General features: G+C 41.4%; 3 protein-coding genes and 1 long non-coding RNA gene across 6 annotated transcripts; all 4 read right to left on the bottom strand.

The window, feature by feature from the left end:
• Positions 1-6,444: 6,444 nt before the first annotated feature.
• On the bottom strand, positions 6,445-8,181 carry LRRC15 (leucine rich repeat containing 15; the record flags this gene model as incomplete). Its single annotated transcript, XM_079704797.1, has 1 exon — positions 6,445-8,181. One exon carries the CDS (start codon positions 8,179-8,181, stop codon positions 6,445-6,447), a length of 1,737 nt encoding a protein of 578 aa, XP_079560923.1.
• A 34,042-nt stretch (positions 8,182-42,223) lies between these two features.
• On the bottom strand, positions 42,224-44,952 carry GP5 (glycoprotein V platelet; the record flags this gene model as incomplete). The annotated part of the gene is made up of 2 exons (XM_079704589.1): positions 44,907-44,952; positions 42,224-43,935 (listed from the first exon to the last, which is right to left on the bottom strand). Exon 2 carries the CDS (start codon positions 43,931-43,933, stop codon positions 42,224-42,226), a length of 1,710 nt encoding a protein of 569 aa, XP_079560715.1. The 5' UTR covers positions 43,934-43,935; positions 44,907-44,952.
• A 7,443-nt stretch (positions 44,953-52,395) lies between these two features.
• ATP13A3 (ATPase 13A3) lies at positions 52,396-106,082 on the bottom strand (the record flags this gene model as incomplete). Of its 3 annotated transcripts, XM_079704609.1 has the most annotated exons (32): positions 52,396-52,593; positions 59,294-59,383; positions 60,978-61,058; positions 66,354-66,442; positions 72,239-72,435; positions 73,100-73,277; positions 74,924-74,996; positions 75,900-75,996; positions 76,303-76,412; positions 76,501-76,543; positions 77,314-77,393; positions 77,467-77,589; positions 78,110-78,285; positions 80,237-80,361; positions 83,942-84,062; positions 84,159-84,312; positions 84,454-84,471; positions 85,079-85,195; positions 88,079-88,229; positions 91,738-91,799; positions 93,136-93,324; positions 94,054-94,211; positions 94,351-94,530; positions 95,811-95,942; positions 98,278-98,350; positions 98,822-98,956; positions 100,950-101,019; positions 102,180-102,260; positions 104,205-104,275; positions 104,585-104,767; positions 105,421-105,594; positions 106,032-106,082. In XM_079704609.1, the coding sequence occupies 32 exons, from the start codon at positions 106,080-106,082 to the stop codon at positions 52,396-52,398; spliced, it is 3,780 nt and encodes a 1,259-aa protein (XP_079560735.1). The 3 variants fall into 3 exon arrangements, with proteins under 3 accessions (XP_079560735.1, XP_079560737.1, XP_079560736.1); XM_079704611.1 differs by lacking the exon at positions 59,294-59,383; XM_079704610.1 differs by lacking the exon at positions 102,180-102,260.
• A 16,289-nt stretch (positions 106,083-122,371) lies between these two features.
• On the bottom strand, positions 122,372-129,912 carry LOC307053254. Its single transcript, XR_013810902.1, has 3 exons — positions 129,877-129,912; positions 129,062-129,105; positions 122,372-122,475 (listed from the first exon to the last, which is right to left on the bottom strand). It is a non-coding gene; the product is annotated as an uncharacterized lncRNA (long non-coding RNA).
• Positions 129,913-144,179: the final 14,267 nt, after the last annotated feature.

The raw sequence follows: 144,179 nt of genomic DNA, 5'->3' as shown, positions 1-144,179 counted from the left end.
GAATTCCCAGGCAGTCCAGTGGTTAGGAATCTGTTCTTCCACTGCAGGGGGCACAGGTTCGATCCCTGGTCAGGGAACTAAGATCCCGCATGCTGCACAGAGCAGCCAAAAAAAATTAAAAAAAATTTAAAAAAATTTTTAGATCATGTAAAACACACAGAACAGTTCCAAGTACCTAATAGGGGCTTCCTTGATTCCTTTCCTTCCTTGCAATTACATTGCAGAGGCTCAAGGAAACTTTATCCACTGTCATAGCTTCCTGAAGGGAACTAACATTCTGAAATAAGAGGAGGTTGTGAACCGGGCACTGTCCTTTCTCCAAATCCTCCCCACGGGCCCCACCTCTAGCCCTCTCTTAGGCAGCCCCCTCCACTAGAATGTCCTTGCTGACCTTTCCCTGTTGCTACCTGTCCCCATTCTCCCTACCCTCCAGGCCAGCACAAGTCACACGTCCCCTGGGAAGCCTTTCTGGACTGTGCCTCTTTTGGATCCTGCAGGTACTTGTCTTCTGTTGAACGTGTGGGTCCTTCTGCTCTGCCTTCTAGTCAGTTGCACCACCTGACTAGGAGCCCCTGGGAGGTGGCGATCCCGTGACCGCAGCATCTCTTACCTGGCCGTGCACCCCAGCACCTGGCCCAGGGCTGAGCCAGAGAGGTGCTCAGGCCCTGGGTGCCAAATTGAACAGGATGTATTTGTGGCTCTCATGAGCCTGTATCCGGGGTCTTATTCATCCTGCTTCATGGATTAGGGCTCTGTCATTGCTGTACCCTGGGTTTAAATTCTGACACCGCTATCTACTAGCTGTGTGGGATTGGGCAGGTCACTCCCTCTCTAAGCCTCAGTTTCCCAACACCTGCTTATTACCCCATCGCTTAGTGTTAAAATTAGCACTCAGTTGGATGATAAATATGCTAAATTAGATAGTAAATAATAAAGCACTTAATGCAGTGCCTGGCAAATAATAAATGTTTGCTAAAATGTAGCCACATACATGTTTTATTCCTACTTTATCATTGAAACCAGGACACTTCTGAGAATAAAAGGAGAGCTCTTGATAATTATGCCAGGATGACAGGCATAAACAAGGGTGGGGCCCGGAAAACCTAGGCATGTGGTCACACTGCTTTATCCCCACCATCAACTAGGAGTTGTCTGTGCCCAGGGACTGGGTCACCTTCATCTCAGAATCCCGTACCGTGACCTGCCTCCAGCCCCAGCCCAGCACCACCCTGGCTGAGTACCTCAGGGGCGTCTCCTGCCCAGGCAAGGGGACACGGAAGGTGCAGCCTACATGGAGTTGGGGACATGCTCTGAAACCTGGGACAAGTGGCCAGCTCATCTCCTGCCCCCAAGCTGGGATCCCAGGCCAGATTCCTCCCACGTCCCCACAGACCCCAGAGCCCTGTAGTGACCCCAGGAAACCTACCACGAGGGGCTCACGGTTGGGGACCAGTCCTGGCTCTTCCTCAGGAGAAGGGCTTCTGGTGTGGTCAGTGGTCAGCATGAACCCAGCAGTCCTGGTGCCGATCAAAGTTCCAGGCAGTGGTTCCTCCCCTCACGTGGCCTGAGCGTTCCCGGAATGTCACCAGGGTCACAGGACAGCAGAAGAGAATCTAGGCAAGGCCTCTGAAGATTACAAAATGACCCTGAACTGTTCCCATGGACAGATCCACATTGGCGCCAAAATCCAGCTAAGGTTATGGTCTTGGCAACTTTAGGACCCTAAGGGCAGCCACTAGGCCCTAGAAAGTTTCCAGTAAGTTGCTCTGGGCTGAGGACTGGGATCAGGGCTCCACACTCACATCCCCTCCAGTGCAAGGCCAGACTGACCGCAGCTGGGCAGCCGGCCACATGCACCAGTGGGCTCTCAGTGCCCGGAGAAATTCTAAGAGGGTTGTGGGTTTGCTGTCCTTTTGTGTTTGTTTCTTTATTTAATGCTTATTTAAGTTTGTAAGCCCTTTCTGAGTTAAAAGGGGGAAATGATATAGGGAGGTGAATTTTGGCCCAATATGGAGAAAGAAGCTTTAACCACTGGGATTATCCAAGGATGAAAGCATTTGCTTGAGGAGGGAGTGAACAGCCCTGAAGGTGTTCATCCAGGGGCTTCAGAACAAAGTGAAGAGTGTGTGTGTGTGTGTGTGTGTGTGTGTGTGTGCGCGCGCGCGCATGCATGCGTGCAGGCACTTTAATGAATGCTGAGTGAACTTCTCTGCCTTTCTGAGACGTAGAAGAAACTCCAGCCTGGGAGTCTGGAAGCCTGGTTGTCTTGCAAACTCAGCCACTAGTTCACTAGGTGACTAGGGGAAATAAGATTGGGACATTTCCTGTCTCAATCTTACTTTCTTCATCTATAAAATGGGTTGAACCTATTCTTAAGGCCCCTTCTGGCCACAGTGACCTATAGACATCATTTTGGTCTCCACTCACTTTCCAAAGACCTTTCCCAGCCTGGAACTGGTCTCTGTGGGGGGCTGTCCAGGTCAGCCTTGCATTCGTGTGACAAGTGTAGAATCAATAGTGAGATCCCCTAGCCAAGGCGCCCACAGTATCACACGTGTCTTGTGTATACCGTTTATTGCTGATTGTGCGCACCAAATCTGTTACAAGCAGCATCCAGCAAAGACAGACCCCCAACCTTGCCCACCAGGGCTCACACTCTATAAAACCTTGGGGGCCTAGAAAGCTCTAAATGCATCACCAAGCACCTGGGACTATTTGCAATGATTCTTTAAGCGAGGCAAAATTGATCTACTTTTGAAGGTAGCACGAAGGCAACAGGTTTGTGAGAACAATCTCCCCTTAGGTCAAGGAGAGAGCTCACACTGGGAGGAGTTTGGCCTGGAGGAGTGTCTGCCCCACGCCTCTCTGAACCACAGCGAAGACCTGCTCCCCAAGACCACCACTGGCTCCCCAGCAGCCCCGATTCAGTTCCGACTGTGGGATCTGTAGGCTGAATTCGAGTGATTCATAGCTAAAGGCCGGGCTACCTCCAGTGTCTCTTTAGCAACTCTAGTTATCTAGTTATCTCTAGCTGTCTGCTCGCCACAAGCTTCCTGAGTTTGGAAATGATTCCCATCACTGCACTACACAGACATCTGTGACAATTGTATTGGTTCCCAGGAAGAGTTCTGAGAAGGGTGTTGTGCCTTTAAATTCTAACGAGGAGGAACAATATACACTCAGCCCAACAGTTCCCTTGAGAGAAGCCATTTTTTCTTTAACAGGTGGATGAGTTTAATTTTTTCCTGTATTCACAAAGCATTGGATCCACACAGTACCAGGTGAGGTTCCAATGGCTAAGTCTATGGTATGGGGAGCAACAGGACAGTGACTCCCATTTTCTTTGGTTTAACGATGAAAGCCCAGGACAGGCCATGAGGTCTTGTGCAAAGCTTAAAGAGAGAAGGTAAACCCACAGCCTATTGAATAATGTTGCGGAAGACAAGTGGTTTTAGACCCTCTCACATGGACTACTCATGCACAGGGGTGCTGTGAGGGTTAAAAAGAAAATGGCTGTTAAGTGCTTTGAAGGGTATCCATGCACAGTAAGCATTTTTGAAAAACAGTGGTTCTAATGGGCTTTTATTATCTTTCCTCCAACATTGACCCTCCACTCCAAATGGAGTACTGGCAAGGGGAACTAGAAGCCAATGAGCAAAGGGGGAAAGTGAACTCAACTTTTGGGGGACCAAGCAGCTCACTCCAGCCCCAAGAAGTGAGCAAATGCATCATCCTGTTGGAAGGAAACTCCACCCACATTTTCTGGCAGCTCCCTGACCAGACAACGTGGTTCAGAAGGACCAAAACGCCTGCCAAGGAAGAGGAGGCCCAGTGGCTCCTTCCAGTCCACTCTGATGGGAGAAAGGAACAGGCAAGCTCAGAAGGTCAGGCGAAGGGTCCACCACCCCCACCCAGGGTGCTCCTGTGGGGAGTCATCTGAGGACAGCTGCCCTCAGGCCACGTGTGATATCCTGGGCCAGAGAGGAAGATATTCCAAAGTCATGGCCAATGCCATCAATACCCAGGGGTTCTGGGTTCAGCTTGGCAGGGCACACTGGATGAAGAGGACTTCTTCCTCACCTCTCTGCCATCTCTGGCCCACTTGTACCCTTGCACAAGGAGACATTGGAGCCTAGTTACAAGGAGCATCTTGAGGAATGCAGTGCCAAACCATGCTTCCTGTCTGGAGAAGAGCAAGCCAAGCTTCCCCTTTGGGCCCCAGGGTCAATATGGCAGGCCACCATCAGTGGAATGATGCCCATGCCCCAAGTTCTGGACTCATGTCTTTTTGGACCATGGCAAGCCTTGATACATGTCCGCCAGGTGCTATAAATAATTTGAAAACATTTTGGAGACCCAGATTCACCTTGGGGATACTATGTCTTTTGCCTTAACAGGCCCCGTCTCTCCCAGATTCCCTGTGACAGAGAGTGAAAAGCTACAAAATGCACAAGTTCTTACACACTCGTTTTGTTGGGACCTTTCAGCATCACGCTGTTAAGGCCCAAGGGGATTTCTTATTTGTCTCGTGGGGCAGAGGGAACTAGTAAAGGCCCGTCAGGATTGATAGCAGATTTCCAAATCCCTGTAGTGTTGGATGCAGCTCTTTCCTGGGCAGACACAGATACGTGAATTTCTCCATTTCACTGTTTCTACTTCTAAACTGGTATACCAGTTGTCCAGAGAAAGACATGCATTGTCTTGAGTGTACTTTCTTTACCAGTGTGAATATATATGTAGCAGGAAGGATGGCGAGGGCAGGTATTCATGTGATGGCAACTCTGGACCAAACAACACAACTCTTGTAACCAGACCACAGGCAGGGAGAGGCCCCACAGAGGGCCCTGACCCAGGGTGACCTATCGGTGTACCCATGTTGCCTGCTGTGTACGAGAATGCTGAAGTTCAGTGTCTAGCTGACTGTAATGTCGATGGAGAATTTTACCACGACCAGAGGGATTGCTGGGTTCCATTACACTTGGCTGTCCAATTAAAGGATCTCATCTCTGAGCTATTTCACTTTCCCAAATGGAGAGTGAAAATTAAAAACAGATACAGGCATATCATGCCCATAAAAGGCCCAGGCAGAGGAGCCTCCAATGAGCAACAGACAGCTTGTTGGCAGGGTAGGGTGTGTGGCTGCATGAGCTTCTCTAGTTGAGATGCCTCTGACCTGGCCAAGCCTGGTACTTCAAGGTCTGGGATTTAATACAATTTCCCATCCAGGCCAGAGTGTACCTACATCTTCTCCTCCAACCCTGGCAGCTGGGCCTTTGCAAGGGCTGGCTGCAGGGGGAGGGCAGTGAGGGGCTCATCCTGACCCGTGGGAAGCCAGTTCCCAGGTAAGTTCATGCCACCTCCATAGGCCCCAGTCTTCTCCAGTAAAAGCTCAGGATGGAGGATACTGGCGATGTCTCGTTTCTTGATTTGGGTGCTGATTACACAGGTGTGTAAAGTTTGTGAAAATCCATCAAACTACACACTATCATGCTCCTCCTTTTCTGTATGTATATTACACTTCCATAAAAAGTTAAAAGAGAAAAATTCTGGGGGTGAACACAAGCACCCCCAGGCACCAAATTGCTTTCTCCATCCAGTACCAATAAGCTGATTTTCAAGTTTTTCTGGGGGGGGGGTGAGAAATTCTACATGATTTTATTCCTTAAAGGACTGAAATTTTCAAAGCAAAGTTTGCAGTTCAGAAATATCATTCTCTAAGCGGCTAAACTTGTTGCACCGGTGCCTTTCTTCCTTTTCCAGATAAAAATCACAAGAGATGCTGATGGTAGTCCGGCCTCCAGGACCTGAACAGCCTCATTTTTCCCTTCTCGCTTTCATAGCATCCTGAAAGCCAAGGCACTTGGCAGTTCTTAAGAGATCAGCTAAATGGTTTGAAGCCTTCTTTGAGGAGAGAAGTCACCTTGCCTTCAGGAGTAGGAAGTGAAGGGAGACCTTTCATTGAGGGGACAGGGTAGAGCCATGTCACAAACAAGAGGAGCAAAGAAGGGGAATCAACTTACATAATACTTGGGAAAGGGGCTGTCCCAGTGGAGAACTATTGCCACAACGTGGCAGGTGTGTAATAATTGCATCTATAGAGGTTGGCAGGGGTGCAGACGCAGGGAAGGTGGTTTTTGGAGGAGAGCTGATGAGGCTTTAGAGGAGGGGCTATCTTGAGAGAAGCCCAGGGATGTGAATTGGGAACACCGCAGGGTTTTTGCCACAGTGGGTTAGGTCTCCCTGTTGGTAAGAAGGCTCTGCAAGAACCTCTTCTATAGGAGAACCAGGCAGGTCAGGAAAAGGTGGGGGCACCTTTCTCTCGGGGACCAGAGAGAGGGGGAGCAGGGGATGGCTCTTTGGACCCAGGGGTGGAGGTGGAACGATGAAATCCTGGATCCTCTGGGGGTCCCACCATTCCCCAGCCCTGTCTCCAGCCTGCCTCTCTTAACACTCATTGGGTGCCTTCATCTGCATCAGGACTGCCTGGCTCCTCTTCTTGCAGCAGCAACAGCAGATGCAGGCAGCCAGGGAGCAGGCCAGGGCAAGGATGCCAATCACAATGGCAGCAATGGCCAGCCTGCTCTGGGCCTGGGTCATGCCCCCCGTGTCATGGCTTTCGGTGGTCTCGATGGTGGTCAGACTGGTGTAGTCCTGCATGGTGCTGGTGAAGTCAGTGATAGAGGAGATGTAGGTGGTGTTGGAGTAGCTGGGTGTCTGTGGGTGGGTGGGCACCTCGGGGACCACTGGACCCTGGACACTGGAGACAACATCATTGACATCGATGATGATGAGGGACTGGCCTCGGACATTGGCTGGGCTGAAACACACCGGGGGGATGTTTGTCCCCAGCCTGGCCTTGTTGAGTAGGAGCCAATTGTGGAGTGGAAGGATGTCTGAGTCACACCTCCAGGGGTTGTCGTAGAGCCGCAGCTCACACAGCTTCCCCAGGTGATCGAAGATGCCCAAGGGCAGGTTCTCCAGCTGGTTGTTCTGCAGCTGGATGGTCATGAGTTCATTGGCGTTGGTGAAGATGTTGCCTGGGAGCTGTCTGAGGCGGTTGTTCTGCAGGGAGATGTTCTGCAGATTGGCCAGCGTTCGGAAGACACTCCCGTCCAGCTCCTGCAGCACATTGGTGTGGAGGGACAGCTCCCGCATCTCCACCAGCCCATTGAAGGCATCCGGAGAGATGTAGCTGATCTGGTTGTGGCTGAGGACCAGGACCTGCAACTGGCGGAGGCTGCTGAAGACATTGTCCGGGAGGGAGGTGATGTGGTTGTCATAGAGCCAAAGCTCACGCAGGTTGTGCATGGGTCCAAAGATGCCCGGAGAGAGCTCCTTCAGGGAATTCCCGAAGAGCGTGAGCCGGTTGAGCTGGGGCAGCTGCATGAAGATGCCGGAGGGCAGCTGGGAGATGTGGTTGTTGGACAGATAGAGCTTCTGGAGGTTACGGTTGTTGTGGAAGAGGCCAGGAGACAGCATACTAATCTGGTTCTGCTGCAGGGCCAGCTCCTGGAGGTTGCCAAGCCCATCAAAACAGCCCATGGGGATTTCTGAAATCCTGTTCTCATACAGCCGGAGGACCTGGAGGTTGCTCAGGTGCTGGAAGACCCTGGGTGAGAGGTGGGTGAGGCTATTCTTGCCCAGATTGAGCTTGATGAGGCCCACCAGGTGGTCGAAGGCGCCGTCGGGGATAAATTCCAGGTGGTTGCCATGCAACTGCAGTTCCTTGAGGTTGCTGAAGTGGGTGAAGTGAGTCGGCTGGATCTGCACCAGCTGGTTGCTGGACAAGAGGAGCGACTCTAGGTTGTCCAGGCCCTGGAAGAGGCTGACGGGCAGAACCTGAAGCTTGTTGTTGGCGAGGCTGAGGTAGCGCAGAGAGCCCAGATTACGGAAGGCACTGGGCGCGATGCGGGACAGCTCATTCTTCTCAATCCGCAGGGCGATCAGGGCCGATATGTTGAGGAACGGGGATTCGTTGAGTTCGGTGATGTGTGTGTTGAGGATCTGCAGGCTCATGGCATTCCAGGGCAGCGGGGTGGGTACCACCATGATGCGCGCCCCCGTGCACTCCACCTGGGAGGCCCTGGAGCAGGTGCACTCTCTAGGGCAGCCATGGTAGGCCCAGCCCACAGCCCAGGCTTGGCAGCCCACCAGAAAAAGGAGAAAATGTTTCAGTGGCATGGCCTCTGCAAGGAGAGAAAGGGCACAAGTCAGGACTGCCTCACTGATGCTTCAGCTGTTTTTAAGCCAACGTCAACCTTGGGTGCCAAACACTGGCTTGCCTTTGAAACCCATCACCACATACCCATCTCATGCTACCTGTGGTCTGGTCTGCAGCCTCTTCGTGTTCCCCCAGGCCTTCCTATTTCCATGCCTTTGCCCAAGCAATTCTCCCCACTTGGAGGACTCTTCATCCTCATCCAAATCTTCCCCACACTTCTAAGTCTAGCTCACAGGCAGTCACCCCTAGGAAGCTTTCCAGGATTCCACGAGTCAGCTTTAGTTACCCTCCCGTGCGGGTGATTTTCCCAACTTCCATAATGGCCTAATGGAAGCAGGCCATAGCACTGCAGCCACACATGGCATTCACTGTGTCCCTGCCTGTCTCCTTCCCTAGTCAATAGGCTTTGCAAGAGCAGGGATGTTCGTGTCCCGTCCCTATGAGTTCCTTAAGTCAGGAGCAGTATCTTATCCATCTCTGTGTCTCTCAGAGCACCTGGACTTGCTAGTTGAACGTGGCTTCCTCAGGAGGAACAGATAGGAAACGACAGCAAATAAACAGGGCCTGAACCTGGGGGAAGATGCTGAGGCCACAGATATGAACACCTGCGGGAAGGGGCAGGGGCAGCAGCAGTCAGCAGAGCAGCACCACACTGCGATCTGTTGGAAAAGACGGCAGGGAAGCTCAACCTTCCGTCTCCCTGGGCCCCGCCGCACACCGGCCAGCACTGCCCCATCACCGCCACCACCAACTTGCCCCTGTGTTAACCCTTTCACAGGGGCTTCGTCTAGGTTTAATCCAAACCACCTTCCCAATAAAAGGAAACTATCCACACCACTTCCTGTCTCTCTGGAAGGGGCTGCTGTGGGTCGGCCGACGTCTGGGGTCTGCCTTCTGGGTCCCAGTCCCAGTTTCCAGAAGAAACATTGGGTGGCCTTGAGTAAGTCCCGGAAAACTTAGGATGTCCTTTGAGCTGAAAGTTGGTAGGCCCAGACACTCCCGCAGACATGGTGCTGATCTGGGAATGGAGTCGAAGTCATGGAAGGTTTGGTGTTTGAGATCAGGTCCATACAAATAGAAAGTGGAGATGGAGGGCATGGGAACTGGGCCCTACATGAATATTTAAGGACCACACATTAGCTGTTTGACTTGAATGAAGCTTGAGGCCTCTAGGCCCAGCTTCCTCATCTGTTAGGTGACAGTGATAACCCCTGCCCCGTCCTGAGGCCAACGTAAGGAGCAAATTGAAGAAAGGCTGTGAGGGTGTTCTGTGCAAACGTGTGAGCAAGTGCCAAGCTCCCCTACAACATGGCCCTTGTAGACTCTTGGAGGCAGGAAGGCCTCAAGGTGCTTTTAATCTTGGCATTCTTAGTCAAGGGACTATGGATTTCTGTGTATGTGTAGAACATCTGTAACTTCCATCCGAGATTCAAAGGAGTCTCTAACTCCCAAAGGGTTAAGAACTACTGATCATGCATGCCCATCATTTTGGGGGAATGCAGGAAGCAGGGAAACTGAGGCTCAGAGCTTAAAGCCAGAATCTCCAGATTCCTGGATGAGAACTGTGAGTGTTACTGCGTGCCTGTCCTTTTAATGAGCAAAAGTCCTGAGTCAGAAGAAGGAATTTCAAATGATGGCCTATAAGGCATAAACTGGCTGGGTGGAGAAGGTATTTCTCTGGCCTTTCTTTGTTCCCCTGAACTCATGGAGTCCTGAGTCTGGCCCACAATTTAGAATAATCCAGGCTTCCCAACCTGGCCTCAACTCAATGCACCCCTCCCCTGCCCCCAACAAGCTTACTCTGAGGACAGAACCCAAGTTCATCCCCCACCCACCCAGGCCTTGATTGTTGCCCTAGTTACAGCCCATCCAAGCCCTGACCTGCTGTACTTTCCATCAAAGACTCAAATAAGTATGTAGAACTGTGGAGAAATGAAAGAAAAATAACAACTTGACAATGGAGTCTAGATTCAAAGGAAGGGGGACAGATTAAGCTATGGACACATCTAAAAGAATGAACTTGTATAGATAAATGTTGGTTCCAGAACTTGAGAGCAGAAAATGAACAGCTTAGAAAGGAGGCACTGAAAAAGTGACTTAACATCCACCCTTAGATGTGAGGGCTTTTTATTGATGGTAGCAGAGAAAGAAGACTGCTCACAAAAGCTAATGTGATCTTAGACTGCATTAATAGAAGCATTAAGTATGGAACAAAGGAGGTGATGGTCTTGCTCTACACTGCCCTCATCAGTCCACATCTGTAATGCTGTTCTCAGTTTCACCCTGAACTTCAAGAAGGCCAAAGACAAACTGGTCTTTTTTTTTTTTTTTTCAAACTGGTCTATTGAAGGCCTTCTAGAGAAGGGTAAAAGGATGGTGAGGGGATGCAGAAACCAGAACATCTGAGCATCCATTGAAGGAACTGTGGATGAATAGCGGAAAGAAGAGAAGATGTGATGAGCCTGCAAGCACTTTCTTAGTGTACGTGAAGGGCTGCCCTGGGATACAGAAAACAGACTTAGTGTGGCTCTCGAGGTCGAAACTAGTACACAGAAGCTATGGGGTCGTGCATTTTAGTTCTTCACTGAAGACAGCTTGTCTGAATCAGAATGGACAACCTCATAAGGCAGTAAGCTCCCCATCCCTGGAAGTGTTCAAGCAGAAACTAAGCAGAAACATGGTAAGGAAGCTGGAGAGAAGATTCTACACCTCGTAGAGTATTGGACTAGATGACAGCTGTCCATCACCAAGACTCTAGGATTCTAAGGCTGAGTCCCAGGGCAAGGATATGAGATCCATCAACCAGGACAATTGTGCCTGTGCTCCCAGGGGGTCCACACAGACAGTTGTGGGTGTTTGCCCATCCCCTCGATATATGTGTGAGAGAGATCTACCCCCTGGACTGACTTACAAAAGGTGAAGCATCACTCCTGGTGATGAACCATCTAGCACTTAATTTCTATGTATACTCCTATGCCCAGGACGCTTCAAAATGGTGTTGTAGCCCAAGTATTAGGGACTAAATTAAAGTGCCCATAACCTGGAAAGCCCAGGGCAGTCTCTGTCTAGTTTCCCCATCTATAAATGAAGGTGTGGGCCAAGGAACCCTCTGAAGACCCATCTCAGACCTCTGTGAGTTTGCACTCCCCAGCTGGGGAGGGGCCATCAAGCCAGCCCCAGGAAGGGTCCACGGCCAGGGGTGGTGCCTCATGGCTTGGGAAGAGGAGGAAAAAGATAACTCCCTTATGGGAACATCTCCCTTATGGGAACAGAGCCACTGTTGTTTAAAACGAACCACACTCAGCTTAACGAATATTGCAAGAATTTCCATATTTTCCCTTTTATAAATCCTCGTGTCTGCAGAGCCCACTCCAGCACCACATGCACTGCTTTCCTACTTTCCAGCACTTGTTACCACCACCAGGGCTGGCACTGACTGCTGCAAAGGACCTCCAGGGAGCCTACCCCAAACCCAGCTGCAGAGCCCTCAGGGGAGGGAGGTGTCGCAGGAGCAGGCTGGACAACCAGCAGGGCCCTTGGATTTCCAGCAAGTGTGGCCGGCGTCCACGGAAGCCTGAGGCCCTCAGGAGCCCAGCACACAGTGGACCAATAGTCCACGCTGCCCTGTGCTGCTTGGCAGCCATGACAGTTAAAGACCCACAAAGCTGCCCTAATTACACCCTCCTCCTCCAGGCAGCCAAACGCGTCCTTAGTCACTGCAGCGACTTGGTCCAGCCCCTGTCTTGGGAGGGGGAGCAGCCTGGCGTCTGTCGCTCGCTGGCCCAGGGAATTCACTGAGCCCGCAGACACACAGAAAGACAGACAGACAGCTCACCTGGGCACTCTGACGTGGTCCCTCCCCAGGAGTGGAAGTGCTTGGACCAGGAGCTCTGGCTCTGGTCTCTTTAGCAAAAACAGCCTCTATGACTCATGGGCAAACACATAATTAGCCTCGAAGCCCTGAGCTTTGTTGGTTGGTGGGTTGGGACTTTGGGGTTTAATACCATCATCACATTCCCGAAACTCAAGGCTGCCTGGGAGGAGACGCCTTCTTATTTCAATGCCATGGAGCAAAGCTTTTGGAAAGAACCTCGGAGACGGATGTGATACTCTGTCTTAACTCTAAGTTGGAGTGTGAGTTTCGGTAAATTCTCCAGACCTCAGTTTCCCCTACTGTAAAGACTCCCAGGGGCCTTTGGCAGCTCTGATATCTTACCAGAGACAGAAAGGAGATTTGGTCTGAAGCCCCGTCATTCCCACCATCCCCTATAGGTCACGTGGAACCACCAGCAGTGCCACCTTCACATGGAGGCTTGAGGACATTGTATCCATCTTTTCAGGCCCACCTTGCTTCCAAAGTTTTCCAGGCAGGGCAATCCCACTTGTTAACTGGCGCATCTTCACATGGCCAAGAGCCATTTCATGGATCAGGGAGCTGAGAGGGGGGCCTTAGGGAGGCCCCCTCCCAGAGCACCTGGGGAAACTGAGGCCCAGACAGGAAATCTCCCTCCCTGGCCTGTGCCCTCCCCGCACAGAGATCTCCCAAAACATGGCCTCATCAGCATTGAGATGTTGCCCCGTCCACCGAGGGAGATGCCAGGCATGGGGCTGTGTTGTCTCCCCTGTACACAGCCGGCATCAGCACCAATCAAGCCGCGCCTCTCTGCACGGTCCAGTGGGTCTGAAGCCACTGTCTGAATGAGAGGCTCACTGTATCCTGACCTCCCCGTCTTGCTTGAAGGGGGTAACCACTGTGTTCCCCAGATCAGTATATAAATGTCGCCTGGAAGTGCCTGGGAAACTCGCTTAATAGAACTGAACTCACAGCACTGCAGTAATGAGGGTTACACGAGTTAATGCATGTGAAGCACTTAGGCTCGTTCTTGGCCCAAAGTTGAGTAAAATCAGAATCTCTGGAGGCTCCACCCACAGAGCTCCTGATCCCTAGGTCTGGGGGGTAGGGGGAACGGCCCAGGACCCTGCACATTCAACAGACTCCCCGAGTGACTCTGATGCAGGGGTCCACAGCCCACACTCGGAAGCACCACTCGAGGCCTAGACCAGCTGGGACTCCATGCTCCTGACCTATGTCATTTACTACCAAGACAGAGAGATTGAACCCTGGATTGGGGAGGCTGAAGGTCGGGCCATAGACAGGGTCCAGCCCCCTCTGTCCATATTTCCTTCAGTGGCCCTTTCTCCGTCCCTGTCAGAAATCTGGGGTCTGTGCTAAGTTGAACCCAGCAGTAGAGGCTGCTCCCAGAAGCAGCACTTAGAGCCCAGGGCATCAGAGATGCCAAGGCCTTTTGAGCCCATCTGGTCAAACCATCCGGTCATTTTGTAGATGGGAAAACTAAGGGGCCCAGAGGGAGGAGGGGCCTTGCCTGGGCTCACACAGTCAGTGGAAGATTCCAGACACCCAGATCAGGGCTCTACCTAACCATAGAGCTTGGTGACCCCCCTGAACCTTATGAGGCTTTAGGACCTCATCAACCACGTGTCCAGCTGTGCCTGGATGCGGGGAAGAGGTGGCTTCTCTCCCTCCATTCTAAAATGATCTCAGGCTCATCTACAATCCACCCTCCAGCCGCCCAGCATGATTAGTCAAGGTCAAGTGCCTCTCCCAACTCCCAGGCTGCATGGTTTGAGGGATGTTCTTCCTCAAGGCTGTTCTGATGCTCGTGTTTGCTCAGTTTCACCTGAGTGGCTTGGAGGAGTGGATGGAAGAACAGAAGAGGTTGTTCAGCCAGAAGGGGGTGATCCCATCGTCTCAACACACAGCCCGGTTCAGGCCTCCACCCCAAACACATCCTGGAGCCCCAAGGGAAGAGCAGCCACACCCTCATCCTCCACCTGGCTCAATCACTGACCCCATCTCTCATGGCCCATCAAGGTCAAAGTTCAGTCCATTTGTTTAGAAAAGGAAATGAGTACGAGGAAATTAGTCCTTTCCAGCCCTGGGGTTAGGGGAGGTAGGGCTTCTGGCAGAGGCCAGAGCAGGGCTGTAATTAGCTTGGCAGAAGTGGCAGGACATACTGACAAACTTGCCAGCCGAGCAGGGAGACGCTTCCACTTGGGGCTTCTATTTTAAAAGCCATGGGCTACAGCCCCCTTCTCAGGGTAACACCTGGGGGGCCCAACTTAGATAAAATGGGTCAGCCCCTCATCAAAGCATCTTGACAGAAGTTTCTAAATCCTGTGTCCCCAAAGCCCAGGGAGGCAGTGAAACCAGAAGCTGCAGTCAGTCTTTCGCGGTCAGGATTTAGGGAGGCAAACTGCCACGTGTAGTCACAGCCCTGGGAGTGTTTGCTGGCAGGACCGAGCTGGAACAGCTTCTCTCCCAGCTCTCCTTATTTCTCCACATCTGGATCTACTTCCAATGGCAGCCCCCCGCCCCCGCTCCATTTACTGAGCAAGCCCAGGTAGTGTCCCCAGCCCTGGGAGAGCCTTCCATGCCCTTTCTACAGGGTCTGTTTAGAACCCTTCCCCGCACCCCGACCTCTCTCACATTCTTGTCTCATCCCTGCAGAGCCCGCCCAGCTGACTCAAGACCACAGGCAAATAGGACTGTCTGGCCCTGAATGTACCCCAGATGTTCAATCGATTCAGAGTATAAGAAGTGACAGCCATTAGAGAATTTCTAAATTACAGAGCCAGTGGCACCAACACTGGTTGATATGGTGATATAATCCTAAAGGAGAAGCCAGAGCGAGACAGACAGGCATCTAGCACCTTCAGTCTGAGTGACGTGTCATCCAAGAGAGAGTCGCAACCTGCCCTGAGGTCACACATTTGGCCCTGGAGGTAGACTGGCTCTCTCACACTTGGCACGGTGGGAAGCTCTAGAAAAGTTCCGGTTTTCCACAGGTGGTTCCTTGGCCCCGCTCTTGCCTCTACATTTGAGCAGAGAATCTGGTAAAGGTACAACAGTCACAATTTTAAATGCAAACCAGCCTCATCACAAATCCATCTCCAGCCCTGACTCTCCCTACCCAAAGCCATTAGTGGCCAAGGCAAGAGGGGAAAGCTGCCAGAATGAAGTCGCCTAAGCCACACACAAACTTAGAATCTGGAACAACCCTGAGCCCACAGCTGAATTCCAAATTGGAAATCCAAACCAGGCGCCAGCACATCTGCTGAAGCCACTTTTGTAGCAACTGGAAGTCAGTCTATGAAAAGAGGACAGCTCTGTCACTTGGGATACCCGCATTGGTCCGCAACAGACCCAAATACAGGACAGGCCGCTGGTGGCCACCATAGTAAGTGCTGGGGAAGAGGACTTGGGTTCAAATAACCTGGATCTTAAAAAGAGAAACTCTTCTCCCAGTGGAGCTAGTATCCCGAAAGAGGTAAACTCGATGGGTAACTGGTGTGAGCATTTGAAAGTCAACTTTCAAAGTCAACTTTTTGCCGGTCTAAAACATCTTCTCAGCGTCCCAGGTCGACATCCAGGACGGGTCAGGACAAAAAGAGGAAGAGGCTGGTCAGGGATCCGCAGAGAGGGGCTGTGGCCCCAGGCACCTGGGCAGCGTGAGTTCGGCCACGTGCCCCTCCAGCGCAGGCTCCACCGGCCGCGTTCTGAGAGCATCCCTAGGCACCGCGCCAGCCCTGCCCCTTCTGGACGCTCTTCCCGGGGGAGCGGGGTCAGCAAAAAAGGAGGGGGAGGCTAGCCGGGTCCTTCCAGGCCGGTGGGAGGGAAGGAGGAGGCAGGAGTCCAGCCCTCCTACTTACCAGCAAGTCAGCGCCCGCCCGGCAGCCGTCAACCAGAGGGAGCCAGAGAGGAGGACGTGGGACGGCTCACGGCTGCTGCATGAGTGCGGCTCGCCGGGCCCTCCCCGTATTTAAAGGATGCCCGGCGTGAGTCACCGCCAGGGGCAGTGTCGGCGCGGTGGCGGGGAGGGGCACGCGCGCCACTGCAGCGCCCCGACGTGTGAGGACAGAGGTGCGGCGTCACCCAAGGAGGCAAGCCTGTGCGCTCAGCGGAAGGGGTTTCCTGCTGCCAGTTTTTTGTATTTTTTTTTTCTTTTTTAAGAACACATTTTCCTCTTGTCTCTTTTCCTCCAGTGTTTCTTTTGGACTCTCTCTGCTGCATTGGCTGCTGCGGTTCTAGAAAAGACATCCGTTCTTTTCCTTTTAAACTTTCTATTCGGAAGTAATTTGAAATTTACAGAACATTTGCAGGAACAATACAAGGAACCCTCTTATTTGCTTAAGCCGATTTACCTGTTGTTAAGGTTTTGGAAAAACTTCCGAGGAAAGATAAAGTTGCCCCCAGTGTCTCTCCTAAAAACAGTGTTTATTTTATTTTATTTATTTATTTTTTAATTTTTTTGGCCGTGCCACGGGGCATGTGGGATCTTAGCTCCACCACCAGGGATCGAAACTGTGCCCCCTCCAGAGGAAGCCTGGAGTCTTAACCACTGGACTGCCAGGGAAGTCTGTAAAAACAATGTTTCGATTGCCTTCTGACATCATCCTCTGTCCCCTCGCTGCCGCCTCCCAGAAGTGGTGACACATGGCAGTGAAGGGATATATCTAAATGAGGAGCTCCCTATGCCCTGCGCCTCTGCATTGGAGCTGTCGTCGCTGCCCCAGTGGGAAATAAGAAAGCATTTCTACTCATGGTATCACCAAGAGGGCCTGGGAAGGAGAGAAAGAAGTCATAGTTGGAGGGGCAGGGAGGCTGTTAAACCCCAATTTCTCCAAGGTGGAGCCTCAACAAGGAATGAGCCACACTGGATTAAGCCACCTGCCCTCCCCTGGCTCAGTTTACCCTCTCAGCCAAGTGGGAAGAGTAATATTTACACATAGTGCCTCATGGCATGCTGAAAGCCTTAATTAATGTTTGCACTGTGCTTTGAGAGCTGTGATGAAAGGAAAACATAAAAGTGCGTAGTGTTATTACTGAAATAGTCATTTGGGGAGCTTGCCATGGTCAAGCCCTTCAGCCTGAATCATGCCACATTCCTCCTCACCGTGGCCCCATGATTCAGAGGCAGAAACAAAAAGTACCCTGTCCATTAAGTGATGCTGGCCCAAAAGGGGCAGGGTACTTGGAGGGGGTCTCCACACAGCACCCAGCCCATCTCTTCAGCCACCAGCCTTCCTTCCAAATAATAGTCCACGTGGAAGACTCCCTCCCTCTTACTCCCCTGGAGCCTCCATATCCCCACATTCGGGTCTTCAACTGCCTTTCCACAGAACCTGCAAGAATAAGAATATTCCCTCTTTATCTCCTTTCCTTCCTTCCCAATCCTGACATTCAGCCTCCCTGTGCTAGGCCTTATGCTGGGAGCTCCAGACAACACAGGGATGAATCAGATACATTTCCTACACATAAAGAGCTGACACTCAGCGGGCAGGAAGAAAGAAAGGCTGTTCATGAAGCACCTACTGTGAGCCAGAAAACCCACAGCACCTTATTACTTTACTTCATCTACACCGGCTTTCTCAGCCTCACCACTATTGACATTTGGGGCCAAAGGATTCTCTGTCATAGGGAGCTGTCCTATCTATCATAGGATACTTAGAGCATCCCTGGCCTCCACCCACTAGATGCCAGTAGCATCCCTCCCAAGTTGTGACAACCAAAAATGTCTCAACACAGGGCCAAATGTCCCCTGGGGAGTCAACACATGCACACACACACACACACACACACACACAACTGAGAACCACTGATTACCAAATAATCCTGCAGGTGGGAGTAATTGCCCCCACTTTACAGATAGAAAAACTGAGGCCCTGGGCAGTTAACTAATTTCCCCAAGATCACACACTAAGTGGCAGAACTAGGATTCAAATCCTAGACTGTGGATTGTATGCTATTTCCACCACATTGTGTGCTCAGACACACATAATACTGTAGATAGAAGTGCAGTTGTGTTGGGACTGGTGGAGAGGAAGGATTAGGCGGGGACGAGGGGAGTGAAGTCACCGACAGAAGCTTCCTTGGGGTAAGGTTGATACCTGTGGGTGCAGATGAAGGGATAGGGCTTGAGTTTCATGTAAAAGGTGGCTTGAAAAGATGAGCAGGGGGAATTCCCTGGCCGTCCAGTGGTTAGGACTGGGCACTTTCACTGCCGTGGCCCAGGTTCAATCCCTGGTTGGGGAACTAAGATCCTGCAAGCCACGTGGCACAGCCAAAAGAAAGAAAGAAAGAAATTTTTTAAATTAAAAAAAAAAAGATGAACAGGATCTGGAAATGAGGGGGCAGTTAAGGGAAATCACGGAGTCAGAGCAAGAAGGCAAGAGAGCTCACAATCAAACGCTGTGTGTGGCTAGAGCCCAGGGTGTGTGACAGACCCAGCTGGGAGGGCTGGGATGCCTCCCTGAGGAGTGGGATGTCTCTCTGCAGGCAGTAGGGAGCCACCGAAGGTTTTGGAGGAGGCGAGAGGCACAGTCAGAGCCACGCTACAGGAGGTGCAGTGCTACAGGAGGTGCAGTACCACAGGGTTTCCAGGTTTCATGGAGGACCCTTGGGTGCTTGCAGTTTTCAAAGCACTTCTATCATTTTCTTTGGTCCTCATGAAAAGACACGGGTTTCAATACAGTAACCAGGCCGTGCAGGAAGGTCCATTCCCCAGATTAAGAGTGTAAAGATTTATTGTATAGCACAGGGAACTAAATTCAATATCTTGTACTAACCGATAATGGAAAAGAATTGAAAAAAAGAGAATATAGATATATACATATATAAGTGTATAACCGAATCACTTTGCTATATACAATTGAAAGTAACACAATATTGTAAATCAACTATACTTCAATTAAAAAAATAAAAAAATAAGTGTGTCTGTCGGGATCCAGCTATAGGACCTCAGAGCTTCCGCTCACTGAGCTCTTCTCTTTCACGGAGAAGCATACTTTCTGCTACAGAGAAAGCAAAATGACCCCACTCAGTCCCCAGAAGTGAAATCTATTATTGGTGAAAGTAAAAGGCTGATTCACTACCCGCAGGTCCTGTAAACCTCAGGGTTCACTTTCCAGACCCTCTGGGAGTACCAGAAGGACCAGGTTGCCTCGGGGTTCAGAGAACTCAAGCACTCTCACCCACACATGTTTCTCTAGTTTTGTGAATAAGCATAGAATCCAGGGAACTGCAAACCATACCATCCAGCCTCCCCACTGAGGAGGAAGCCCCTCCACCTCACCCTCAAGAGGTGAAGTTATGACCCACTTGGTCTACTTCCAGGATGGGGCTGTCAGTACTGCACAATGAGGTCCTCTGGTAGATTGGCATAATAAAAAAGATGGAGACACCCAGGCTTGGCAAGGATGCTGGTGGTCTTGTGCACTGTTAATGGGAATATAAATTGGTGGAGCAGTAGATATCAAAATTCAAAACATGTAAAGTAGCGTCAGTGCCACACTCACTGACAGGATCATGTGGGCACGAAGCTGTATGTTCAAGCATTGTTGGCAATAACAGATCTTTGTAAACAGTGCAGATGTCCGTCCATAAGACAATGATTCCCTGCATCATGAAAACCCATACCAAGTAGCTAATTTAAAAGGGGGGGTTCACCTCTATTTGCTGAGAAAGAAAAATGTATGCGATGTTTTAAGCAGGCTAATATATATAATATGATTGCACTTCTTGGTTGTAGGAAAGCACTCTTTCATGATCACACAAAAAGCCAGATGGTACAAGACTTCAGTTTTCCCATCGCATGGCCCTTCCAGTGCCCACGGAGTCAGCCTGAGATGGGCACCCAGGGCTCTTGTCTCTGCCTGTCCCCCAACTTCTCACCTTCCCCAGGTGGCCCTGTTCTGCCCTCACCTGTTGCTCCCCTCCCAGTGGCTCAGCTGTCTTGGAGGCAGAGAAGGCCATGCCCCTGAGCTCCAGATGCATGGCTGTGGTTCCCAGCTCATTCCCATAGCCCCAGCTGGTCTCTGAAGGAGGAATTTTAGGTTGTTCCTCAGAACAGTGAATCTCAAAGACAAACAGGCATCCCTTGTGCTTACGTAGACAGCCTCTCATAACAGGACTGGGATGTGGCCGCCACCTAAGTCTCTGTCCATTTACTCCATTTTATAAAAAACCTTTCCCAACACAGATAAGGAGGAACAAGAGAGAAGAGTGCAGGTGAGAGAAAATTTCAAACAGCTATACATCTCTGTGTGTGTGTGTGTGTGTGTTTACATGTACACACAAGTATATCTTTGTCTATATCTATTATATAAATGCACAGAAAAAGATCTAGAAGGATACACACAAAACTGCTCCAGTAGTGGGGGTAGGGAGTAGTGATGAATGAGGATTTTTTAGAACTATCTGTTGCTTTATGTTTCATTAAAAAACAAAAAAAAAAGACAAAAATGAACTTATTTCCAAAACAGAAAGACTCACAAACACAGAAAACAAACTTACGGTTACCAAAGGGGACAGGGGGGTTGGGGGAGGAATAAATTAAGAGGCTGGGATTAACATACACACACGACTATGTATAAAATAGATCACCAACAAGGACCTACTGTACAGCACAGGGAACTATTCTCAATATTTTGTAATAACCTGTAAGGGAAAAGAATCTGAAAAATAATATATATATATAACTGAATCACTGTGCTGTATACCTGAAACTTACACAAGATTGTAAATCCAACTATAATTTTAAAAATTTTTTAATAAATAAACATACATTCCTGAATTTCATCTAATGGATCATTAGGACAACTATTTTAAGACAAAAATCAAAATTCTATTTTTTAAATGTTTCTTTGTATTACATTGAATCCTGGCTCCCTGGATCCTCTACAGATGGTTCTCTTCCCCACTTCAGGCCCCATCTCCCTGCCCTCACCCATAGGCCAGCCCCTCCGACATTTGGGATCCGTGAACAGGCTCACCTCATTCCAAGCCCCTTCCTCTCCTGCACCTTTGGACACATCATATAGTTCCTTCCCTCCACCATCCTGGTTGCTCAGCTTGGAGCCCCAGCTCAGCAAACCAAGCGTTCATTAAAAGTCAGGCCCAGCCAAGGGCCCGTATACAGAAGTGAATTTGTCTGAAGGGGACTCAAACATGTGAACAGTCATATTCAAGTGGAAGGCATGTATGAGATGGGGCCACACAAAGGAGCCGCCCAGCCTGCCTGAGCCATGGGAGGAAGGCTTCCCCAAGGAGGTGACCCTTGGTCTAAGCCTGGTAGGATGAGCAGGCATCTGGGCACACTGGGAAGAACAAATAGCATTTGCAAAAGCTAAAAGGCACCAAGGACCATGGCACATGGAGCACGTGTCAAATAGTTCCAGATAACCAGGGGGCAGGGTGTGTGTGAGGGCTCTGCAGGAACACCATCCGAGGGGAATGCAGGATGTACTGTATGAAGGGTCCCACCAACTGGACTCCTTCTGTAGGCAATGGAGGGCCATGGAAGGGTTCAGCCAAGGAGAGATGTGGTCAGGTTGGTGTAGGGCAGTGGTTTTCAACCAAGGGTGATTTTGCCACCCTCTCAGGGGACATTTGGTAATGACTGAAGACATTTTTGGTTGTCACAACTTAGAGAATGCAAGTAGCGTTAAGTGAGTACAGGTCAGAGATGTTGCTACATAGCTTCCAGTGCCCAGGACAGCCCTCCACAACAAAGAGTAATCTGAGCTGAGATGTCAAGAGTGCTGAGGTTGAGAAACACTGGTGTAGAGGATGGATGTTTCTGGCAGCAGTACGGAAGATGGATTGCTTGGGAGGAGGGTGTGTGGGTACGGAGACCTAATAAAAAGTGTATAACAATAGCTCAGATGGGAGATGATGAAAGCCTGAGCTAAGACCAGACAGTGAGGACTGAAAGAGGAGACTACATCAAAAGTTATGTAAGGAGTAAAACTGGTAAAACATGGTGATGGATTGATTATGTTGGTAAGTGGGGTAACACAATGGGGCTGTCACTATATGGGTTAGGTCACAACAAAGTGAGCCCCAAAAAGCAAGAGCTTAAATAAGATGAAGGTTTATTTTCCATCTAGAGCTGGAAGGGTGGTATATCAGGGACTGAGATCCCATCTATCTAATTGCTCTGCCATCTCAATCCATGGTTGCCATCTCACGGCTGAAATGGCTGCTCCATCTCCTGCCCTCACATTCATATTCCAGCCAAAGGAAAGGAGGAAGGGCTCAGTCCTTCTTTTTCAAGGCATGGCCTAGGAGCTATACATATCACTTCTTTTTTTTTTTTTTTTTTTTTTTGTGGTACACGGGCCTCACTGTTGTGGCCTCTCCCGTTGCAGAGCACAGGCTCCGGACGCGCAGGCTCAGCGGCCATGGCTCACGGGCCCAGCCGCTCCGCGGCATGTGGGATCTTCCCGGACCGGGGCACGAACCCGCGTCCCCTGCATCGGCAGGCGGACTCTCAACCACTGCGCCACCAGGGAAGCCCTATACGTATCACTTCTGTTCACTTTCTATCGGTCAGAACTTAGTCGTATGGCTGCCCCTTCCTGCAAGGGAAATGTAGTTTTGAGCTGAACGCCATGTACAAAAGTAAAACACTTATAACTATGAAAGTAGGTGTGCACAGTCACTGTGGGTCTCTTAGCAGTCCATGCCACAGGTGATGAAAGAGAAAAAACTCATGAAGGAAAGCAACCAGGTTTTTAGCATGGTGCGTACCATTAAGAGGGGGAGAAGACACAGGGGAGGGTGTTGGGAGCAAGATGGCAGACTTACCTGAACAGGCTGCATTTGAGCCCCATGGGACCACAATGTAGACTGTCCAGTGGAGTCTGAAATAAGGGTCTGAGCTCAGGAAAGGGTCTGGATGCTGATGGAGGTCTAAGGAGCCATAGATGAGGACATTGTCCAGAAATGGTGTTAATCTGGAGTCCAAGAACCTCACTGATTAAAGCAGGCTCTACACCTAAAGGATGAGAGGGAGAGGCAGCGGGCGACTCCGTGAGATAGCATGTCAGTGCATGTGCTGTGCATGGGCGATTTTCTAGAGAAAAAAAAAAATCTCATGACTTTCGTCAGATTCTCAAGGGGTCTGGGTGCAGAGTGAGCTAAGAAGAGGGTTCAGAAAGGCAGCCTGGGGCTTCCCAATATTACTGAGGCAGACAAAGGCAGAGTAGCCAACTTCAGGGACCAAAAAGAGCAGTGAGGGAGGTGGCAGGAGCAGTATGATGCAGCGTTTGAGGGGTGGGGCAGAGTTTACGATAATGAGGAGGCTGACGGAGGAGCACGTGGGCGTGGCGGTGGTGCGGAGCCCGTGGGCGTGGCGGTGGTGGGGAGCCCGTGGGCGTGGCGGTGGTGCGGAGCCCGTGGGCGTGGCGGTGGTGCGGAGCCCATGGGCGTGGCAGTGGTGGGGAGTCCGTGGGCGTGGCGGTGCTGTGGGGGCAGTAGAATGAGCAGGCGAAGGAGGCAGGGTCCCGGAGCGAGGGATGGGAGAGAAGGCTCATCCTGGAGGGGACACCGGGCTTTTGGGGTGACAAGATTCAACATGTCAGAGGTTGAGTGGAAATGTCCAGCAGAGAGGGAGGAATTGTGAGGAGATAGAGGGAATGATATTTTCTTGAAACAGGTTCCTGACACCAGATTCAGGTGTGGTCCCAGCACCAGGAGCAGAAGTGCCTGCTGTCACAGAAAGGGCTTAGGCTTCTGGGGAGCTTGCCACCTTTACCTGTCTCTGGCTGGGTCCTTGGTGAGTTCGTCACCTCTCCAAGCCTCCCTGTCCCCTTGTGTGAACTCAGTAACAACCTGCCTGACATGACTGATGAAAGGATGAGAAGAAAAATCATGTGTGAAGGGCCCAGCTCAGTCCTGATCACAGTAGATGCTCAGTAGGTGGGCGGGCCCTTCTCTCTTCCCCACCCTCCTCTTCTTATAGGATGGCTGCTTTTTGCTTCTCAGGAAAAGGGCAGTCTTTGTAAAAATGACTTTCTAATCTTCCTACTTGTCCCAAAGTGGCACGATTTGGGCCATGTAAAGTATCGCACACCAGCCTCATGAGGGAAGAATGAAACACTTAAAATATGCAGAATAATATTAATGGAACAAACAAGCAGAAAGTCACCTTCTTTTTTTTTCTTTTCCATCATAGTTTTTTACAAGATATTGAATATAGTTCCCTGTGCTATACAGTAGGTCCTTACTGTTTATCTATTTTATATATAGTAGTGCATATCTGTGAATCCCAAACTCCTAACTTATCCCTCCCCACCCTTTCCCCTTTGGTAACTGTAACTTTGTTTTCTATGTCTGTGATTCTGTTTCTGTTTAGTAAATAAGCTCATTTGTATCATTTTTTAAGATTCCACATATAAATGATATCAAATGATATTTGTCTTTCTCTGTCTGACTTACTTCACTTACTAATCTCTAGGTCCATGCATGTTGCTGCAAATGGCATTATTTCATTCTTTTTTTAATGGCTGAGTAATATTCCACTGCATATATATACACCACATCTTCTTTATCCATTCATCTGTTGATGGACATTTAGGTTGCTCCCATGTCTTGACTATTGTAAAATAGTGCTGCTATGAACATAGGGGTGTATGTATCTTTTCAAATTAGAGTTTTGTCTGGATATATGCCCGTGGGATTGCTAGATCATATGGTAGCTCTATTTTTAGTTTTTTAAGGAACCTCCATACTGTTCTCCATAGTGGCTGCACCAATTTACATTCCCACCAACAGTGTAGGAGGGTTCTGAAAGTCACCTTCTTAAAATCCCCAGTGACAGCTCCCAGACTCATCTCCATCTATACCAGGTTATTAATGGTGTTTCTCCAAAGGCAGGTGTCATGAGATGGTTCTTCATCCTGGCATTCTGTTCCTGATGATGATGGTGATGTGTTTTGAGTCATGAGTGTCCCAAGGAGGCTGTTTGGTCAGAGGTTGTCAAGCCTGGGAGCAGAGAGAATTTCACATGTGAAAAAGCAGTCTTCAAACAAACAACCCAATTAAAACACAGGCAAAGGATTTGAGTATACATTTCTTCAGGAAGATATACAAATGGCCAATAAGCACATGAATAGATGCTCAACATCACTAGTCATCAGAGTACTGCAAACCAAAACCATAATAAGATATTACTTCACACCCATTAGGATGGTTTCTATGCCCAAAATAGAACCTAGTAAATGTTGAAGAGGATGTGGAGAAATTGGAATACTGGTGTGTTGCTGGTGAGAATGTAAAATGGTGCAACTGTTATGGAGAACAGTATGTTGGTTCCTCAAAAATTAAACATAGCCAGGGAACTCTATTCAATGCTCTGTAATAACCTATATGGGAAAAGAATCTGAAAAAGAATAGATATATGTATATGTATAACTGAGTCACTTTGCTGTACACCTGAAACTAACACAACATTGTAAATCAGCTATACTCCAATATAAAATAAAAATTAAAAAAATTTAACATAGCATTACCATATGACCCAACAATGTCACTTCCAGGTGTATGTACGTATATGTACATATAGATAGATAGATAGGTAGATATAGATAGATATAGATAGATAAGTGTACACCCAAGTTAATAGCAGCATTATTCATAATAGCCAAAAGGGAGAAGCAACCCAAGTGTGCAAAAGGACAAATACTGTATGATACAACTTATATGAAGTGCCTAAAGTATTCATATTCTCAGAGACAGAAAGTAGAATGGTGGCCGTCAGGGGCTGAAGGAGGGAGAAATGTGGAGCTAATGCTTGATGGGTACAGAGTTTCAGTTTGGGACAATTAGAAAGTTCTAGAGATGAATGGTGATGACGGTTACATATGAATATGTTTAATGCCACTGAACTGTACCCTTAAAAATGGTATGCTAGACAGAGTTGAAGATGATTATTTAACTGGTGAAATGTTTTTTCTATGGACGTAAAAATTAGGCCTTTCTGAAAACATTATCCGAAATAAAGAACACAGAAACCCAGTCTAAGTGAGCTGGTTCCTGGTTCACCCAGACGCAGACAGGTCACAGAACCCAGCCCTCTGCTCTGGCCTGAACTCAGGTCCCCTCCCCCAGCAGACATGTCTGAGCCTTGGAGGAAGACTGGCCTGCCTCTAGGTGACGGGAATAAGAACCATCTTTCCCTCCCCTATAATTTTGTCTTTTATATTTTTTCCACATTTTCTAAAATGATTTGACGATTTTTATAATGAAGAAAACATTCCTGAAATTCCCCATATTTTAAAGACCCCATCCTCCATGCCAACCCCTGTGAGCGAGGGCTCACTGTTTCTCAGGAGGGACCTCCACTGCCCAGGACCAGCCCCCAAGTGAAATGCTGTTTTCCTAAGTGAGTCATGCAGGTAGGATCATAGGGATGGGCTAGGCTTACAGTCCAGATGAACAAATGTCCCAGCAAACCTTTGTGGCCATCAGCTGGGCTCCAGGTAGGTGCTCTGCTAGGGACAAACTGTCTGCAGAGACCAACTGGAATGACCTTCAGTCCCCATCCTCAGAGCTCAGTCCCAGGCACCTGAGACACATAAACAACCAACATAAAGCATCCCAAACTAAAAACAGATCCTGACCTCCTGCAAGCATTGTGTCCAGGAGGGACAGAGGAGGGGAACGTTCTCCAGCCGAGATAGATCAAGGAAGGCATGGCAGGGTGGACGCAGGGCTTTCGAGGAGGAATGGGATTTTGAAAGGGTTTGAAGGGGGTGGGTGGACATTTCAGACAAGGGCCATGGGGTGAGCAAAGGCCCAAGGCAAGAAAGGGTACTTGTTTGCGGGTGTGAGCTTTTATAGGTAACTGGATTGTGAAGCCCTTGTATGCCAGGCTGAGAGACTTTTTTCCATAGCTGACTACAAACCAGGAAGGGTAGTGGTTGTTATGGTTTCATTTACTTTATCAAGAGACCAGCCCATGTAGATCAAGAGGCCTCAGAGTCTGCTTTCTTGTCCCAGCAGCCTCAAGTCACGCAGGTAGGACAGTTTGAGCCTAACCAGTAGCTATCTCTGAATCTACAGACTGACTCCGGTAAGCTTGCCAAATGTCTTTTTCAACACTGTTTTTCAAAGAGCCCAATCAACTAGTTACCTCAAAGGGATTCAGGGAGTTTGAAAATAAACAGTTAACAGATGGGGGTGGGAAGGGGACAGGGCTGGTCACAGGAAGAAGGGAAAAGTTTTCTTTGGCCTAAAGCCATTTATTTGAGTTATATTTAATTGTACCTTTTAATATGAGACTTCCAAATTTTATGCCACAATAAAACAGAGCAGCCTTTGAGATGATTAAACTAGCAACTTCGTGGTCCTCACGGCTAGAGCAGCTTCCAGCGCGTCACCACACCTAATTAAAGGTCAGAGACAAGCACTTTAAGAGCTGCTGTGTTTTCCTTAATTATTACGTGAATGAACAAGTCTGTTTTGAATGCCCCAAATGACTGAGGTTTGCACAAAAACACAGGGGCACCTGGGCTCAATCCCAGGAGCCTCATTATTCCCCTGCTCCCCACTCTGAATAACCTGCCTTGCTCAGCACACTCTCTACAAATTCCTCTCAGTATACAACCCAAACAGGAGCAGGAAAACGCAGTTAGCTAGACAAACAGGTTCAAGAAAGGCATGGACGACAGCTAGGAGCCCAGAACATGGACCTTAGCAAGTCACTTCCCCCTCTGGGTATCAGTTTTCCCATCCATAAAGTGGGGACATTACACGAGCTAACTATTTATGACAGTCTGTTATTCTATGAAATAAACCATAACTTTTCACCTGATCTCATCTGATAAAGGAGAAGAAAGGAAGGAGGGAGGGAGGAAGGAAGTGATGGAGGGAGGTGGGCAAATTTTGTTCACAGTTTATGTTTGCATTCGCCTTGACTAATTTCAGACCCTCTTGACTCTGCACTGCCCACCGCACACATCAGTGCCCAGACCCGACAGCTTCCACCTTTATTTATTAGTATTGTTATTATTATCACTTATTACGTATAAATGGTAAATGTTTTTCTGACGTTCTCTCACCGCGCAGGTGCATAGAGTGACCCAGGCTCCTCCCCAGGCTGGGCTGGGGGGCAGCGGCTCTTGCAGGATGGGAGTCGGCTGGGCTGGGTCTGGATAAGTTGTGAGCAACTCCTTCAGAGGTTTCCTTGCACTTGGAGCCTTCAGCGAGTCAGTTCCGTCGTAAGGCCTGAAAAGAGCATTTCAGATTGGAGCCCCTTCAGACGGTTTGCCTGAGCTGAGGCCTCTGTAATTCTGCCTCCTCATTTGCTTTGAAAAACTCCAACCTGTGCTTTTAGGCCATTTATTCAATCCAGTACCTTGAGGGGTTGCAGCATCTGCAGTTCAGAAAGTGAGACATTCTCATAGCAAGGTTTATCTCAGGCCTTTGTCCCCTATTCCCTTTTTTAAGGACTTGTCCAAAAAAGAAATGTCTAGCAAAGTTTTCTAAATAAAATCGGTATCAGAAGGAATTGGGGTTTCTTCTCTTGTTCAAACAGTTGCTTATACATGTGTTATTATCCAGAACCATTTTTGGCACCTAAAAGTGGTCAGGGTTCTCACACCACTACCCACCCAAACCATGTGCTTTGGGGGAGGGGTTGGAGGAGGGCAGGGCCCAGAAAGGAGCCTAGACTTCATTTAGGTTAAATCTATGCTCTTCTAGAAAAGGAAACTGAATTCTAGAGAAGTCTCAGTCAAAGGTTGGGATTAGAATCCAGCATTCTCTGCGTTACACCACACCTTTGACTATTAGTTTCTGTTCTTCAGAGGAGCAACATATAATTCCTGAAGACTGCCTTCTGGTCAGCCTTTGCATAAGAAATGAGACAGCTCAAAGAACTGCTGCTTCTCATAAATGAAGCCGTTGGTTATTGCTCTGAGGGGAAAACAAGGCTAAATGACCCTGGTGCCTGGGTTCCACTGTCAGAGCCGTCACCCGAGTCCTTGGAATGACAGACTGTCTTCTCTAGCATCGGCCATTTCCCTGCTGGCAAATTAAGGGAAATGACTAAGCTTTGCTGCTGACAGCAGAGGATTTTGAAGACAGGAATGCAGTGATAGTGTTTATTACAACTGGGAACCTGGAAGGAAGGCAGGAAGTGGTTAACAGGATGGATGGAGACCCAGGTGACAAGCGACGCGGAGGAGAGAGCTGGCGTCAGGGCAGAGCAAGGATGACCCCGGGCTGTCCCCTGCTAAGATCACCGCCCCATCCCTGCTGAGAGGCATTTCCTCATGTCTAGGCTGGAGTCATGGCCCTCAGGACTGGTGACTCTGGGTGGATCAGCTTCCCAGTCATCTCAGAGAACTGTGTTTTCATCCATCAACCCATTCATCTTTCTGTGTATTTACTCTCATCCCTCCTGGTTCCAGAAAGGATTTGAGGTAGCTCAAATAAAATGTAACAAAATTATCTAACTTAGAAGCAAGAAGGGGGACTTCCCTGGCGGTCCAGTGGTTAGGACTCTGCACTTCCACTGCAGGAGGCATGGGTTTGGTCGGGGAGCTAAGATTCCCACATGCCGCTCGGGGCAGCCAAAAAGAAAAATAAATTTTTAATTTAAAAAAAGCAAGAAGGAAAGAAGGAGGAAAAACAAAAGGGAAGGACTCAAAGGTATTCAGGAATGCGACTAAAAGTGAATACTTCAAAATTCATTTTGTGATCGTTCATCCAGCGGCACAAATGCGATTTATGTACTTTTCTGTATGGATTTATGGATGGGAATTTTAAAAATACATTTACAAGGGGGCTGCCCTGGTGGCGCAGTGGTTGAGAGTCCGCCTGCCGATGCAGGGTACACAGGTTCGTGCCCTGGTCCGGGAAGATCCCACATGCCGCGGAGCGGCTGGGCCCGTGAGCCATGGCCGCTGAGCCTGCGCGTCCAGAGCCTGTGCTCTGCAACGGGAGAGGCCACAACAGTGAGAGGCCCGCGTACCGCAAAATACATAAATAAATAAATAAATAAATAATGAAATAAAATACATTTATAGCTCTCTACACCTCTGGCGTGTCTGAGAGACATTTTTAGGGTACCTGGGGGAGTGTATGAGCCACTTCCCATGTCTTCTCTTTCCAGCAACTCGCCCTAAATATTGCTTCTCTCACCTGAGCTTTGAAACAACATCAAGTGGCCTTGAGGCTGACCCTGCTCTCTCGGCCACGTGTTGAAGTGCAGGGCTTCCCTCCAGAAAATGCAGACCTGGCCATCTTTGAGCTGACTTCTTATAAAATCAAGCATTTTGAAAAGGGAGAGTCTTTAAATGCCCAACAAAGGGACCACCTGGTTAATCTGAGCAGAAGCAGGAATTCCTCAGGAAGAAAGGAAGATGCAGGAACTGGTTTTCCACTGGGCGTTTATGTGATGTCCCATAACTCAATCTATAAACCAAGTCCAAAGGGCTGGGCTCTGTTTAAGAGGCTGGCACTGCAGGCCTGTCAGGAGGATGACGTGCCTGGGAATCTGTACCATCCACCATGCGGGCAGGCCCCTGGGAATCAGCCTCACTTCTCCCCCTGGCTCCTGCTGGGTGAGGGAGGCCTGTGGAGGATGCAGCCCAAGCAGGGATCTCCATAGCCCCACTGGCTCCCTCCTCCAACCACTGAGCTACCCAGACTGCTCTGGTCTCCCTGCTGCCTCAGCCTTGGTGACAACTCAGGAGCTGTGTGGTCCAGGAGTCCCAAGGAGGCGGAGAAGAGGCTTGAGTTCACAGAGCCTCACCGATAGGGGCGTGTGGATGTCTGGCATTGAAAGCAACCTTCTCGCTTTACAGGTGAAGGAACTGATTTTAGAGAGAAGGAGAACTTGCCGAGGGCCATGCAGTGAGGGACACAGCCAAGATGGGGTCCACGCGTACCCTCACTTTCTCCGTCTTTCTCTCTCTCTCTCTCTCTCTATCTTGCTCTTGCTCTGGGTCGCACTCTTTTTCCAGGAAGCACCTGACTCAACACATCTAAGCCCACGTACAGTAGCATCTGCTGACCTAACATGCCTCCCCAGATGCTACCAGGGAGAACCCAAGTCCTGGGGAGGCCCTGCCTCACTGTCCCATGGGGGCCTAGTGGGCCTCCCAGATGCAGTCATTCCTCACATGGAGCTCTTCAAATCACAAAGCACTTTCTCACTCATGTCTCACCATGATTGTTCCAAGAACGTCTATTCCCAGCCATCAGCAGAGGGGTGGGGGTGGTAAGAGCAGGGCCACGATAACCCAGGGGACATCTGGCCATTGCACTAGGATGAGTGAGATTCCAGGCTTGGTGCCAGAGGATGAGCTTTCTCTTCGTGGGCAGGGACTGGGCAGCAGGTAGCTGCTGCAGAACACGCGGGCTGTGTTCCTAGTTAGAGGGGAGCCTTGGACTCTGCCACAGCACGGACTGAACCTGGGGCTCAGACGCGACCTCGCCAGGGTGCCCTCCAACCACGAGTCACGAGCACAACCAGCCAAAATGCGCTTCTACAAAGTGTGGTGCAGGCAGTAGGAACAAACATGGGCTCGGGGACACCTGGACAGGCACTTAGACTGATTCTCCACTCGTTCTGGGAAAAGGCCCTTTCTGTAGCTGCTTAAGTGTTAGGAGGGAGATGAGCAGGGTCAGTCATTCAAGGGCAGCCTGGGGTGGGCGGGGAGGAGGGGACAGGGATGTGTCTTTGAAAGGACGGAGGTAAATGGACAAGGAAGGGAAGTGATTTTTTCAGGTCCTAGACTCTGGGTTTCTGTAGCATCAGAGTGGGAGTGACCTCCTGGTCCAGACCCCCATTTTACAGATGCGGACACTACAGCCCAAGGAGGGAAAAGAACTCACAGTCACATCGCTGGTCAGTAGCAGAGTGAGGACCTGAGCCCTAGGCGGGGGGCTGGGTATCTAGAAGAAGAGGCACAAGAAGAGGGGAGGAAAGCAGACGCACACTTTGGCCGGGGACCAACCCTCTAAGGACTGTGTGGGAACCTAGGATTGAGCTTTTCCAAAGCAATCTGGGAATATAAACCCCTGGGAGGCCCTGCTGGCCAGTGAGAGCCCTCCTCCCCGGAAAGAGCAAACTGCAAAAAGCCTGCTGTTGGGACGGCTGGTTTTATGTTTGAGGATGTGGATTGACCCCAGGGCATTAAGGACCCATGCTGACACAGAGCCTGCAAATTGCTCTTCATCTCTGTGCAGATCAGCTCAACAAGGCCACAGCCAGTGTCTCCAGCGGCCAGAGTCTGGGCAGCAGGGTACACCCATATCCACCCAGTTCAACCCAGGGCGGGGTCGAGTAATCCCAGGCCATGTGAGGGAGAAGGGAGCTTAAAGGACATGGAGCAGCCTCACATCTGTCTCCATCAAACACTGGAATTCCTTCCATCTCAGGGCTGCGCGGCCACAGCTTGAGCAGCTCACAGAGGACTCATGGTCCCACGTGATGGTCACGCCAACCCTGGGAGCAAGCGTCTCCTCCACCACCCACCCTGTGTTTCCTGCCAAGTGGTCCTCGTTCTGTCTCTTGAGACCCCATGGAACAAATCCCTTCCTCTTCCCCATCCCAACCCTTGAACTGGCTAAACACAGAGATCAGCCCCCCAAATCCTCTCCTTTCCAGGCTGAACACCCCGGCTCTCTCAACCAGTTTCCCTGTGACTGGGTCCCAGCCCTTCATCAGCTCTCCCTCCCACCCTTCGTCCTAGTCATTTTCTTCTACACTCTCTCTACTAGGTTAATTATTAAGTCTGGCTCCCCAGGACTGAACATAACATTCAAGGTGAAGGCCAACATCTCAAAGCACCCTCCTAGAGACCTAATCCACATGCCCTTTCTCCTTCCTGTTACCTCGGGTTTAGACCCTCTGTTCCAAGCTTCAGAGACACACACACGAAGGCCACACTTGCTCAGAGAACAGTTATGGGAACCTGTGCTCATAATTAAATGTGTGGCAAATCCTGACTTTCCAAAACCTTAAAAAGGAAGAACATTTAACTCTCTAAAGGCAGTGGGGTCAAAGGTGAACTCCCTTAACAGCACAGCATGGGTCGTAGCTGACCTCTGTCGGGTCTGATTCTGCAGGCCAGCGTAGATGTGACATATTCATTGAGGAGAGCTAACTCTGAGCACCTACTAGACCGAGTAGCAACATGACAGAGAGGCTACTTAACCACACAGCTTTGACCCCGAGGAGCCCAGTTAAGCAGATCCATACACATAGAATTATAGTAAAATATGCTAGATGCTGTAATTGAGGCATGGAAGTGGTAAAAGTTAGTTTCCTGTTGCTCTTATACCAAATGATCACCAACCCAAAATGGGTCTCACTGGACTAAAATCAAGGTGTCAGCAGGGCTGGGTTCCTTCAGGAGGAACTAGGAGAGGATCCACTTCCTTGTCTTTTCCAACTTCTAAAGGCTGCCTGCATTCCTTGGCTCATGGTCCACTTTCTCCATCTTCAAAGCCAATAGCATCATTGTCACATCTTCAAATCTCTCTCCAGCCTCCTGCATCCTTTCACTTATAAGAACCCTTGTGATTACATTGGGCTCACCTGGATAATCTTCCCATCTCAAGGTCCTAAAGCTAATCACTTCTGCAAAGTCCCTTTTGCCGTGGAAGTTAACCTATTTACACATTCATAGGGGACTAAAACATGGACATCTTTGGTGGCCACTATTTTGGTCATTATGTTCCACAGAGAACAACTAACTCTGCCTGTGGGAATGGATCCTTTAAGGCTCTGTAGTTTTGCAGGAGCACCCTGGCATAAAAGGGAAAAGAGATTTACAAGAATGAACTTGTACAAGACATGGGGACAGGATAGCCTGGCTACTTTTTGTGCCCTTCCCCAACTTTTTTTAGATTGCTTTTCTTTATTTCCTTTTCCAGAAAGAGCCTGATTGCCTCTAGGGTTGTGTGATACGTTACCTATCAAGGCAGCTTGTTTCTTCCTATTGACAGATCTGAACAGAGAACCCTGATGTTTTCATCATCACTGGAAATATTAACAGACCTTACGTTGCCCAGGAGTTACTTTAATTGAACCAGAAAGGGTGCTAGGCAGTGGGAGGGTCATGGCACACAGGGGTCTGATGCAGTCAGGAGGTTCTCTGAGGTTCATCTTCAGGTAGACTCTGTTCCACCTAAATGCTCCTGGGCAGGTCGCCGGGCCAATACCTTATTAGAATGATAGCACTCCCAAAGCTGGGTGGGCTGCAGAGTTTCACTGATGCCATCTCCTCTACTCTTGTGCTACAAATCAACTGAAAAGAGTTTAAACTGAGGCTGACTTTGACCTTGAGTTTGAAGGGGGCAAAAACTCAGAAATAACGACATTTTCTGTTTCTCTTCTGATGTCACTGTGGACATGAATTGCTAGGGGATTAGGAGCCAGGGAAGAGGCCCAACTCTCTGCCTTCTGTCAAGCTGGGGTTCTGGCGGGCCTCAATCTGGCAGCTCCTGCTGCGGCAGTTAAGGGGAGAACGTGGGAGCTCTGGGCTGCGGGGCCTGTGGAAGGAGGACAGGACCATGGGAAAGGCTTGTGCAGAAGACACATCCTGCATCCCTTTATCTCTTTGCAACTTCTGTTGATGTTTTTCATTCGTGGGTCTTCTTTGGGCCAAGTGCGACTGTTCTGGGTTTGGCTCCGGGATGCGGAGGTGGTAGATCGAGAACCACCCTGCCCCCACGGTGTGCCAAAAACAGGGGACCCTTCGGGACAGAGCTCCAGCTTACAGTGCACTTTTACATCCATTGGACTCCTATACCACCCCAGGAGGATGCGGAAACTCAGTCAGTGGCATTGCTCAGACCCATATCTGAGACCAACTCTCTGTCTTTCCCACCACACAACGGTGCCTCCCGTGGGCTCTAGACAGCTCCTGCTGGGTCAGGGCCATGCTTGCATCCACTCTCAGAATGACCTGCACTTGGATTTCTACCTCCTTCCTCTCATTCCCTTCCCCTCTCAACTACCTCTCTCCCAGCCTTTTTTCTTCCCTCTTTCTCTCTCTTTATTCTCTCTTCTTTTCTCCTTCTTAGCAACCAAAGCCCCTACAAATAACTCTCAGCTCTCGGGAGCCCCTAATAGGCTTAAGGGACTAGAAGGCTGAGGTCAGGATGTCGACAACCACGAATGAGTGTCCTCCTGGTGCTTGCCTCCCCCGATCAGTAGGTCCTGGGTTGAGCAGGTCACCCGTCCACACCAGGAGAAGCAGTGGGGGAGGGGGCTTGGAATAGTCTAGGCCAGAAGCCAGGAGACAGCTCTGGCTTGAGCTCACAGACAGCTCTGCCGATCATAACCTTAGGTACATTACTGCTCCACTCTGGACCTCAGTTTTCTCATTGATAAAATGGGATAACAATACCTACCTCCCAGGGCAGTTGTAAAGGTTAGGAAAATTGATTTCATGGTACCAGGCATGTATTATATATTTAATAAAGCTTGGTTGAATGCTGCAGCAGCTGGAACACAGAACCATCCCAAGCAGTGGACTTGAAAATATCAATATCTGTGTTGGGGTGATAAAAGCCAAGAAGCACCTGGAAGCATCAACAGAGAGGTGGAAAGGAATGGAGGAAGAGTGTCACTGGGAAGAAGCTGTTCATTGTTTTTCCCCCTGGGCATCTCAGGCTCCCCGGTACCCTGGATCCAGCCACTGAACTCAATTAATGCTTGTCTCTTCATGATGCGATGAAATCAACTTGTAACATTCCAGATGCCTAATGAGGGTGGGCACAGCTACTGAGCAGTGAGTCCTGGAATCTCCCTGCCTTCGGCACGCCCTGGTAGTAATGGTGATTTTTTAAAGCTGGGAAGCCCAGAGTGACTTCTCCCAAAGCAGACTTGGTCAGTACCCATGTCAGCAGAGACTCAGAGCCCAACCTGCCATTGTTCCAGAAAGAGAAGTCAATTACAACATGCTGGGGTGGGATGGGGGCAGAGAGACTGGAAACTTGGAGAATAGAAATGGAAAGACTTGCAGTTAAACATGCAAATTGCTTGTCCCCAATTATCTCCTCTCCCTCCAAGGACCCCACTTAGATGGTAACAAAGGAATTGAAATGATAAACCCACTACATCACAGGGAATGGAAAAGGATTATCAATGGACTAGAGATTTCAACACATTTATGGAACAGAACAGTTGAAGGTAGCTGAGCAGGGAGATCTCATTTTCTTTACAGAGCCCCAGAGAGGTTTGAAAATTGATTACACCAGGTACAATGCAGGATAGGTGTGTGTGAGACGGGGGAGTAAAAACCAAGGCGTTATTTGAAAGCTACTATATGGAACATTTGTCTTTGCTCCCACACCTAGGAAAACAAACAAGTTATTTTTTTTAATTACAATGTTCTAGAGAAAACAACCCTCCATGAACATTCTGGCTTGTAGAGGTTCCCAGTATAATACTCAGCCTGCTACCCCAGAACCCAAACATGAAACTTGCCATGTGTACAGAGCTCTCTGATGGTGACTTTTATTCCCTCCCTTTTAAAATATGAGCCAACAACCATGGATTTAAGGGAAGCAAACAACAATCAACAACAAATCCCAGAGAAAATAGATATAGCTCAGAAAGGAAAAGGTAACTTTAAAAACTACAAAATTTTAAACCCTAGCATCCTACCAAAAGAGACTGCATCCATTAAACAAGAGTAAGAATCTATAAAAAGGAACAATTAAAGAACAGGCAGCACAGAAATTAAAAATACAACTGCAGAAATTAAAATTTTAATTAAAGTGTTGGCAGACAGAGTTGAGAAGTCTCCAGAAAGTAGAAGAGAGAGATTTCAAAGACAAGACACAAGAGAAGATATAAATAAATAAATAAATAAATAAAGGATTAAAAGAGAGGCAAAAAAATTATCAAGGAAATAGTGTATGATAATTTCACAAAACTTAAGGACACAAGTCTCCAGAGGACCCTGGATGTTTCCAGCCATGTGAATGAAATAAAGAGGAATACATAGCACATCATATTGACAGCAGAACACAAAAGACATAGAGAAGATCTTAAAGGCTCCCAAAAAGAAAAAAATGAGTCAGCTGTAAATAATGACAATGAATTCTTACCAGTAATCTTGGTGCAAAAGACAATTTGAATTTAGAATTCTATTCCCAGCTAAACTAGCAACCAAGTATGAGTGGGGAATAAAGAAATTTTCAGGTAAGGACTTGGAAAATAGGATACCCTCTGTATCCCTTCTCCTAGGAAGTTATAAGATGGGAGAGCACACTAGAAAGAGGAAGACATGGAATTTAGGAGATAGTGGATGCAACCAATGAAAGCCATGGAGAGGAGTTCCCAGAGGCAGCTGGGTAGAGGTTCAGAGCGGTTTCCACAAATTCTAGAAAGATTAAGGAAGTGCTAGAAAGGAAATGTAGTTACAATGTACTACTTGACACTACAGTAAACAATATTTTCAAAGAAACAATAACATCAACTCCCTTTTATTCATTTTCAACAACCACCAAAATGTTAATTACAGTAAGAGAACATAAAAGTCATCAACCTCGACACAGTCCTTAAGGGAAATTTACACCCCGAAAAAGAAGAAAGAGTGAAAATTAATGGGCTAAGTATCTGACCTAAGAAGTCATGAAGAGAAAAACAACTAAATAAACTCAAAGGAAATGGAGGAAGGAAATAATAAAGCCGACAATGAATGAAATAGAAAACAATGATACAATAGAGAGGGGCAGAAAAGCCCCAAGTTTGTTCTCAGTAAAAGTAGGAAAATAGAAAAAACACTCATGAGGTTTATCTAGAAAAAAAAGAAGATGGATACAAACAATATTTAGGATGAATAAAAGGGGGACGACAACAACAGATACAACAGAGAAATTAAATATTATGGAAAATGTTAGGCTAACAAATTTGAAAACGTGGGGACAAAATGAACAATTTCCTTAAAAATATATAATGTAACAAAAGTGAGGAAATAGAAAATTGAACAGATTTATGACCATTGAAATTAATTTAGTAGTTAAGAATAAACCACACAAACTTACACATCCATGGTAGCCAGGCTCCAAAATGGCCCCAGTGATCCCTGCCTCGGGGTGTTCTCACTCCAGCTGGTGCCCTCTCACGCTGAAGAGGCTGACCTGCGTATACCAGTAGGATGCTGAGGAACTGATGAAATGTGACTAGCAAGGCTAAGCTATAAAAGACACTGACTGGGCTTCCCTGGTGGCGCAGTGGTTGAGAGTCCGCCTGCCAATGCAGGGGACACGGGTTCGTGCCCCGGTCTGGGAAGATCCCACATGCCGCGGAACGGCTGGGCCCATGAGCCATGGCCGCTGAGCCTGCGCATCCGGAGCCTGTGCTCCGCAACAGGAGAGGCCACAACAGTGAGAGGCCCACGTACCGCAAAAAAAAAAAAAAAAAAAGACACTGACTTCTGTCTTGATATCTCTCTCTTGAACACTCGATCTGGGGGATGCCAGTTGCCTATCAGAATTACAGCAGGGTTTCTCAGTGGAGCTTGACATGCTGACGTTAAAATATGCATAGAACTGCCAAGGGCCCAGAATAGATGAAACTTTTCTGAAGAAAAACAAGGGGGAGTGGTGACTCTACCGAGAATTATCAAAGCTACAATAATGAAGACAGTGAGTATAAGACTAGATAAATAGGCCAATGGTTTAGGCTACAGGACCCAGAAACCAACCCATGCATATAAGGAAACTGGATAAATGACAGCTTTGCAAACCAGCGGGGAGAGAATGGACTGTGTGATAAATGGTCTTGGATAATAGGATGTACATTTGCAAAAAGTACAGTCGGTTCCCTACATCTCACCATGTACTAAAATAAATTCCATGTGGACTAAAGATCTAAATGTGAAAAACTTTACAACTTTTAGAAGAAAATAAAGGAGAGTAATTTCATGGCTTGAGAGTAGGAAGATTTTCTTTTTTTATATATAAATTGATCTATTTTATTTACTTATTTTTGGCTGCGTTGGGTCTTCACTGTTGCGCGCGGGCTTTCTCTAGCTGCAGCGAACGGAGGCTACTCTTCCTTGAGGTGTGCGGGCTTCTCATTTCTCATTGCGATGGCTTCTCGTTGCAGGGCATGGGCTCTAATCTTGCGGGCTTCAGTAGTTGTGGCTCGCAGGCTCTAGAGTGCAGGCTCAGTAGCTGTGGCACCTGGGCTTAGTTGCTCCTTGGCACGTGGGATCTTCCCGGACAAGGGCTTGAACCCGGGTCCCCTGCACTGGCAGCAGTATTTTTAACCACTGCGCCACCAGGGAAGCCCCAGTAAGATTTTCTTAAGACAAGGTTTTTTTTTCAAAAGCCCAAACTATAAAGTTTTATTGCTAAACTTGACTAAATTAAAATTAAAGCTTCTGCTCCACAAAAGACAGTATGAATAAAGTGAAATAAGAACAGAAAAAAGATACCTGCAAAGCATATAATTTACAGAAGATTAGTGTACAGGATATGTAAAGAGTTCCTAGAAATCAATACCAAAAAGACAAAATGCCCCATTATAAATTGGTTGACAGATATGCACAGATAATTCTAAGAAGAAATCTGAACGTTCAATAGACATTTAAAAATAAGTTCAACTTCACTAATTATCAGGGAAATATAAGATAAAACAACAATGAAATACGATTTCCTACCTATCAGATTGAAAAAAATTAAAAATTCTGACATCATCAAGAGGTGGTAAGGATGTGGAGTAATGGGCCATAAAAAGAAAAGAAAAAACACTGGGAGTAAATGTCCATCAACAAGAGAACAGATAAATTGTGGTATATTCATTCAATAGAATATTATGTAGCTACTAAAATGAATGAACTAGAGCCAAATGCTTCATGTGGATAAATCTCAAAAATGTGTTAGCCCAGAAAAAAACAGTTGAAGAATACTATATGCAGAGTATGAGTTTTATGCTGTAGGTAGTTTCAAAATTTGGAGCAATGTAAATAAATAAGCCAAGGAGGCACATAAACACACACACACACCCTAGAGTAAAGGATGAACAGAACCAGTTGGAGTGGGAGGGTGCCTAGTGCCAGATAGCCTGAGAGGGGGGCACACAGAAGGGAACACTTTAATCTGCTAGGACAGTCAGGGAAGACTTCACCAGGAGGAGACATGTGAACTTGGCCTTGAAAGAGAAGTGCACCTACAATGCCAGGAACCCAGCTCTTTCTGCTCCACATCCAGTGGTTGTTGGAGGACCTATTTCTCTGGACCCTGAGCACAGAGCCTGACCACACAGGGCTGAGACAACCCACAAGTGAAGACTAACTTGAATGTTATCTCCAGTTTGAGGATGTTTGCTCTCATCTTTATATACACAGAGGAAAAAAAAAAAACAGCTCAAAGCTCTTCTTTTGAAATGATGACTGCAGTAATAATTGCTTGCCCTTTAATAATAAGAGCTACCATTTATTGAGTATTTACTGTATGCAGGGCACTGGGCTCTCATCAGATGTTTTATTGCCTTTAGTTCTCACAACAACTCTAAGAGGCACATACTATTTATACCTTTCCAGGGATGAGGAAACCAAGGCTTCGAGAATTCAGGTGCCTTGCCCACAGTCCTATGGAGTTAGTAGGTGGAGCTGGGATCTGAACCCTTCCGACTCGAAGCCTATGTTTTAACCACTGCTTCTCACAAGCAGACACCCAATGAAAGCAACAAGAGTTTTACTGCCTTCAATTGGAATAAATGAGAACATGATCCGAGCATAATAAACTAGAACCCAAGCTTATCATTATATTCATGAACACCTGTCACTGTCAGGTGTTCCGTAAATGTTTGTGAAATGAGGTAGCGTTTAGTTTCAGGAAATGAAAACCAACCCAGTGTCAAAATGACAGTCTTCACCCCTGTAGGAAGCAAGTAGCAACTCACAGGCCCCGTGAACAAGCAGAGCAGTGCTCCACGGGCACGCATCCGTGGGCAGTGGGCGCTCCCAGCCCCACACTTAGACCCCCCGAACGCCCCCGCTCCTTCCCTAACCCCCCGTCCCACCTGCTCTCGTGCCCGCCCCTCCCCCGCTCCTCGGCGCTCAGCCCAGACCCTGCTGTAAGGGCTCTGGGCTGGGCACCGACCTCCCAGAGGGAAGGCTGGGTTTTCTCTCTCTCAGCGGACCTGCTCTGAAAATATGCTTTTGTGTGGATGCAGTTCAGCGCTCTCCCCAAAACCGCACAGGTCAGACATACATAAAGTGAGAAGAAACAGGACAGAAAAATAACTGGAAAATTCTTTTTTTTTTTTTTTAAAGTTCTTTTGTTTTTTAAATAAATAAATTTATTTATTTATTTTTGGCTGTGTTTGGCCTTTGTTGCTGCGTGCGGGTTTTCTCTAGTTGTGGCGAGTGGGGGCTACTCGTCCTTGCCGTGCACGGACTTCTCATTGTGGTGGCTTCTCTTGTTGTGGAGCACGGGCTCTAGGCGCGCGGGCTTCAGTAGTTGTGGCTCACGGGCTCTAGAACACAGGCTCAGTAGTTGTGGCTCACGGGCTTAGCTGCTCCGCGGCATGTGGGATCTTCCCAGACCAGGGCTTGAACCCGTGCCCCCTGCATTGGCAGGCGGATTTTTAACCACCGCGCCACCAGGGAAGTCCAAGAACTGGAAGAATTCTGTTTTTCAAATAAAAGTAGATAAAACGAGCACTCCATCTTCTCCGTTAGGAAAAGCCATTATCACTGGATTCCCCTGTATTCATGTTATTCATTCATTTCACAAACATTTACCAGACACCTGCCAGGTGCGGGAGGCGGGCCCTGGACTGAGGTTGGCTGCCTCCTTTGCACCTTCCCTCCGAAAACAGTGGAGAGAACCCTCCCTCCAGCCGGCAAGGCGGGCACTGGGACGGGCCTTCACTGCCCGCGCCCCCTGGTGCACACGACGGAGGAGGCGACAAAGGCACAGCAGGCAGCCACAATTTCTGACAGTAAATGGTACGGGGCGGGGGCGGGAATGGGAGGTGAGACAGAAAGGGGAAGAGAGAGGGAGGGAGGAAGAGAGGGAGGGAGGGAGGGAGACGGGAGAAGAGGAAGAGGAAGCAGGGAGAGGAAGACAGCGGCAGCCCGTCTGGACTCTCCCCAGAGCCACGTCTGACAATACCCTGGTCACGTTTTAATTAATTGCAAGGTTTTACCATTGCCTCAAACCAGAGCTCTCTCTCTGATTAATTTCCGAAAGAGCCTGCCGAGTCGAATCATCGCAAACACTATGATCCCGGTTATTATGGCCTGAGCAGCTAAAAGCAGAAAATAGAGAGCCCAGAACAGGCTCTGGTCCTGACTTTTGCCCTCGGCCACTGGCCGGGCCCACGCCCAGGACTCGGAGCGCTTGGGTCCCAAGGAAGCGCGGGCAGGGGCGGCGGGCAGGGCGGGCTGCTGGGTGCCTTCGGAAGAGCCGAGGGCAAGGCGGCGGGAAGGCGGGCTCCCGGGGCGCGGGCAGCCGGGGTCGCCGGGGGGCAGGGCCCAGAGCGGCAGGCCGGCGTGCGGCCCGGGGCCGTGACACAGCGGGGGCTCGGCTCGACCCACGAGGCCCGCGTGCCGCCGAAGCCACGCCAGGAACGGCCCCAGGCCACAGTCGCAGCGCCAGGGATTGTGCCCCAGCAGAACCTTCGCCAGCCGGGGCAGAGCCTCAAATACGTCTCCGGGCAGTGTCTCCAGCTGGTTGTGGTCAAGCTGGGCCTCCTCCAGGCTGCTGAGGTTGCGGAAGAGCTCGCGGGGCAGGGTCCGCAGCCGGTTGCGGCGCAGCGACAAGTGCCGCAGCCCGCCGAGGCCGCGGAGCAAGCCGGCGGGGAGGGAAGCCAGGCCGGTGGAGCGCAGGGCGAGCACCCGCAGCTCGCCGAGGCCCCGAAAGGCGTCCTCCGGGAGCGCGCTCAGCCGCGGGCTCAGCGTCACCCCCAGGACCCGCAGGCCGCTCAGGTTGCGGAAGGCGGCGGCAGGCAGGGTGCGCAGCTGGGTGGCGTTCAGCCACAGCTCCCGCAGGCCGCCCATCACCCCGAAAAGCACCTCGGGGAGTTCCTCCAGCGGGTTCTCGAACAGGGTCAGGAAGGTCAAATTGTGCGAATGAAGAAAGAGGGCAGAGGGCAGAAACTCGAGGCGGTTTCTGGAAAGAGTCAAAGAGCTCAGGCTTCGCAGACGGTCGAAGGCGCCGGGTGCGACGGAACGGATGTGATTTCTGTCGAGCTGCAGCTCCATCAGGGCGCACAGGCTATCCAACAGCCCCGAATCCAGAGACACGAGCTGGTTCGAGTGGAGCAGAAGCTTCTCAAGCTTAACCTGGACCCCAAACAATCCCTCGGGCAGGTGGGTCAAATTATTTCCCGATAAATCCAACAATTTCAGGTTCCCCAGGTGTGCGAAGAGGCTAGCAGGGAGGAAAGCGAGTTGGTTTTGGTTCAAAAAGAGCTCCTGCAGGTTAACCAGTTTCTGAAACATGTTTTGGTCAAGGCTCTTTAGTTCATTGCCGTCCAGAAACAACTGTTCCAAGAGCACCAGCTTATCCAACAGGGCGCCTGGAAGATGAGTGATCTTGTTGTGCGATAACCTCAGGGTTTTAAGTTTTATCAGGTCGTTGAAAGTGCCGGGAGCAATGGCCGAAACTTGGCTGTCGGACAGCATTAGGCGCTGCAGGACGGTCATGCCACTGAAGCTGCTGTTCTGCAAGATGCCGCGGCCCATTTGGAAGAGCAGGATGTGCGTAAGGTTGGTGGGCAAGCCGAGCGCCGCGATGCGCGCCACGCTGCCCTGCGAGCACTGCGCGGCGTCGCGGAAAATGCACCTGCAGGTGGGTGGGCAGGGGAAGGGCTGGGCGCGCAGGAGCCCGAGCGCGGCGCACAGCAGAGCGCTCCTCAGCATGTCTGGAAAGGCGACCGCGGCAGATCTGTGGGCAACACCCAAAGGACAAACGCTCTAATTTCAATCTTGTAACCTAACCCTGCATGATCCTTTCGCCAGGACTATCACCGACTTTGAATGTTACCCAGGTACAAGTTAAGTCTCCCTCTTAGGAGTGCTGATTTTCCTGGGTGGTGAAAAGACGTTCATTCTACACTACGAGGCCTCGTTCGTTTTACAGATTTTCCACTCTTAGTTCAAATCGTTGAAATGAAAGCATTTTCAAGCAATGGAAAAGTCAATACCTTTAAATCTTTACATAGAGAGAACTAATTAAAATAACCTTTCTCACAGACATCACAGAGCAGTGTGCATTGTGAACGTAGCCCTGCTCTTGACTTCATGACTTAGCCTGGGGTAGCTATGACCTACAGCCCTGAAGGGAACAGCAAAGTCTGTTAAAACAGCAGCAACCATCACCTGATTCCTTTTATCACAATCATGCTGTATCTTCAGTGCCAACTTACTCTAAAACAGGACCACCCCGTAATAGTGAACCACACTGAGAAAAGTAGGTAATAGTACCTGTCACTTTATTCCACGCATTGTTCTCAGAACTTTATTTAAATTATTTCACTTAATCCTTACAACAACCCTATGAGTTAGGTACTAATATTATCCCCAATTAAGGATGATGCAGCTAAGGCACAGAAAGTTTAAGTAACTTAACCAGGGTCACAGAGCTAGAATTTGAGAGTAGTATTTCTGATTGAGCCATAAACAAGGAGCTATCACTGCTAAGATGCTTAAATAAAAATTAGTACTCGTGGCACTGAATTATCTGTGAAATACAGTAATACTAATCTGCCAAATCAATGTTCCCTACATGTAATTTTAAACGAATTGCTTCTTGTACTAAATTTTATTTCTTGTTCGTACAGACTAACCGAGCCCTCCAGTTGCCCATACTAATTTTTAAAATATTTGGCCTTACCTGAAATGGTGCTGCAGCCCAAAGCAACTGAAAGGCTTAGAGCTTTGCATGTGATCTGGCACTTTCCAAAGGAAGAGGGAAGTATCCTTGCATCCTGAGGATAAAGGCTATCCCAGAATAAAAGTCATGTTAAGGACCCTATCTCAGAGGACATATTCTGGTTTTTAATGACAAATATCTTCAAACTTTGAAAAAGAGACCATATATCACCCAAGTCCTATGGCCAAAGTTGAATGATAAGAGCAGGAGGGAGAGCAGTTTCTCCCCAGAGGCACAGTATGACTCTGTGATGTGTGTCCAGTAGTGACACAGCTGGGCCACTGCAGCAACCACACCCCTGGTTGGGCTACACCTCCTTTGGGTGCTCCTTCTTCTGCCATTTCCATTTCCCCTCTCCCCCTTCAAGGAATAAGGCTAAGGACATTCTCAAGTGCTCCACTCATTTTTTTTTTCGTTTTAGTAGTAAAGCTAAAAACATTCTCCAATATGTGCCATAATGGCCTTACTGGGTTGAAGGAAGGGTGTCCACATGGTCAATTGAACACAGGGATGTCAAACTGCTTTGCAAAGTAGTTGTGCCAATATATGCTGCCACCTACTGTGTATGACAGTTCCTGTACATCTCCACCCATGCCTTGGAATTGATTTTTTTAATTTAATTTTTGCCATTCTTATGAAATAATTGTCTCGGTATGGTTTTTTTTTTTTTTTTTTTTTTTTTTTTTTTTTTTTTTTGCGGTACGCGGGCCTCTTGCTGCTGTGGCCTCTCCCGTGGCGGAGCACAGGCTCCGGACACGCAGGCTCAGTGGCCATGGCTCACGGGCCTAGCTGCTCTGCGGCATGTGGGATCTTCCCGGACCGGGGCACGAACCCGTGTCCCCTGCATCGGCAGGCGGACTCTCAACCACTGTGCCACCAGGGAAGCCCTCGGTATGGTTTTAATTTTTCATTTCCCTATTGAATTATGAACTTGAGCATCTTTTCATATTTTTAAGGGCCAGTTGTGCCTCATCTTCTGAGAAATCTGGGTTCTTTTGACCATTTTTCTACATACAAAGTATGTATGATTGTGTCTTGAAAAAACTGAATTGTAGGCATTATTTATGTATTCTGGATACTAATCATTTGTCAATTGTATGTGTTACAGATATCTTCATCTAGTTTGTGCTTTGCCTTTTCATCTGCTTTCTGTCTTTTGATGGACAGAAGTCTTAATATAGGCAGTTATTAATCTTTAAGATTTGTTTTTTATGTCTATTAAAATAATTCCTCCTCTCCTCTCAAGCCAAAAAACATTCTCCTATAACAACTTATTATTACATTTTAGAGTTTTGTCCTTCGCATTTAGGTCTTTAATCCGTCTAGAATTGATTTTTGTGTATGATATAAGTACAATTTCATTTTTTTCCATTAGGATAACCAGCTGTCCTATATATGTATATCCCTTCTTCCCTCAGAGCTACAATGTCAGCACTGTCATAAATCAACATCTGATGAATGTTGTGTGGGTCTGTTTCTGGGCTATTTGATAATCTCTATACCAACACCACACTGAAATATAAAGCCTGAAAATATCCAGTGTTTTATGAAGTGTGAAGAAGTAGATATTCTCATACTACATTGGTGGGAATATAAATGGTAGCAAACTTTGGGGAGGAAAATTTAGTAGTATCAACCAAATTTTAAACATACATATTCTTTGTCCAGCAGTTCCACTGCTAAAACTACATCCTATGGAAATGCTCATTAAGACATGTACACAAAAACTTATTTGCAGGATTTTAATAGAAAAAAAAAAAGAAAGAAAATCTAAATGACCATCAATAGGGAAGTAGTCGTTTAAATTATAGTATATCCATGCAATAGGATGCCTTGCAGACTTTGAAAAGAATGGATTTGAGCTGCAAATACTGACATAACTTTCTTTTTTTTTAATTTATTTTTGGCTGCGTTAGGTCTTTGTTGGTGTGCGTGGGCTTTAGTTGCAGCGAGCAGGGGCTACTCTTTGTTGCGGTGCGCGGGCTTCTCATTGCGGTGGCTTCTCTTGTTGTGGAGCACGGGCTCTAGGCACGCGGGTTTCAGTAGTTGTGGCTCGTGGGCTCTAGAGCGCAGTCTCAGTAGTTGTGGTGCACGGGCTTAGTTGTTCCGCGGCATGTGGGATCTTCCCGGACCAGGGCTCGAACCCGGGCCCCCTGTATTGGCAGGCGGATTCTTAACCACTGTGCCACCAGGGAAGTCCCTGACATAACTTTCTAAAATACACTGAATGACATAAAACAAGGGTAGCATAGCATATAACATGGGGTTCTATGTGTGTAGGATTTTAAAAAACATATGAACATATATATTTTTTCTAGAATACACCCAAGAAACTTTAGTATTCCCCCTTCGGGGGAGAAACCAGAAAAAAGTTGACTTCCTTAAATACCTTTCTGTGAGCTTTGAAATTTTATCAAATGTGCTTAATGTCACTATTAAAATATTTTTAATGCAAATATAAAGTGATTTGGAAGGGAAAATGGCATTATTTAAGAAAAAAGGTAGGAATATAGGTATTTTAAAATACTGGGAAAAGTCAATGCTTGAATTGCAAAAGAATAAACATTAACCTCTGGAATCTTTGAGTGCAGTGGTACAGCAGAAGCGGTTCTTAAATTATTTTATCCTCGTTGGGAAAAAAGTCCCCCAAATCGACATTGTCAGGTGTTACAGAAAAGGAACTGAAATCTATTCAGCCTTTAGTGTAGCCAAATGCAGTCAAAGCCCGTTAAATGCTGAAGGGACTGAAATTATCTTCTAAGCATGCAGTCCTAAAACACAGGGAAAGCCACTGAGCCGTCTTTCCACTCAAATCAAGGGAAGCAGCTCCAGAGCCTGGAACAGCTCCCCTGGTGACCAGTGAGTCAGTCACACAGGCAGACCAAGTGAAAGGCCCCTTGCCCATCAAATGCCAGGAGCCAGCATGACAGAGACCTGGGAAGAGGTACTGTGGGATAATCAGAGTATGACTTGGAGTCAAATTCAGGTGAAACTTCTTTAGCCTATTTCCCCAGGAAGATCTCCAGTGAGAATTACCTCCAAGTTTTATTTTGAAGACAGGACATTATGATGGGCCAAGAAGGGAACACTGGGCACAGAAGTTAGACAGTGGAGGAACAGAGTTGATCCAATGAGCAAATTGATGAGGTACTGAGAAGTACTTTGAGCACTGAAGTAATGACGGCACCAGTGTTTCAAGTCCTTTGGATTTTGGATCCATGAAACAAGTCAGGAATCTGCTGTCCTAAGTGGCAGCTTCTGTGTCAATCACAGAACCCTGGCTTACAGGGTTTGGCCATTCAAAACCAGGTACCTAACGAATGAGATATGCTTTTCTTCCTCCGTGGGAGAGACTCCAAGGCCAGGGCACAGCAGCGATCTCTCTGTACTTGTGGAGTAACCACAACCCCAACTTGGTACAGGGACAATCTCATTCAAACTCCTAGAACTCCCTGTCCTTCCCTGCAGTATATACCCAGAGTAAAGCAACTGGCAGTGATGGAGGGGGAAAAGGACAGACATGCAGAACTGTACTGCCACCTGCAGGCTGTGGTGCAAGGGACACGATCATTTGCTACACAACCCACAGAGAATGGAAGGAACTTGGGCTCAAACTAGGTCTCACACCAGCCAACCATCCACACGGCCCACGGCAGAGGACACATGGCTCCTGCAGAACCTGCGATACAAGGAAAGCCCTCCTACCCAAGCACAAGGCCCAGCACATCCTGCCCTCTCTGGGATTCCTATGGCCAGTAGTTAGCTCCAAGGTCTCCTGTTCCATGGAGCACTCTTTTTGCATCCATGGATGCTGCTTCCCCTCAAACTTACCATGGCTTACATGGCATTAGCTTTCCGTCTGACCTTCCCAACTATTAATAAATTCTAAGTCCCTAGTCTTCTATTTCACCATTTCCCTCAGACCTCCTGATACTTCACATTTGGCTCTACACTGTATCTGACTGATAGGTTTCCATGGGCCGGTCACAAACATGATGTGATGTGTGGAAAGTTGCATTATTTTCTTGAAAAATTCAAAGTTTAAAAAAAAAGAGAAATGGGGGAAGTATTAAGCAGGAAAATAAATCCAGAGCGGGCAGTATTCATGCAACTAAAGAGCAAACAAACGTATATAAAGACACAGAAAAAAAGAAATGTTATATATATCATTCAAATCTTTATTTTGAACAGATTCAATCAAAAATTTTTCATAAGGTTATTTACAGTACTGAATGTACAATTCTGAATGTATGCCTTTTTGACATCAGGGTACCATTCTTGAGCAGCAATACAATTTAAAAAATATAAAGATGCAGTATCATTTCTGATATAAAGTTACTTAAAAAAATCCAAAGTCTTAGGGAATTCACAAATCATAACAGGAAGTAATTATTTTATTAATTTAATGTGCACATAATTACCAAATCTTAATACATTAAAAATATGTGTAAATGCCTACAGACTGTACAAAAATTAACATTTTGTTAAAAGTTCCCAACCACCTCCCACCATAAATATACAAAAAGCCTATTTTCAGATATGTCAAAACTGCATGCATGAAATCTTAGAATGTTTTCTAAAGCTGGAATTTTGCTCTTCTCTGGACATTGGATCCTGGACATTGGATCCATAGCCATTTGGGGGAACAGAGTACGTAAACACTGATATAATTTTCCATGCTTTTGAAACTGTGCAGTAGTTTCATAAACATGGGAAACAAAATAAATAGTAAAAACCGCAACAGTTTTATTTAAATGCAAGTACAATTTGGAAAGCTTTTGAATGTAGGGATTATAAAACTAATATAAAAAGTTTTTATTTTGTTGTTGGCTTAGCCACTTTTATTCAAGCATTATTTGCAGCATTGCTTTACAGCAGTTGGTGCTAGAAGATACAAAACATATAGTTACCACTATTTATATTTGAGGGAGGAAAAAAAACTTTAAACAACCCTGAGGGAGACACACGTTAAAAATCTTGTTATTTATTTAAAAAGTTTAAAAGTTACATATTATTTAACAATTACTTTCCTGGACATTTCTGTCCTTTAGGTATGTGCATAAATAAAATTTAAATCAGCAATATTTATTCATCTTAATACATCAAAATAATATATGTACAGATTTTAAAATTTAGATCTGTATACACGCAAATAATTTAATGTGAAATTCAGAATCAAAATTACTATGTAATGGTGACCTACAGAGGGAGGACTCGTCTATCTATGGCACTAAGTAGGACCCACACCTGGACTCACAGACATTTTTCAAATCACATTCTGGAAGCCATCCATTACAACCTGAACAACCCACCTTGTCTATGTTCAAATCTAACCTCCTACAAATGCTTTGTCCACCTACCTAAAAACCTCATTCCTTTGAAAACAATATGGACAGATGTGATATAAAACCCTTATAAAATCTAAATGTTAAAAAAGGGGGGAGGTTGTCAAAAATATAGCTCTTTATGATCATGCTCTTAAAGATGTTAAATACAATCTGATAGTTGGATTTTTAAGCTGCTACCTAGCAATTACTTTAATTATATGCTTCAGTATTTAAATCAAAGAATAAAATTTACAATTGTGGGAGATCACTGAAGACTATCACTCGTATGTATTGGAAGTGAACTGAATGTGGAAATTATAAAATGATAAAGAGAGTAAGTAACTATAAAAACAGTGCTAATTCACAGCTCAAGAGGTCTAAGATGCATAGCTTCATAGAATCATTCATGGAACAATTGTTCTTATCATCTAATGTGTATTAATATAGTATCATACTTTTTTGATGGAAAACTTTGATTATATTTTTCTAAGAATCATCAGTGGCCACAGCAGTTAACAGTGATCCTGAGTGTAACATACATTTTTCTACAGTTAACCAAAAATCATCAGGTCTCTGCAGCATAAAAAATGAGAACCATTTGGTTTTATGGTTCTGGGTAACATTTGATCAAATTGGTAAATATGTATCAGGAAAATAATGATCAGCTAGAAGTAGAAAGCACAAGGCATGCTACCGGTCAAGGAAGAGCACAGGATAAGATCACACAATCTTAGTAGTTTAGTGTCTACTTTACAGCAGTATCAGTTTTCTTGTTTATCAGAACTTTGGGCTTTGCCAAACTGCTGGATCTTACCTATAAAGGCATTTTTAAATTACTTTAATTTTGTTTAGAATTTAAACATTAACCAGGCAAAACAGAAAGGTGAAAAATATCTTCCACGTTTCTTTTGGCTCAATGAATGACTTTTCTTTTTAACTTTATTTCATTTTTTTTTCCTCCCAGAAATTTCCACAACCAAATATGCTCATTCGTAAACACCCAATCCAAAATAGGTAAACTCTGACCTCTGGCGCCACCTAATGGCATAAAACAAACTCGCCAGGTTCACACTGCTTTGAAAAAATAGCAGTTATTCAAAACCACTCATTTTTTTAACCCTCATTATTGACAGGAGAGACATACATCAAACCTTTAAAATTTTAGGAGGTAAAATTCTAACTCAAAAAACTAAAAAACAAAAAACTATTATCCTATGTCTTTAGGTAATTAAAGACGTAGAAGAAAATAAGAAGACATTTAAAATAATATAAAGCCTGAGAGGAAAAAAACAGGTATGAAGAGATATTAGAAAGGTAGATATACATCTACTGCCAAAAGAAATCAGCTTTTTTCCTACTGAAAAGGCTTCAACAACATTTAACTAAAGCAAATTATACTACTGACACCAGACATAGCACAAGATCCATTTAACAGCTTTGAGGGACATCTCAAGAAGGCAGTGAAGCACCTTGCTGATTAGAAAAAATAAAACCCAGGCAGTTTGTACAGAAAATATAAAACCATAAATGGAAATTACCTGAGTTGCAACACCATAAAACTCACTCCTAACTCTAGGCTATTAAAGGGAACTGGTGTTATGTATACTAAGTTTTCTTTGGGAGAAATATTGAAATCAAATAAAAACAGGCTTTGTACCTATTTTCATTGGAGGCTAATTAACACCCATTTTATTTATCAACCACAAATTTAGGGCCTGTATATAAATGATGACTTTTTCTAATAAGGGGGCTGTGAAAATAAATTTAAAGGCATAAACTAAAGTCTTAGAAGCTAATATCTAAACACCTTCCAGATACCAACTTTCTTCTGTACCCTATAAAGAGTATCACTGAGGATAACAATCAAGCAAGTTCTGGAAATATATATAATATTTAGAGTTACTGAATGAAGGTATAGGACTTTGAAGATTGATTATTAATTTAACTGACAGGCCAATCTCTTTTTGTTTGTTTTGTTTAAAAAAAAAAACCTCAAGTCAGCTACTATATTGGAAGGGACATAAATTGAAAGGGTGCCATTGTGACGCACAGGATCAGATTAAGTCCTACATTTACATTCTCCTCAATACTGCTACTAGAATACCACTGAGACCGATTCACTGCTATGTTATGGTGATGATCTGACATGATCCATTCTCCTTTACTAAAGCTTTCGCTTCTGTTGTTGTTTGAGGTTTTGGTGGCCATTCCGGGTCAACCAAGAGCTCCTGGGCCAGATACATGTACTTGGCCTTTGGCATCTTCTTCCTACAGTTCAGGGCCCAGGACAAGCAGAATTTTCCCCACCAATCCACTGACTCCTAAGAAAATAAGGAAAAAGAGGAACACCCAGTAGATTAAGAGCTGTTGTTTTTAACAAGTTTGTTAAAGCACAGTTCATCAGCACAGAAAAATAAGAGGAAATGACTTCTGAGCACAACATATACATGAAGGAAAGAAAAAAAAAATCCATGCTTAAAAAAAAGTCAGCTTTCCATTATTTAGGAACATTATTTTTTTAAGATTATATTTCTAAAGTATCCATGTAATTTATACTTCATTTTATTTAGTTCTATGTTCCTACTTCCTCCTGTATGCAGATACATTTTAAAAATAACGTGTAAATCTGGAGTCTGTGATTCCATAACATAAAACATCTGATGTATTAAGAATAACTTCAAACTATTCAGAGAAAACATTTTTAATATTTAATATGAAAACCATCATCCTATCCTAAACTATCTTTTGGTACTACTGCTTCTAGCAACTTAACCACCCGATCATTTTTGAAAGAAAATGGTGTAAAGATACCACTGCTACTGTTAATATCACCTTTCAAAGCATTATGTAAATATTGTTATGTCAAAATCAGAACTTAGATCATGTTTAATGTCAATCACTTCTTTTAAAACCACATTCTCATTAACATAAAAAACAATTTTATTTTATAATGATGGTTTCCCCTTGGTGGTCCACAACTGGAAAGAGGTACACAGAAAACTATAAAGCAAGTACTAATTCTTAGTATTATTTCATTATAAAAAGCTCTGCTGTCACAGAATTCCTTCGGATCAATCCCAGTGTTTTTACTGGATGTGATCTTAGATAAATAGTTCTTGAAGAACAAGAAAGCAGAGTCCCTGGTTATTGTACAAAAATGTAAATTCAATAAAGGCCCTCAGAATTTGTCTTAATTGGAACCGGAAATAAATGAAATAAAACTAAATGACTATACTGAGACCTGTAGTTATATTCACCTCTGAAGAACAGTCAATTCTTAACTATTTTGGCTGTTTCTTCTACAAAGCAAAATTTAAATCGCAGGTTGTTTTGTTTTGCCATCAACTTATAATCTAGGCTACAACCAGGTCTAAGCTCAACTGAAGTAAAGATGACCCTTGAGCAACACCGGGTTTGAACTGTGCAGGTTCACTTACATGTGGATTTTTTTTAGCAAACACTACAGTGCTACATGATCCACAATTGGTTGAATCTGCAGATATGGAGGAACCCTGTATACAGAAGGCCTATAAATTATATAAATCATAGCAGATTCTTGGCTGTGGGGAGGGTCAGCAACCCTAACCCTGGCATTATTCAAGGGTCAGCTGTAATCTCACAAAATTCCGGAAGCATTCTAATGTTAACTCTCAAAATATCTTCATGATCAAGAAAGGCAAATTTGCTATAACACAGATCCTAAAACACAGGTTTCTAAATTGGCCAATGGAGAATAGCAAAAATACTTTAAAATGAAAACTCTTTAAAACTTCTTCATACTTTGACTTGGTAGGTCTCATTGTACTGAGGTAGGTCTCATCGTACTGAGACAACCACCAGGAACCTATTACTCTCTCCTTCTTCAAAACTAGGGGTGGGCATGCGGCAGAGAGCATGATACACAATAACTACGTGCTTTTAAAGGCCTTCTAGTTCACTCTGTCGACGAAACAGTATAAGCTGCACCACTACCAAGAATTTAAAGGCAAAAACTGTGGTTTGTCACAAGTAAGCTATATTAAATTAGGGGTGGGGTGGGTTAGTGGGGATACAGATTTGAGGATTATTCATCTAGTAGCCTCTTTACTGTCATAGCTAAAAAGAGAGTTATTACCATCACCTCAAAGGAAGTCCATAAGAAAACATTTAGCATTAGAATATAGAAGAGGTTAGTTATAGGACCCTTCAGGTGATCCAAATAACAAATAATTCCTTTCCGGGATAGGTGTATACATGACAAACCTTAATATTTAATCTGAGGCAACAGTTCACTACTTGGACCTATCTTTTCTCCGAGGTGTTTAAATTCTTCCATCTAATTGCAGGGGGAAAAAAATTCATTGTTCCTAAATCAATGTGAAAGCTGTCACTTTTTATTTTACAGCAAGTAGCATTGTTAAAGGATCACAGAAAAGGGCGAATGGTGAATGCTGACTTAAAAAAAAAAAGGCAGAAACATATAGGCCTTGTCTGTCCAGATGAGCCAGCTGGGCTGAAAGCAATGCAAAACAGGCTGAGTTAAGGAAAGTCACAGCCAAGTGTATTCAAATGTAAGACATACACACACACACAAACAAACAAAAAATAATAAAATCCATCATTTCCCCACCTGTGGAAAATGAGGCAAGCAATAAAATTAAAATGAAATCTACTGCAAACAGAATCACAATTGAATAGTATTCTTTTCACATTAATGTGCATGCTTTTTTAAAAAAAATCCTCATGTCCCTATTAAAAGCAACATACACTTGTTATAATTTAAAAAATAAATTCAGTCACAAGGAACACTAGGGATTCCCCCCTCCACTATAATTAGACTCATATTTTGTTCTTGTACCCTCACCTTCCCCAAACAGCATACACAAAAAATACACTATAAGCAAGCATGGGCTTGTTAATTTACAAACACAAGCATACCACAGACATCCTCAAACAATATAATTCACTGGTAGAGAAAATAAACGGTGCTACAGGCATGCTAGAATAGAACTAACTCAAGGGAGAAAAGACAGTGGCAACAGGACAAAGGCAAGCACTGTGCAAGGAGAGGGAAGAGATGAAGCATCACGGGGCTTAGAATGAGCACCAAGGCCTCGCCAAACATCTAGGGTAAGTCTCTGAAGCAGAACACAGGAGCCCCAGCAACTGGATCTTGTGATTTGCTCCTGAAAGGACTGGTTAAATAACCAAGTGTAACTAACCCTCAGAGAAGGCAAAGTGGCTACCACAGCCCAGCAGAAAAAACACAAAGAACTTTAAAAAAGATCTACAGCTAAAATTCTCCTGCTTCTTAGACCAGTCCAAGCTGTTCATTCCAGAACCCCAATGCCAGCTAACTCCTAGCAGTGTCTTTTAGGAAATGTTTTCATAGGCAGTATGTAAGATATAAATCCATGCTTATGGGGAAAATGTTGTAATGGCACTGTGGTTTTCATAAAAGTCTTCTTCCATACCAATCCTGAATATAAGACAAACACAATCAGAATGAGCATTCTATGTAAATAAACTCGAATAATATCCTAAGTGGCATAAAGACTACAGCTAACATCTGGATTTTTCCCCCAAAAGGTAGACATAATCAGGACACATTCTCAGGCATTATCAAAATACATGACGGTATGACTCCAGTTCCACATCTACCACTAAGCAGCCTCAGTTTACCAGACACAGGGTAGGCACAAACGCTTCTTCGAAAGAGAATATGAAGCACAGCTCTCAAACACGGGTAAAGCTGTACAGAAAAACACAGGTGATGGGCCCCTCCACTGAAGACTTCTCATTCAGTAGATCAAAGGTGGAGCTCAAGGCATTTGTGATGAATATCCTTACTTGAAAATCACTGCATCTCAAGAATCTTTTTTTTTTTTTGGTCAGAGAATAAGTATTAACATCTGGAGCTGCTAAAGATCATTACAGAAAAAAAAATACTTAAGTTACATAGAAGTTTTAACTTTGATTATTTACAAATGGTTTACTTAACCTGTTTTCAATTTGATTCAATGGACATTTACTGAGGCCACTGTGCATTAATAAGAAAAAGAACCACTGTGGGAAATAAATGACTATTATATAAAAATCTTTCTGTATCTAAATTAGGTTAGCTGTATGTATGTTCAGTGGGCCAAGTAAACATAATATCTAAAATGTCTACTATTAAATAAAATGACACCTAAAGGTTTATTTCGTTTTTAAAGAACAGATGGAGGCTTTCTGTTATAGGAATATTATGGTCCTGGGCCCAGATAAAACTGAACCTGAATTCCAGTTCTAACACTGTTTCCTCATCTGTGAAGACAGGGATATCTTCAGTCTCTCTACCCTAACCTCTTAGGTGGCTGTAATAACTACAGAGAATTTATACAAAATGCCTCACAGTGTCTACCATAAAAAGTAGGTTTTGAAAACAGTAGCTGTTCTTTGTCTCCATTTTGTCACTTGATTGTTATATTAGTTTGCATCTCTGTGGCCTCATAATGTGAGACAGTGTGGCACAGTGGAAAAAACACTCCTCTTGAAATCAGAAACCTTGGCTTCAACTCCCAGCTCTGCCACTCATAAGCTGCATAACCATGGCAAGTTGACTGAATGCTGTTTCTTTATGTATAAAACGAAGTTAGAAACACCTTAAGATTGGAAGGATTCTGGAGGTGTTACATAGCTGCCTTGCAGATCACCAGATATTTTGGACATGGTTACTAGAGATTTCTAGGTGAGGTTCTCGACTTCACAACTCAACTGCATTAAGACCTGGAGCCTAGTCCACGGTCTTTAGCTGTGAAACTTCGAACCTTACTCAATGGTCTCTGGGTTTATATGGTAAGGAAGGAATGAAGAAACATGGCCGTTCTTCCCCCGACATTAACAGAGAAGGTTGAGAGCTGCGATCTTAGAAGACCTCACGGGACTCTTGGTAGGAAAGAGCACAGAATGGGCTCCTAGGTGTAGCAGGTCACTCTCATCTTTACTTGCTTTTTCACCGTATGGCAGGGTTTTCCAGCCTCGGCACTGCTGACATGTTAGCCCAGACAGTCTTTGTCTTGGGCGCTGCCGTAGGATGTTTACTCAGCAGCATCTTCAGGCTCCACCCACCACATGCTAGTAACAACCTCACCCCCACCACCCCGGCCAATTGTGACAAACAAAAATGTCTCCAGATACTGCCACGTGTCCCCGGGAGGATGGGGGGATTACCCCTAATTGAGATCTACAGCCTTACAGTAATCTGACTAACTGATGGGCTCTCCAAGGGTCACAAATATGAACAGTGAGAGCAAACTACAAACGGAAATGTTGGAAGATGAAAGCACAGCATTCCGTGCTAAGAGGTTATAAGAACTCTCTTTTCTGAAGCCAATGATTTAAAAAATGCTTTCTTAAAACATGACCCCAGAAACTGAAGGCCAAACTTCTTGTCTACTCAGTGGTGCTCAGAACTGGTAAACACATGGGGCCAGCGGGAGCCTCCCTGCTCAGACCACTCTCTCCCCAGAACACTTCAGAGGTACAACTTCACATGAGAGGCACAAACTCTTAAAAATAATGAGGACACATACTTATTTACACATTTTTAGAAAAAAAGATGTAGCAAATGATAGAATTTTCTGCCATTTAATTTTGGTTGAAAAGTGAGGAAGGCTTTCCAATTCAAATGTTTTAAAGGAGCTTTATGATACCCACTTTTGACTTAGCGTACAGCTCCTCTTCAGAACCTGCGTTTCCTGTTTAGATCAATAGTCGGAGATCTCTTTGGAAAAGCTAAAAACTCAATGGAAATGTTTTCCTTGGCCAAGGCCTTGCCAGTACAAATATTTTATATGAGGACTGATGATAGGACCCAAAGTTAACCCTTTGAAGCAATGTAGTGAGGTAACCAAGACACAGAGGAGATGTAGCTCAGGGACTTGAGCCTCTCTCTAATACAGCTCTGGTCATACATACTAGGGACAACTGTGCCTTACAGTGCTTTGAGAAAAAGAAACTAAAGCAGATTCCAGATTTATCACATTATTACAAAACTATCCTTACTCATCATCATTAGAAAAGGAAATGGTGCTCTATAGAACTTATAAAGTGATCCTGTGATACTACTACACCAGGCATCAAGCCTGATGAATTACCAAAGCAAAGCTCAGGACATAGCTACTCAGGTAAAAGAAGGCTAAAAATAAGTGAGTGACCCACACCAGGGAACCCTCTTGAATTCGGAAAGCTGCTTTCTGGCTTGGGGTGAGTGAAAGGTTTAGAACTCATGTGTATAAAGTATATCGCCCACCTACAAACAGCAATGGGCACAATAATGAGGGAGTGAAACTTTATGCTGTCAAGTTCTCTGTACTCAAAAAAGCTGCTCAGAGCTGTGATTCAATGGTACTGGTTTAAAAAACAAGACTAACCTATATTTTCTATCAAGAATTTCAACATCCTAACACCAAAAAATAGGTTTTATTCATCTGCTTCTCTTTTCTTTTCACCACAAAGAAAGTCAAAAGTCCTTAAACCATGGTTTGTATAAAAATGAACACTATCTCTCTGAAAATGTTTCTAAATGATGAGAGACATATGCTGGGGAAAACCAAAAAGCCACCCAAAATTAAGGCACAGTAACTGAAAAGAAATCAGAAATAATTCCTCAGAATTTTGACCTTTGGACTCTGATCCATGAAGAAATAATTCCCATTCCATAACTTTATTTACATGAATCTCATTTAGCCTCTAATGGGACTCATAAAAACTGGAAACATAAAATTTAAGCCAGACAGAAATGGAAAAATTTACCACTGAGAATAAGACCTTCACACACAGAGAAGATAAGGATTGGAATGGAAAAGAGACTTACGAAATTTCTGAAGTCCTAAAAAGACTGTAACAAATGTTTGCCATGAATCTTCTAGGACTCCTTACAAAAAAATGAAATGCCAGGCATAGAGGAAAAGGTTGAGCAACACACAACAGAATACCACCCTACACAATGCAGAGTACACAACTGACGTGAAGAATTGAGAGTAAGGGCTGATTTCCAACCTGTGGTGGCTGTGTGGTGGTGAAGCGATATTCTCCTTGTTTGTCTCGATTGAACACAACTTTCCAAAGGACCATGTCAAGGAAGAAGTTCTGAGAGATAGTCCAGCGAGTTAAGAATTAAAAATGACTACGTCATTCTTTATTAATGCATACATTTAAAAAGGCTCACACAATGCTGAGACATTTGTGAAAAACATGATTTGGTTTTCATATAGAGAATTTCAGTTTATATTGCAAAAGGATAAAGAATAACAACAGGACTTTTGTAACAAATATAAATCATCATAAAATTCTTGATAAATTTTCTACAAAGTATGGCTTTTATATGAATCCTCAGGTCTTTCCCATATTAAAATAATGCTTATAATCTGAAGTATTTTTCTTAACAGTGAATTGAGTTATTTATATTTATATGCAACTATATCTAATGCATATGATGAAAAATAATTCTTTTGATAGTAAGCAAGAATAAATTAAGGGAGATTAAGAAAGGATTCCCTAGAAATTGTTTTATAAAAAGATTTTATCTTAAATAACATTTGAGTGAAAAGATGAACTTATACTATAGAAAAAGGAAAGCTTTTAAAGTACAGTATCTTGGACATGCATAAAACAGCAAAAATACATTAAAATGGGCAACCTAAAAAGATCAGTACCATAATAACCATGCTGTCCACTATGGCCCCAATTTAAATACCAAATCATCTTTTAGAAAAATATCAAATTAAACATAATTAACAAGTCTACAGCCATTATCTCTAAAGTATACATGTTTCCCACAAATTACCTAATTTTAATTCAAAAGCCTACTCTATGAAACCCTTAAAAATCACAACTGTATCTCCTTCTTCATTTGACATACTGCTACTGTAAGAGTGAATAATAGTAGCTCTGAGAACAGACCAAATTTTATTAATAAGCAGCAAGTGAGAACTTACTATCTCCTTTTAGAGAAGCTGACCTAAAGGAATCCTAGTAGGAGAATAACTATACAGTATAAAATGGATCAAAGAGTACTTAAGACCTCTTCCCTCTAAGGAAAACTTAGAAGTAAATACCAAGGAAGAAGTTCCAGCAATCAGTGCTGAGATTGGGTAAGTTCATCATAGTCACTATTTTACAATTTCAATAAACTCTCTAATTATTAATATTTACTATACTTCATGGAGAGAGCCCCCTCCCTTTCCTCCCTTAAATGGGAGATTTTACTGTACATCACAGGACTTGGGTGGTGCTCTGATTTCATGGCCACTGGTTTACCAGTTTATGGGCCACCTGAGCACCAATCTTCTCTCCTTTCTCTCAGTCACTAATTTTTGATTTATAACTGCTTATTTTCTCCCATCTATGACTGCAGCTAAATCATCTCTCTCTCTTTTTTTTGGCCACGTCGCATGGCATGAGGGATCTTAGTTCCCCAACCAGGGATCGAACCCACGCCCTCAGAAGTGAAGGCACGGAGTCCTAACCACTGGACCATCAGGGAATTCCATCCTATCTCTTAATATGACTATTATTAGCTCATGGAAAAGTTGAGAAGAGAAGGCTAAATGAATTTAACTGCAATGAAACTGAAATTTTTTGTGGGCTTCCATTATGTTACCTATCCGTTTCCCCCATTACCATTAAATCACCAAGAATTGCAAAGCAGCAAGGCAGCCACTTAATTATGTAAAGTGCTTACCTCTACCACGATTGAAACAAAGGCATTGACAAGAACAATGATGAGCATAGTTACACGCCACTGATATGGTACACACACTATCTGTAAGACAAAAATTATGTTAATATAGTATGTAGTTGATATTATAGCATTATATCGTAATTTCCAAATTTATTTAATTCCTATTATATACCAAACACTTTCACATACACTATCTACTCAATCCTCAACAATGCCACAAGGTAGATACTATACCCGCTTTTCAGATGATAAAACACAAAGTGAAGTAACTCAAGGTTTAGAAGATACATTAAAGTGATCGAACTTAGAGACAAATCCTATTCAAACTCAAAAGCCCATGCTCTACTAGATCATGAATTTCTAACATGTCTCTATTTAAAAAATAAAGTCCTATCTTTAAACAATGAAGTAGATACTGATCTAATAATGAAGTACTACTCAAAACTCTACACTGTTTAAAGACAAATTCATAAAAAGAACTGTGCAGATCAATTTAAGAAGGAAGTTTTCACTTTAAAACCTGTGATTAATTTCTAAGGCCTAAAAAAAAAAGAGAAGAAGGAAAAAAAAATCTCATCCATGCATTCATCTCTTTAGTCAGCAAATATTTACTGAGTACCTGTGTCAAGCGCTGAGGAGTGGCACGATATGTTTTAGAAAGACACTTACGGCTCAGCAAGGATTTGAGGGGTGGAGACTGCTATACTGATCCAGGCAAGAGACAATGGTAGCCTGAACTACAGCGGTGGCAGACATAATGAGAAATAAATATATCTGGTCTCTGTCCCTGGCTCCTGACACAGGGCTCTTTAAACTCAATTTCCTGAGTGGTGGGAGAGATAGGAATATCTTAAACAGAGCTTCTAAATCCCCTGGAATTTCCTGGGTATCAGGAATGTTTTCGTTCTAATAAGGCTACTCTTCATGGGCTTCAGGATGTGGGCTGGTCATCAGAAAGACCAGGGAGAGGGAAGGGGCTAAAGATCGAGTGAATAACTGATCATGCCTGTATGATGAAATCTCCATTAAAAAAAAAATCCCTAAACTACAGAGTTTGGAAAGCCTCTGGGTTGGTCAACACATCCGTGTGCTGGGAGGGTGAAGCATCCCAGTGGAATATGACAGAAGCTCCTGCGCTTGGGACCCTTCCAGACCTTGGCTTATGTACCTCTTCATCTGGCTGTATCCTGTACCTTTATTATATTCTTTATAATAAACCAATAAACGTAAGTGTTTCACTGAGCTCTGTGAGCTGTTACAGCAAATTACCAAAGCTGAGATGAGGGTTGTGGGAACCCTGACTTATAGTTGGTTGGTCAGAAGAAGTACAGGTGACATTCTGTGACTTGCTTCTGGTGCCTGGAGCGGGGGCAATCTTGTGGGACCACGCCCTTAACTCGCAGGGTCTGTACTCGCTCCAGGTAGTGTTAAAACTGAACTGCAAGACACCCAGTTGGTGTCCAGAGAACTGGCTGGTGTGAAACAACCCCACACATCTGGAGTCAGAAGTGTTTTGAGTAGGAAACAATAGTTTCCTTTTAGGTGGCAGATGGGATTGGAGAGAGACAGGGACACAGAATAAGAAACCTGAGAAAATCTAGGACCAGACTGGCCATGAAAAGACAAGGAAAAGACAAGTATACACACACACAGAAGCCTTGGATAAATGGTAGTATCAAGAAACAGAGTCGAAGCAGGGTTGAGGGAGAACATGATGAGCTTAGTTGTTTAAATGTTGACTGAGAAAACTGATGGGTGAACCACGCATATAATGTTCAGTATGTTAGTAGACATTCAGGTTAAAGCTCAGTTGTGAGACGAGGCTAAGGGTATAAAGTCAGGAGTTTTCAACACATAGATGGCAACTACAGGGGAAGCCACAATTAAGGATGAGGTCACCTGAATGGATAGAGTAAGACAAGGGATAAGAACACAAATGTGTGGAGCACTAACATTTAAGACACAGGCACAGGGTTTGGAACCACAATGGAGAATGAGGAGTCACAGAAGAAGTAGGAAAAGGTCAGAAGAAAGCAAAGCATGATAAAATTCCAGGGAGGATGTCTCAAGAATGATGGCATGGCTAACCTGTCAAATACTGCTGAGGAGACAAGTAAGACTGAGGGGAAAAAAAACCCACACACACATCAGGGGTACAAATCCACTGGACTTAACAAGAAGGTTGTTAATTGCCCTGGCAAGGGCAGTTTCAGTAGACTGGCAGGGGTAGTAGCCAGATTAGATTAGTTGATGAGCGTGTGAGAGGTGAGTTGCATGTAGCATTCTTTCAAAAAATAATTTGGCTGTGAAGGAGAAGGCATGTGGTGAGAGAGAAATATTATATAAATGTGTTATATTTCTTCTTTTGCCTAAAGTGCTTATCTAAATCCCTGAATGAAGCGTGTGGGGAAAGAGATGCTCATACACTGTTGGTAAGACTATATAAACTGTCAACCTTTTCAAAGTTCAATAACATAGTATTTATAAAAAAAATTCAAATTCTAGATACCCTTTGGCCAAGCAATTCTACTTCTGACATTAACCTCTAAATATGCATTTGTCCTTCTTAACAAACTGTGCAAGAATCTGCAAATACAGCATTGTTTATAATAGCAAAACAGTGGCAACAACCTAAATATCCATTAAAGGGATTAGTTAAAATATGCAAAAGTCCATGAAATGGAATGCTCATCCATAAAGTGCTTATAAGCTTGATACCCAAACCTGTCAATAACATCAAGAAAAGAAAACTAAGTTTGATCTCACTCATGCAACCACAAGCAAAAATCCTAAACAAAATCATAGTCAACCAAATCCAGCAGATATAAAAAAGAATGCATCATGACCAAGTTGGATTTATTCTAGGAATGTGGTGTTGGTTCAACATTTGAATATCAGTCAACTGTAATTCACCACATTCTCCTGGAAGAAACACTATGTGATCATTTCAACAGCTGTAGAAGAAGCATTAGATAAAATTAAACGTCTATTTATGTTAACAACACCACAGAAATAAGCTTCCTCAACCCAATAAAGAGTATATACCAGAAACCTACAGCCCACAATATATCCAGTGGTGAAATACTAGGAGTATTACAGTATATGACCCTGTAGAGTCAGGAACAGGACAAGTACATCACTATCACACCAACATTCGTGTGGTTAACAGACATGAAAAACACATAGAAGGCGTAAGGACTGAAATGTGAGAAACAAAAAAAGTCACTATTTATAGATAAGTGTCTAAAACAAAATCCTAGAGGATTTAAAAATTTTAAGAATAAAGTTTGACAAGGCTGATGGATACAAGATGAATATCCAAAATAAGTGCACTGTTTCCACCAGCATAAAAGGACTATAAAATGCAATTTTAAACAGATACTTATCAGAGGAACAAAAACCATAATACTACAGGAATAAATCTAACAAAAACTTGTATAAAAACCTTTAGGGAGGGCTTCCCTGGTGGCAGAGTGGTTGAGAATCTGCCTGCTAATGCAGGGGACACGGGTTCGAGCCCTGGTCTGGGAGGATCCCTCATGCCGCGGAGCAACTAGGCCCGTGAGCCACAACTACTGAACGTGCGCGTCTGGAGCCTGTGCTCCGCAACAAGAGAGGCCGTGATAGTGAGAGGCCCGCGCACCGCAATTAAGAGTGGCCCCCTTAAGTCACAACTAGAGAAAGCCCTCGCACAGAAATGAAGACCCAACACAGCAAAAATAAATAAATTAATTAATAAACTCCTAACACCCAACATTTTCTTTAAAAAAAAAAAAAACCTTTAGGGAGAAAGATATTCTGAAGAAATAGAGATATTCTCCCCCTCAATTTTTTGATAAACCCAGTGTAATTCTAATAAAAATTCCAAGAGGGCTTACCCTGGTATAAACTTAAACTTAAAATGTATACGGAGGAAGAAAAGCTCAGGAACAGCCAAAAAGATCATGATGAACAATGTGAGGTGGGGATAGGGGTCCTATCCAAAATCACTTACAAAGTCGTATCGCACTTTATACCCACTAGACAAACATTGGCAAAGATGTGGAACAAAAGATCTCATACACTGATGGAAGTATAAATTGGTATAATCACTTTGGAAAACAACTGGAACCTCAGAAAGCTAAAGAGGACATGCTCAAACTTATACTAGAACACACCAGAAGACCGTTTGCCCTAGTGGTATGCCAAGGTAGGGCGGGTGGTAATGGAAGGAGTATTTTACCACTGACATTGTTTAGAATTCCCACGACAAGGTGATATTTCTAGGATATGGACGTTTAGTGGGCTTTATTGCTGGTTTTAAATTCTCAACAGCATTGTACCACCCCTTGCTGCTTGTACTTGGGATGAACTCTTTGATGTTACTCAATCCCTTACACTAAGAGACGTGTATAAGAATGTTTACATCAGGACCATTAATTCAGGAAAAGTTTATAAACAATGCAGTTATTTACCAGTGGAGAACTGAGAAGTGAATTATGGTATATGCCTATAACGGTATACTATATAGAATGAAAATGAAATGCATGCAGCATCATAGTAAGGCTTTTGGGAAAAAGCAAGTCACAGTAAAACAGCGATTACCAGATACCATTTTCATAAAGTTCAAAAGTAAGCAAAACTATCTTTTAAGACTTCATACATATATGGTATAGTGAAAAGTAAGACAACGAGGTAGTGGTTCCTTCTGGGTGTTTGGAGAAAGGTGCACAATAGAGCCTTACTGGTGTTGGTAATGCTACCTTTTTTTTAGGTAACATGTTGGACTCCTAGGTATTATTTTATTGCTATTATGATTAACAACTTAAACGTGTATGCATATTCGTTTGTATAAAACAAGTATTTCATCTTTCATAAAGTTTTTAATGAGAACGAGAATAAAGAACTCAATGGAGAGCACGTGATGAGGCAGCACCTGCAGACTACTCAAGAAGTAGGTTGGTAAGGGACAGGTCAAATAATGGAATCAATGTTCTTTTATTTTTAAAGACCAAGGGACATTTAATTTGTTTGTGGACAAAGGGAAATGGAACTAGAAGCAAAGACTGAAGAAACAGGAAAGAAAAATATCAGGTAGAGTCAATAAAGGCTGCTGCTGTTTTAATTATGTTCCCTTTGGGTTAATATTACTGGATCTTCAAAAATTAGGAAAGAAGAGATCCTGGAAAAAAGGAACAAAGACAGTTTAGTTTCTTTCCCCAGTAACATAAGAGCAGAGGAGGGGGATAGATCTTAAGCCCTAGCAATCATCCAGAAGTCTCATTTGGCTATGTGATACTAATGTGTCATTTTCCACTACTGTCTTATTTACCACTGCTATCCCAGATCCTATTACTCCTCAGACAATCAGTAATAATTGATGTGCTTAAGCCTTACCTGAAGAATCTGGTCAATAGAGGCGACTGGATGCAACATGATGAATAATATGAAAACATACAAAATAATCAGAGACACAACAAAAAAATCTGAAACAGAAAGTAAAACAATTAAATTAGGGAGTTCCTTTAAATAAAAAGGCATATAATAACAACTGGTATACTGTCGATCTTAAATTTGGTTTTGAATACTTCTATTCCGGTTGATGAAGTATATAAAATGTGTGCTCTATGATATTTCCTAGAGTATGATACATCATGCAGGCCTAAAGGATTTATGTAATGGGAAAATAATCAGCATTTATAAAAAATAAGAGAGACCTTTATGGATATTTATTTGTGTATCTCACAGATAGATAGCTACTTTATAAGACAACCAAGCCAATCTATAATTCACAAACAGGAGACTAGACTACGTACGGCAAAATTAGATTATCATTTAAAACATACATGCAAAGACAACTGATTGTAAAAATGCTAGTAACATTTATTCTCAGTATTAATTATGTTATAATCCTAAACAGAGGCACTCTAAGTTGAACGTAAGCATATTTCTGTTCAGTGAATCCCACTTTTTCATTAATTTCCTCCGTGAAAATATTTCCACAGAAAATGCTAGCTAAAACCCAGAAACTGAGTTGATCTGCTACTTTAAATGTGGGCTAACCCTGTGGCTTGCTGTGGTAGGTAGGGATGGTAAATTCCATCAGTACTTATATCACTTTCCTAACTCAAAAATAAAACTCCCTGCTCACGACCATTTTGTTAACTGTGTAATACATGCATTCACATGCACGTATACAAGCACACCCTTATGTAACAAGCCACAGGGGTGGAGGGGGCTCAGAAATAGTCTCAATTGTATTGACAGACCCCAACTTTTCCCCCCTTTTTTCTTTGGTCTTGATATTTATTTCTAAGTTCCTATTTGAGGTCGGCTTCAAAACTCAAACTTTACTATGACCACATATAACCAAAACTTTATCATGAAGCCTTCAGACTGAGTAAAGAAGTTTAATATACTATTTACAGACTGTAAATGAAGGAAGGGGTCTCAATATTTTTAAATGTGGGAGTCATTTGTAAATATGAAATTTGTTAATCTGTCAGTTGAAAACTATAGGCCAACAGTTATTATTCTATAGAAACAATACTGTGTTTTATATATATATATATATATGTTTATTGTTTTATATATATATTTATTGTTCTAGAAGCTTAGACTGAAAGTTATACTAACATTCATGCCAAAAGTGGGGAAACTCTTTTACTATGAGCCACTGACCAACAGGATGAAAAATTTGGAACCCACTTATATAAAAAAGGAATTTTTTTCTAGATTTTTATCTTTTCCAACATTCTACTAAATTGCAAACAGGATGGGACTTCCCTGGCGGTCCAGTGGTTAAGACTGCGCTTCCACTGCAGGGGGCGCGCGTTTGATCCCTGGTCAGGGAACTAATATCCCACATGCTGCGCGGGGTGGCCAAAAAATTAAAATTAAAATTAAAATTTCACCAAAAAATAAAAAATAAATTTCAAACAGGGGATACAACATTCTATTCAATAAATGCGGCAATGAAAGTAATACGTTATATAGCCATTCAAATATCTATATAGTCAGTTAAAGAAAAAGTGTTCGGAAAGTGCTAGTTGGAAGTACATGAACACACACACACACAAGCACACACACACAAAGACTAAATCAGAAAAAGGACCAAAAAAAAAAAAAAAGTCAATATAAATTCCAAAGAGAGACAGAGAGACAGAAAAGGTTTTGTTTCAATAAAGTAATAGCCCATATTGAATGTTTTTCAAATCCTACTGCATTTTTATAACGATAAGCAAAAACAGACTTGCAATCTAGTCCTGACATGTTAACAAAAAAAATTTTTTTTTACTCGAGCTCAAAAACTTCTTACATCTACCTCAACAGTATTTCTCAACTCTTCATCTGTCCTTCTCCTATAACCACCCCCTTTGATCACACCTCTAAAAATCTGCCAAGATTTCCATTTGAAGGAAAAAATAAATAACTGAATCTTTCCTTTGTTTAGCCAGGGGAGAAAAAGAGGCACTATTCAAAGGAATCTGACAGGGCAGGTGGATGGCTGGCAGATTTAGATAACCACCAAAATGAAAAAAATCAATAAGGATTTCAACCAAGAATGGAAAAGTCAGGGATTCATTTTGGAGAGGTATGAGTTTCTAGTAGACTATGCTCTCAACTCCGGGATTCTCCTGGCATGGTCAGTGATTCCTTAGTGACCGTACTGAAGTGCAAGGAATACTCTTCACCAGAAGACAGCTATCAAAACAAACTCTGTGTTGGTGGTGACTGGCGGCTAAGGGAGAATGTTCCACAAGTTAAAGAATTAGCTTCTATTTCAGATGCTGCCACAAAGCTATGTGAACATCAACGAGTCATTCAGAGTCAAATTACTTTAACTATAAAATGAGGATATGGTGAGGATCCTGGAGGAAACAGTAGATTTAAGTTATTATTACATACATCCCAGCTATGGCATCACAGAATTGTTCTTCTAATGATACCAGTTCCTTTTGATGGAATATGGCATCAAAATAAGGCACCATAAAGGATTTCATTCATATTCCCCTTAGTTAAGTGACTCAAAAATAAAAACTTACATAGAGTAAATAAATCCGTAATACTTGTCCATGGCTGTGATATATACCTCTCTTGTTCCTTCCTCAAAAATACTAACCAGGACTGCCTGATCTATAACACAGATTTCAAGTCTTTCGTTCTCCTATTCCCTCCTTCCTTACTCAGTTACTTGTCTTTCAAAGGCCACCTTATTCTGCAGGGCCTCTAGATATCTGCTCCAACCAATTCAGGCATGGCAGATGAACAGGCAAAAGATACATAGGCCTGGGCTTCCCTGGTGGCGCAGTGGTTGGGAGTCCGCCTGCTGATGCAGGGGACACGGGTTTGTGCCCCGGTCCAGGAAGATCCCACATGCCATGGAGCGGCTGGGCCCGTGAGCCATGGCCGCTGAGCCTGGGCGTCCGGAGCCTGTGCTCCGCAACGGGAGAGGCCACAGCAGTGAGAGGCCCATGTACCGCAAAAAAAAAAAAAAAAAAAAAAAAAAAAAAAAAAAGATACATAGGCCTGAACAGGAAGGATACTGGCATGTCAGTAATAATGCCTTCATAAACTGAGAAAGAACCTGGATTTCACAAGCAGTAAATTATAGGGATCAAGTAAAAAAAAACTGTAGCAAAAACTGAAGCCAGATCTCAAGAAATCGCATCTAGTTAAGAGAGAGAGTTAGCACTAAGTCCATATGATCATGGCCCCTGAAATGATAGCATAGTCAAACAAGAAAATATAACTGGGCTAAGCTAAAGTTAAAAATGGGTAACCACAGGCTGAAATAAGGTTTTACTTAGATTCAAACTGAACCACTAGAAGACAGCAAAAAACTCTATAATGCCTTAAATGCCTAAGATTGAGGTTAATTCTTAAAAATAATCACCTCAAGATAGACTGAAAACATTACACTGTTTAGATATTGAGAAGAGCACCTAGCAGGTCCCAGTGAAGACCTGTTAACTGTCTATTGTGCAGGACAAAAGGAAAGGCTAATTAATGTCAGCTCTAAGAAAGTCTTAACCTTTTCCCCACTCTTTTCCATCTATATTTATACTTTACATTGTATATCACTTTATACAGTAATACTTTATTTCTGTCATTTCTTACTTTCTTCTCTACTTTTCCTTCTTTACTACATTCCAAGATCAGGGGACTTCAATGACAGAAAGACAGACAGACAGACAGGATGTGAAAATCAGCAAAGTATGTATATGTTGACTTTCCTGTTCCTGTTGTATTTTCCGGGAGGCATGTTTTAATGACAGCATGCACTTCTGTATGCACTGACAGACATGCACAAGCTGCTTATAGTAAGGACAAAGGTTTTGTGGCTATATTTCTACTAAAATATAATTTTTAACATGTTTAAAAAAAAAACAGTCCAGCCATCAACAATTGAATTTAAATCAATTTGAAATTTAATAGGAAATCAAAATATTTGAGCCTTTCATTTTTTTGGAAGTTTCCCAAAATAATATAAAAGATGTGTTTAAAAAATAGGCAACTAATAGTCTCTTTCTTTTCTTTTCTTTTTCCGGTACGCGGGCCTTTCACTGCTGCAGATTCTCCCGTCGCGGACCACAAGCTCCGGACGCGCAGGCCCAGTGGCCATGGCTCACAGGGCCAGCCGCTCAGCGGCATGTGGGATCCTCCCAGACCGGGGCACGAACCCGTGTCCCCTGCATCGGCAGGCGGACTCCCAACCACTGCGCCACCAGGGAAGCCCTCTTTCTTTTTCTTAATTGGAGAAGTATGGATAGGGTGTATTTACTTAGACCTCTAAATTAACTTTCCTGGTGCAGCTTGGCTTACTTATTATCAACCAGTCTGAACACCAGTTTTCTTCATGTAAAGAAAGTTTTGTTCTTTGATAGATGTTTTAGCTACCCCTGGGCATGCTCAATATTTCCTTAAAATTTAAAAATACTGAACTAAAAATAATAATTAAGGTTGATATACATGTTTTAAGTTCACCTTATAATAAGGTAACTTAAGTTATGAAGTTCTCTTAAAAGTACAGTGATAAACCTTCTATGCAAGGCTTTTTGTCCCCCATGGTTTTAATATGACTCTCAGTAATACAGCCTCCATTTATTAGATAAGAAATATCAGTTCTTTTTAAAAAAGAGAAAAAACAGATTTCAATTATTATCAGCACTTATATTTTGAAAGTCTTACCTGTCCAAAATATAAAGTAATAAAACCTTCCCTACAAACCAGAGGGTAGAAGACTAAATAAGAAAACATATGTGAATATGCTTTGTTAACTCTAACATGAGATAGAGATGTGAGTAGTTATCACCCCTGTATCACACCAAAACCTGTGGCCTGACATTCTGCCAACTAGAACACTGGCATTTCTTTACAGCAAAAGAATAACTACTACTCATCCCAAGATACTGCAAAAGTCCAGTTTTATGTGAAAAAAAAATTAAGTATTCCATATATTAATTAGTACAGTCTCAAATTTTTAAAACCAGCAATTTACAAATAGTGAATAATTTTTTTCCTCTCAAACCCTAATTGTGATCAATCAAAATATGCTATCTCCTGTTGCCACAGGCAGACAAGCTTACATAGGCACAAGCCTCCATTCTACTGGCCCCTTCTGTGGTGGATGCAAAGGTGACAGAAATGAAGAATTCCAGGTGAATACTGGCTGGAACAGTGTCAAAAATGAGAAAAGACAGCTGGTGCTATGCAGACCACCCAGAAGGAAAGTATAATACCCACTGTTCCAACTGAGGAACCTCTGTTCCTGCTTCTAATTCTAACTCTCCTTGCAATGGGCTGTAAAAATAAAAGTTGGAGCCAGAAGTAATAGGATGTGAAAACCAGGAATGTTTAGAACTGCTGGCTTTAATTTTAAACTTAGGGTGGCATCTACCAAGAGAATAAAACAAGACAGTAAACATCTAAATCACTAGGTTCATTCTATTTGTGAAGATCTATTTTACTTTGAAAGGACAGTTTTGTTTTGTTTTTTTTTTTTTTTGCGGTATGCGGGCCTCTCGCTGTTGTGGCCTCTCCCGTTGCGGAGCACAGGCTCCGGACGCGCAGGCTCAGCGGCCATGGCTCACGGGGCCAGCCGCTCCGCGGCATGTGGGATCTTCCCAGACCGGGGCACGAACCCGTGTCCCCTGCATCCGCAGGCGGACTCTCAACCACTGCGCCACCAGGGAAGCCCGAAAGGACAGTTTTAACTCTACTCTTGCATTACTTTTAAAGAAGGGAAGCAGGATGGGAATAACAATAAATGCCAAACTTACAATTCTTGTAGCAAGGTTGCCTGAAGGGTTTTCCTTTTGAAAAGGCAATTGCCACTATGAGGTACTGAAAACTGGAGATAAAAAACACTGTGGTATTTTCATAATTTTCTATATTATGTCTATCAGGATTGGTTTCATTGTACAAATGTGAAGAATTCCCATATAGGCTTCCTGTTGTATTAAAAGCTTCCTGTGTACTAAAACACACACAAAAGATTTTATATTAGTAAACACAATATGTTTCCCAAAGGAAACCAGTTTTTCTTTCTAGTCACATTCCGATCAATTAAAAAATTACAAGAAAGTAAGAAACTTCATTAATTAATAAGCCTCTCTTACTTAACCCTTTCCCCATTCTTTAAATTTGGGGAGTAGTATTAGCATAGTAAAGGTAAACAGACCTTGTGTTTACCTATGTGTAATTAATTAAAATAATGTTATCATAATTTGTGAACTGGAAAACACTCTGCCCATAAACAAATAAAAGACCCACTTAATACCTTTACTTAATTTTTTTTAGGTTTTAAATGTCATTTCCCAAACTGGGGATAGAGAAGTTAGGAACACAAACATTCTGGGTTTAGAAGAGACCCTAGTGATTAATTTCATCTTTCTTATTTTACAGATAAGGAAAGCAAGGCTCAGCAGCAAATTAAGAAACTGATCCAATGTCCCCATCTTGGTAGTGACTATTAGGACCTGGTCTGACCACCTTCTTACAGATAAAGTCAAATACAGGTCAAATTATTTAAGTGCTTAGTCAAGCTGCATGCAATTTTTACATAAAATTTAAACTTATTTTTGCATGCATATATATTACATACATTTTACACATACTTTTTAATGGATTGACCAACTTACTCTGAATGTGGATGTGATTCCTTATACCACGTCTGCTGCTTGACCCAAAAAAATCCCAAAGATTGAAATCCAATGCAGATGATAATCTGAGACAAGACGGAGAAGAGAAGGGCCCCAGATATAAGACCTGAAGGTGGTCTTTGTGCCACAAGTTCCTTCCAGGCAGGATTTAAACTCACTACATTGAGAAGAAAGAGAGGAAAGGTTTATATCTAAATTCATCTGTCAGATTCATTTAGGAACATTTAGGGAAAAAAAAAAAAAAACTGTTTTTCTCTAACAAATATTTAGCATGAAAAATGTCCAAAAAACAAGCCAGACGCTATACATACCTAAATAATCTGTAAAAGTAAACAATTTAGGCTTTTTCAAAAATGGCTCAGGAGTACTTTTTACATTAGTCTATTGAAATTCAAAGGAAACACTAGTACAAGTAAAAAGAATAGTAAATATTAGCATATATCATCACCACCCTTGTATGTTTATTTCTGAATCTTTAATTGCAAAGCTACAGTTAAAATAATACATATTTCCTCCTCTTAAGATATTAACAAAGGTTTGAAGCTATATAAACATAACAGTAACATAAAAAAAAAAGGCTCTGATTGCTTATTAAGGTGGTCCACCAAGTTTCTCCACTGTAGCGTTTCTATTTTTCTCTTTGTAATTAATGAGTAATTTGTAGAAAGATACTAAGACTGTGTAAAAATCCTGTTCCTTATCAACTTTCATTTACTAGTTGTAGCATCCACTAAAGACTGTCAAACTCAGTGGTTCTCAACCAAAGTGATTTTGGCCCCCAGAGAACATATGGCAATGTCTGGAGATATTTCTGGGTGTCACAAATGGGGGAGTGTTACCGGCATCCAGTGGGTAGACGCCAGAGATACTGGTAAGCATCCTATGACACACACAATAGTCCCCCACAGCGAAGACGTAGCCGGCCTAAGATGTCAGTAAGACAAGGGTCTTTCCATAGTATAAGCCAATCATTCCTTCTGTATTATTAGTTAGCATTTTACTGTAAGGAAGAGCTTTCCCTTCTCTCCCAATCACTTATTTATTTCCAGTATGGACTTATGAATTTTCATTTGATTAAATAGATCATATCTCATTAACATTATTATTTATTTTGATGTTAACATCACCAATACTGAAACAAATCAACATCTTGTCTCCTTATATGATGTACTCAGGAGGACACAGCATCACTTCTTTCGTATTCCTGCCAAGAATGCATAGCCTGAGTCTAATGAGAATACATCAGACAAACTCGGATAACTGGATTATCTTCTTTCATAAATGTCAATGTCAAGAAGCCCCCCCAAAAGGCTGACATACTATTCTGGATTAAAGATGACAAAAGAGATATGATAACTGAATGAAATTTATGAGCCTAGACTAGATCCTGGGATAGGGGACTAGTGGGGGGAAATAGGTATAAGGGACCTTACTGGAACACATAACAAAACCTGAATACGGGTATGGATTAGGTAAAATTGTATCAGTGTTAAATTTCTTGATCATTATAACTGTGTTTAGCTGTATAAGAAAATGACTTTGTTTAGGGCAATATATACTAAAACATTCAGAGGCAAAGGGTCATGATAACATAAACATGTTCTCAAATATTTCAGAAAAAAGTGGAGAAAGAATAAAACAAATGGGGCAAAATATAAACAACCACTAATAAAAGAACATACTTACAGGGAAAATGGAGAGATATGCACTGTGTTACAACTGTTCATGTAAATTTACCAAAGTTTAATAAGCCACATCAGAATTTCATATGCTTTAAAAACAATAACAAAGCAAAATACTCACTTGTAAATACCACTACCAAAATGATTGCCAGATCAATGAAGAGAAACTGGAAGTCTCCTAGGTTACTTAAGATCTAGAGAAGGGATTTTTTAAAAATAGTTAGTGTTCAGGAACTATTTTTATAGCACCACTTTTATATCATTTCTACCTGGTTTTATTAGATTTTTCCTCCCTGGTTTTAAATGACAACTTCAAAATGACACTTGGACATGCTTAAAAACTGAACAGATTTGCCTTTAAATTAGTGAAATGTAACATATTTGCAAAATTCAATTTAATATATTAGTATAAAAAGTAGCTCCAAAAAATTCATTCAATAAAAACTTTAAAAGTTTTTTGGCAAAAAGAAAACACAAACTTCTACTCACAAAATCTGAACATTCTTGAAAATTAGTATCCTGAAGCTTCCTTAATATCTACCACCACCCCGCCTGATACTTTCCACAAATGGTAAAAGGGGATAGTTTCACAAAGACTTCTTGGGATCTCACCAGTGTTCATTTAGAGAAAAATCTAAAGTGAGATCACTTCAACTACAAAACCTATGGAGTACCTAGGGATATCACTTGTTTATACAAGTCCTAAAAGTCCTAAAACTACAGCTGAAACATCTTTTCTCATTCTGGCCTTTCCTTATAAATGTATAGCAAAGTTAACTGCAATTCTAAAGTATGTCACAGCTTGACATTTTGAAGAGTTCTTAAAAAGATGTCCAATCTGCACTAAAGGCAAAAAAAGAATACAATCATCTTTCATTCACAAGGCTGAATCCACAGTTGTTGGCCTTAAGGAAAATGCTATTCCAGATTAATGAGATTTTCAATTTGCTACTCGAAATATAAGGAATATTTACAGATGCTAGTTATTTAAGTTCCACAATTAATGGATGCATTCAAACTGAAACATATATGCTCAATATCTGAATTTAAATGTCTTAACACAAAATACCATCTCTGTTAGCAATGTCAGTACTCACAGAATACAGTAGAGTAACACTGAAGTACTGTATAATGCTGTACAAAGCCATAAATTTAAACACACAGAAGGAAGTCATTAAAGCAGCACGGCCTTCCCTGTGAAAACAAATGTTGGCATGTGAACAGAAGTATTCTAAATGCCTCCTCCAAACCACAATTATATCTTGACAGGTGAACATCAACATTCAACCCTTACAACAAAGCACTTTTCTACCAAAAGAATTTAGCCAAAGCAGAACTGGAAGAAATGAGGAGTAGCAATCAATCTGTTGCTAAAGAGTTATAGATCAAATACCCTAACATACCATTAAAACAAATTCAAATTACTTTCTATGACTTTTTTTTTTTCCTATATTCTTAGAGCTACAAAAAGATAATGGGAAGTTTTTCAATGTATACTACCTGATAAGGTTTGGCACACAGGAAATACTAGGAGTTTTGGAGGTAAAGGGAGATGCCACCGAAGCCTCGAGCTCTGATAAGGAAATGCCTCCATGTGCCCTCTTCAGAGCCTAATGGTTTGAAGAATAAAATTACTTGCGTTTTGTGCATGTGATTTAGGCCACAGAAAGAACTACAAATCACAAAATCTATACTTACACCACAATCATTTGCCCCATCACCGCACATCCCAACAAAGTAACTAAGAAACAAAAATTATGTTAAGATTTTGATTAATTTCTAAAAATATACAACTTTTAACTTAAGATTTCCTCCAGCACAGTATTTTGAAGAACTGACAGACCCAGCTTCCCCCAGTGGGACTAATGAATCTTTTCATTACAATGACCACAGGCATGCTGCTTTGCGAACAGCACCAGCCTGCAAGTCAAATGACCTGGGTCACTGCTCCAGTACTGTCACAGGATGGGCAACCATCAGTTTATCATTTTGGCATCTCAGTTTCCTAATCTTCAGAGCAAAGATTGGGCCTGCCTAGTCTTTAGTACACTTACTTTTAAGGCTATCAGTAAAGATTTCTCCCTTAAAAACTTGAAACATTAGTTACTGAAAGTATAACATCACTTCTATCATTCAAGAGTGAATGGTATCATTCAAGAGTGAATGATATCTTCATGGATATCACCTAGAAAAGGAATGGTGGATATTGTACTTTACCTAAATAAATAAGCAGATGAGCCTTTTTTAAAGAGGCACTTACCTATCTTACAGGTGACAAGTTTATATACACGAAATATTAGTTACTTTTCTGGTTTTGAAAACAAAACTACAATTCATAAAAAATTTAAAAAACAAAAACAGGGAATTCCCTGGCAATCCAGTGGTTAGGACACTGTGCTTCCACTGCAGGGGGCACGGGTTCGATCCCTGGTCAGGGAACTAAGATCCCACATGCATTGCAGCAGGGCCCCCCAAAAAACCAAAACAAAAACAAAATCCACCAATACTTACTCTACATTTTGCAATGCTTCTACTAACTGTGTCTTCTGATCGGGTGCCATACGAGCAAACACAGTGCCATGTAGCATCAACTGGAAAAAATATAAATTTCTTTAAAATACTGTTCACAGTGTATTCGTATGAACAATAACCCAAATCACTAACCTTAGGAACAAGGTCTTGAAAATGTTCCAGTATCACCGAAAATGATTTTCCATTCATTGCAAAGTGATAACGAGTCACCTGAAGATCCTCTAAGTTATCATGGACCAATTTAATTGGAATAGCCTGTGTATAAGACATTCAGAACAATATTTAGCCAAACCAAGTAACACAATCCTATTTTAAATATATTTGATCCAAAACTAAATTCTTTCACTTGATGTTTTACACAAGACAAGTGAATGTTTAACATTTATTGAAAGCAAAAGAAAATCAGTTTTAAGGTAATCTGTCTATATTGTTTATTTAAAAAATAAAACTTAAGGAAGGCTAAATATCAGCTTCGGTTTGAAATGATCCATGAGCTAAACATTATGGATCAGTTGCATCATTTACCACTACTTTTAAAATAGGATAAGTATTTGGGATTCTTATACTTTAAAACTGTGCTTCTCAACTTTGGCTAAATATCAAAATTTAAACACTGAGAGACCTGCATCTGCCCCAGTCCTAATGAATCAGAGTCTCTGAGGAGATGGCCCAGGTTTCTGTATTTGTTGAGCTTTTGTTGTGTTTTTAATGCACATTTTTTCAGAATAAATTAAAACAAGCAAGTTTTGTAAAAGAAAATTCTACTTGACATTACCTCTGAGTCAATTGCTGATGAATCACTACTCTGTGTTAGGGTGTCTGCATAATGCCAATTTATCTTGGCAACTTTCCCATCCTTTGGAGGTAATGCTTCAGCAATAATAACTTTATCCTGAGGTAGTATCATTCCACAGTCTCTGGCCACAGAGACAGCAGTCAACATGTTGTCACCTAATTTTCAAAATATTGAAAATACATTAACATTACAACAGAAACACGAATGCATTAAACAACAAGTACTTACTGAGAATCTACTACAGTCCCCATTACTGGGCTGGGCAAAATGAAGTTAATGTATGGTCCTTACTCTTGGAGTTTAAAAATAATAAAATCAGGATATATATACATCAAAAGAAGCCTCAAATAATTCAAAAGCACATAGATACTAAATATTCAGAACATTCTCACCCACAATTTTTAAAGACAAATACAGCCTCAATCTTTTTGAGTCATGGACTAGTGGTACCCATTCAACGCCTGGCACAGTGCTCAATAAATATTGTTGAAATAACCTGGGAGTGACTGGTAATCTGTACAAGAATATGAGAGTCGCATCACAGAAAAAAGTGAGGTACAAAAGCAAGAGTACACAAAACAAAAAGATAAGCAAAGTAACAACAATACAATTTACAAGATATAAAGAGAAGCAAGACAGACAACTTCTCAGTCACGAAAGGAAAGAACTAAAGACACTGTAAAGACAAGATCAGGGGAAGAAAATGCAGATGTACAGGAGAAGCAGGCAAAGGTCTGGGGAGCCCACTGCTACCAGAACGGAAGGGCACTATTGTCTCTTCCTTCAATTCCCACACACTATTTCCAAGCGTGTCTTCCTATGACCTGACAGATCCTCTTGAGACACAACGCCATATTCTTTCATGGCAGGAAAACAAGGGCCAGTGATACAGACAAAGTACTCTGAATCAAGATCATGAGAACCAAGAACTGCTGGGATGCTAATAAATTTGGTTACTTGAGCTATCTGGTAACAAGTATGGTATTAGATGGGTCTCAGAGTCTGAAACATAAAAATGTACACAAGCCTTTTCCATATGTCTTACTGAACACGCAAATGCCATAAAGTGAATATCTTAAATTTGATTATTTGCTAAGAAAAAAACACTTTAAGAGCTGCCACAATTTCATACGACTAAGAAAGGAATTATCTAATATTATCCGCAGTATGATAAACTGTTGATCATAACAGTATGATAAACACCAGGAGAGGGCTTCCCTGGTGGCGCAGTGGTTGAGAGTCCGCCTGCCGATGCAGGGGACACGGGTTCGTGGCCCGGTCTGGGAGGATCCCACATGCCGCGGAGCGGCTGGGCCCATGAGCCATGGCCGCTGAGCCTGTGCGTCCGGAGCCTGTGCTCCGCAACGGGAGAGGCCACAACAGTGAGAGGCCCGTGTACCGCAAAAAAAAAAAAAAAAAAAAAAAAAAAAAAAAAAAAAAAAACAAACAAACAAAAACAAAAAAAACACCAGGAGAATCATTTAGATGTAGCAGTCAAGAAAGAAACCAAAAAATGGCTCTTTTCACTGTTACACACAAACAATGATACATGTACTATCTTATATATAAAAATATAATTATAACAAATATCTATTAATCATTTTCCATGTATGTGGCACAGTTCTAAAAATTATAGACAATCTCAAAATAAGTAAATCATATTCTTAACCCTCAAGAATCTTATATTCTAATAGAGAAAACAAATCTACAAATAACTAACACAAGGCAGAGTAAAACAACTGCTATAAGAAATATATGATTAAAGAGAGAGAACAAAAAAGAGCACAGTTAAATATTTACAGTGTGCCTTTCACTACTGTATTATACTTATTATAAACAGATTTGTTAGACCTCCAAAGTGTATTGTAAAGTTGTCCTCTATCTTGGAAAAGTATTCAGAGCTGAAATAGGGCAATGTAAGATGGAGCAACTATATAATAAATTTAATTACCTAAGTTATAGGATAATAGTGTGGTATTAGATAGAGCTCTATGTCAATAGTAATAAGTATGCTTTTATAACTAACTGATCATTCCTCAGTATTAGATAACCTGAACTCTAAGAGTCACACTCGAATTTTTTCTGTGTTCTTTTATAAAGTCTAACCTGTGACCATGACAGTGCGAATGTTGGCTTTATGCAAATCTTCAAGTACTGCAGGGGTTTCTTGCTTTAATTTGTTCTGCATTATAATTAAACCCATAAAATCCATGTTGTTCTCAATGGCATCTCTGCAGAAAAAGAAATTTTAACATGATTTAGTCAAGAGAACAGGTATTTGTTCATTTTATGTTGATAAGGCAATTTAAAATAGCCATAAATTATAAATTAAAACATTTTATATGCTGAATAAACCATAAATGTATAAGTTTATGAGTTCGATCTCAATGAACTTAAATCTGAAAAAACAATTCCCAAGAAATACATTTTAAAATTAAATTTTACCCTTGAAACATGGGCATATAAAGATCCTTAGGAAATGGATATCTTTGTCTAAGACACTAAATACTTCTAGTACTAAGGAATATTCATCTTGTATCCTACCTACAAAATGAATGACCATAAAATATATCTATTTTTTACCATTCCCCATCGAACATACTCTAATTTAAATGTTAAGAGAAAAGGAAAAACTGTACACAGGCACATTCAATAGTTATACTGGATTCATTATCAAGTCTTTGAGGAATTTTATAAAACTCTTGATCAAATTCTTGATGCTGGAAGCGTGATACAAAAACTATTAGCAGTCCAACAATGAGATCTACCAGGATCCAGAGATGGGTCTTTTAGAATACTAATATTCAATAGTTATCAAGATGCTATTTCTTCAAATAGTTGATTATCTACTGTGCACCAAGTAGTACACTAGTCACTGGGAGGTCAAAGATGAAAAGGCATGATCTCTACTCTCAAGACCCTTTTGTGGGGAAACAGACATGCAAGCAAAGGGATCATGCAAAAATAATACGTGCTTCAGCACTACAATGGAGATGAAGTCTGTTCAGTGACAGCTGCATTCTTAAAAAATCTAAAGCTATCAAAATTATATCACAGAAATATTCTTTTCAATGGTGAAAATGGGGTTTGAAGATAGGAACCAAAATTTCAGACTTGCAATAACCAAGTGGTTTTTCTACACAAAATTCAAAATAAGGGTGCCTAAGTAAACAGCAACAAAATCTAAACATCTTTGAAATTATATAATTATACAATGGGTGGTAAAGATATTAAAGAATAGTTAGAAAACTTAATACGAATTATACTGCTGGTGGTAACAGGAGAAATAAGCCTTGAAACCTGAAAATGCATTTCAAAGCACAAAGCTGTACCAATGTGAAACTACTGGGTCAAAGCTCTGTAACCATTTTCCTGTGAGGTTCTAGTTTCTGGCTGCAGCTGGTTTCCTAACTCTCCTAGGAATGATACAGGTCACGGAAATCTTGCCTTCTAGTTAATGAATAGTACAATATTCAATTCAAGATATACAGGTTCAAGCTGTAAGAGAAATACCAAAACCTGTTCCTCCAGGTCGAATGGAAACACAGAGAAGATCTTGGTTGAAAGATGAGGAAGGGGAGTAGAGAGAGAGAAGGGTTGATAGGGAGGGTAGGGTATGCTGGGCAGATGGAACAGCCTGTCCAAGGCACAGAAGGATGCCTGAAAGACAGGCTCAAGAACCACAGGCAACTCAGTTCTCAGTCTTTAAGGTGGGGGAGGAAGTGGTAAAAGGCAAAGCCACAGAGAAAGACAACCTTAATGTTCCCTTCGTAGGGATTAGGGTATAATATTTTACATGTGTGGCTCCCAATCACACATATGCATGCATCAGATCATTTGGTTGCTGTTGTCTTTTTTTTTTTTTTTTAAAACGTCCCTGCTTAGACCAAATTCCCCCAGTATTCTTGTTTCAACAGGTAGAATTCCGAAAGTTCTTTTTCCTTTTAGTTATTATTTGGCTATCCACTCCACTCCTTTAGTTCTCATCCAGAAAAACAGGATTGTACTATAAACACTGTCCTACCCTTTTCACATAATGCGCTTAGAATAATTAACAGAAGTATTAATACTTCAGGATTTAACCACTATCATATCATGTTATTTATACTATTTAAATTTGAACCTTATGCTCACATAGAAATATTTCTTTAGGCTGGATTCTTAGAACTCCACTTGCTGGGTCAAATTGTATAAGCAAGTTGAGATTTTGATAGGTACTATGCATGTTCTTTACAAATGTACAATAGTGCAGTAGCAGTATGTTGTTAAAATTTTCTCAAGCCTTCTCTAACACTTGATACAATCAATCTTTTCAATTCTGTAAACCTTAAGAAAGAAGTCATGTCTTGCTGTGGTTTAATTCTGTAGTTCCCCAAGACTGAAGTATCTTATCACTTTCATGTGTTCAGTGGCCATTTGCATGTCTTTTTCTGATAATTATCTGTTTGAATCATTTACTTTTTTTTTTTAACTAAGTATGTATTCTGTTGTTTATTTCCTGATTCATATTCTTGCTTGTGAACTCCGCCAGTAGATGATGGGGAGCTATTTATAAGAATTCCAGGTAGAAGACTAGTGTTAGATTTGAATGTTAAAGAGCTCTCTGTAGATATAGTGTGGTACACAGATTAGATATAGGAAAGACTGGACTAAAGAGCTGAGTCCCTGAATTAGAGACAATGGCAGTGGGGCAGGGATGTGAGAAGAAAAGTCTATTTGATAGGCAGAATTAGCAGGATAGCCAATAAATATTTCTTTCTGCTTACAAAATGCCAGGTACCTCATGAAATATTCCTAAACAAAAGTGTTATCTTCAAAAGGTCAGTCTGTATCAGTTATAGTAAAAGTGACAATCCTTGAATGTGAAACCCATAGCTATAACTGCAAGTAAACGTGACGCTGGTAATGGCCATCTGACCTTTGCGGGTGAGGGTGGGGGTGTGTGGTTATTGTGACTCATGATACTTGGTTTCAGCTACTGGGCAAAAGCAAGTACAGGTGACCCTTGAACAACACAAGTTTGAACTGTGTGGGTCCACTTACACACAGATTTTTTTCAATAAATACTACAGTACTACAAGATCCACAGTTGAATCCGTGAGGCAGGTCCTGGAGCCAATCCCCTACAAATACCAAGGAATAACTGTAGATCACTGGGGAAAAATAAACTTGTTATGTTCCTAAAACATGCCTGACACATAGCAGGCACTCAATAAATATCTAACAAATAAACTAAAAGTAGTTCCAGAGGGACTTCCCTGGTAGCACAGTGGTTAAGAACACGCCTGTCAATGCAAGAGACACAGGTTCGAGCCCTGGTCTGGGAAGATCCCACATGCCGTGGAGTAACAAAGCCCGTTCGCACAACTACTGAGCCTGTGCTCTACAGCCCGCCGCAAGCCACAACTACTGAGCCCGTGCGCCTAGAGCCTGTGCTCCCCAACAAGAGAAGCCACCATGATGAGAAGCGTGCACACCACAACGAAGAGTAGCCCCCGTTTGTCACGACTGGAGAAAGCCCGCGCGCAGCAACGAAGACCCAACACAGCCAATAAATAAATAAATAAATAAATAAATAAAATTTTTTAAAGGTAAGGTAGCTTTAAAAAAAAAAAAATAAAAGTAACTCCAGAGAGTTGTACTTTTATGACAACTGCCTAAAACAAACATTGAACTCTTACATATTTGCATATATCCAATAAATATTTAATAAGTAAACAGTAATTGAATATAAATTATTGTACAAGACTTTTATAAACATAAATGATGCCTTATTGGAAAAACTGTAGAAAAACCATTCATCAACCTTACCTGCTAATATTCTGCACTTTATGCCATGTCAGTTTTGACTCCAATTTTCTGTGTGCAAGAGCAATCACACGGAAGCCCTGTTTGGTGTAATTTTCTAAAACTTTTTCAAAATCAACAGGAACTTTTAAGAAGGAGAAAATAAAGGTCATTATTAGAATTGTGACTACAAGCTTACACAAATACCAGAATCTCACTCAAAGCCTAGCTGCTGCCTTACCTGTTTCAGGTTTACAAAGACCGGCAATGACCTCCGGCGCCCCTTTCACGTAGGCGTCCATCTTCCTGTCCCCTAGCACCCTCGCAACCACACTCATACGTTGCAAAGCAGAAGAAAATGGGAACTGGCGAACAATTCCTATCTCATAAATAGCCTATGTAATTTCAAAAGATGCACAAACCATTTATTATTTTTTAAGAATTAAAACAGATATACAAGTATATCTACTATACCTCAATTAAAAAAATTTTTTTTAAAGATATACTTAGGTAACAAGTAAACAATCTTCACTTACTGGAAGTTCAAACAGCTCCTAAAAATAAAACAAGACAAAAAGAATAAAGTAATAGTATAAATTAAGTCCATTAACACACTCAAGCTAAAAAAATTTTAACTACACATCCACAAAACATTTGGAAAACAGTAAGGAATTCTGAATATTTCAAAGTCAGGTTTTAAGATTGCTTCTTTACCACCTCTCATTTATTAAAAAAGTATATTCTTGAGTATTTTAAAACATTCTGCTATCCTAGAAATATTAAAATATTAAGTTCTAACATAAACTAATAGGAACATATTTAAAAATTAACCTAAAAATAAAGCCTTTCACATATTCTTTTTATTAAGTCCCAGGAATACAGATGCACTTTAAAAGTCTTAACCACCATGCATCTAAATCACAAGGCACTAAGCCACTCAGTAAATAGGAAAAAAAGTAATAGTACTGAGAATTGAATCTCAATGTTTTACACAGAAGGCCTGCAACACACCAGGTGTAGTTTCTGATACATGCAGTAAACATATTCATATCTCTATTAGAGTTAGAAAAAGGACATGTGACTTCATCTTCCAGCAATATTTTAAAATGAGGACAAAATGTGAGCACCAACAGTATTATCTAGCTTAAAACAATTCTGCACCATTTCTTGGTTTCCTGCAGGTGTAGATTCAGGAAGCAGCTGTTTTGGAGGACGAACCACAGTGGGCATAATTCGATTATGAAGTGCTGTTTCCTCTTCAGTTGCTTCTTCCAGAATCTGAAAGGAAAATATTCAAAGTATTGATTCATGAAATTCATAAAGTCAATTCACTGGTTCTATTTTAAAATGAAACATTACGGCTATCTTCAGTTAAGTTAAAAAAAAAAAAGTAAAACAAAATATAAACAAAGCTAGTTAGTTAAAGTCCTAGCAACCCATGGGAAAGGGGAGACAGAGGTTAGTAAAGAAATAGAGAAAAACTTCTCGAATTTTGAGCCTACAACCAGTTGGGTTTAAAGACTACTTCTGCAAGACACAGAAGGTCCTTGCCGTTCCAAAAACTGTCAGTCTATCATCCAGGGATTCCTTTCTGCTAACAGAAGAGGATTCAAAAATACGTGGAACTCAGATACGGTTAGCAGAACCACTGGGTCAAGAGCACTCTGAGGAACGAAGATGTGAATTTAGTGTCCCAGCTTGAATATGTCTAATTCAAGTACTACTATCCTAACTCCTTGAAATTTAATTTTAAAATATTTCTGGTGAAAAATTCAATCAAGAACTTGTATTAAATACACGCACATGACAAACAATAAACTAGTTTGGATCTATAAGTGAAGGAATCATTAATAGGAAAATGAAGGGGAAGAGAGCTGTGTCCAATTAGCCAATTTTACACAGTTCTTAGGAAACGTTTTAACACCTCTGAAATCGGGGTGCATCTTACATGGTATTAATCACATAAAATAATAGTTGTGCCCAGTTATGTAAAAACATTCCATAGATACTCTGTGGTAAGATCGAGCATCAAAGCATCTCAGAATCAAAAAAGCATGCTATTATACAAACTTACTTATTTAGCCCACTTTTTAAAAGATTCACATACAGAACAAAAAATCTACTGAAAATCTGTTCAGTTGGAGAACAGCTTTAGAGAATATCAGAGATGAATCAGCTGTACTTTGTTTTACTCCTTATAAATGAAGTGGGTCTCCTTTAAGGAATTAAATTTAATGAGTATTTATTGTGGGCTTTCAGAAAATGGCAGAGTACTTCTTCATTCATCTCCCTCCCTTTCAAAATACTAACAAAACACAAAGAAAGAAACAACCCTGTAAAAGTAAACAGAAAGCAAAGCAAGGAGAACTGAAACATATTGATGGATATAGCAATGAAGGAAATAGTAGCCCAGAATAAACACAAAAGGACATACAGGAGACGTGGGAACATTTCTTATCAGCCAGAATAGCTGAGCAAAGCAAAAAGAAACAAACCACCCCCCCGCCAAAAACCCAGGAGTCATGCTCTACAGATACGAGCTACCTACCTGAGAGGAGGAAGGGCTGCTAATATGAGGGGCAGCATTCCAGAGTACTGCGTGTGCAAGCATTGGGGGAGTGGGCGGGGGAAGCAACCTAAAGACTCCTTCTGCTCCCCTGAAACTGAAGAATGCCTGCTGAAGGGGCCCCACCCTCAGTACACAACAGGCTCCCCCAGTCAGCCTTCCCATTCAGGGAAGACACTTCTCAGGCAAACAGACTAACATACATATGAACAAGGATGAAAACCTTGCTGCAGCTACTATCAGAACTATCAGATCAGACCTTCATTCTTTTTTTTTTTTTTTTTTTTTTTTTTTTTTTTTTTTGCGGTACGCGGGCCTCTCACTGTTGTGGCCTCTCCCGTTGCGGAGCACAGGCTCCAGATGCGCAGGCCCAGCGGCCATGGCTCACGGGCCCAGCCGCTCCGCGGCATGTGGGATCTTCCCGGACCGGGGCATGAACCCGTGTCCCCTGCATCGGCAGGCGGACTCTCAACCACTGCGCCACCAGGGAAGCCCCCAGACCTTCATTCTTAAATATAAAGGTACCATCAAGATGCATAATGAAAACCAAAAGCATGAAGGAGATGTCAATGACACCTCAATTTTTTCTAAAAGCATAAAGGAGAAGATTAATACAGGAAGCGGGGGAAGATAACCTGACCCAGAGAAAATTAAAAATTCAGAAGCAAGAAAGGAACTTTAAAAACAAACTACTATTACACCTGTAAAAGAAGAACAGAGAAAACAAACCAGAGAACACAAGCGAGCGCTCAGAAATTAAAATAATCAAGGACAAAACAAACAGAAAGAAGTGAACAGACAGAAACCTCTGCGCATGCGTGTGTGTGCACGTGTGAGAGTAAGGACACAGGAAGTAGTACATGGATGGGGACAAAAGAACACTGAAGACACATGCCCACTCTATACTTCTGCCCTATGGCCAACGAACTGTGTCACTGAGATCTTTTTACTGACTTAGACTTACTGCCTCAAGATACTGATACCTGCTTTCTCTTGTAAACATGAAGCAGGGCCCTGAGCAGGTCATCCTCTATTAAAGGTCGTTTGAATGAGTCAATTTAACTAAAACAGACTTTTTAGACAATTATAAATATCTCTCCAGTGATGTATCTTTAGAAATTACAGGGCTTCCCTGGTGGCGCAGTGGATGGGAACCTGCCTGCCAATGCAGGGGACACGGGTTCGAGCCCTGGTCCGGGAAGATCCCACATGCCATGGAGCAACTAAGCCCGTGAGCCACAACTACGGAGCCTGCGCTCTGGAGCCTGCAAGCCGCAACTACTGAAGCCCACGTACCTAGAGCCTGAGCTCTGCAACAACAGAAGCCACCACAATGAGAAACCCGCACACCGCAATGAAGAGTGGCCCCCACTCGCCGCAACTGGAGAAAGCCCGTGTGCAGCAACAAAGACGCAATGCAGCCAAAATAAATAAATTAAAAAAAAAAATTTTTTAAAAAGAAAGAAATTACATAGTTCCTTTTATGGTACAAGATAGACCATTGTCAAAACAACGTGAAGAAACAATTCTTCTGCAAGTTAGTTTTTACTATTTTCCTAAAGTTAATTAATTGTACTTTAAAACACTGAACGTACCCATCCGATGGCTTCAAACATCTTCAAATCAAGTGGATCGCCAGAAAGCACTCCTTCAATTTTTGTAAGTGAATGACAAGTAGCCATACAAGCGACAAACTGAGACTTTACCAACATCTCATTGCAAACCTTTTCTTCTGGCAAAAGAAAACTATATAGAAAATGCACTGAATTAGATTCATAAATCCCAAGGCTGAAGACAATAGTCTAACAGGCCTTTTCAGGTTTTATTATTTTAAAAAGTAGAAATAAAATGTTTGCATTTATGCATGTATTAATTTTCACTATAGATTTTGACATTCAAAAACATTTTCTTCCATGAAAATTATTATACATGACTAAAATACAGTATTACCTTAGATTCTGAGTAACTAGACCAGACATTAACAGTATAGAAAATACTACATACTAAACAATAATTAAAACTCCTGCCTATGGACACATGGCAAATTAGAACACATAAAAACTCTCTTGTAAAAACATAAAATGAATGTGTAACGCATTACCTTTCAAATGCAAAACTGGGCTCATAAGAAAGAAAAGGAAAATTTCAAGTGCCAGAAACAGGGAAAGGAAAACCAGAGGGGTGTGACCTTAAAAAGATGCTGTGACTGTCTAGGGGAGAAGGAAGAGGGAGGAGAGCCATCTCAGTACCCTTAAGGCCTTGAGTTTTAATAACCACATGGGGAACAGGAGACAAAGTTGTGGCCACATACAAAGTGGGGAGTTGGAACTGAGAGAATCCCTCTCACCTAAGATAGCCAGTGCTCTTGAAGAACTACACCCTTGGAAAAAGAGTATACTAGAAAAAATTTACCCCCACACAAAGGCATAACTAAGAATAAGCTTACCTCTTTTCCCCCACCCAAAGTTCAAGAAAATAGTTAATATCTATATAACATATTTACTATGCATTAAGCACTGTTCTGAGAACTTTAAATTTATTTGACTCCTCTCATCCTTATACCACAGGAAGGTGTTTTATTATCCCCATTTTATAGATGAGGAAACCGAAGCAGAGTGGTTAAGTGACTTGCCAAGTCACAGCATATAAGTGGCAAAGCAAGGATTCAAACACAAGAGGTCTGGTGTCAGTACCTAAACTCTAAACCATTACGCTACTCAGGATGGCATTTGGGCTTGAATATATGTTACTGCCTGGCCTAGAAATCCCCAAGTTATGAAAGTAACATTACAGCTTGTCTGGCACCACTGACACTACTTTTGGCCAAAGATTAAACTCTCTAGAGAGGAGCTCCCACAACACAGCCACAAAGGAGACTCACAGAAAAATCCTGCTAAGGATGAGTCCATAATTTAAAAATGAACCAGGAAACAATTCTCGCGACTCAACAGACAAAACAAAGATAGAATTAGAATCCCATAAACTTGAGATAATAGAATGGCAATCTGAAAGAATGCAAAGAAGGCATTTTAAAATTACAGACTTAGAAAAAGAACAAGACACTATGGTGGGGAAAAGGGGAGAGGCAGATTTGGAAAGAACCAAATGAAATTTCTTGTCCAGGGTATGGTTAGGATTCCCAGATGGAGAGAAAACAAAGAATGGGGGAAAAGCCATAATGGAACAGAAAGAGGCTGCAAATTTTCCAGAATTTAGGAAAAGCATGAATCTTTGGATTCAAGAAGCAAAATGAGCACCGCACAAAGAAAAAGATCATGGTAAAATTGCAGAAATCAAGCATAAAGAAGTATTTTTTTAAGCAAAGTAGAAAAAAAATTACTAAAGAAGACTAAGACTTCTCAATAGCAATAACAAAAGAAGTTAGGAGAAATGGAATAACATCTCCAAGGTGCTGAGGGAACACAGCTGTCAACCTAGGAATCCATACAGTTACACCATCATTCAAGAGAGAGAACGAAACAAAGAACTACTAATGAATGTAGTTACGGAAGATGGCAATTTAATCCAGAGGAATGGGATACAAGAAGCAATGGTTAGCAAAGATATCTGTAAACCTAGGTAAATCCTAGCATGCAGACTGTATAAAGCCAAAATCATAATCATAAAATGTTATGCAACCAATACATATAAAAAGGGAGGTGAAAGTAAAAGTAGTGTACAGTGCATGGGTTTTGGGGGGGTTTAGAAACTAATAAAGACACCCATGGACTTTAGACTCTAAATATGAATATTAATAACTTAAGGACAAGTAGTAAAAGATTAGGATGTATAAATTCTGAGAAAATGAGAGAAATATGAGAAAATGTGTTTGGGAATTGGGGTGAGGGATGGTAGAAATAATTTCAAATATATCTGAAATCACAATAAATGTGAACACGATGGCAATAAATGTGAATGTAAAGATTGAAAAGTAAAGAGATAGAAAAAAAGATATACGAGGCAAACATTAGGCAAGAGCAAGCTGGTGTATAACTATACAAATATTAGATGAAACAGAATTTAAGGCAAGATGCATCATTAGGGATAAGGGCACAATGTGACACGCTATTTACCAAGATGTGACAGCTCTGACATGACATGAACCAAACAATAGTCTCTCAGACTGTATAAACCAAAATCCCACAGACTTTTGAGAGAGAAAAAATAAAAAGTGGCATAAACACAGCTACAGTAGTAAAACTTCTAAGCATCAAAGACAGCAAAAACAAAGTAAGAAGATGAAACAGAGACTGGTGAAATATTTTTAATGTATAGTACTGAAAAAGATGATCACCCAGAAAATACAAAGGACTTCTACCAAGTGAATAAGATAAAGACAAACAACACCATTAAAAAAATTAAGATATAAATTGACAATACAGAGAATGCTAAATTACCCTCCTTCCAAAAATGTGAAAATACGCTCAAACTCCAAACAAAGAAACTCTGAACAAAGCCACAATGAAATACCATTTCATATCTATCCATTTGGGAAAATTAGAAGTCTGACAATGGCAAGTTTGGCAAGGATATGGAGCACCAGGGTCTCTTACCCACTGAGGGAGACAGAGTAGGTTAGCACCATCACTTAGAGAGCAAGTAGACGGTACCTACTAGAGCTGTGGCCATGCATGTGCAGTATGACACAGCAATGAAACTTTTAAGAAGCTGGTTTACTGAAACTCAACCACATGCTCACAGAAGTTGTGTGCCTAAGAATTTTAATTGTGAAACTGTTTGTGAAAGTGGAAGGAAAAAGGGAGAAAAAATGAAACTGTCCCTTAGCTGAAGAACAAATATTATGGTTTAATCATATAACGGCATACTAAACAACAGTTAAGATTAATAAATTGGATCTATACATATCAACATGGATGAATCTTGAAAACAATGTTATGAGGCAAAAAGCAGCAAAACACATACAGTACATAACAGTTGTGTATATTTATTTATAGACAGATCTTGTTTATGGGTAGATATATATGAAGTAAAAATATAAAAACATGCAAAGATAACAAGACAACTTCAAAATGGTGGTAGGGATAGAAAAAGAGATAGGTTAAGACTTAAGCAATATCTGTAATGTTTTAAATCTTTTAGGAGATCTGAAGCAAATCTGGCAAAATGTCAACTGTATAATCTTAGTGATGAGTACATAGCTGTAATATTACTTTCTATATGTTTGAATGTTTCATATATTAATATATTTATTAAAATTAACTAAAATAAATGATCAAGTCTAGCTAATAATTACCGTGTATTTTCCACTCGTTGAATCCCCCAAAGATCTAAACCATCTTCAGTAAGAGTTCCAGTCTTAAAAAAAAAAAAAGCACACATTTACAAAATCATGAAAAGCTATGCTGCATCTACATAATGGAGGGAGCCAAAAAAGGGAAGAGGAACAAGTTAAATGACATCAAGAAGTGCAATCAGCCAAATTCAGGATATAAATAACCTGGTTTCCTCAATAAGACGACTGGGAAAGAGAGGCAAGAAAAGCAATGGTCACAGATTAATTATAACCAATGCAATCCTTATTTGGATTCTGACTGAAAACACAAATTGTAAAAATTTGAGTTATTTTTGAGAAAGGCAGGGAAACCTGAATATGAATTGGACATTAGGTAATACTAAGGAACTGTTAATTTTGTTAAGTGTAGTAAGCAGTGATAATGGTACTGTGGTAAGTTCTGTTAAAACATTATCTTCTAGAGCTATATACTGAAGTATATGGATGAAATAACATAATGTCTGATGCTGCCACCTTCAAAATGAGGGGATAGTGAAATAAGATTGACAAAATGTTGGTAACTGTTTAAGTTGGATAATGGGCAAATGAGGGTTTATTATACTTGCATCTTTTTCTCCACTTTTGTGTCTGCTTAAAAATTTTTAAAACATTTCCAAAAAGGATTAAGCAAAATTTTAAGTAAAATTTTCTGAACAGACTCATATAAAACACAGTCATGGGATATGACTTTTTTTTCCTCTTAATAAAATACATCTCGTATTTTTTTCTTTAATAATGAAGATGCACAAAAATCAAATTCTTATCATGTCAGTTACCCAGAAGAGACAGATGGAAAGTTTTCTGACCAAGGTTTAATTCTCTAAAGTTTTAGGAAAACTAATTTCAGGTGAGGAAAAAAGAACCCTTTGTAAGAGGCAAGGTATATTTCACACAGGTACAAAATTTGTCATTTTCACATAAAATCATATAATCAGTGTCTTTCATAATTTTGTAACACATTCAATGAAATCACAGAGCAAACACTAAGTGTATATACTTTACAGCAATAACATTCCAGTTAACTATATCTGTATAGAGCCTATTCTGTTAAAAAGATGAAAGAGCAGATAAATTTTACTACTACTACTATAAGGCAGAATTCTGGATATGAATGGTCAGTCAATTGCAGATTTGGACAAATAAGCAATATCCAAAGTATTAAAAATTGAAAAAATAATGAGAAGAAATAATACAAAAATGATGCATGTGCCAAATAAGTTAAAAGAGAAAAATGAGAAGAACATTTCTTTTAAAACGTGTGCAAATTAGTTGATAAAGAATACAGAAACCATTAATCTAATACTTTAGACTTACAAAGCTACAAAGTGACCTTTGACAATGATATGACATTGAACCAACCTTGTCAAAGCAAACAAGATTCAGTTGTCCACAGATGTTTATCCTTTGGGGACTGATACAGAAAATACCCACTTTTTTCAGTCTTCTTTGGGCATACACAATGCCAGCAGTCATTGCGGCAGGAAGTGCAGGTGGCACAGTAATTGTAATGATATCAAGAGACTCGATAATTATATCCCCAACTTCTACCTACAGTTAACATAAAAATAAATGTCAGACCTCCAATATTAAATATTTATTAACCCAATGGGGGTATTTCTTTAGTGAAAAGTCTATAAACCATTTTTAATCTTATATATAATAAGTGTGTATGTATATTCATGTATTAACTATCTATAATTTTTTCCCTTTAGAGATTCTGCAAAATGGAAAGCTCAATGAATTGTCAGTGGACTGTAGAATGAGCTATTTTTAAAGCTAATTCTTACTTTAATAGCCCGATATACTTCATACACTACATACTTCAAAGTCAAATATTATCAGATATTGACTCTTACTACTATGCTAGTCTCTACAGGGGATAGAAAAAAGAAATTTGACAAGGTCCCTTAGAAATACCTTCAATTCAGTAATCACAAATAATTTTAATGCTGTATATACCAGAGGTTAAAAAAGAAAAAAATAAAGCTTTTGGTGAGTATGGGATCACTCCTCCTTTTTTTAAAGTTAACTAGAGAGCAAATAAAAGATCATCTAAACCAGAGCTGATCAAAACTTTCTGCTTTGATGGTGATGTTCTAGATCTGTACCTTCTAACATAATAGCTACAAGTCTCATATGGCTTTTTTTTAAGTTAAATTAATTTAAATTAAATTAAAATTTTAATTTTTCAGTCTCACTAGCTACATTTCAAATCTTCAAGAGCCACATGTGAATCAAACTAAGAATCAAACTCTGTTAAGGGTCCCATGTACATACCTCATTTAAAATACTATTGATAATAGTGTAGATAAACCCAATGCCAGCCACCGCCACAAGACACAGTAGAAATAAGTAGGCATCTCTGTAGAGTTTAAAATCAGTTGGTTTGGGATACAATATGGAGCGGACAAGCTGTCCTTTGGAAGTACTAAATCCTTTCAAAAAAATTAAAGATGATTATATAGTATTTTTATAAGAAAATGAGAGTTATCTCTCAAAACAGAATCTCTTTTTAAGCATTTGATAGGCTTCAAGTATGCTAAACCATGCAAGACAAGATTAAATATTTTCTACCTGTTCTAACTACTATGGCTTTGACAAGTTCTCCAGTGTAGAAACGAGTTTGAATAACAGTTGTCCCACAAAACAAAGTGTGTCGTCTATGTGTTTCTGGACTATATAATTCATCTCCCATTCCTTTTATGTCCACTGAAGGATTTGGCAAATTAGTCTTTGTCACTGGAACACTCTCTCCTTTAAAAAAAAAAAAAAATCCGTAAGTTAAAGCACAGAAATCAGTATCAAACACACAAATCTTGAGTTGTTAAATATCCTAAATGTTATCATACTGTTGGCAACAGTTATTAACAGTTCTCACATGTGAATAACATAGTTTAATCAATTAGCTTTTGGTCTATCAATTTCCTTACCCAGAAATATCAAATTTTGTCTTCCACAATAATTCCCGAAAGTGATCTGTGACTCAAAGGAAATCAGTTGGAAATAACTGTGCCAAGTTTCAAATAAGAAGATGAGGTTGCTGCCGTCGCCTCAGCACCTGTTCTGGTATCCCTGAGAACTAACCTGGGAAGCACTCTGCAACCCCAAGCACACACAACACGTGAAGATCCACTCCTAATCCCACCCCACTCCCCGACCACAAACACACACACACACACACACACAGTAAGAAGAGAACAAGCATCTGAGCAGGGCAGAGGAGTATGGTAATTCTCTAACAGTAAGAAAGAGACAAATTCTTTTAACATTAAAATGTAGTGCTCTGTAGCATTCACACTTCTTATGTCAAAGGCGACAGGTGTGTGGGGATATTTATGTGTATGAGTGTGTTTTAAGACTCTTAACAGTTCAAAAATGTATTATATAGGAATCACTTTCTTGCCAGGTTGACTATGACAATTAAAAAATAGTCATGATAAAAAGATATATACACATAGCTGATTCACTTTGTTATGCAGCAACTAACACAACAATGTAAAGCAATTATACTCCAATAAAGATGTTAAAAAAATGTTTAAAGAAAAAAATTTTTTTAATTAAATTAAATTAAAAAAAAAATAAAGATATAAAGCTCTACCTCCAGATTGTGAATTTCCAAAGGGAAGTTATTTTAAAGTCTACTTCTCCCCAATTTAATAAAAATATCAACTCTTCTAGTCCCACTTTTTGCACATCAAAGTGAGAAATAAATATGCTGTGAGCAAAGGATTTCTTTCCTCTTCCCTTACTATAAAGCATTTCCTCATGTCAAAAGAATGGACAGAAGCAGGACAAGAGATATCGTGAACAACAGCATTGTGCTTTAGTATCACAGCTGAGTGTAATGCAGAATTTGGTTCCCTCAAAATAAAAAAAAAGAAAATCTTTTCACAAATATCTATCACATTCATGACATTCATGAGTGAAGGATACAAACAGCACAGTTAATTGTGACATAGCTTAATCAACAACTACTTAATCCTAATATCATTATAAACAACTCATCTGGGTTTTACTCATTTAATTTAGTTTACCTGTTAACATGCTTTCATTTACAATACAAGTACCGTTAATAAGTACTGCATCACAAGGCATGACTGTCCCATTTAACGGAATGACCATGACATCTCCTGGCACAAGATCTGTAGAAAAGATCTCTTCGATTTCTGAATTTAAAGAAAGAAAAGTCTGAAAAGAATACTCTTTAACTTGGAATAAGAATACAGCAAACAAAAGATCTATCCAAAGGCCACCTGATCTCATCAAGACATTAAAAATATAATGGAGTTAAATAGAAAAATCCCAAGAGATGAAGAGTTTTGACAAATAAGATTATTCCTTAAGCTAACAAAGCATGGTGTCTAAATGTGTCAGCTAGTTTGTCCCTGGATAGGACGCCAACTGCACAGAGTTGATGCCAAGTCCCCTCTAAGTTAACAGGTAGGTGGGCTTCAACACTCATTACAACGGTGGATGCTCAATCTTAGCTATCAGCCCTATGAGTAAACAGACGATGAATCCACACAGGAGAGCCCCTGCAACAGGTAAATAAACTCAGATTTCTGTAATCCCTTGGAAACAGATAAAAGCACTGAAATTTTAGCACTTCCTTTTTTAACAGCATTCTTTTTCTTGTTGCTACAATTTATAATCCATAATGTCTCATTGTTTTCTCAATATTCCTAAAATAGTCCCAAAATATCTTAGATATTATTTTAAATCAATTTATAAAATAAACTCTGTCATACCTAGTTCATTATTTCCTTAGAAATTTATGTATTATATTCAAGTTAGTTAAACATTTCTTTAATGATCTTTCCAAGTAAAAGGTGGCCTTATATTTGGGCGTTCTCTCTCTCTTCCCCTACCCCTAGATTTTATTAAACTATGCTTAGAAGAGACTTACACTAGTTTCTAAGCAAAGATGGGTGAGGAGAAAACTACTGTTTGTGATGTTAGCCTGCAGGACAGATACTCTTCCCTTTCTAAAAAAAGGCAGAAGTAGTTTACTAAGCTATGAGGAAACAACTTTTAAAGAATTCTAATGCTATTTTGCAATGTAGTAAGTATAATAATCTTCATTTCTTAATAAGATCCCTTATTTTAAAAACGAGACTCAATGCCTTAATGCCACTTGAAATTCTAACCCTCTTAGGTGCACTGAGAAACTAAGTATCAATGATCTGTTGGACTATACAAAGGGGATAAGGAAGCTAAACACTGAGCACTGCACCTGTCCTAGCATCCCCAGGATCGTCGGCAGCGGCAGAGTGGGGAGAGGAGGAGCACCAATAAGCTCCACATCTAAGACTGCAGCTAGGGGAGGCAGAAACGATCAGCTAGTACTCTAGCAAGTGACCAGGAAGCGCAAGGAAGAAAGCAACCTGCCAGGCCGACTTGGGTTTACACCTGGATGTGTATACTGAGCCAAGAGAGTGCAGACTGATTTGGTTTTCCTGATCAATCAAAGCGGCTACTGTCTCCAAGGCCCATGATGCTGTGCTGCCACCCCTTTATCTCCTTTACCTCTTCAATATCTCACCAAACTAACATGTCCAAAACATTATCCTTCCCTACAATCCTGCTTCTCCTCCAGTGTTCCCTATTTAATTAAATGACACCAACATCCATGCCCCCAGCCTGACACCACTGTATCACCTTGCATCTAATGAATCATCAAATCTTCTTCAAAGCCCACATTTAAGTATCTTTCAGACCCATCTCACCACTCTCCATCTCCACTACCCTCACCCTGATTCATTTCATGCCTTCAATATTAATCCCCCCTAAATAAGTTCGAACATGGCAGCCAGAATGATTTTTTCAAATAGGCAAATATGATCATATCACTCTCCTACTTAAAACCCTTCAATGGCTTTCCACTGCCTTTTGGGAGAGTCCAAATCCCTTAACAAGCCTTAAAAGGCTGTCCACTATCTAGTTGCTGCATCTGCCACACTGAATTTCTTTCAGTTATTACAATGACCAAACTCTCTCTAATACCCAGGCCTCTGGGCACTTAGAACCCTCCTCTATCCCTCTCTCGCCCCCACCTTACCACTTTCTCACCTACTTTTTATCTGTCTAATTCAATCACATAAGAATACTTTTTCAAAGAAGGCATCCCTGACACCTACAGTAAATGAGCTCTAATATCTAACCCTGACTTCTCCCTATCATAGTATTTATCACACTTTACTGTTTCTGTTTATCATTTGTCTTTCTAACTAGACTGAAGTTCAATGGTGGCAAGGACTATGTCCATCCACTGTATCCCAAGAGCCTAGTATAGTATGTCACATTATAGAAAAAGAAAAATACAATTTCACATAAATGAAAGAATTTGATACAGAAATATGAGTATAAATCCAAACACACGTTTTTATTTCTTATGGAAATAAGTGTATATGTATAATATATTGGGCTTGCTTCACACATTAGTGCTTAGTGGAAATCTTTTTAAATTTACTTTTCCAAGAGTAAACTGAAGTACTTACTTACCTTCATTTACTCTGCAAACTGAAACTCTCACAGTACTGTGAGCTGCCACCATGTCATGCAACATAATATATTGCTGAATCAGGGAAAAAAATTTTAACTCGTTAATATAAACTAACTCTTCAAGCTATTAGAAAGCAAGGGTAATATAAAATAAGGTAAGCTAAAATAATAAACTCATATTACTCTGCCTTTGAAAAGGTCAAGACCAAAAGATTCAAAGATCATTCAATATTTTTGCTCAAAACATTAGACAAAATAAGAAGCACTTTAATGAGACAGCCCTGAAAACAGCAGAATCAGCCCTCCAGTATTCCAATCTTAGATAAGCAACTATAGATCCTTCAGCCTCAAAGCAGTCAAGCGATACTTTGACTCTTAAAAAGCAGCTGCCTTCCCCCACCTCAAAAAGGAGGGAAAGGGAGTACATATTCACATAACTAAAAGAATAACTGTATGGAGTACTTACTTTATACCAAGTATCATTCTACACACCTTACGTGTTATTACAAACACAGTTGTGAAACCCATAATAAATTGGACTTACCTTTCTAATGGCATATAGGGAGCTTATAATTGATACTACAGACATAATCACAATGGCTATAGCATAGTAATAGTATTCATCTGTGCTCCACAGTATAACACTGAACAGCTGGAAAATGTAAAATGGGTTGAGAACCTAAAAAACAAGATTTTTAAGTCAAATTGAATGAGATATTTACAACCATACAGATTTAAGGAATAACCAACAGGATACTTACAGGATAAGCTCTGTAGTATCCTAGGTTAACAAGTAACTACCCAAAGAGCAGGGCAAGATGTTACTTTTTTTTTTTTTACCATCAAGCTACTAGAGTTTGACTAAATACGCTTAATTTATTTGCATCCATTTAGATTCATACCAAACCCAAATACAGATTCAGCTAGAAACAGCTAACGTGTGTGAATTTATCTGTTCTTCATTCTGCTTTAGCAATAAAATACATTTACTTTCAATATTACTGTGCTGCTAAAGGATACAAAAACTTTTAACCAACTGGAACAAATGTTTACTTATTATGAACTCGAAGCACTAATTTACTTATAAGTCAAAGGTTCACTGGAGTCCAAAGACAAGACAAACATGAAATAAGTTACACTGTTTTGCTTTCTCTAAGGAAATAATTAAATATTAAAACCTGAATTAAAAAAAAAAAGATAAGGAGTCCTGGCAATGGACTTTGTTTACCCTAATTTTATAGTATTTTACCAATTTCATTAATAACCCCCCAATGTTTTAAAATTGATGCTTCTGTACTTTTTAAAGCACTTTCACATATATAGTCCCATTTTACTTCAAAATCAAATGAGATGGGCTTCCCTGGTGGCCCAGTGGCTAAGAATCCACCTGCCAATGCAGGGGGACACGGGTTCGAGCCCTGGTCCAGGAAGACCCCACATGCTGCGGAGCACCTAAGCCCGTGCACCACAACTACTCAGCCTGCGCTCTAGAGCCCATGAGCCACAACTACTGAAGCCCACGTGCCTAGAGCCTGTGCTCCGCAACAAGAGAATCTATTGCAATGAGAAACCCACACACCGCAATTAAGAGTAGCCCCCGCTCACTGCAACTAAAGAAAGCCTGAGGAGCAACGAAGACCCAAAGCAGCCATAAATAAATAAATAAATAAATAAATAAATAAATAAAAGTTCCCTTAAAAAAAAAATCAAATGAGATCATTAAAGGACTTCCTACAATTTTACCAATAAAGGAGCAGCAGGGAGAAAGGTCTTCTAATGACCAAAGCTAGTTACTGATGAAGTCATATTTTAAACCAGTGTTTCTAATTCCTAATCATTACCCTTTGCTATGCTATAAAGCAGCATTATATGGCCACTCTCAGGAACTGACGGAAAACAATCCGTACCTTCTACTAAAAGTATTCACCCAATACAGCTAATTCTACACCTTAGCCCAAAACCAGGAAGCCTGGAGAGCCCAACTCTCCTCGGCAAAACCACTTACTCCTTCCTTTACATGCCTGCAATCCCTCATTCCCACCGCTTCTACGGCTCTTACAACTGAAGGGTCACTACAGTAACTACTGACATGTATTCCTCCTGGGCTAAAGTGCAAGCTCCTCATTGTTACTCATCATGTCATGTTTTTAATTCCAAACTTCTGGCGCAATGCCTAGTTCCTAAGAGTGTACCACATGAAGAAAACATGATTAATTGTTTTTAAAATTAGGAGGAGGGACTTCCCTGGTCGTCCAGTGGTTAAGACTCCATGCTTCCACTGCAGAGGGCAAGGGTTTGATCCCTGGTCAGGGAACTAAGATCCCACATGCCACGCAGTGTGGCCAAAAAAATTAGCGGGAAAAAAGAAAAGACAGGTGTATACATCTGTAAAATAGGGCAACTTTAGATGTGCAACTTCCTGAGTGTAAAAAAAGAAAAAAAAAAAAAAACTACAGACAAGAAAAGAAAAAAATTAGACAAAATAAAAAAGTAATCATGCTCCCAAATTACTGATCTATCAGAGGAATATCTTTCTGCCCTTCCAAATAAAAAAATAAGCAAAGAGCAGTTAGGAAACAAAAAACCAAGGATATCTTATTACTTAAATCCTGGCTCTTTTCAATTGACAAACCTATTGATCACAAATGTTGAGACAAGTACAATTGTCTTACCTCCTTAATTAGAAGCTTAAAAACTGAAGGCACTTTCACAGCAATTTCATTTACTCCATAAAGCAATTTTCTATAACAGGAAAATACAATAATAATAATATTACACTATATTATATCATAATAGTACAATTTAGGGAAGGCATTGCATTAGATAAGGCTCAAACCACTGACTGCTCATTAAATTCAGAACTTAAATGTTCATGTTTCTAAAAACAGTTGTCTTCTACAATTTAAATTCTCTATCTACAGTATTTAAATCAATGTAGTCCATACTGGATAACTATACTGTTATCACTTTATCTTTTTGTGTGACAAGTACCTTTCCCACTAGTCTACAATAACCATATCAGCAAAAGACTTTCTTTTCCATCCATGAACACAATACATCTCAACAATTTTGAACTGCAATTAATTTTTGCAAGAGACTACGTAAGTAAATTTGAGGGGTCCTGTACTATTTTTCTAATAAGAATACTGTACTAAAAATGTTTATTTCAAAACATTATACATTTGGCTTTTTTTTAATGCTTAAGTTGCTTAAAGCCTTCCACTTAAATTCCTTATAATAGTACTTCCTATATGATACATTAATTCTTGCCTTTTATGAAGTAGAAGCCTGAATGAATGAATTTATATTCCAACCCTTTGAAAGAACATGCTATAGGAGTACAAGAAAATTTCTAATGTAGTTTGAAAAAGGCATTTATCTCCACGATATGTAATACACTGGTATACTTTTATACTTTAGCAAAGAACAACACTATAAAAAGGATTATGTCTCCCAATTTACAAATTTTCATTGTGGTAAATTTGAGCTCGTGCTTACCATTCCCAACATTTCAGTAAATCTAAGATTTGAATTGTAAGACATTCTATGATTTTATGTACTATCAAGAAAGATAAAAATGGTGTCAAGTAAAGGATGACACTCCACCCACTGTATGACACACCCTCCTTATAGAGATGTTAAAATGCAGGGAAGTGGGCACCTTAGAACTGATGAAATACAGTATATTATCAGGGATATTCACTTCAAAATCAGCTTCAACATTTTGATAATTCTTAAACTGAGAGACAATGCTACCCAAATAAAATATCAATAAGTTGTCAACTACTATAATACTTAAATACCTGTTAATATTACAACTATATGGTAAAAGGGTAGACTATATATACTACTTTATTTAGGAATTTTGATAATAGGTCTAACTTTAGTTGGATAAAAATTACCTGTAGGCATGCATCCCCTTTGTCAGTCCTGCACTATGCTTTTCATAAATTGACGTACAAGAAACACCTTCATCCAGTCCCCTAAATAAATCCAAAGTTTTTACTTTAAACAAAGTTTAAAATATCCAAATTTCTCAATGCCTCATTTTTCTGTATTCCTGGTTTTAAAGTGTGACTTCCTTACAAATAGAAACCCCTAACAAAAACTGAGATATGGATGAGAATTTTTAAATCTCTAATTCCTAAGATAAAACAATAATGAAAGGTCTAAGTCTCAAATGTGGCAACTTCTAAATTATCCAACATATCATATAATAAGATGGCTCTGAATACTCAAGCTTATGTAACAATATTATTATCCTTTAAGTCTGTGCCAAAGTTGTAAGAGCTAATAATTAAGAAAATTAAAGTTTGACTAACTCAAGAATTCCAAACTAAAGATGAAAAAGTTTTTACTTTTTATCTAGTTTTCCCTCTTCAATTTTTAAGCTTCACTCTAAGAAGTCCTACTCATTTTTCTTTCTACAAAGGCTTCAATCTAAATCCTTCCCTCATTTAATACATACTGAGAAGAGAAGTGCTGAATCTGTATGAGTCACAGGCAATGTCTAAAATCTGTAACAATTAAAACTGGGATTCAACTAGCATATCTACTTTCCACCACAAATGTCTTAATTATGCTTATTTAAACTGAGATGCTATTCAGAAAAACTCTAAAGAGAATCTAACATATCATTTAACTCCAATCCTTTTCTGCTTTTTTCGGATAGAAAAACCAAGCTCCATGATTAGCTGCTATCACTGGGATAAGTTTAAATTCTACAAGTTGGTATGGTTGGCAAAGGCTACACGGCAAATATATTTGACTCTTTTTTCCCACTGAGATTGATTACTTCTCCAAAGGTAGCAGGGATCAGCTCCAAGTCAAAATTTTTTAAAAAAACAAAATGACAGTTTATAGGCAGTGTTCTATAAAGAGAGCAATGGTTCTAACTAGGAATGGTCTTCAGAAGTAGGCACGTGGAATTGCCCTGCTCCATTCCAGAATAGACCAGTTCTTTAGCGTCTGAGGAACAAAATCCAGGCATGAACATTTTAAATGTTCACAAGGTGATTCTTTTTTTATTGCTCATATTAAGAATTTCTTTGCCACTCTCAAGCAACGATACTTAACGAGTGTTTACAATAATCACTTTAACAGCAATAAAAATAGAATCCTAGTTAATTTAGTACTTATATCATTTGAAGCCTCCACAAAAAATAAATTTTAAAGGATTATTCCAATATGTCCTACCCAAGGCTTAACTTGTTTGATGATGTCCCATCTTTATCCACATATTAAAGTGAAATTTATGTTTGTCTATCACTCCATCCCTCAAGTACAAGTGGATGGAACTGTCAGGAAGTTGAGAGGTGATAATTCAGATACTCTGACAGGCTAAAAGGTACACTCGAAATTCACTTTGAGGTGAACCCTCAAAAAGAAAAAGAACCGACAGACTAAAAGGTATACTCAGGGCTTCCCTCGTGGTGCAGTGGTTGAGAGTCCGCCTGCCAATGCAGGGGACACGGGTTCGTGCCCCGGTCCGGGAAGATCCCACATACCACGGAGCGGCTAGGTCCGTGAGCCATGGCCGCTGAGCCTGAACGTCCGGAGCCTGTGCTCCGCAATGGGAGAGGCCACAACAGTGAGAGGCCCACGTACCGCAAAAAAAAAAAAAAAAAAAAGGTATACTCAAAATTCACTTTGAGATGAATCCTCAAAAAGAAAAGGACTCAGACTGGATTTTGGGAGCATACTGCTTCTAACTTTTATGTAAATTTTGCCAAGGTACAAGTTGCAGATAGGATTTATTCTAAAATGGTTATTAAGTATTCAAATAACACCAAGGAGTTATTAATGAACAAGTGAATGAAAGTTATGTAACAAAAACCTCTTCAATTTTATGTAACACTAAAATGAATTCTTTTCTAGCTAAAACATTATCAAGATACTCATAATCCAAACAAAAGAAAAGTACGTACTTTAAGAAAACAAAATTGTGAAGGGTATCATTCCAGAAGTATTTTACACTATGGTGGGTGAAATAACGAATCTGTAGAACATACATAAAGGTTATATCAAAAAGCATTATTATCACTTGTTAACAATTAAGTTTACTAACACAAATTTAGCATATAGTGTAACAACTATTAAAATTAAAGCAATCACATGTGACATGTAATCTATTTCTTCTAGTAAATAACTAAATTGTGTTATAGACAATGATAAATAGGCACTTTATATGCATATAATTTTATCTCAAACAAAAAAACTGCAAGTACAAAATTATAGACTATCCGTAATAGTATAAAATGTAACAATTCTGGTTCTTAAAGGAACTTTGAGACTAAGATCACAATACCTGTTGTGATTGAGGCTGTGAATATTTATTCATCTCAAGCCTATTCTCTTCAGCCAGATTTTCAGTTAGGTGAACTGCATGGCCATTTGAAACCTTATTAGCCATAGATTTTGGGCTTGAAAATGGGGGAGTTTCCAGAGAAAGAAAGCGAATTTTTGCACAAAACCACATTCTGAATTCATCCTTAGAAGAGAAAGGAATAAGGATAAAGAGTCAATTATGCATATTACATAACCATATATATTTGGTTCCCATTCTTTACACGATATATTATTTACTTATCTCTAATTGAGAAAGTCTCACTTTCCACTCACTAAATGTTAAACCATTTCGAAATACGAAGATGCATAAATTCAAAAAGGAAGTGCTTTCAACTGCTCACCATTTTATATGTCATACTTCACTGAGAGGATCTCATAAAAGATCATAATTTCTTAATTTATCCAACTATATACTGAGACTAGATATTAAAGCCTCTTATAAAATGCTTCCAATTAGGATTTTAAAACAAATCCTAGGGTGCAACAGCACTGCACAGTAGACAAGATCTGGGATACAGTCCTGTCAAGTGAGTTTGATAGACCAACCACTGATCCAATCTCTCAGTGCATCAAGAACTATAAACAAGGGTAGATGTGATCATTTTTAAGATTCCTTTAAAGTCTAATCACTGGGATAATATAGTCACTTCAAACACAGATGCTTTAGAAATACTAGGATTAGTATTCCTCATGGTATCCTAGCAGTGATGTTCTCTTCGTATTTTATTTTGAATACACACAAAGACATTATTTTACTTCTCAAATAATCAGCTACAAGTAAACACGTGGACTTACAGTAGTCCTCAGCAGCACCACTTCACAGTCTTTAACTGCAGCTCTAATACAGGTTGCCTTTACCCGCCACTCGGGCATCCAATAGAGGAGCAGGAGAAGAAAGCCACCAGTACACACCACTCCGAGAGAAACTATGGCAAGCTTCCAGCGACACAAACTATAGCCATAAATCTCCTGCATGGACATAGTGATTACACATCAAGTGACATGAGAGGTAAATTTCAAAGTGACAACCCTATCTTTCCCCCCACATACCACCAACAAAGACTTGAGTTTTATTAAGCTGACTTTAAACATTTTTTATAAATGGAAAATTAGAAATTTTGCATTTGGGATATATTTAAACATTAGCTAATGTAACTTCTTAAATTATCAAATGAAAAAACATCTCTCTTTCCTCTAAGTTTTAACAGTTCACAAGTGAAACAGGAACTATACTGGAACCAGAGGTGTTACATAATCCCAACTCAAAAACACAGTCAGACGACAGCACACTGATTTAGCTGTTGTTTTATTGTATTTTAGTTTAGCAGTTTTTTTAATATACTTTTCTACTTCCCTAGAAATATAAATTCTTCATATTTTATAAGTATATTATAAAAGCTGGTTACCATTTCATCTTCTTGACCCTGGTTGATAGTCTTTCTTTCTTCTTTGTCCATATCTACAGTGGTTGGAAAGGTCTTGTGCTTCAGAACAATTGAAGATAACTGAGGGAAAGAGGAACAAATATTAGAACATTATCTTGTATCTTGGTAGACTATATCTGATACTAACTTCATACTACTAGATTTCTTGTTTTGATACAAGTTTAACTGATATTTAAGTAGTCACTAAAGTGCTGATTCTCATGACATTTTCAATGGTGTGCCAGTTCTTGAAACTGCCTGGCTTACTACTATCACAAAACTTGGCATATTTCATTAATTAATTTATACTAGCACTAGCCTTGCTACAAAGCCATTTAAATTCTGAGAGAAACTATTACTACAGACTCTTCCTTTTTCATTCCCCAGACTCATCTACTGAGCACCTATCACATGTATGGCAATTGCTGGGTTAATCTCTAAGGCAAGTGTACCTCTACTGGAGACCACTCTACTGACTATCTCATTCTGATGCCAAGTCCACTGAGCAATCTTATTGTTCCTGACTATCCATAATGCTTGTGTAGGAAAAAATTCATTGAGCCCACTGACAAAAATCTTTTTCCTGTATTAAAAAACAGATTAAATTCAAATATTAGACATTCAGCCACACATTAAAGAAAGTTGCAAAATGTAAAACAATGCCGGTTTTCTCGTTTTGGTTTTTTTTTTGCTTCTGGAAAATATATATATTTTTGGAAAATATGTACTTAACATGTAGTATCTATAACTGTTCTACTAAATTAATATTCTTAAAGATCTATAAAAACTAATGTGGCAATAACAGGTATAACACACATAAACAAAAGCTCCTTAGGGTTCACAACAGTTTTCAAGAATGTAAAAGGGTCTGAGCCCTGAGCCCAAAGAGTTTGAGAGCCACTGCTTTAGACTAGGCTGATCTCTGCAGAACACAGTGGGAATATTACCTCCCTCATTACAGATGCCATACCTCCATTCATCTATACGGTGTATAGCAAGCACAAGTCTGACACATGGTAGGCAATCAAAAAATACCTCCTGAATGAATGACCTGATAAAGAATTTGTGATAAGACAGCAATAGCCACATGTAATGTTTACATGATATGAATTAATAGCAAAGTAAAACCAACTGCAGGATTTCAAGTTAATCCCCCCCCATAAGGCTACTGAAATCTCCTGATTTATGTCATCAACAAAATGACCAATAAAAAATATTGATGCCTCCTCAATGGGCACTCAAAGTTTCTCTACTTTCTGGTAGCCCTGAAGACGGGGTTAGGGCTAGGTAGAGTCAGGGCTTTCCACAGAAATAAAATGCAGAAGTTTGATTACAAACACACACACACACACACACACACACACACACACACACAATATACTGGACTCAGTGCCATCTTGGAAAAGAAGCCTCAGAGGTATCTTGTTTCTCAGAGGAAAACAAGACACATTATCATACAAAACATTTTAGGCAATTTAGTAACAATTTCTTCTCAGTCTAGGGTACTGTTACAGCCCTGAAAAGTATAGTACTAGAGTCATCCCACCATTGTAAGGCTGTTCCATCAAACCAATACAACTTGAGGCAGCAGTTATGCTCAAGGGCTATACACCTGCTGCTATAGACTTTGGGGAGAATTAGCAAGTCCAACCTCTTTCCCTGTAGGAAAGATCAGCTGTTGTTGCCTGAACCTGTAAGGTTTAGTCCAATCCTGCAAGGTTTCAAATGTGCACGTGCCTACCTTCAAAGGGTAATAAGGCAAAGGAACTCTGCCCTGACACTGTCCCCACTAAAGAATCCAGTCTGGGGTTCTTAACCTTTAATCCGTGGTTCTTCCTTAAGTTATGGACTGTGTCTCAGGATCATCACTCAGGATTTACCAGTCATTCTTAACAACCAAAACATATAATTCTGATCCCCATTTCCCAACACCACCTAAAATATGTTTCTCGAGGGGAGGAACCTCTTCAAATTCTTAAATGGAGAGACTTCTGCTTCCAACCAAGACTAGCTCTCCTATCTAAAACAACAAAATGAATAAAATATATAAAACTATATAGTCTTCAAGGAACTGGACGTCAATGAAGGAAACTGATACAAAAATGGGTGAGCTCTACAATTGTCCCAGTTTACAAACTGAATAATTTACAGGATGCAAAAAAAAATGTAGGGCAGCAATCCCAGGGGGAGCCCAGCAATCTTCCTGAGTTGAAGAGATGAAGCTGGGAGTCTGGGGAGGCACCAAAGTGACTGGGTTTGCAGGGCAGATTACCAGAGAAGAGATATGTACAGAGAAGGAACACTGAAAATCTGCAAAGTGGTCCCTTCTCAAGTCTTCAGCTGAATACCGATCAGCACTTGTGTGTGAGGAAACTACCAAGACCAGGGGAAAATCTACCCAAAAGGTTTAAGGAGAAAAATGCATCAGGGCTCACACAGGGCTGGGAAGAGTACCTGTTCCCACCAATCAGTGGGAAAACCTCATTAGCTGCATGAAATCAGGCGGAGTACTCAGAGGATTCTGCTTCAGTAGTGGGTTCAAATTAACCTGAAACTAAAAGCTACTCTGATCCTGCCTAACAAAACTTTTAAGACTTGAAAGAATAAAATTGTTTCCAAGTAACTTAACTGCTTCACAGAACACAGTCCAAGGAGATCTATAGGAATACAAAATATCTAGTTACAATGGCTGATATCCAATTAAAACTTAACAGGCTTGCAAAGAAGCAAGGAAATATGACCCACAATGAGAAAAATCAATGGACAGAAGAGGACCTAGAATTGACAGAGATAATAGAACTGGTAGACAAGGACATTAAAATAACTGCAAAGGAACTCTGCCCTGACACTGTCCCCACTATAGTTCTTATGTTCAAAAAGCAACTATAGTTCATATGTTCAAAAAGCAAGAGGAAAGACTGATCATGTGAAGCAGAGACATGAAAAATATAAAAAAGAACCAAATCGAACATAAAATAAAAAGTACAATGTCTGACATGAAAAACACACTAGATGGGATTAACAGCAGATTCGATATTACCAAAAAAAAAAAAAAAATCAATGAACTTGAAGACCTAGTAATAGAAATATCCAAAATGAAAAATGGAGAGAAAAAAGACTAGAGGGGAAAAAAAGCTAACATAACAGCATCAGTAAGCTGTGTGACATCTCAAGCACTCTGATATACATGTAAGGCAGGAGGGAACAAAAAATATGTAATTCTATAATGGCCCCCAAATTTCCAGATTAGATGAAAAACTATAAACCCACTGACCCAAGAAGTCCAACTAACACTAACCAAAGAACATAAGAAATTAAACCAAGGCATACCATCATCAAAACCCATGATGAAAAATGGGTTTTTATATATATATATGTATATTATGTATATATATGTGTGTGTATATATATATGTGTGTATATATATATATATATATCTTGAAAGAAGCCAGAGAAAAAAGACATGTCACATACAAAGGAAAATAAATAAAAATGACATTAAATTTCTTGCTAAAAACAATGCAGACGAAAAGACAGCAGGGCAACATCTCTGAAGTACTGAGAAAAAGAAATGATTCTGAGAATTCTATACCCAGCAAAAATGTCTTCCCAAATCAAAGGTGAAATAAAAGTCTTTTTCAGATACAAAAGCTGGGGAAAATTCACCAGCAGTGAACCTACACTATTTAAAAAAAAAAAAAATTTGTTAAGGGAATTCCTCAGATGGGGGAAAAAAGATAACCGATGGTAATAAGGATCTCCACAAAGGATTGATGAGCACCAGAAATGGTAACTAAGTGGGTAACTATACACAGCAACAGCACAAAGAACATGGAGAAATGAAAGTACACTCTTATAATGCTCTTAAGAAAGTAGGAAAAGAACAGCAAGTTATACCCAGTATAGGCACTTAAGGGAAAGACTAAAATTCAGAGAAGAAATAAATGAAATTTTAAAAAACAGAAAAATGATGAAAAAAATCAATGAAACCAAAATCTGGTTCTTTGACATTAATAAAATTGCTCATTTCTAGTTAAACTCAAAGGGGGGGGCAAAAATTATCAATATCAGGAATAGAACAGGAGACATCACTATAGATTATGCAGATATCAGAAGAATAATCAAGGAACCAACAAACAACTTTACACAAACAAACCAACTTTTCTGCAGGTTTGAACTTACTTCCCAATAAAAAAACTTAAAACTTAAAAAAAAAATCTTTATTAGTCAGGGGATGGCTGTGAGTTGATAACTGATAAAGCTGACTTAAAAGCTGAGTGATGAAAAAAAATTAAAATTAAAAAAAGAAAAAAAAAGCTGAGTGATGGTCCATGAGAATTCATTATACTCATCTTTCTACTCTTTAATATGTATAAATTGTCCATAATGGAAAAGTTTTCTTAAATAAAAGCCATCCATTTGCTAAAATATGGCACAAATGAACTTATCTATGAAACAGATTCAGAGACATAGTGAATGGACTTGTGGTTGCCAAGGGGCAGGGGGTGTGCGGGAGAGATGGATTGGGAGTTTGGGATTAGCAGATGCAAACTATCATATATAGAATGGATAAACAAGGTCCTACTGCATAGCACAGGGAACTATATTCAATATCCTGTGATAAACCAAAATGGAAAAAATATGAAAAAGAATGTGTATATATATATGTACAATTGAATCACTTTGTTATACAGCAGAAATTAACCCAACACTGTAAATCAACTATACTTGAATTAAAAAAAAAATTCACCCATCTGAAGTGAAAATAAAAGAAAAATTTCAGACTGGCACGAAGGGATATGAATCTTGAGGACTCTTGAGTCCCAAATCTACTGATTCAACCTATTATGTTCAGGTATTATCCATAAACTCTTACCCCTGGGTTTTGAATCTAACTCTTCTTCACTCTTGTCTTTCATCCATTGCCTAGAAATATAGATGTACTTCCCCACTTCTGTAAATTCTAAGTTTTCAATGTAGAATATATTTGCAGATAAATAAGCATGCTTTTCATAATTTTAGAAAAAGAACTACCATTAAAATTCAATGTTTTCCTTAATTCCATATGCTCATAACTATTTAAAATCTTTTCCCCAAATATCTCTTGACAGAGTTCAAATTAGTCCAAGATAACTATATTTTTATCTCATCTTCTACAGGTAAAAACTGACCACAGCAAAAAAAATACTCAAATTATTTTTAAATGAGCCATTACACATGGTGCACTGCCTACAACAATCTATGTTCATACTTTTCTAAATACAATTGACCATATTATCTCATTACTCTTTTTATAAGTGTTATTTCTCTGAAATTTAACTTACTTTTTAAGGCAAAGTTCTACTTTTTAAGGCAAAGTTCTTAAGTCTTACCAAATTTTACCAAAGATGAAATATTAAAAATAATTTAAGTAATTCAAATTAAAAGTTGCTCTAAAAGTCACCAATTATTATTCTCTATAAACATATTATACTTCATAGGAAATTACTAAGAATTCACTTTTCACATAAACTTTTAGTAAAGCCCAGTGAGACAAGTGCAACAGCTTACATTTAAAACATATACACACCATAAATGTATAAATTTTTAAAACATGTACATATAGAAACCCCTTAACATTTTTATGACATCATGAAGATAAAAATCTATATAACATATTTCAAAATATATTACTTATCAAGATGAAAATACATATTAAATACTATTCTACCATTTACTCAATTAGATATTTAAAACATTAATATCAAACTTTTAAAATCCATTTAACTTACAGAAGTATAACTTCCGGTGGTTTGCTTGAGGGCATGTGCTTTTTAATCAAGTCAATTTCTAGATCATAAAAAACAAAGAAATTTTTCTTACCAATAGCACTGTATCATCATTCCTTCCAACTGTTGATATTAGCAGAGCTTTCAAAAGCCGGCTCTTAATAACAAAAATAAAATGAAACTAAGCATAAAAATCCATTCAAAAGACAATTTTCTGCCACATACTTGTTTGGGTTCTTTTTGAACTGTTTTCAAAATGACTAAGACATTAAAATGTAGGATTTTTTAATGCTCCAATTTTAAATGGGTTTTCAGAAGACATACCTTCTGCCATCTGACTGCCACTGCAGAGCTCCTATTACTTGAATAAATCATATCTAGCATACTGAAGTCCCAATTCCACAGTGCATGACTGAGCCTTGATGTTATCTAAGTAGCAAGCAGCTTATAGGCTATTGTGCTTAACCAAACCCTTCCTTGCATTTACAATGAACCTGATTTTTTTGTGTAAGTAAAAACAGCAGCACAGGACAAAGTGAAGCTATCAGGAATAAATCACACAAAATCTAATGCTAATTTTTGTGAAAGTTAACTCATTTTTTCACATTATGTAATTACTAAGAACCATTTAAGGTATAGTCTTAAATCTAGAAGAGTCAGATCTCATTTCCTAAAACAAGATGAGCTGGACTTAACAAGCATAGAATTCCCACACCTAAGGCATCTTTGCTTCAAACCTGAGTTTCGCATTAGCTGTAACAATATTATAGTATTATATGTGGAGGGTTTTCTTTGAGGATACTCAATGTATGTGCTTAGATTTCCAAAGTAGGTGATTTTACAAGGTGAATTAGGGAATGAATGATCTGCCACTCAAGTAAAACCTCAAGCAAAGTAAATTCTGAATAAATATTTTTAATTTAATTGTTTACTTCTGTTGGTATTTGCCAACTTCAGGGAAACTGAAGTTAAAAAAATAAAATTAGGGCTTCCCTGGTGGTGCAGTGGTTGAGAGTCCGCCTGCCGATGCAGGGGACACGAGTTCGTGCCCCGGTCCGGGAAGATCCCACATGCCGCGGAGCGGCTGGGCCTGTGAGCCATGGCCGCTGGGCCTGCGCGTCCGGAGCCTGTGCTCCGCAATGGCAGAGGCCACAAAAGTGAGAAGCCCGTGTACCACAAAAACAAATAAATAAATAAATAAATAAAATTTAAAATGTACTATTCAATATTTGCAAAACTAAATAAGTATTAAAAATTCTCAAATGATATTTTTTATAAGTTTGGAACACGTACTTCTTAAGTTTTAAAAATTAAAACTGCACTAAAACTTTTGGGCCACCTTGTATTGTTGAAAAACAAAATGAATCATCCCACTTTATTTTGTAGTTCTAGGTTTTTTCCTGAGAATTAAACATACCTATACATGTTAAATAAAGATTTGATAAACACACCTTTCAGAACCACAAAGCAAAGGGTGTTTTAAAGATTCTGAAGTATAAACAGCAAAGCCAGCATTCTGTATTAGTTCATCAGTAATTCAATCAATATTATTTCATTGTCAAATTTGTAGCATCTACAGCAATTAAGATGACCTTCTGCAATTCAAAAGCAGTTCTACCTTTACAACTGAAATATGCCCTATTAATATAAAATCCTAACTCTACTCACTGTCCAACCTTAATTTTAGTATCTATACAAATATTTGTGTAAAAAGAATGACAAAATCTCAATCTCCCAACAACAGTAACCAAATTGTGACAATTTTATGAGGGCAAAACTTAACACTTCAAGTCAGCTCCTAACAATAAGAATGACATAATATAATTTAATGAATACATGGAAATTTTACGAGGATACCAGCTAAATCTTAACAAAGCTCTACTCAATACCCATTTTATCACTTCCCATCTTGAACTTTCTCTTATAATACATGCTTTTGTTTCTGTGTTTAGGCTTAAGGAAGACCATTGTATCCAATATACACCAAACTAAAACTGTATTTACATTTGTAAAAGGCAGTCTTTGTATAATTATTTTTTTTGTAAGTTACAAAACAATGTGATAGCTGTAACAAAATAAGTTATAATTAGGAAAGATAATGCAATTTTCTGTCTTAGGGTCAATTCAAGAACATTAAGAGTCATAACTTAACCTGCACTATAACATACGTGCATACATTTTTATCACTTTTATTATATACGCTATTTAAAGAAAGAAATCAACCCATTTATTCAGAGAAACCCCACGTGGTAAGACTATCATTAGACAAAATAATGGCTTTGAGTATTACAGTCAATTGTATAGTATTTAATCAGTAAAAACTGGGAGAAGGTACCTTTGGACTGACAAATGGTATCTATGCTTTATTCTCATTATTAAAAAAAGGAAATGAGTAAAATATATAATTTATATACAGCATAATTAAGTTTGCATAATTAAGTTTGTCTACTTAATATGAATGAGAGATTTTTTTTCATTTATTCAAGTTACTTTGATCTTAAAGCTTTTATACTTCACCTTAAACCTTCCTCACGTATGTGACTTTCTAAAACTCCATACTCAAGGGCTGAAAGTTATGAAAGTATTATAATTGCTAGATTGATTTCAAAATCTTACCATCTATTATGGAAAATGCTACAGCAGACAACTGAAAGCAGTAGAAAGGCTCACTATGATAAGACCAGTCCGAAAGAGTGAATATTCAAAACTGGCAGAACCAAAAAGGCCTCAAAAGAAAACTGGCACCCACCCCTAAGACAACCAAAGAATGAATATATCTGTAAATTGGTGACGTAACTATCAGGGGTAACAGTGTGTCAGGATGGGAATGAGGGAGACTTTCGTGCTCTTTGAATGCTTTCACCATCTATGTGCAATAATATTTTTAAATAGTTAAAGAAAGAAAGGAAAGAAAGAAGACTGAACCTATGTACAGAATTCTAATTCTACCACACATGGCCAACTGTGGGCCTGAACTTGTAGGACCCTCCAGATGGTCTCTATCAGACCATTCCACTCTCTTTGCCTGGATGTACTCTTATTGTTATTTTACCCCAGACAAGGTAAAGTAGCCATTTTGAAGGCTCCTTTAACAAGCATATTTCAAGAAAGCTACAGATAGCTATTTTTATTTTTCTGTCTCCTCCATATTTTGGCTCCACTGAGGAAAAGTACTAGCCAGTGATACAGCAAAAGCAACAGCAAATTCTAAATTATTTTATCAAACTAATTCAACTATAAGTATTAAGTGAGCATATATGACATGTTCACTACTATATTAGGAACAGTAGGAGATATAAAACTTTATCCCAAAATACAAAAAAAACCAAAACAAAAACAAATGAAAAGAGTACACAACTCAAGAATCAGCTTCAACTCGTTCTTAAATGTCAATTAATTCAACATGAACTATTTTGCAAGCTCCTTCACCCATCTTGGTTTCAACTTCTCCACTAAAATGAGACGGTTGTAATATTGGGTTGGCCAAAAAGTTTGTTTGGGTTTTTCTGTAACATTTTACGGAAAACCCGTACGAACTTTTTGGCCAACCCAATAACTCATGATTTATTCCAACCATGAAAGTTTCTGAGCTACACAAGTATCGCCTGTGTATACAGCCTTCTCTTGCACTCTTTCACCACTAGGTGACGTTCCAACATTGGTAAGAAAAGAGGCTGACAGTTTTCACAAGCCTTATCAAGGCAATCACTGATCAAGAATGATTAAAGGTAAGAAATTTTATATAGTTTTTTTAGTACCAATGGAAATACTAATAAGAGAAAGTAGGAGTTGCCTATAATAGAACTTCTATTTCATGTGTCTCAATGGAAAAATAAGACATGACAATAAACATAAAACATATGATAATGGGAGGGAAAGGCAGGTATATTATTCCCTTTATAAAGATTACTGCCAAATTCACAATCGTCTGAAACTAGAATTTAGGGATCTTACAATGCTGTAGAACCAGGGAGGGGGGAAACAGTAACAATTAAAGAGCACATGATCCTATTAGAAAACAAGATGAGGTAAAGTATGAAATTACGTGATAAAACATTATTTGCCTATTAAATTGGCACACACACAAAAAAAGAGCACCTTTATACACTGCTGTTAAGAGTGCACCTGTACTAGCTTTTTGGAAAACCAACTGACAGTATACAAAAATTTAAACCTCCTACATACTTTGATCCAACAATCCCAATTAGAAATCCATGTCACATGTCCCTATACATGTATGTTACCACTAACAGTTTCTTCAAATTCCTCTCTGCATTGTTAGACTTATGAAATAGACTATAAAAGTTTTGTGCTTTTTCTTTCTCTTTAGGAGTGAAAGTGGGTACCTACAAACAAACAAGCCTAGCTGAAACAAATGAGAGTATTTTAAAACACGCACAAAAGAAATTGTGTGCCATGGGCATTTAATACAATAGGAATTGACAAATCAAGAGTTCTAATAACAGGGCCCAGTGGTTAAGAATCCACCTTCCAATGCAGGGGACACGGGTTTCGATCCCTGGTCAAGGAACTGAGATCCCACATGCCACAGGGCAACTAAGCCCACGAGCCACAACTAGAGAGCCCATGTGCCACAACTACTGAGCCCGTGCGCTCTGGAGCCCACGTGCCACAACGAAAAGCCCGTGCACCGCAACAAAGATCCCGCGTGCTGCAACTAAGACCCAACGCAGCCTAATTTATTTATTTATTTATTTATTTTTAAAAAGAGTTCTAATAACAACTGTATAAATAAACCAAATTGTTTGTGCCTAAGTCCCCAAACTAAAAGTTACACTTTTAGGGGTAAGGGATTAAGAGGTACAAATTATTACGTATAAAGTAAGTTACAAGGGTATATTGTATAACATGGGGAATATAGCCAATATTTTATAATAACTATAAATGAAGTATAATCACTATATTGAATCACCATATTGTACATCTGTAACATATAATATTGTACATCAACTACACTTCAACTAAAAAAAAGTTACACTTTTCAGAGGTAAGGTAAGGGTTTTTGTTAAGCAATATATACATGAATGTTTCTTCCATTTTAATGCAAATTAGTGACTATTTCTTCTAAAATGTAATGCTATTAATCCAATCCCTAATAACTTGTTTGACATTTCAATCAGCAATTTAAAAGATAGTCTTTGAAATCTAAACATTCATTAATTCTAAGACTCGTATTTTCCACACTTTAGCATAGTTAAAATTGGGATGTAACTTATAGATGAAACCTTACTGCTTCAGTTGACAGGTAACCATGGTGATGCAGTGATCAATGCATGCACACACTCAAAGCTGGTGTCAACTGTTTATGGCACTGCCATTTCAGTTGAGTAAAGTGCATTATTGGCAGTACAATGCTGAGTTTAAATTGATTATTAAAAATATTCAAAAAGATTACACTGTAGTTGCATATTGAAACAAAAAGTAATCATTTTCACAGAAAAGTATCAAAATAGAGCAGCAGAGTGGAAAGGAAGAACTAGGATCAGAAGGGGTGGGGGGATAGGGAAAGGTAGAGAAGGAAAAAAAAAAAGAGGGAAGAACAGAAGAACTTTCCGGAGAATTATACTTCTAAATCTTCAGTATGTTAAGGAGTCACACATAGACTACAGATATGTTCATTTTTCTTATAACAACAAACTCCAAAATAATTTTTCTTCACTAACTCAGCATATGTCACTTCAGGATTATTGTATTATGCTTACAAGAAAACAAAATTAGTTTTACTCATGATCTATACTACAGTACGGTTCACATTTCATTTTTCCAAACATTATAAAGGCTCAACCTCAAAGAAGCACAAAATCACCAGGAAACCATTCTGTACAAAAAGTACAATCCTGCAAATTTCCAACTACAACCGATAGGCACTTGGATCAGCTTTTTTCAATTACGTGAATTTTTTTCCACTTGACTCCTTTTCCCCCAATTTTAAACCTACTCATGCTGATTCAACATAGAAAGGAAGTATAAAAGGCCTTAAAATCTTCATTCAGCAAATATTTCAATAATACAGAACTTTAAATTGCTATTGAAGAGGATAACGGCCTTACTCATGGTACAACCATCACAGAAACCTAAACTTCCTCATTTCCTATGGTCATTCTATAATCCACTATTCAGGATTAAAAAAAAAAATCAATGTATTTGGGTACTATGTCAACCGTAATAATAGTGACTGATATTTGTAAAGTGATTTTTAGTTTACAAAATATTATCGATTTACCAGTTTTCAATCAATACTGTCTTAAAAACAGGAAAAAATAATAATCTTCACTTAACTAAGATTAGCATTTTTCACTTTCCCTAGAAAGCCAAGCACAGGGTGACTTTATATCAAAAAGCCTTACCAACAAATTAATGTAGACAGCACCATTCATTTTCCAAAAATTCATTTGAGAGCAGCATGTACTTGAAATACACGCTTTCATACGGTAAACAGCATAGGTTCCTAAGACAGCCCACAAATGACCTTTTTACCTCTCACAATGCTGCTGAATTCTACTTCATGTTACACTAGCCTGGGTGTTGACGCAGGTAGCCAGGTTACCAAGGCTCTACTTCCTCTGCCTACTTCTTTTTTTTTTTTTTTTTTTTTGGCGGTACGCGGGCCTCTCACTGTTGTGGCCTCTCCCGCTGCGGAGCACAGGCTCTGGACGCGCAGGCTCAGCGGCCATGGCTCACGGGCCCAGCCGCTCCGCGGCATGTGGGATCCTCCCGGACCTGGGCACGAACCCGCGCCCCCTGCATCGGCAGGCGGACTCTCAACCACTGTGCCACCAGGGAAGCCCCCCTCTGCCTACTTCTTAACTATTAATTCCTCCATGCTTCTCTCTCTGTAACAATATCATGGGCAAAGGGTGGCACCACTGGCCCATCTACAGTGGCAACAACCAATCAGTATTGTCAGCACTGCTCTCTCAGGAGATCCAGACGCACGGATTCAAACATCTACGGTCCATGTTTGCAGACAGCTAAATTCAAATGGCTTGTTTCAACTTTATTCCAAAAACCTGCCCTCCCACTACCAATTCCCTCTACTCCTGTAACGAATAGGACTTGCCTAAAAAGCCATGCCAGGAAATTGGAAGTCATCCTAGACTCCTTCCTATCCCACACCTTCTATATCCATCTAGGCACTAAGTCTTATCATTCCTACCTTTCTCAAGCCCACCTCACCCCACCCTATCTGCACTGGCATGCCTCACCTTGGGTCCTGATCCCCTCTCCAGTCTCCCTCATTCTAATCAGTATATGAACCTGATGTGATCGTTTCTCTCTGCTTAAAATTTCAAGAGCTTCCTATTGTCTGCAGCAGCATTTCCCAACTGGTACAAGTCCCTCCAAAATAAAAAAATTTTAAAGGCATTGACTGCTCATATAAATTGAAGAAAAGTACTGCATTAAACAAAGTTAAGTAGCCCTCTTACCAGCAAGACTTTGGAAAGTCTTACAACACACAATACTATTATGTGTTTGCCTACCATGGGAAACTGGGGCAAAAGAGAGACCCAACTGGGCTCCAAGGACAAAGTCACAACTAATTGGGAGACACATAAAATCCTTCAGAACCTGGCCCTGCCTAGTTGTCAACACCACCTTCCATTCATCACTGGTTATTATTCACCTCCTACAAACCTTACTTCCCAGCTATACAGAACACAACTTGCAGTTCCTCAAAGAGCCCCACTGATTCCTGATTCCATTCTTTTATATACATCGTTCCTTCTGCTAAGAATGCCACGCCCTAACTTAGGCTGGCTGAAGAGCTCCTGCTGGTCCTTCCAGCCCCTGGTCAGGTATCTTCTCTGCTAAGCTTTGATTGTCCCTTCCGCCCCGCAGCAGACTTGGCCCACCTCTGTCCCTGCTCTACACGTGTCAGAGCAGTCAGCACTTGTCTCACAATATTGGGCTTACAGACTAAAAACAGACTTCAAGTTGGGAAGCAGGCCAGCAGCCAGCAACACAGCTGACTGAATCAGACAGGGCAAGACAGGAGGTGAGTGTGAGGAAGGGGTAAAATCTTTCCTTTTTCTGGGCAAAATTTCACAACAAAGTGAATTTTGTTTTTGCCCTGCTCCCACGTCTCATCCCTATGCCCCTTTCCCTTTCCTGACCCTCCCAATACCCTCTCCCCAGGCCCTTAGTGACCTCACCTAACCCTATACAACCGCCGCCACAAGACTATGCTCACCAGTATCAACTACTTCCTCGTCCAGTTCATCAAGAGTTATTCTGTTCAGAAGTTAATACATAAATGGGTTACAGCTTCTCAAAGCTGGCAAATCTAAGATGAATCTCTAGGCAACAATTTATTTATTTATTTATTTTTGGGGGGCTGCACCATGAGGCATGCAGGATCTTAGCTCCCTGACCAGGGGTTGAACCTGTGCCCCCCCTGCAGTGGAAGCGTGGAGTCCTAACCACTGGACAGCCAGGGAAGTCCCCAAAATATTTTTTCTTTAAGCATGAAGGAGATACAGGGAGTGGGCATTACAGTTCTACCACTCAGAGAGGCTGGCCCATAAAAATCTGGGAGTCCTCCTGACTGAGTCTCCCTGATGCCCAGGAGCAGCAGTAGGCACTACTGGCAGAGACAGATGGAGCTGGTGCTATGGCAATCCTACGGATCACCCATTATTTTTGGATTGAAAAGTTTTATTTGTTTTAGAGACCAGTGATGGTCAGTTTTTCATTATTATGGACAGAAAGTCTCACCAACACGGTCACCGATGAACTTAAAACAGTGCCTCTATCCTAACCAAGTAATATCTTAAAATCCAACCCTAGAGCATTGTTTGGTTTAGGAAAAGGCAAATTAATTGAGAAAACCAAGATGTTGCCCAAGTACCCTTAATATTTCAAAATAAATCTGTAAATATTAAATTAGCATTCTAGAAAGAATCAGTATGGTTTATCACTACTTCCTATTTCATAAAAAAATCATTTGTTAGAATGTCATTGTCTACACGTGCCAAGTACGTGCTAAATGTTGGAGATTACAAAGATTAAATTTCTAACCTCAAGAAGCCAAACCTAGGCTAGACAAGTAAGCAAACATATCAAAGCAGTTGCACACTGCAGTAAATTAAGTATTATGCGAGCACTGGGAGCACGGAGAGGCACAGGGAGGGAGGAAGAGGCAGGCAAGGGACAGAATAGTCTTCAGAGAAGAACTCTCCTTTGATCTAAGACCTGATGGGTGTGAAGTTCATCAAGCAAACAAGCAGTAAAAAGAGGGGAAATAAAGAGAGAGATGGAATCCAAGTAGAGGAATTACCATATGCACAAGTGCTAAGGTGAGAAATCCCAGAAAATGTCAGGAATACAAGTCACTTGAACTAGCTGGAGCACAGGATGGCCTCTGGGGAATGGCTGGAAATGGAGCTAAAAAAGATGGAACAGAATCAAGTTATGATAAAAGACCCTGTTTGATAAAGATATGGATTAACTTGTACGTGATGGAGATTCTGAACTTTTCTCAACTGAAAGAGACCCAAGGACGTGCCAAGGGGCCACATTCCCGAAGAATACAATGTGAATGGTGTGCAAAGCAGCAGTTCTGTGTTCGCTTGCTAGACTGTTTACCTCCAAGAAGGCAGAACTCACTCATCAACATATACCCAGCATCTAGCCCTGTGCTTGGCACAGACAGGAACTAAAAAAGTATCCAATAGTTAGATGTGCCAACACAATCTTAGGGCTCAACTAAGAGGCCCTGACCCAGCCTCCTTCCTTACTGCCTATAAAACTCACAACTCTTATGCATTACAACAATTGGTAATTGCCACAACTTTTAAAGTAACATGGGGAAATGTATGGGCTGCACCAGAGATTAGAAAGGATTTTGGGAAAACACACATTAAGATGCTTTTGAACCTGACAAAATTAAGCAGTTTTTCTACTCTTCTCACCAAAAACTGAACAGAAAACAACTGTAGATTAGCTCAAAATTATTCACCAACTAACTCTAAGACAGTGGTGATAACTATAAAAAGTATATTTTTATATAGGACCCATGGAATAAAAATCTATTTTAACTAACAATTTGCTAGACTAGTCTTTCAAGTAATTAAGTGCTACTCAGGCTATTTGCCTGCAGTACTTTACATTTCACTTAGTAAACTGAATTACATTATGATAATTAGCATGTAAGTAAGAACTCCATCTCAGGTGCTTGGGAAAACAATAAGGAAAAAATATTTGGTCTACGAAGAACCAGTGACTACATTTAATCAATCCAAAGGCCAGAGAAGTAAAACAAAATTTCAAGATTTCTTTTTTTTTTAAAAGATGTTGGGGGTAGGAGTTTATTAATTTATTTTTGCTGTGTTGGGTCTTCGTTTCTGTGCGAGGGCTTTCTCTAGTTGTGGCAAGCAGGGACCACTCTTCATCGCGGTGCGCGGGCCTCTCACTATCGCGGCCTCTCTTGTTGCAGAGCACAGGCTCCAGACGCACAGGCTCAGTAGTTGTGGCTCACGGGCCTAGTTCCTCCGCAGCATGTGGAATCCTCCCAGACCAGGGATCGAATCCATGTCCCCTGCATTAGCAGGCAGATTCTCAACCACTGCGCCACCAGGGAAGCCCTCAAGACTTCTTTTTAAAGAAAAGATGTAGACACATTTCACTAACCAGAATTTCTAAATGAAAATAAGGGAACATAAAATCCTAGTAAATAAACATAACTAAACATATTTTTAAATTTTGTAATGCAGCCAGGGAGAGAGACAACAGGTAACATTAACACAGAGGATGGGGGAAAAAGAGACTGCAAACACACCCAGAGACATCAAGATAAAAATAAAAAACATACATCAAATGTACATTAGAGACCCATGAAATTAACATCTTGAGGTTTATAGGATGTCACTACCAAAGATGCAAAATCATGGTATTTTTGCTATAAAAGCCTGAATTAAACAGTATGTCATTATTGCCTGCTGCTCCAGTTGAGAAAAAGCAACCCTCAATCACAACCCACACACACACTCTCTCACGACACACAGATACACACAGGAATGTGACTTGTTTTGAATATGTTAAATGTTATTAAACTAACAAATAATAGTAATTTACCAATTACTGAGCCTCTTATCCTCACAATTCTCTATGTTTTATCACCTCCATTCAGCCAATGAAGAAGCTAAATAGGGTTAAAGGACTACAGAGCTAGAAAGTGATGACGCTGGAATTCAAAATCACTTGTATATGGCTCTGAGGCCACATTTTAACCAATACACATGCCCTCTCCCAGGGCGTATGACTGTTAAATCTTTAGTCACCATAACATTTCTTTAACGACTGGTGTTTTCTTACTGTGCTATCCCCGAGTGATATTTAAGTTCAAATACTTTAAATTTCATGGAAAACATTAACAACTTACAGAGTTGTTTTTAAATAAAGCAAATCTTGCTAGCAGTAAGGAGACATTAACTCTTAAAAACACTGATAGTAAGGGCTTCCCTGGTGGCGCAGTGGTTAGGAATCCACCTGCCAATGCAGGCGACACGGGTTTGAGCCCTGGTCCAGGAAGATCTCACATGTCACGAAGCAACTAAGCCCGTGTGCCACAACTACTGAAGCCCGTGCGCCTAGAGCCCGTGCTCCACAACAAGAGAAGCCACCGCAATGAGAAGCCCATGCACTGCAACAAAGAGTAGCCCCCACTCGCCACAACTAGAGAAAGCCGGCGAGCAGCAACAAAGACACAACACAGCCAAAACAACAAAAACAAAACAAACAGAAACAAAAAACACTGATAGTAGCTGAATATCCACCTAGAATTATAAAAAGTACCAACAGTGCCCCAATAATCCCAACTTTATTACTTAGCCCTTTAATTATGCTAGTTTTGTGTGGTATAAAACACCCAGTATAACCCTAGGGAAATAGCAGATTTTCCTAAACACCTAATTTCTTTCTCCATTATTCACCCTGTGGAATCACATCACATATGGATTTAATTACAATTCAACTATCTGTGCTGCAAGAAAAAAGAAAAACAAGAGAGAAAAATACTCTAAATAATGGCGGCAGGACGCTTGCCCTCACATTCTTGTCCCAGAGTGAGCATGCAATGGAGACTAAATCTGGTGTTCCTTGGTCAATCCAAAGCACATAACCGATTATGATTCCAGAAAAAAGTAACCTATACTAACAGCTGAAGAAAAAACTAGCTGTGAGAATTGAAAAACCATATGTCAGTTAACCAGTTTTCAAACTGGTGCCTTCCTAAATGACTCTTTCGTGGGTAATTTTGACTACACAGGATTTTTACCTTAAATGAGAATGTAGGCCCAAAGCCCCTACATAAAAGGGGATTTCATTTTACTCAGCTGTTTAGATCAGCAAGAATTAGGAACCAAAATACTTGTCTTTTATATATCAAAGTAAGTTACTAACATATTTTTCATCCTACTTTACAAATAGGAAAAATAGAGCAATAGGGATGCTGTAAATAAGCCATGCTAGACACATATGTGGGAGCTGTTCCATGACTTATTTTAAAATAAACTAAAAATGTAACAGAAGTCTGTCAAGTCATCAAAATCAATCCTTTAAAGTTGGTTCTCAATAAGAAAAAAAAAAAAACCCCACAAAACATACACTGAGTTTTGAGATGTGCCATTACTACAGAGTACAAACTAAAGACAAGGGTGGAAAGAACACCCAACTAATAGAAAGCTTCTCCTTTACCAACATGCTGTCACTTACCTCTCCAGACATCAGTTTCCTTTTCTATAAAAAGAAGGGGCTAGTCTAAATAACCTACAACCACTCAGCATTATTATTTTCCAATCTCATACCTCCTTATTTCAATGTCCAACTCATAAATTCCTTTGTGAAAAAAATAAAAAAACAACAAAAAAATAGGAGTCAATTAATCTAGCTTGCTATCACTGAGGGAGACCTGTCTTTCACCTCATCACCCAACAACAGATATAAATAACTTTTATTAATAATTTCTGAGAAAGATTATATAGATATCAGCGTGTTCCACATCATGTAATCAAGAAATTCTACTTTACAGTTAACTCACTTTTCCTGGAAATTATGCTTCTAATCTAACTAGTATCTGAGTGCCATTGGATATATATATATATATATATTTTTTGGCCATGCTGTGCTGCTTGTGGGATCTTAGTTCCCCGACCAGGGATCAAACCCAGGCCCCGGGCAGTGGAAACTCAGAGTCCTAACCACTGGACCTCCAGGGAATTCCCTCAATGGGTTATTTAAAAGCAAGATGCAGGGCTTCCCTGGTGGCGCAGTGGTTGAGAGTCTGCCTGCCGATGCAGGGGACATGGGTTCGTGCCCCGGTCCGGGAAGATCCCACATGCCGCCGAGCGGCTGGGCCCGTGAGCCATGGCCGCTGAGCCTGCAAGTCCTGAGCCTGTGCTCCGCAATGGGAGAGGCCACAACAGTGAGAGGCCCGCATACCGCAAAAAAATATATAAATAAATAAATAAATAAATAAAGCAAGATCCACAGCAAGTAAGTGAAAGAGTCAACAAGACAGAAATTTTGATTAAGAGATTAATTACAAAAAAATAGAGATTAATTACAACTCACTTCATTCATCCCATCTTACATACAAAAAAAACAGACTTCAAACACAGGGAACTACTTTCTTCCTGCATTCTCAGCTCATACTAGCGTTAGTGGCCTTTGGTGATAGATAAGGTAAAAGATTCATTTTCACCTGTAACTTCAAAGATACATGCCTCTGGGAAGCTCCATTTTCATAAATCTATGTGGACCCTTCCCTTGGAGAGACACATACATAAGGTACATAAGTCCTTTTTTAATTTGGACAGTCTCAAAGTTTGCTACTTGAGTTAATATTTTACCATCTCAGACCTAGCAAAGGCCCCAATACAAGCCTGTGGGTTTAAGATATTACGAGGTCTGGTGTTGGGATAGCTCTCTGGAGAGGTGGTCTATGGAAACTCTTCAGCAATCCTCGTCCTCAACTTTCCTCTGTCTCAGATATTTGATTATTTGAACAGCTCTCCCTTTCCTTCATTCCACTTTTCTCCCTTCTTACTGAGGACCAAAAAATCATTTTCAACTCACCATGATAACAGTGATCATTTTTTCCAGTTACCATTTATTCATAACATTTCACATTACCTCTATTTTTAATCTTACTAATATGTTTTTAATGTTTTTAACTCAATTTTTATAATTACTAGTTACCATTAACTTCAGGACATTCTACCTTGTAATTGATACATACTTTTCTCCAGATTAAATAAGCCTAGAACCTTTTACTCTTTCACCTAAATCTTTTTTTTTTTTTTTTTTTTTTTTTGCGGTACGCAGGCCTCTCACTGTTGTGGCCTCTCCCATTGCGGAGCACAGGCTCCGGACGCGCAGGCTCAGCGGCCATGGCTCACGGGCCCAGCCGCTCCGTGGCATGTGGGATCTTCCCGGACCGGGGCACGAACCCGTGTCCCCTGCATCAGCAGGCGGACTCTCAACCACTGCGCCACCAGGGAAGCCCTAACCTAAATCTTAAAATATGTAGCCCAATCCTGATCCTCTCTCATTTCTCTACTCTCAAAATATGAAGATCAACAACATTAAAGTAAGACTGTAATGATCATTTCCTTGCTTCTTGCTTGTTACCTGGACTAGTTAAGTGGGTTAATTAGAATATGGTTTTGATGACTACAGATTTACTCTCTCCAACAGGCCAGTTGGCTTCATTTCACACAGAAAAACTATGTTCTAAAACCAAAGACTAAATCCCATCAGCTAACTCTTAGATCCAGATTTAACCAGATGAGCTACAGAGCACATTCAGAACACATTCCATCACTGGAACAAACCTTCTGGTTATGTATCAGGTAGATGTCAGACACTAGATTATCTTCCTTTAGCATACCACTGTGAGTTGTTTGAAGAATGTTGTCCAGTTAGTGCTAAGCTGCTAACTCCTATTCAACTTAGGGTCCGTTCACAAGGTCCCCTGCTTAGGTTACCCAGTATACCAGTGAACAAAAGCCAGCTTTAGATGAACCAAGTAATCAATATCATTTTGAAATTCTACTTCTGTCTTCTAAGATTTTAGAAACTACAACCACCACCTCATTGTCATTCACAAGTATGAAGTTCCGATTTCCACCATCACCTAGACCAGTGGGAAAAAATACAAAAACTAAAGACAAAACTCCACAGCATGCCCCATTATCATTCATCACTGCCCATTTCCTAGGACTGCTATCCATTTTAGCAATAAAGTATATTCACATTTAAAACCTTATATTCACAGTGGTTACAAAACCACCATGCTAAACAAGCACAGCCCTGATTCAGTATATGGAATGGAAGGGGGAAAGGAATATTTACTATGTGCCAGGAAGAGGGCTCCTTTCTTTACATATGCTCTCAGCTAATCCTCAAAACTCTCTGATGTAAGTACTAGTATTCTCCTTTGTTAATTAAAAAAAAAAAAAAAAAGAAGAAGAAAGAAAAAGCAGAACAGGGAAGTTAAGCAACAGTACAAGGGACTTTCAACACAGCCAGAATCCTAGTTCTGTTACTGTATGTGACATAGAGGTTTCTATTTCTAGGTTTACCGGATTAGCTGCATGTGACTTTGAGCAACTTAACATCTCTGAACCTCAGTTTCCCCATCTGTAAAATGGGGTTTAAATGAGGCAATTCACATCATGTTTAATTCAAAGCACAGTATCCAGTAAGCTTACTCAATAACTATCAGCATTAGTCAAAGTCAATAGCTAGTTAAGAAAGTCAGATCAAACTCAGGTCTGATTCCCAAGTTCATGCTTCTTCTACTACAATATTCTGTAGCTGCAAACACACATTATTATCCACATAAGAATCCATACTTGAAACATAACAGATGGGAAACTGATGTTACCTAAATGAAATAACTATTTAGGGCTAACTAAACCAACAGAAGGATTTTAGCTCTAATAACTAATAAGCAGAACAAAGTAGAAAACTCATCAGAAAATACTGTTTAGACATTCAGGTTATAGAGTTTTGTTTTAACTACTGTGAAACTATTTTCCTATCTATATAGGAATTTATCCTATTTATCTCAAATCAGTTGTAAATTAAAACTTTAACAACCAAAGCTACCCCAAATAAAGCTTCCTGGTCAGCCTGGACGAAGAACTCTGCCCTCTTACTACATAATTTGAACACAGAGTCAAAGTGAAGCCTGTCAACTTTATTTTCAAAGTAAATTGCTACTTAATGTTTTTATTTTTTTATAATTGTACTACTTAGGAAGTAATGCAACCAACCAATGTCAACATTCTTCCTATCCAATCCCCTGACCAAAAATAGGCTTTGCTGTTCTAATAATGTTCAAAAATCTCACTTAGGCGTCTCACCCTCATCTGCTCTAATGGTGGATAATACAAAAACAAGGATAGCAGCAAAAGTAAACTTTCATAACAATTATTAATAATAGGCTTACTATTTCAAGCAACTTCCAGGAACTGACTTGCCTTTAAAAAGGGTCGCTAAACCAGAATGGGATGCCTGCATCCATTTATTTTGGCAACTGTAGCCTATTCAGCAAAGCAACAATCCTCCTAAGAAAAGAATACCACATATATTCCAGTGAAACAAAATTAATAAATGTGCCCTGGTACTAAAAGGCCGAATTCTAAGCAAAGGTAGAGCATTTTTTAATTTTTTTTTTTTTTCCTGCTGTACGCGGACCTCTCACTGTTGTGGCCTCTCCCGTTGCAGAGCACAGGCTCCGGACGCGCAGGCCCAGCGGCCATGGCTCACGGGCCCAGCCGCTCTGAGGCATGTGGGGTCTTCCCGGACCAGGGCACGAACCCGTGTCCCCTGCTTCGGCAGGCGGACTCTCAACCACTGTGCCACCAGGGAAGCCCGGTAGAGCATTTTTAACTAAGTAATTGCCCTTCAAAAGACAATCAAATCAGAACACCTTCACTTTAGCAACAAAGTCTTTAGAAAAGTGTTCATTTTGCAATAATCTTAAACGTCCCTGCATTTCTTAGATTTTTAAAAAATTCTAACTTCCTGATTCATAGATCTAAAATAGTCATTACATACATAAACGTTCTACTCATTTCGTTTGGAATCGTGTAGGAAACATAGGTTTCTGTTTCTAGGTTTACAACTCCATACCCATTCATTTTGCACTAATGTAACCACTAAATATAGCTCTAAAACACTGATGAAAAAGTAGTTAATTATCTGAGTGATTCATACCTCCTATGTCCAGACACCAAGATCCAAGGATGTTTCTGTCAGATCTGTGGGAAGAGGAAATGATAAACACCTGTCACAAAAGCTTTCCAAACTGGGAAGCTCTGAATTACTACTGTCAATCCCCAGTCAGACTCCCTCTGCTCCCTCTCCCCCCGCAAAAAAAAAAAAAGAGGTCACATATCCACCAGAACCTAACTTTGCGAATGATGTGGGGAGAAGGAAAGGCTCTAAAGAGAGAGGCCATGGAGGTATTGGAGAAAGGGCCCTGGGTTTTTCTAGAGTCAAAGTGAGAGGCCTTAAGCAAGTCATAAGTCACTTTTCCTCTCTGGGCCTCACTTAGCTTTATGCGGTGACTGGCCAGGAGCTCCACTACTCCGTGGCTAAGGTCGAAATGAAGATTCCTCAGTCAGCACCCGCACAAACCCATCAAGCGCCCTGCCAATACCCCTACCTTCGATCTCACCATCTCCCGGACTTTCTGAAAGGGCTGGACCACCATCTCACTCCCAAACCCAACACACTCGCCTTCCCCCCAAGCGGCGTGTCCCAACCAGGTCTTCACACCCACAACGTGGTGCCCTCCTCCGCGCCTCACCTGTCCCAGACAGACATTCCGCAGTCTTAACGCTCCTCTCCCCAGCCCACACACACCTTCCCCGAGAAGTGATGCCCAATTCCGGCTCGAGGAGGCCGACCACGAGCTCACCTGGTACCCGCCACCCCCGACAATACCATTCACCTCCTCCAACCTCCCACCGGCTCCACGCCCTGCTCACCAAGCCCTCCGACGCCTCGGGGAAGCTGGGGCCACTCACCCGGCACCGCCGCGCCGTCTCCTCTGCGGCCTCCCGGCCGAAGCAGCCGAGGGGCCGCGCAGGGCCGGGGCCCACCGCTGTCGCCGCCGCCGCCGCCTCGCCTCAGCCCAGCCCCATCGCCCTCGGCCGGCGCTGGCGGCCGCGGGTCGCTCGAGCTCGAGGCGCCGCCGCCGCCGCACGCTGCGGCTCGGGGTGAGGGGAGGGAGGCGCCGCGGCGGGGCCCGGGCCGAGCCGGGCGCAGGGGCGTCCGCGCTCTCCTCCTCGGCGCCCGCGGCGGCGGCGTGTAGCCGGAGCAGGGCGAGAACAAGGGCGGGCAGCAGGGGGAGATAGGCAGGGGAGGGGGGCGTTCTGCACTCCGAAACGGCCTCCCGCCGCCAGCGACGTAGCGAACCCCCCCTCCCCTCCGCGGTGGCGCCTGGATCACGCTGCGGGGAAAGCCGGGTGGCTGCGGGGGAGCGCGCGCGGCGAGCTCGGGACTCCCGAGCCGGATGTGAGGTCACGTGATTGCCTCATCCAGCGCCGAAGCGGAGGGGCACAGAGGGGAAGTCGGGAGGGGAGGGGCGGGGGCCGGGGTGGGCGGGGCGATGGGCGGGCCCGCCCACCTCCTCCCGTTTGGTCCCGTCCCCCCAGGCAGGGAGGAGAAAAGAAAGGGTGAGGGAGGGCACTACAGAGGAGCCGGCTGTTGGGGAGGGGGTGTTTCTAACGGAGGAATGCATTTTTTTGGCGGGAGGAGGTGGAATTTGCTATCCTGGCCGTGCAGACCAGATCATAGTCCAAATCCCCATTTTATGAACAGGGAAACTGAGTCGCAGTGAAGGGCCTAGCTTAACTTGCGCAGAGTCAAGGTCACAGAGGTAGCTTGTACTAGAATGATGGAGAGGAGGTCAGATCCTGGCTCGCAATCCAGGTACCTTTCATTCCTTAACAGCAGACTCCCCCCTCCAAAAACAAACCAAAAGCTATAAATTGCATTTAACAACCTGCTTGGCTTGCCCGGCCTTGGGCTGAGGACTGGAAGACGTACCGAGGAGAAAGCTCCCACGCACCCACTACACCGCCTCCAGCGGTAAGGAGTTTCTTCCGACAGCGCTGGATGCAAATTAAATACTTCCCTCCGCAGAAGATTTATCTCGGAGAAGGGCCCCGGCCGGATGAACAAATCGCGAGTTTGGTTTTCGCGACGTCCCTTCGGTGACTCGCGCGAGGAGCGCGCTCAGCCACCTGCTTCCTCGGGCTCCCGCCATCTGTCGGCCGTGAGACTACCTTGCCCGCGCCCTTGAGGCCCGGCTATCACTGTTACTGTCATTCACCTTACCGCTAACAGAACTCCCAGCTGCTGGAGCATAAGAAAGGAGGAGGCTCAACGACCTCTGGTGCACCGCACTTGGGCATACTTTGCTGAGGGCAGGGAGCGTTCATCCTCCGGTTCATAGCACATAAAAACACTAGGCGGGGGGCTGCTACCCTTGGTCCGCGACACGTATTGACACCTCATCTGGGGGCCGCACACATCCCCAAGTCCGCGGCACCGATGTCACCTCACCGGGAGCCAGGAACACGCTGCTCCTGGCCCGTAGGTTGCGTGGAGCTGGACGGTTTCCGCGCACTTCCTGGTACCACGTGGCATGGACTAAGCCCTGGACCGAGATGGATCTACAGCTCTCTCCCCGATTCCTGGGCTCAGTCTCACCGTTTGTTTCCCCCCTCAAATGATTAAATGAGATAAGGAGCGTGGAAGCGTTGGGCAAACTCTAAGAAGCTGTCTTGGCGGCGTGGAGCCCTTAAAGCCTCCTTCCTCACCTCTCTGGGCTCCTTGGCTCGTCGTTGTTTTCCCTCAGCCTTTAAACAAGCTTAGGTTCTAAAAACAAAACTATCGTGCCCACCCTCCTCTCCAAGGGCCCTCTCCAGTTAGCTTCCAAGCACTTCTCTCCCTCTCATGCAGACCTCTTAAACGGTGGTCTCTCCTGCTGACTCCACTTCCTCACTTCTCAGCACTAGGCACTCAAGCTTCCCCTCTTCTCCCCCACCCCAGCACCTTTCCTAACCCTGTTAGGGCAGAGTAAACCATGACTTTCATTTTCCCAAATCTAGCAGGCATCCTGCAGACCCTTATCTTTCTGAATCTCTCTGCTACATTTGACAGCTCAGACGACTCCCACCTCTGGAATCTCAATACTCTCTTGGTTTCCAGAAGATGTGAGAACTCTTCCAGTTCTCACATCTCAGTAAATAAAGCCTGTGCCTCCTTGGGTGGCGCCTTAAGTGCCACTGTTGCCCGTGAATTTAAGGTTCTTTCTTCATTGTGAAAGAATTCGGAGACGATGTGATAGGTAAAAATCAGATTTATTTAGAGAGAAACGCACTCCACAGACAGAGTGTGGGCCATCTCGGAAGGCAAGAAGCAAGAGGCCTTGAAATATGGCGTGGATAATTTCATAAGCTAATGAGTGGGAGGATTATTCCAACTGTTTTGGGGAAGGGGTGGGGATTTCCAAGAATTGCACTTTTTGACCTTTTATGGTTGGCCTCAAAACTGTCATGGGCCTGTGGGTGTGTCATTTAGCATGCTAATGTATTACAATGAGCGTATAATGAGGCTCAAGGTCTACTGGAAGTCGAATCTTCCGCCATCTTGGACCTAGTTGGTTCTCAGTAGTTTTTGTCACGTACTATGGCTATGTCATTTTTTTTTAAAGTTGTGCCCTGCCCCCTAACATCCTGTTTTACAACCAACTGTGAGTCTGCACCTTATATGGGAGATTCCACTGCAAGCCCACAGCTCGTCTCATTCCAGTCTTAGGAAATCACCTCCACCCTCACAGTTTCGATTACCAAATCAATGATCACCAGCCCAGACCTCTTCCACAAAAGTTAGACCCAAATATCCAACTGCCTACCAGGCAGCTCTATCTAGATATCACAGGGGTGCCCCGAACTCAGCTTGTCCAAAACCGAACTCATCCTCTGCCTTCATAGCAGCTCCTCCCTCAGCTGTTGGCACCACCATCCACAGCCATCAGAATTAGAAAGTTGGGAATGAGTGTGAGTCATTCTAGATTCAGCCTCTTGTGTTATCCAATCATCTAGTCATTTCTATTTCCCCTCAGTAACACTCAAATCTCTACCTCCATTCCCACTGGCAAAAGTTCCAGCCATCCTCTCCAGCCTGGACTATTACAGCAGCCTCCTAACAGTCTCCCTCAGACAAATTCATCCTCCACACAGCCTCCAGAGTGAACTGTCTAAAACACATACCTATCTAAAATCCTGCAGGGGTTCCCCCGGCTTCTGACTGTTGCTTGTATCTCCAAGGAACCCAGCATGAACTTGTCAATGCACTCAGGCTTTTAAAAGACCATGCAGAGCTCCAGACTTCAAAAAGCAGCCAACATCCCCAAAATAAGGCAACACGCAACCAAGCAAGGGAAAACTATAGGAAGAACAAGAGCAATTGAAGATTTCAAAAAGTTTCCTGTTACAGATGTTTTGGGTATGGAAAGAAGAGAATTTGGACACTGATGAGAGGAGTTGCTGAGTCACTGGGTAAAGCTTGAGCATGTTTATAGGCTGAGGGGAAAGACAAGCCAGAAAAAGAGAAGCCCAGGATGAAGAGAAAGGGAGTGGAGAAAGCCTTGAGAAGTTCTGGAAGCCTGGCTGGCTCTTGGCCCACGATGATTCTGTGCCCAGACTTCTGTTCGTACTGAGCCCAGCCCTTCCCTCATCTGATCCTTCTCACTCTTTAAGACCCAACCCCTGATCACAACCCCAAATAGGTAACAGACCTCTTAGTAAGCTCTAACTTCACTTTCCATCCTTGTTCTCAATTGTCTTCCTCTCTCATTGTCACCTTACCTTCTAGTTTACTGAAAAAAACACAGGCCATCAAGAGGGAACACCTGCAAATCTACACATCAACCCACCTCTGCATCCAGTATCTCCCCCTCACTCCAGTTTTTGCAGAGGAGCAAGCAATGCCTCCTTCCGAGAGCTCTAACCCTTCATAAGTACAGTCCTGGGCCTCCCAAAGGTCACTGCTGTTGCCACCCTCAGTGGACACTTCTCAGTCTTTATCTCTCAGGCCTCTCAGCAACACTTATCTCCCATTCTTTTTTTTTTTTTTTTTTTTTGCGGTACGCGGGCCTCTCACTGTTGTGACTTCTCCCGTTGCGGAGCACAGGCTCTGGACGCGCAGGCTCAGTGGCCATGGCTCACGGGCCCAGCCGCTACACGGCATGTGGGATCTTCCCAGACCGGGGCACGAACCCGTGACCCCTGCATCGGCAGGCGGACTCTCAACCACTGCACCACCAGGGAAGCCCTATCTCCCATTCTTGAAAGACTTTTCTCTCAGTTTCAATAAGTCTTTTGGAATTTCTCTTCCCTCTTTGTCTACGCCACCTCAGACTCTTGGGGATACTTCCTCTGTCTCACCTCTAAATGGTGCTGCTCCCCAGGGCTCAATCCAGGGCCTGTTTTTCTTTATATACAAGTCTTATTGCTTGGGTCTTTTTTTTTTTTTTTAATTGGTCATCTATGGACCTTACAGGAGTTGTGGATGGGCTTCAGAGGGTCTATAAATTCCTTAAACTTGAATGAAAATACTTTAAAGGAAGAAGTATAGCATCTATCAGCTTCTCAAAGACATCTGGAACCTCAAAAAAGGATGAGAGCCCTGATCCACATTCACTCCCCCTGATGACCTCAAATACCATAGCTGTAGTTATTGTCTGCATGTACATTAATAACTCACAACCATATATATATACCTGCAGCCCAGGTCTCACTTCAGAGTCTCTGGGCCATACGTCCATGTCAACTTCACATGATGTCTCACTGGTACCTCATAAATTCACTTATCCAAAACTCAGCTCTTGCCCTTCTTCTCCAAACCAGCTACATTCTCAGAATTTCTCATCAGCAAAAGACACTGTCACCCACCCAGCTGCTCAAGCCAGAAACCTGGGTGTCATTCTTTCCATTCCAATATCAAATCCACTTCAAATCCTTCCACCTCTCTCCATCTCTACTTCCACTAGAATAATCCAAGCCACCTCTCAAGTTTCTCTCTCACCTGGAACTACCACCTTAGCCCCCAACTGATTTCCCCACTTTCACACTTACCATCCTCCAATCCATTCTTACACAGCAGCCAGAGTGTATTATTGTGTGTGACTCTGAGCATAGCTTCTGATAAAAGTTTTCAACTGCTTCCCATTTCACTGAGAATAAAATGTGAACTTCTTTGACCTACAAAGTCCAGGGTTAGACATGGCCTGCCCATCACTCCCCCTTCACTGACATTCCTGCACCCTCACCTTCCTCCCTTCCCTACCTCACCTCATTCCAGCCACAGTAAGCCTTCTTTCAGTTCTTCAAACATGCCACAGGGCCTTTGCACAACCTTTTCTTTCTCTCTTTCCCTTGTTTCCTTGCCTGGCTGACTCATACAAGTTCAGCTCATGCCTTAAATACGTGTACGTCAGTTCTTGAAAAAGGCCTTCCCTGGCTATTTATTCTTTCCTTTATTTTCCTTTATTTTCTGATGACCTCCATTTATTTTCTTTATAAGCATTACCACAATTTTAATTACCTGTGAGTTTATGTACATATTTAACACCTGTCTCTCCCACCAGATTTCAATTCTGTGAAGATGAGGACTGATTACAACTCAAGAATTTTTCGGGGCTTAAGAGTGGTAGTCTTTTTTCCTAAATGTAAGGCCAGACACTATCAAACTCTTAGAGGAAAACATAGGCAGAACACTCTATGACATAAATCACAGCAAGATCCTCTTTGACCCACCTCCTAGAGAAATGGAAATAAAGACAAAAATAAACACATGGGACCTAATGAAACTTAAAAGCTTTTGCACAGCAAAGGAAACCATAAACAAGACCAAAAGACAACCCTCAGAATGGGAGAAAATATTTGCAAATGAAGCAACTGACAAAGGATTAATCTCCAAAATTTATAAGCAGCTCATGCAGCTCAATAACAAAAAAACAAACAACCCAATCCAAAAATGGGCAGAAGACCTAAATAGACATTTCTCCACAGAAGATATACAGACTGCCAACAAACACATGAAAGGATGCTCAACATCTTTACTCATTAGAGAAATGCAAATCAAAACTACAATGAGATATCATCTCACACCAGTCAGAATGGCCATCATCAAAAAATCTAGAAACAATAAATGCTGGAGAGGGTGTGGAAAAAAGGGAACCCTCTTGCACTGCTGGTGGGAATGTGAATTGGTACAGCCACTATGGAGAACGGTATGGAGGTTCCTTAAAAAACTACAAATAGAACTACCATATGACCCAGCAATCCCACTACTGGGCATATACCCTGAGAAAACCATAATTCAAAAAGAGACATGTACCAAAATGTTCCTAGCAGCCCTATTTACAATAGCCCGGAGATGGAAACAACCTAAGTGTCCATCATCGGATGAATGGGTAAAGAAGATGTGGCACATATATACAATGGAATATTACTCAGCCATAAAAAGAAATGAAATTGAGCTATTTGTAATGAGGTGGATGGACCTAGAGTCTGTCATACAGAGTGAAGTAAGTCAGAAAGAGAAAGACAAATACTGTATGCTGACACATATATATGGAATTTAAGAAAAAAAAATGTTATGAAGAACATAGGGGTGAGGCAGAAATAAAGACACAGACCTACTTGAGAATGGACTTGAAGATATGGGGAGGGGGAAGGGTAAGCTGTGACAAAGCGAAAGAGAGGCATTGACATATATACACTACCAAACATAAGGTAGATAGATAGTGGGAAGCAGCCGCAGAGCACAGGGAGATCAGCTGGGTGCTTTGTGACTGCCTGGAGGGGTGGGATGGGGAGGGTGGGAGGGAGGGAGATGCATGAGGGAAGGGATGTGGGAACAGATGTATATGTATGACTGATTCACTTTGTTATAAAGCAGAAACTAATAAAAAATATATATATAATTTAAAAAAAAAGTGGTAGTCTTTTTGGATGAAGAAATGAGGGTTTGTCTTGAGGCTATGCTTCCATGGCACTTTATGTAAGACTGAAAAAGGATCAGTTGTCCATGTTTGTAAATGGGGAAAGGATTTTTGGAATTAACGGGAAGGGACACAGGAAGCACTTCCCCTGCCCTCCCCAGAAGCCATCTTTTGGTGCAGCTACTGGCAAAGACTGAATCGGTTTAGTTTATCACTATATATCAAGCACTAGATGAAGCCTGGCATATGGTAGACTCTCAAATGTTTGTTGTCAAATTAATGAGTGAATGAATGAATTTACATTCCCAAACATCATCTCTGTTAAATGCCTTTCCTGACTCTCAGGCTAAGCATCCCTATTCTGTGCATCTTTTTACTGCATTTGCAACCTTGAACAAGTACCTGTTTACCGTCTGTGTCTTCCATTAGTCTATGTTGTATTTGTGTTTTTGTTTCTATAGTTCTAAGTACTTTTGTATGTTATTTGATCATTACAACAATGCCAATACTAAAAGCAGCATTAGTTACTATTATCTGTATTTTTAAAGAGATTTTTATCTGTATTATCTGTATTTTTTAATAGATTTTATTATCTGTATTTTTTTTTAAATGAGAAAGCTTTACATGCATTATCTCATTTAATCTTTGGAATAATCCAGGAAGTAGGTACTATTATCATCTCAATGTTTAAAGATGAAACTGAGGAGAGCTTAAAATTCCCTTTTACAAAATAGGAAAAGATACTAAATAACTCACTCAAAGTCACAGAGCTAATAAACAACACACAGCCAGGATTCAACACAGGCAACTTGGCTCCAGGGTCAAACTCTTCATCAGTACAACCAAATGAAGTCACAGGGATCCAGCCTCTGGGATCCAAACTCTTTGGCTTATCTGTTTAAACACCCAGATTCTGACTTTCTCATGAGTAGGGACCCAACTCACCCATCTCTGGATCCTTACCACTTAGTGGAGGACCTGGCTAATGATGGTACTCAGTAATAAGTATGTCGACTAAATGAATAACAAACTGTCATTGATTTTCACAACCACCATGTCAGACTAACAATGGCATGATTAAGCTTCTCATTTTATAGAGAAGAAAAATGAGGTTCACAACTTCATAAGAGGAAGTGATTTGTCTTACTGTCCTTCTGACTGACTCCAGCCCTCTTTTGTATTTCTTCCGCTGCTCCCACAGGTTAGAGGACAGTGTTCAGGAAGACTTCACCTTAGAAAAGACTAAAAAAGGGGCTTCCCTGGTGGTGCAGTGGTTAAGAATCTGCCCGCCAATGCAGGGGACACGGGTTCGAGCCCTGGTCTGGGAAGATCCCACATGCCGCGGAGCTACTGAGCCTGGGCTCTAGAGCCCACAAACCATAACTACCAAGCCCATGCACTGCAACTACTGAAGCCTGCGCGCCTAGAGCCTGTGCTCCGCAGCAAGAGAAGCCACCACAATGAGACACCTGCACACCGCAATGAAGAGCAGCTCCCGCTCACCGCAACTAGAAGAAAGCCCGTGCACAGCAACAAAGACCCAACACAGCCAAAAAAAGAAAAAAAAAGTAAAAAAAAAAAATTTAGAAGACTAAAAACAAAATGCCACAGCACTCACTGCCTTTCCTATAAAAAGTGACCATTAAAAGTACTTTATGATGTTTGCCTAATAAGCTCTCTCTTTCCTTCAGCCCCTCCTAAGTCATTTTATCCCTATTTAGCTTGAACCACACAGGCCTCTATGTGTGTGTGTGTGTGTGTGTGTGTGTGCATGCACACGAGTGTGTTGGAACAGGAATAGGAAGAGAGCTGTGAATCAGATGTATAGAAATCAGAGTCCAGGGGCCACCACTCACTCATTTCTGTTGCTAAACAAAGCATGTAATCTTTTCTGTCTCTGCCACGAGACAGAAAGCCAGGGATGCACATTCTTCTCAGGCCATGGTACACTAGGATATGGTAGGTCACATGCTGCTGAATATTGTTTACCAACTCGCTTAGATCATAGGACCCCTGCTTGGAGGAGTGCTCACTGCTGGCATGTAGCCAGTCATGTGCTAGTGATCCAGGCCTCCTGAAGGAAAAAAGCCCTGATTTGGAGCACCTGCTAGTTTCATGGTGTAAATACTCCCGCCATGGCCATTTTCAAGCTACCAACAGTTTATGCAGCTCACAGAATTCCTGAAAATTTAGCAATCTGCTCTAATGAGCCAACACAAATCAGCTCCAGCACACTACTGCTTATAGGGCCTCCTCGTGTGGACAGGGAGAGGAGAAATACAAGCAGCTCTTTAAATGATGGTTTTAGGGGCAAGGCCTGCCCCCTTAGGCTGTTCCCAGGATTTCTCTGTGTTTAGAGGTAATGATTTCACCTCTGATGAGAAAAGAACAATTGTACTGGAGATGGGAAAACTAGGTTCCAGTCTTAGCCTTCTTAGAAGTAACATATTTATTTCTTCAAATTTCAGTTTTAATAGGAATAGTATTACCTACTTCACAGGATGGTTAATTATCTAACAAACACTTGTATAACACTTACTATCTGCTAGGCACTGTTTAAGTACTTTACACATTTACTTATTTAATCTTTATAACAACACTGTGGGGTAAGTACTGTTATCAATTTAGAGATGTGAAAAGAGCAAAGCACAGAGAGGTTAATTAAGTTCTTTAAGGTCACACAGCTAGCAAGTAATAGTGCCAGGATTTGAACCTGACTCCAAAGTCTGTGCTTTTACCCTTTAGGGCCCCAAGTCAAAGCCAGCTGCCTGATTTTAAAAATAGAGTTTTATTGGAACACAGCCATACTCATTCATTTACGTATTGTCTATGGCTGCTTTTGTGTTACAACAGCAGAGTTGAGTAGTTGTGACAGAGACCGTATGACCCACAAAGCCCCAGATATTTATAATATCTGGCCCTTTACAGAAAAAGTTGGCTGATCCCTGCTCTATGGTATCCTGCCTCTTTATTCGGGGAGAGGCAATGGTTATTATTGAGCCTAGTAATTCCCAGGGTCAAGCTGGTTCTGAAATTGTGTTCTTGGCCAATAAGACAAGTGAAAAGTAATGTCAAGATTGTAACTGTACCCTGACATTTGTACTATAACAATTTTCTCAGTGAAACAGCATTAAGGTATAAACTTCAGTAACAAATGATCCATGAAAGCAAGTATTAGTAGAAACATATACCTGATGTCATGGGATCCCAACATCTCAGGGTTGGAATTAATTCAGAGATTGTTCATCGCAACCTTGACTCTCCACTTGGGGCTATTGTGTTGGGTTTCTGCAGTTAATGCCGTAAATCCTTCATGATCATCCTTTGAGTCCTGAAAGATGATTTTCCTATACTGTATATAGTCATAGGCTTTTTGTACAGCAGAGCAAAGGCACCATGAGGCTCAGGCACCAGGCTCACATCTCCACACCTGTCAGTCTGTCTCCGAGGCAGCTCCTCCACGTGGCTGTTTCAGATGCCAAGCAGAGAAAGTCCTGTAGGCCTGTCATTCACTTGCCTCTTAGATAATCGTTAAAAACCTCCTCTGACCTTTGCAGCTACTTCCTGTGAGCCTCTCAGGGACTGCTAGCCACTTGTGACCTATTTTCAGTGCTGGCAGTTCTGGCTTCTGGAGCAAACAAGGAACACGCCCAGCTATAGGTGATTGTTTCCTTTAGGCTCCTGGCAACAAAAAAGAATTGCTCAGTAATGGTGAAAGGATTGCAGGTCAGTAGGTGGGTATGATTGTCTCATTCAAGTCGACAGATGTTCATCCCACTATAAACGACAGGTCCGTATCTCAAGATCACCAGAAGGTTGTTTGTTATTATCTGTTTGCTGAAGGCTGTTGCTTCTTTATAGTAATAAAGAAAAAGAACCCATTTGCTCTTCTTGTTTTGTTTTTGCCAAAGGAAAAAATGCCTCACCAAAATTGGCAAATTAAGGCAATATTGACTGAGCTACGGTATGGAAGTCCCATTACCAAAGAATTTCTTTCAGAAACATTTCAAAAGTAAGTTGATCCAAAATACACCTCCACCATGAGGTTACCTGTAATCTAATCCAGTCTAGAAAGCAGAGTCCAAACAGCTCAAGGTTCTGCAAATTCCACAACAGCTGCAGGCACAAAATGAAATAGAACCAGGTGTTAAAGTGGAGAACAACAGAAACATCTCACTATTTGCACATTGCTCTTTGTCACTGGACTCTTTAAATATACCTAAATAGTTCATATTGCTCACAAAGAAAGCCAAAGTGAAACCTCTTGGGGCTTTACTAAAAATTCCCTTTATAATTTTTTTAAGCTTATGATTTTTTTAGGGTACATCTAAATCCATTTATGAACTTAGTTTCATTTTTTAAATATTATTTTATTTGTTGAAGAAGTCTCAGGACCCTAAAGATCTCAAATATCCCTTCAAGAGGTACCTCATAGTTCCTCTGAAATACCTGATTTTATCTCTTCATTAGAAACTATGTGTTCCTACAATTAAAATTCCTGCTCAGTTCCGCCCTCCTTCATACCAATTCAAATATTCATGGACTAATTACAAGGTCCAAGAGAGAGGGTATAGTTCACCTTTTTATCCTCCACATGTGGATGCTGTAGCAGGTGGTCAATATTGTTATGGTTGCTATGTAACCTCCACGAAGACAGGAATTTTCTCTATTTTATTCATTCCTATAGTCCCAGCAACTACAACAATAAACATTAAGTAGTAACCACTCAATAAATTTTGAATAAATTAGCCTACAGCCTTAATAAATGTAGGATAAGGAGGTTTAGAATTTTAAACTTTTTTTCATTAAATTTGGTCCTCCTTGTAAGAGTCAGTGATCAATCAGAGAAGCAGGAACAGGAGATATCTATTAAGAGGTTTAGTTCAGGGCTTCCCTGGTGGCGCAGTGGTTGAGAGTCCGCCTGCCGATGTAGGGGACACGGGTTCGTGCCCCGGTCCAGGAGGATCCCACATGCCACGGAGTGGCTGGGCAGGAGAGGCCACAACAGTGAGAGGCCCGCGTACCACAAAAAAAAAAAAAAAAAAGAGGTTTAGTTCAAAGAACTGGCCTACACGATTGTGGAGGCTGACGAGGCAAGGCTGAAATCTATACGGCAGACCATCAGGAAAGGTCAGCTGGAGCACTCAGGTGGATTTCTTCTTCTCCAGGAAAGAGTCAGCCCTGCTCTTAAGACCTGTCAACTTATTGAACCAATTGATTGTCTAGGATAACCTCCCTTACTTAAAGTTAACTGATTAAGGACTTTAATCATATCTACAAAATACCTTCACAGCAACATCTAGATCAGTGTTTGACTGAATAACTGGTCTAGCCAAGTTGACACATAGAAAAGACCATCACATCACTCAGATACCTGTCTTGGAACTTTTGAAGTGGCTCCTTCCATATCTATATTTATTTCCTTTTCTTATTTCATATAAGAAGGAACAATAAAAAAGTATTCCTTTACGTATCAAGTTTTTAAAGAAATGTTCACATCCTCTGCCCAAGATATCTCAATCATAGAAAACTAATAACATTACCTAGGTGCCAAGAAAGGATTAACATCCTAAAGGGATGTTAATGTCTAAAGAAACCTAAACTTGAGTAACTTGTTCAATGTCAAATAGCTGGGTAAATTAAAGGACCAGTGTGTCCCTCCAAAGCCATTTCTCCTCTATTAACATATATAAGTATTTGAAACAGAGAAAATGCTTACACAGAGATGGTCACTCAGATATCATTTATAATGGGGGAAAAGGAAGGAAGAAAAAACCTAAAGCCCAAAGATGGTCAGCAAAATGAGAATGTAGTTTATAACACATTATGCAAACATTTAATAGTATATTTACCAAGGAGAAAATAAAAAAGATTAGAGTGACAATAAATTGAAAAGAGAATAAGAAAGCATTACAGAAAACTGATGTCCCAAAACTTGATTCTTGGAAAATTTTGACAACATTGACAAATCTTTATCCAGATAATCAAGAATAAAAGAGGGAAGACTCAAATTACCAAAATCAAGAATAAAAGAGAGGACACCATTACCTACATTACAGAAATTAAAAGATTTATAAAGGAATACTATGAATAATTGTATGCCAACACATTAGATACCTAGACAAAATGGATACATTTCCAGAAAGATGCAAAGTATCAAAACTGACTCAAGGGCTTCCCTGGTGGCGCAGTGGTTGAGAGTCCGCCTGCCGATGCAGGGGACACGGGTTCGTGCCCTGGTCTGGGAGGATTCCACATGCCACGGAGCGGCTGGGCCCGTGAGCCATGGCCACTGAGCCTGCGCGTCTGGAGCCTGTGCTCCTCAACGGGAGAGGCCACAACAGTGAGAGGCCCGTGTACTGCAAAAAAAAAAAAACAAAAAAACAAAAAAAAACACTGACTCAAGCAGAAATAGAAATCTAAATAGACCTATAACAAGTAAAGAGATTGAGTTAGTAATTTTTAAAAGTTCCCACAAAGAAAAGCCTAGGACCAGATAGATGACTTCACCGATGAACTCTACAAACATTTAAAGAAGAGTACCAATTCTTCACAAATTCTTCCAAAAAATAAAATAGGAGGGAATATTTCCCAACTCAGTCTATGAGGCCAGTATGAACCTGATAATCAAAACTAGACAAAGACAATGCAAAAAAACTACAGACCAATATCCCTTATAACTATATACACAAGTATCCTTAACAAACTAGAAAACAAAGTCCAGTAACATGTAAAAAGTGTTTTATACCACAACCAAGTGGGATTTATCCCAGGAATGTAAATGTTGATCTCACATATGAAAATCAATAAATGCAATACACTATGTTAAAAGAATAAAGAACAAAAACCACATGATCTTCTCAATAGATGCAGAAGTATTTGACAAAATTCAATATCTTTTCAGGATAAAAAAACATTCATGCCAAAGTTCATAGCAGCATTATTCATAATAACCAAGAAGTGAATAAGTATATCCATATAATGGAATATTAATTGGCAATACAAAGAATGAAATATCAACACATGTGACAACATGGATGAACCTTGACAACATTATGTTAAGTAAAATAAGGCAGTCACGAAAGGCCACATCTTGTATGATTCCATTTATATGAAATGTCCAGAATAAGCAAATCCACAGAGACAGAAAGTAGACTACTGTTTTCCAGGGATGGAGGAAGGAGGTTCGGGGGGATGAAGAGGGAGTAACTGCTAATGAGTGCAGTGTTTCCTTTTGGGGTAATGAAAATATTCTGAAATTAGACAGCGGTGATGGTTGTACAACTCTGTGAAAATGCCATAAGACACTGA

Source organism: Hyperoodon ampullatus, assembly GCF_949752795.1.
Source record: "Hyperoodon ampullatus genome assembly, chromosome: 5".
Taxonomy (NCBI): domain Eukaryota; kingdom Metazoa; phylum Chordata; class Mammalia; order Artiodactyla; family Ziphiidae; genus Hyperoodon; species Hyperoodon ampullatus.
This window is presented reverse-complemented; position numbering and strand designations above follow the sequence as displayed.